At 32.2% G+C, this 144,179-nt stretch overlaps 4 protein-coding genes across 11 annotated transcripts; 3 read left to right on the forward strand and 1 right to left on the reverse strand.

Annotated features, from left to right (window-relative positions):
• The first annotated feature begins 18,455 nt into the window (after positions 1-18,455).
• Positions 18,456-55,567, forward strand: LOC143046377 (prosaposin-like). Of its 2 annotated transcripts, none has more exons than XM_076219519.1 (22): positions 18,456-18,599; positions 29,876-30,024; positions 33,485-33,556; positions 33,829-33,894; positions 34,439-34,498; positions 35,286-35,366; positions 36,793-36,882; positions 37,409-37,471; positions 39,280-39,339; positions 40,901-41,011; positions 41,497-41,583; positions 43,501-43,563; positions 44,106-44,165; positions 44,542-44,772; positions 45,034-45,306; positions 45,568-45,748; positions 48,510-48,595; positions 50,313-50,607; positions 52,298-52,449; positions 52,967-53,047; positions 53,839-54,036; positions 55,060-55,567. In XM_076219519.1, exons 1-22 carry the CDS (start codon positions 18,563-18,565, stop codon positions 55,096-55,098), a joined length of 2,535 nt encoding a protein of 844 aa, XP_076075634.1. In that variant the 5' UTR covers positions 18,456-18,562; the 3' UTR covers positions 55,099-55,567. The 2 variants fall into 2 exon arrangements, with proteins under 2 accessions (XP_076075634.1, XP_076075635.1); XM_076219520.1 differs by lacking the exon at positions 18,456-18,599 and adding an exon at positions 22,247-22,374.
• Positions 55,568-66,684: 11,117 nt separating this feature from the next.
• Positions 66,685-71,813, forward strand: LOC143046373 (forkhead box protein J1-B-like). Of its 4 annotated transcripts, none has more exons than XM_076219507.1 (3): positions 66,685-67,039; positions 67,837-68,431; positions 69,352-71,813. In XM_076219507.1, the coding sequence occupies exons 2-3, from the start codon at positions 67,931-67,933 to the stop codon at positions 70,126-70,128; spliced, it is 1,278 nt and encodes a 425-aa protein (XP_076075622.1). In that variant the 5' UTR covers positions 66,685-67,039; positions 67,837-67,930; the 3' UTR covers positions 70,129-71,813. The 4 variants fall into 4 exon arrangements, with proteins under 4 accessions (XP_076075622.1, XP_076075625.1, XP_076075621.1 ...); XM_076219510.1 differs by having other exon boundaries at positions 66,711-66,764; XM_076219506.1 differs by lacking the exon at positions 66,685-67,039 and adding an exon at positions 67,201-67,380.
• A 13,646-nt stretch (positions 71,814-85,459) lies between these two features.
• LOC143046375 (WW domain-binding protein 11-like) lies at positions 85,460-115,426 on the reverse strand. The gene is made up of 15 exons (XM_076219516.1): positions 115,142-115,426; positions 112,483-112,514; positions 112,126-112,219; positions 110,059-110,156; positions 109,459-109,546; positions 108,464-108,535; positions 107,124-107,214; positions 106,542-106,663; positions 105,702-105,800; positions 105,340-105,521; positions 103,189-103,447; positions 100,798-100,968; positions 100,322-100,612; positions 99,844-99,983; positions 85,460-87,179 (listed from the first exon to the last, which is right to left on the reverse strand). Exons 1-14 carry the CDS (start codon positions 115,203-115,205, stop codon positions 99,856-99,858), a joined length of 1,791 nt encoding a protein of 596 aa, XP_076075631.1. The 5' UTR covers positions 115,206-115,426; the 3' UTR covers positions 85,460-87,179; positions 99,844-99,855.
• A 195-nt stretch (positions 115,427-115,621) lies between these two features.
• LOC143046374 (exocyst complex component 7-like) lies at positions 115,622-142,609 on the forward strand. 4 transcript variants are annotated; one of them, XM_076219512.1, is made up of 24 exons: positions 115,622-115,783; positions 118,011-118,176; positions 118,897-118,981; positions 119,638-119,746; positions 120,133-120,247; positions 120,920-121,103; positions 121,797-121,875; positions 122,926-122,984; positions 123,336-123,350; positions 124,874-124,929; positions 125,443-125,552; positions 125,967-126,071; positions 127,318-127,437; positions 127,827-127,886; positions 128,536-128,574; positions 129,122-129,181; positions 129,372-129,438; positions 129,699-129,737; positions 131,176-131,244; positions 133,868-133,988; positions 137,717-137,812; positions 140,322-140,400; positions 140,675-140,716; positions 141,201-142,609. In XM_076219512.1, exons 1-24 carry the CDS (start codon positions 115,733-115,735, stop codon positions 141,435-141,437), a joined length of 2,163 nt encoding a protein of 720 aa, XP_076075627.1. In that variant the 5' UTR covers positions 115,622-115,732; the 3' UTR covers positions 141,438-142,609. The 4 variants fall into 4 exon arrangements, with proteins under 4 accessions (XP_076075627.1, XP_076075629.1, XP_076075628.1 ...); XM_076219514.1 differs by lacking the exon at positions 129,699-129,737 and having other exon boundaries at positions 115,623-115,783; XM_076219513.1 differs by lacking the exon at positions 123,336-123,350 and having other exon boundaries at positions 115,623-115,783.
• Positions 142,610-144,179: the final 1,570 nt, after the last annotated feature.

Genomic DNA, 144,179 nt, shown 5'->3' on the forward strand with positions numbered 1-144,179 from the left:
GGTTACAAAAAACACTACGAATGACAATAATACAAAAATCAACAAAGAATTATTTTAACCCCGCCACATTATGTTTAAAAAGTAAAATCCCCAAAATACTGAACTCAGAGGAAAATCAAATCGGAAAGTCCATAATCACATGGCAAAATCAAATGCCAAAACACATCAAAAACGAATGGACAAGAACTGTCATATTCCTGACTTGGTAAAGGCATTTTCAAATGTAGAAAATGGTGGATTAAACCTGGTTTTAAAGCGCTAAACCTCTCACTTTGATGACAGTCTCATCAAATTTCGTTATATTTACGAACTAAACAGACATAATAAATAAAATAGTCAAATTAAGGGTACAGCAGTCATCATCGTGTTACAATTTTAAAAGGAACAATTTAACAGAACACAATAAACATCTATCTACAAACACTTTGTTTGTTTGTGCCTGTCCCAAGCCAGGAGCCTGTAAATCAGTGGTTGTCGTTTGTTTATGTGTCACATATTTGTTTTTCGTTCAGTTAGTTTTCTCGTTTGAATTGTTTTACATTGTCATTTTGGGGCCTTTTATAGCTGACTATGCGGTATGGCCTTTGCTCATTGTTGAAGGCCGTACGATGAGCTATAGTTGTTAATTTGTGTGTCATGTTTTGTCTTTTGTGGAGAGTTGTCTCATTGGTAATCATACCACATCTTCTTTTTTTATATATGCAGGACTCGGAACCGCGAGGGTACTCCGAACCGCAATGGTCACGCTGAAGTGCAATGGTCTACGCTGAAGTGCGTTGGTTAACACGCTGAAGTGCGATAGTGACATTGTGACGGTAACTTGTTGTAAGAAACGCTGAAGTGCGTTGGTGGGTACGCTGAAGTGCGATGGTCTAATTTAGACGTTGTTTATACTAGCTAAATGCGACGGTCTGAATTTGGAATCCTATTTAATGTGGAGGTGTAGTGGTTAGCGTGCTAGCCTCATATTTGAGAGATCGGGTTTTTTTATTTCTGTTCAGATTAAACCAAAGACTTTAACTTTTAATATGTTAATCATCCGTATAGATTAGCAGACAGCAGTATGGGATCAGAAAATAGACTGGATGACTGAGATTAAAGGGAAATCATACGTTTTATATTGCATAAAGATAGATTTTACTTATTTCGGAATTGTAAGCGAAACAAATTAGAGTCACCGATGTTGTTTTCGAGATATGTCTTTATATTTCGTGTTGAAGTGCGATAATAAAATTTGATTCACTTAGAAGAACCCAACTTATTTTATCAAATATACTTGTAACTTGTCTTTGTCATATTATATCTAACTAAATGCTCACAACACCCAGTCATCCATTTATTTGATATAGCAACAGTTTTATGATTGACCCATAGCTGCTTCTCCACTCAGAACCAAGTTTGGACCAAACGGGTTTCTTTCAAGTTTGCCTATCCCATTGCAGAAGATAAATACTGTAAGCACAATCAAATTACTGAGTGTTTTTACAAAGCAGGTTTCATCTCAAGCCGCTGAATAAAACAAAATTATCGCTTAGCCTTCTTGATATCACGGGGAAAAAATGCTAATAATTAATTTTATCTTATTGCTAAGTTTTTAACACAAAATAATGAGAAGGTTACTTTAAAAAAAAGTCAAAATTGATAATAAGATCAAGACATTTTACTTGTACAAAACATTTCCGGCATACATTTTGTAGTTCCGAGCACTAGTTAGCTTATCTAGAGACCAAGATCATCTTATCCTTTAGCCGCCTTGTTCCCATTGATTTACATATTTTTTGTAAACTCCCAATGATCAAAACTGTTTGGGACTTGAATAGTTCGTTTCATTCTATTTCCGTTTCTTTGTACGCATGAAACTTTCAGCTACAAATAATCTTATGCTGCTGTCTGCATTTAATTTTGAGATTTTGTTAAAACGTTTTATTTGAAAAAGTCACAATATTAAAACGTCATGTGCAAAACCAAAGGACCATCGAACTTCGGCGTAGACCATCGCACTTCAGCGTGACCATCGTACTTCAGCGTCCCCATCGCACCTCCGAGTCCTACATATATAGCAGTTTTTGATATGCCAGCTCCAGATCTCAATTAAATTGATTGAATGATTATGTCTTCATCATATCTTATTTGAGCAAAATCCCTTCCAGTAGGTGTTTAGCATCATACCGTAATAAAGTTATGAGAAAAACATAACCCGTGTCATGTCTGCCATCAACTGGTGTCGAACAGCGGTGTACTACTGTTACCTTTATTTAGAATAACTTCGTGTATTTGCGTTCTATGTCAGCTATTGATACTTGAACAAACATTTAGCTGTAGTCCTGTGTAGTTTGTGTAAAGTTAAAAAGCTCAATACAAATTGTCCTGGTTTAAAATACATTCAAAATAATTCAGTCATTCCTCTGTTGTTCATGTATTTCTGATAAAAATTGTGACATTAATATCATGCCGATTCGCGAGAATCAAAACAGTTTAAAGACAATTATAGGTTACCGAATGGCAGGGCATTGAAAACCAAAATGTTTTGTGTATACACTTTTCTTTAAAATGAATAAATAACAACAAACATCTTATAAATGAGTGTTGAAAAGGGGTTTTGATTATATTCAAGACTAAATATGTATGTTTATATCCGACAAAGATATAGTATAGTTTAATTTTTTTTAAAGGGTCACTAGCTGTCAAATTCATGGTCACCGATTTGACTCAAATTTTCATACTTTATTTTTAACAATGTAAACCATTTATCGAAACTATAGAAAGTGTAAAATAAACAGTTTACAGAGCATAGGATCAATAATATGTAGTTTCGTTTGGTATTTGAGTCTAGACTCGATCTAATTAAATATCGAGTTGACCTCAGATGACCATATAAGCGATGTAAACATAAATATACTAATGATTACATATAAATAGATAAAGCCAACACGTGCAGTTTAATTTTTTTATAGTTCTGTTTAATTTTATTTTATATATTAAAAATATATGTTTCTCGTCGTTTTTACATGTCATCAAATGATATAGATTAAAAATATATGTTTCTCATCGTTTTTACATGTCTACCTTTGTTTCACTTTCAATGTTGACATTCCTTTCCTTTAAATAAACAGTAAACGTACAAAGCATGCATTGTCCATCTCTAGTTAAGGGGTTAAATTGAAGTTCACATGAATACGGATTTAATGAGGTCGACTTATTCACTTGCAAGTGAATAATTCATTATCAATATTATGTAGCTTAATTTGACAAAATTGAACCATTTTGGCTGCTAAAATTATTATTTCACTTTTATTATTGATTGAACAAAAACAAATCATACTTTAGATTTGTAAACATCTCGTAGCTAGTGCCCCTTTAAGTGAGGAAAATAATTGTCATGATATTAGAGCATTACTGTTCAGCGTTAACGAACAATAGCATGTATTTAATATATATATTAAGGTGGTACCTAACACTACAGGGAGATAACTCTGTAAAGTCAGCTAAACGTTTTAATTACGTTGTGTTGTAAAAGGAACATTAAGCTTCTCAATGATCATAATTGGGTGTTTGTCAAATTGCTATATAACCAGTGTAATTTTTCTGGCAAAACGGTTGGTTCAAATTTTTTTCAATTTTTATATTTTTGTTAAAGCATTTACTTTGACAAAATTTTATGAAAATTAAACGAGCCAAATTAGTTTTAGTGAAAGTGTTGGGTACCACCTTAATAGCTGAATTTTCTACTGATAAAATATTGTCACGAATCTGTAAATTGCGTTTTGTCCCCTCTAGTATTACTTCGAGTTTCTTTTAAAAGAAAAATACATTCAAAGATAAAAACTTTGAATATGATACACAAAATCTATTAAAGAAAAGAGAATGATACCAGAGGGACATTGAAACTCAAAAGACGAAAATAAACTGACAACGCAATGACAAAAAAGAAGAAAAGACCCACAAACAAAAAGTTATACACATTACACAACATAAAAAATAAAGGCAACAGTAGTATACCGATGTTCAAAACTCACAAATCGATAGAAAAAAAACGAATCCGGGTCATAAACCAAAATCGAGGGAAACGCATTAACTACAAGAGAATGACGACACAACATTTTAAAATGTAACACACACAGAAACGAACAAAGCATTAGACAAAATCCGATGAGAATAACAAATATAACATCAAAACTAAATACATGAATTTGGGATAGAAACGTACCGTGACACGTCTTATAATAATGTGAATTCACTCTCAAATATAAGAAGAAACAAACGACACAAAAGAAACACAACGTTTAAAAAATGTAACGCACACAGAAACGAACTATAATATAACAAAACGAGTCCAAGTTGTACGCAACTAGTTGCCATTAGAATACGGTATGCATGGTAAAATGACACTCAACTAAACTCAACAAATTAATATGTCGATCAACAAGTCCAGTATCGTCTGTGATGCTTTGTTTTTAACATTTTTATAACTCGTCACAAAGTCCGTTTGTTCATGATTAAGCCAGCACGATTGCATCTATGATTTGCATTTTGTAGGAAAAAACCCAGAATAATGCCAAAGTATATTAATTTTAAAGGGAATTTATTAGAAATCCTGAAATAGAAGAAAATCCTCCGCCATAGATTTTATTGTTACCGGTATTGTGACTATTATCTGCAACTCTGACCCAGAAATCATCGCCGACTGCCATATGAATAATTACTGATTGTGAACCAACACCATAGGTGGCAGTACTTCCGCAATATATAGATCCAACATTATGTCCATCTTTAATTAACTCAACGCTGATGTCTTGTGTCCAATGTGACATAATGGTCGTCGTGAAAGAATAGGTCCCAGCAACTGCTGCTTTAAACACACCGGTATTTTTATCATATCCATTCCCGTCGTTTGTTATAACATTTTGAAATACAATTGGTTGATGTATTCCTAATCGTTCGTTGTGTAAAGTCATCAGTGCGTAGAAAGCAGCTGTAGATGAAGCAGTTGGAACTAATAAAGAAAAAAACAAATCAAATGCTAGCAAATGAATAGTCTTTTTGCATCATTGGACATTAATTACATCTTTTCATCTATCACAGATCTTTGAGCAGGCTCAAGGGTACAAAAAATTTCAGCAAAATTTTAAACATTTTTTTTTCGTAAATTTTATTATTACACTATAAGATTCTACTTTATGGTATGGTACAAAAACCAAAAAAATCGATTTGTTTTTAACCCCAGATGACTTTTAAAATGTTTATATCATTGAAAAAGCTCCAAAATGATCTCCCTTTGGTACAAAAATGCCATTGTTTAGCATTTGAATTGAAATATCTTTTTTAAATCATCGGTGACCTATATTTATTATTATTATTGTTCAAATCAGCTGTACTTAAACTAAACAATTGTAAAATTAAGCGATTTCTGTAATTTAGGTTTTTTTTATTTCGATATTACCTCTATTTCTCTTATTAGTTCAACAGAAAAAAAATTACCTTAACAATAAATGCATGCTTCTTTCTAAGGCAAGTTGTGAGCTTTTTTATTTAGTATATGATAAAGTTCATTTATAGAAAAAAAAAAAAGATTTATACCCTTGAGCACCCTTAAGACCAAGTCTTAATTATTTTTTTGAAGGAAATTTCATTATCACAAGAAAATGTGAAAAAAATATTTAATACAATCGTCTGCAGAACTAAAGAAATTAAAATAGTTTAGTTCACCAATAACAACCTGGCCAGTCGTATTATATAGCTTTGGTGCAATCAGGAGTTAAATTATAATCCTAATCACCATAACAAAAAACTGCTATGTAAATATAATAGAACTTGATGCGTCTATCATACAAGTGAGAGGTTTAGCGCTATAAAACCAGGTTGAATCCACAATTTTGTACATTTGAAAATGCCTGTACCAAGTCAGGAGTATAACAGTTGTTGTCCATTCTTTTGATGTGTTTTATCATTTGAATTTTGCCACTTGATTAGGGACTTTCCGTTTTGAGTTTTCCTAGTTTTTTTTTGTGATTTTACTTTTTTTTTCACACGTAAGTAAGATGATAAACAAGTTAGTACCTAAAAACTATACCTTAAGATCATCATGTACTATTTTTTATTTTGATGCGGAATATTTATCATAATAGTTCGATTAACGTTAGAAGAAAAGAACGAGACGTTATCCAACCTTACGGTCATTATATCAGAAGACTTTCAACTTTTAATAATATATGCCTATATTCGTAAATACCTCGACCATCGAGTGAAGGAATTATTCTTTTTGGCAATTCTTTCGATATTCCTCTTCGAAGGTCTTCAGTAATAGCGGCTGGCATAGTAAAACCATCCTCATCGGTGGTATATTTAATTTTCTCAAATCTATGAGTTTCAGTTTGAACTACAGTTTGCTCACGTTTACAATTTTTCAATTGTTCCTTCACGATGTCAAGTTCTTCATCAACAGTTTTAAATTTCTGTTCACTTTCAAATATTTTTCTTTTCAAAAGTAAATTGTCTGTTTCAAGAGAGTTGATCCTACGATTAAACGTTCGGATTTCGTTTTCAACCCGTTACCACCATGTTAAAAAATCAATATCCTCCACTACATCGTAATGGCTTTCCTTTTTATTAGGTAAAATGTTGGTACATGTAATTGAGTCACGGGAATCACACTGAATAACACGCAGACAAAAACAAAATGATAAACAACGTTAGTACCTAAAAACTATACCTTAAGATCATCATGTACTATTTTTTATTTTGATGCGGAATATTTATCATAATAGTTCGATTAACGTTAGAAGAAAAGAACGAGACGTTATCCAACCTTACGGTCATTATATCAGAAGACTTTTAACTTTTAATAATATATGCCTATATTCGTAAATACCTCGACCATCGAGTGAAGGAATTATTCTTTTTGGCAATTCTTTCGATATTCCTCTTCGAAGGTCTTCAGTAATAGCGGCTGGCATAGTAAAACCATCCTCATCGGTGGTATATTTAATTTTCTCAAATCTATGAGTTTCAGTTTGAACTACAGTTTGCTCACGTTTATAATTTTTCAATTGTTCCTTCACGATGTCAAGTTCTTCATCAACAGTTTTAAATTTCTGTTCACTTTCAAATATTTTTCTTTTCAAAAGTAAATTGTCTGTTTCAAGAGAGTTGATCCTACGATTAAACGTTCGGATTTCGTTTTCAACCCGTAACCACCATGTTAAAAAATCAATATCCTCCACTACATCGTAATGGCTTTCCTTTTTATTAGGTAAAATGTTGGTACATGTAATTGAGTCACGGGAATCACACTGAATAACACGCAGACAAAAACAAAATGTAAGAATCATTCGGTAAAAACCACACCGCATGATTATGTGTTAACGAAGAGCTTACATAAATGTCTACATTACTTTGGACGATATGCCTCTCCTTAGATGGCCTAAATGTATATATGACACAGTTAGAACTTCTGCATGATACTATTGTGAACTACTTATCTTATTGCACTTATAACATACTCAACTATAATGTTGCTTAACCTTACGGTAGTATTTTCACTAAAATTATTCTTATGTATTTAAACTAAATCTTCAAAGGTTGGTTACTATCTAGAAAGAACGATCATTTGTGTAATGTTTATTTTCAAGGAGGCCAAGAATAGTCCTAGCGAAATTCCACAATATCAGTTACCAATTTCACCACATCTCCCCTTTCTAAAAATGATTAAACCACCATAACTAAGCGATGAAATATATTCATAAACCTTACAGCATGTCTTTGACTTGTTAAATTAAATGAAACACAGTTAAGTCGTTATGGCATACGGTTATACTCGAAAAAGTCAGTCTGTCCGATTTGCTATTTGTGATCTTCAGAAATCTCCGCTTAGAAAAAGAGGGACGAAAGATACCAGAGGGACATTCAAAATCATAGATAAAAAACAAACTGACAAGGCAATGGCTAAAAAAGAAAAAGAAAAACAGACAAATAATAGTACACAAGACACAACATAGAAAACTAAATACTAAGCAACACTAACCCAACCAAACACTATGGGTGATCTCAGGTGCTCCCGAAGAATAAGCAAACCCTGCTCTACATGTATTGTAATAAACGACTAAAACTCGATACTTTGCGTTGTGTTACTTTTATGCTCAAAAACTATATCGAACTCCCCATACAAAGGTACACAGTAAGTCATAAACATAAGACGTATATACGGGAAACAACAACGTTAACATTTGCATTACATTCTCAACATACTGTGTGTGTGTGGGGGGGGGGGGGGGCGCAAAAGTATATCTTTGTATAAAATTCAAATATTTCTTTAAAAGTCCATATATGAAACGAAAATATGATGGGCAATTACTGTCTCTAGAAATCACTACGGTAAAATTATCAGTCTCTATAACGATTTTAAAATCGGACAGCCTTTCGCATAGGTGGTGTTCTTCTGGTATCAACTTCATTCGTCTCATCTGCTGTATTTGGTAGTTTCTCTTCGTTGATCTCTAGCGGATAAAGTTTGATGATCTGGGCATGTCGTACGACCACTGTTAGATCTGATTTAGCCATCATTTCCAACAACTAATTCTTCATCAATTGCTTTTTTTCCACCGAGTTCGTGATTTTTCGTCATAAACTTGTACAATATCTCCGACGCGGATGTTGGTTTTGTTGTCCCTTCTATTTTTATGAAACTCTCTACCAGTTCTCTGTTTTGTAATAACATTTATTGGTAAGGTTTCGTGATCATATTTCCATGGAAAACTTCGGTACGTATCTATTTTCATGAAATTCTACTGGTGTTTTTTGGTACAAATTTTCTCATCATGTTGTATGTCGACAGATCCCGAATTATGAGTCACATCTGGTGATGTCGGACCAGACAACAGGTAACCAAGTTTAGACTTAACAGCTGTCGGACCTTTTCCTCTAATAACGGTATCTTCTATAAAATCCCAGTAAAAATCAGCTCCTATCAGCAAAGATACTAGTATACTAAAACTGTTGTCGTTCGTGATCGGGTGGACTAATCTTAATCCCTTTAGATGTTTGCAATCTCGGGTATTATTTGCACTATAATTTGTGATCTGACTTGATATGGTAGGAGCTACTAAAACTTCAATGGGTATTTTCTCTCCTTCTATTGGCTCAACGTATATAATTGCTTTCGGTAAGTGTTGAACTTTAGTGCTTTTATGTAGAAAGATTAATCACTTCGGTACCTTCTGCCTTTATGTCTAGTTTTGAAGCTAATTCCTCGGTCATGAAAGAACGTTGTGCCCCTTCATCGAACAATGTATTCGTATTCATCCCTGATGTTCACTCCAAACGGGTGCCTCGGCGGTTTTCAATAATATGCTAGAACGGGATTGCTTCGTGGACGAATAAAAACTTGTGGCGATGGCAATACTCTCATTGTTGACTGCGGCGATAACTGACGTATCATATTTACTTACATTAGCGGTTTTATCAAAGTATAATCTGTCGGTATTTTGGGTACATATACTAGTATGGTCATTCTTGTTACAGAATCTGCAACGAAATTGAGATCTACATTCACATGCGCGGTGCGATCCTAAGCAATTAAAGCATAAGTGCTTGTGTTTAATAATTGTTATCCGGTGTTCATAATCAGGAACTTTTAAGCATTTTGCGGGGTCGTGCATATCGTTGCAATAAAAACAAGGTTTCTGACGAATATTTGTGCTGTGGCGGTAATATAATCTATCTTGTGTTCGCGGGTAATCTCTCGTATCGGCGTTTGTCAAAAATGACGCTATAGACGGTAAATTTTCAATAACTTCATCGGTTTCAAATCTATCTTGTATTTGCGTGTAGTCTCTATTATTGGCGATAGTCAAAAATGACGCTGTAGACGGTAAGGTGTCAATAAATACATCGGTGCGTTTCTCACCGGCTTCTAAAATTGTTTTCTTTCAATATCCCACATCTTAATCCTTTTAATTCCCAATTATCGGTTCCGTTTTCTCTGGTTAAGTTTTGTCTTACAGCTGACGGTAGCTTATTCAAGATGATCTGGATTAGCAGTGCGCCATATGAATCTCCCGATCTGCCTAACGATTCTAGGCCTCTTATATATGCTTCTTGTTTGTCGTAATAATTAGGGAGGCTAATAAGGTTGTATTGTGGTGCAGGAAGTTGTAATAAGGCTTGCATGCAGGCATTTGTGATTTTATGTGGTTGACCAAAACGTTCTTTTAATAAATGTATAGCTTTCGTATATTATTGTTTGTGAGCGGTAGTTAATCAATGCATCGAACGGCTTCATTACTAAGTTGCGATTTCAAATATGTGAATTTCTGTATGTCGGTAAGTGTGGGATTATAGTGAACAGATGATTCGAACGAGTCCCAAAAAGTTTGCCACATGAGTGTTTCTCCTGTAAATGTAGGTAAGGTGAGTTTCGGAGGTTGGTGATTTTGCGTAACGTTGGGCGGAACATGGTACATTTGTTGTTGAATAGAGCTATATGTATTTTCTACTGAACTATGCTGATTCGTATTTTCCGTTGATTGATTAGGCAAGGTGGTATTATCAGAAGTTGGTGAATTTGAGTATTTTTTACGTATGTGTCTTATTTTTGTATTCAGAAAGAATTTATACTCATCTGTCTGTAGAATTTCATCCTCAATATCCTCATCCTTTGTTAAATTAAGAATTTCTTCATTCAAGGCACTAATAATCTTCTGCTTTTGCGAAATTGTTTCTAATAATTCTGTACTTTCTTCTTTCTCCAAATCCTGCTCTTCTTCCGATTTTCTCAAAAGTCTTGTTACAGTACTTTGATGGACTGCTTTCACCGCTTTCAGTTTACTTTCCATGGCGTCACGGCACCAACATATATTGTAATAATTAGACAATATACGTATAGTGTCTTGAAATATGAAATTTATTTGTATGAGGCTTAGAAACAGGAAAATGCGAGGTTCTACCGAGCATTTTCCCGTTTCGTGCCGAATACAAATAAATTTCATATTTCAAGACACTATACGTATATTGTTTTTATACTGAAATCGATAAAAAATAAAAAAAATAATAAAAATATGAAACAAATATTATTAAAAAAAAGTGTTTGGAATTTCCCCCTTGGGGTACCATTTTGGGGTATTTCCCTATGAGCGTAGTCTAGGCGGTAAGCATTGACAATTTAAGGAATTAGAAAGGGAAAATGAATTTAATTAATAACATTTGATAAACATGGTATATAAATTACCAATTTGAAGACATAACAGGTTTAAATTCATAAAAGTTTGACCATTGTTACTACACGTTGTCATGGTTGTGACGTGACGTTGTAAGTAGGCGGGGCTTATAGGTGAGTTGAGGTCATTGACGTATAAAGCTAACGTTTATACGTATAGCTTTATCTGTATAGTAAAATAGCTGATTGCAGTATAAAAGACTAAAACTCGATACTTTGCGTTGTGTTACTTTTATGCTCCAAAACTATATCGAAGGCCCCATACAAAGTTACTAAGTAACGTCATAAACATAAGACGTAAATACGGGAAACAATAATGTTAACATTTGCATTATATTCTCAACACTACATGCGGCATGCGGCGTGTTGCTTTTGTTATTACAAACCCAGTAAAAAGTTTAAATCGGTAGGTCACAGTTGTGAAAAGAGAAGAGGATTGTAGTTAAGACAAAAAGAACATATCCGATATCATCTGTGAAACGGTTATTCCATAACGGTCAACCAACTCGTGATTGCGTCCGTAAAATTTTCAACCTCACCATTTTGAACTCTTGGTCTAATAGCTTCCTTGAGAGCAGTTCCCCTCTCTCAAGGAAATCATGATAATAAATGCAAGTCCGGAAATATCGTATCAACTGGGAGATATATACTCCGTATGTTGCTACATCAAAATGGAAAATTCACAATTGGGAAGCTGAAATCATCTCTTTTGTCGTAAAGTTTTGTTTTCAACCAACCCTCATTGTCAATTTTTAGATGTAAGTCAAGATATGCCGTAGACTTAACTGTTTTTGTTGCATCCTCTATCTCTAGTTCGATGTGATAGATGTGCATCGTTCAACATAGTCACCAAATTTTGAATTATTTAGTGAGTAAACATCATCTATAAAGCGAAAAGTAAAGTTAAAGGATAGTGTTTACTTCTTTTCTTTCTTTCTAAGAAATTCCTGTATGAATTCAGCCTCATAATGATAAAGAAACAAGTCGGCAAGAAGAGGGGCACAATTGGTTTCCATTGGAATGCTGACAGTCTGTTGAAAAACACGTCCTCCAAACGTAAGAAATATGTTGTCAATCAAAAAAATCAAGCATCTTGATAATATAAAAAAGAAAATGTGTTATAATTGCCAATGAGAAAGCTCTCCACAAGAGACCAAATGACACAGAATTAACAACTATGTTAGTTTCAGATATTTTTTTGTTAGAATTAGAGTGGTTCTTTACAAAGTATGTTGTATCCCTCCCTAATAAAAGATACTTGTATCTACGTTGGCCATTCTTTTTTTATGAAACACAACAATACCAACTCTTTCAATTTTAGTTTGTAATGGGGAATACTTGTGTAAAGTGTAGAAAAGTCAAATGAATTATATGGTCGAGTTGTTGTCTCTTTGACACATTCCCAATTTCCATTCTCAATGTTAAAACTATTGCAAGATTAAAGATTGTATGTACTCTAAACTGTAATTAAGGTATCCAATACAGGATCATACAGTGCAGGAAGATCCAGCTCTTTATCTTTTGATAACATTCTAAAGGTATACTGGACAAATTAAGATAATTAAAAACCGAACTACAAGGAAAATTAAATCGGAAGGTCACTTATTAAGAATTTACTATGAAATAATGTCCGGGGGACATTATTTCGTGTGGGCTAATATTAAATCCAACACAATTCTCAAAATTGAGTAGTAATAAACAAAGACAGATAAAAGAATACTATAACACATAATTAAGATGATGAAAAACGTCAGTACCTATAATCTTAACTTAAAGACCATCATGTATTATTTGTGAAGTTGATTATATACGGAATATTTATTAACAAGGTCTTGTTATCTTTCGAAGAACTTTTCTAGAAAAGAATGAAACGTTCTTTGACATAACCCTGGTTCATCAACTTTTTGTCAAACACTGGTGGCGTTTTTTAGTCTGGGTATCAGCTGCAAGAACAGACCTATGATAAATCAGAATTGCCTCTTTTTTAAGTGCCGTTATATTAAGTTTCCAAGTAAATTGTCAATACCTAATTCCTTTAATGTCAAGCAACAAATATCGTCTGAGTTACACATACAACGATGTTATTTGTCTGTAGAGACAACAACATATTTGATAGAGAGGTAGAATATGTTCTTATCAATATTTGGGTCTTTGCAATATAATTATGTAGAATGAGTATTCAGAGACCTTTTAAATTTTTATCCTCATTGTAATAAAAGTGTCTCCTTTAACAATGAGAAAAGGCAAGTAAAGGCCTCGACACACAAAATATGAAACAATTCAAACGAGAAATTGGACGGCGTAATTAATAGTACATATGACAGAAATGAACCAACAATAACCACTGAATTACAAGCTCCTGGTTCGGGATAGGCACATACATCATGTGGCATTGTTAAACGTTGTGAGCGATTGGCCCTGTACTGGTGTAGCTGTGTAGCAGCACAACAATCAATCTTTAACAAACTTTGAAAATTACTTGCAAATGACTTAACTCAAAAGAGTAGAAGCACCGAAAAACAACATTTTTAAACTATTGACACAAAACCCTGATGTATAAGTACATCTAAAAAGGTCTTTGGAGGATACCAGGACCTAGATGATAAATATTCCGTATCAACCGCACAAATAATACACGAGGGTCCTCAAGTATCAATTGCGTCACTGATGAGTCTTTAGTAGACGAAACGCTCATCTGGCGTAAATATAAAATTTTAATCTTGGTATCTATGCATGTGAGTTTATTTATAGATACTGACGTTGTTTGTCATCTTAATAACGTGTGATTACTTCTTTTTTTTTTTTTTGGCCTTTGTAAATTATTACTTATTATGTTTAGTCTATTTTTTGTAATATCCATTTGACGTTGCTCGTTACTAATAAACTCATCATAGATACCAGGACTAAATTTAGTATATACGCCAGACGCGCGTTTCGTCTACAAAAGACTCATCAGTGACGCTCGAATCCAAAAACGTTAAAAAAGCCAAACAAAGTTCGAAGTTGTATCCCGTCAATGTGTTATTGTGCTATGGAATTTTTTGTATTCTTGTTTTTAGTTTTTGATAATGTGCTTTGTCTATTTGCTTTTTCCTCTTCCTTTTTGACATATTTGTTTGTTTTAATCGTGATGCAGATTGTAACACAATGTTGACTGTTGTACTCATATGTTTGACATTTTTACCTACTTGTATAATGTCTGTTTATTTTGTTCACACATCGTTGTCAATATAATGAAATTTCATGCGATTGTCATACAAGTGAGAAGTTTAGCTAGCGAAAACCGAGGTTTAATCCACCATTTGCGACACAAGGAGAAATGCCTGTTCCTAGTCAGGAATATGACAGTTTTTGTCCATTCGTTTGATATGTATGAGCTTTTGATTTTGCTTAGGCGCTGTCCGTTTAGAATTTTTCCTCGGAGTTCGGTATTTTGTTGTTTTACTTTTTATTGAAATCAAGGTTAAAACTCTCTAAGACAAAGTTGACCTTAGGAGGATTTTGAAATTGTTTCAAGTCTTATAGTTTTTGAATAGTTTTGATTGTTATACATTATTGCCTCCACAGAGGTTGTGAGTTCGAATCCGCTCTTATGGGTGTTTTCGACTCCAATCTTTATTGACTAGGACCGGCTTCCTTCACCTATAAAAACTGACCACCACAAAATAGCCCGAATGTCACTCCTATGAGTGGCGTTAAAACACCAGCATTCAATGTACATCGAGGCTTTCAAATATTCGTCTGTGATCGTCCCTGATGAAGGATAATCAATAAAAGCACTTCGGACGCATGAAGTTTATACACTTCTGTTTTCTGGGTCGATCATGTTGCTGGTGGACTATCAGTCCCCGAAGGTATCATCATTATTTATAACAAACCATTCTTGAATTGTTCGTTTATGAATTTAAAAATTATCAAGAAACTAAGGCTGCTTTTCATCTACCTGTGTCTGAGCAGAAAGTTGATGAACCAGGGGTATATCAAAGAACGTCTCATCCTTTTTCTAAAAAAAAAAACAGTTCGTTGGAAGGTACCAAGACCTTGTTGATAAATATTCAGAATCAACTTCAGGTTGAGGTATAGAGTCTGCGTTCTTACGTTGCTTATCATCTAAATGACGTTTTGCGACACTTACCAAAGAGGAAATCCTGAATAATCATAGGTTTGTTCTATGTTCCTTTGGAATTTCAACCAAAGATAAAGAAGTAGATCTTCCATCACTGTATTGGATACCTAAACTGCATAAGTGTCCTTACAAACAACGGTATATTGCTGGGCCTTCTAAGTGCTCCACGAAACATCTCTCTAAATTATTAACATCTATTTTATCAGCAATCAAAGACGGGCTTAAAAGTTATTGTAAATCTGCCTATTCTAGAGGTGGCGTGAGTCAGATGTGGATACTTAAAAAAGATCTTTTAGAGTACATACAATCTAACTCTCTTTCGTCTTGTAATAGTATTAAAACATTTGACTTTTCTACACTTTACATAAGTATTCCACATTCCAAACTAAAAGACAAATTGAAAGAGTTGGTATTGCTTTGTTTCATAAATAGAATGGCCAACGTAGATACTAGTATATCTTGTTTTAGGCAGGGATAAATCCTACTTTGTAAAGGATCACTCTGATTCAAACAAAAAATTCTCTGAAACTGACATTATCAAGATGCTTAATTTCTTGATTGACAACATCTTTGTTACGTTCGGAGGACATGTTATACAACAGACTGTCGGCATTCCAATGGGAACAAATTGTGCCCCTCTTCTTGCCGACTTGCAGTTTCTTTATTATTATGAGGCTGACTTCATACAGGAACTTCTAAGGAAGAAAGATAAGAAGTTGGAAATTATTTTACCTTACACCTTTAGATAAGATAACAAAATATAATTTTGAAGTTCAGCATTCATAAAACTTTAACACAAGCGCGAGAGAGAATTTCACCGAACCATGATTTTGCATTCATCATGATGGATGTGAAAGACTTATTCTAATAATAAGTTTAAGCAAAGTTGAAGTATGATATTATAAGTGTATATATTACACGGTTCAACAGTTATATAGGAAGAGTTGTTTGAAGTGTTGTCATTTTACGGCGATATTTTTCAACATTGTCATAAAACGGGGGGGGGGGGGGGGGGGGGGTTGGCATGACATTAAACCAAATTTAACCCACCATTTTTTCTTGAAATGTCCTGTACCAAGTCAAGAACTGCCATATTCATTTCTATGTGTGTTGTCGTTTGTTATTGTTGCACTTCAGTGTTTCTGTTGTTCCTTAGTTTTCCTCTTAAAGTTGATGCGTTTTCTCTCAATCGATTTATGACCGGTATACTACAGTTACCTTTGTTTGTCTCTAATAGTACGTCACCATGTCACGAATATCTCTATATTTATAAGATGTTGTATAATTTCAGCAAATTAACATTGCCTTAGGTAGAAAGACAAAAGTAAAATCACAAAAATGCTGAACTCCGAAGAAATTTCAAAACGGAAAGTCCCAATTCAAATGACAAAATCAAAAGCTCAAACATCAAACGAATGGATCACAACTGTCATATTCCTGACTTGGTACAGGCCTTTTCTTATGTAGAAAATGGTGGATTTAACCTGGTTGTATATCAAGCTAAAACTCTCAGTTGCATTAAATTCCATTATACTGACAATGATGCGTGAACAACACAAACAGACATAATAGGTAAAAATGTCACAAATAGGGGCACGGAGATTTTTTTTACTTTACTTTACATTACTGTATTCACCGGCAAGCTTTTTAGAAAAGCTATTACTTTGTATATGTTGTGTACAAGTTATCATTTTGTACAAATTATGATTTGTACAAAAATATTGGACAAATTATAATTTGTATTTCGACTTTGTACAAATTGTAATTTGTACAAAAAGTGCTTGTACAAATTACAATTTGTACAATAACGGACTAAAAATCACTTATAACTTGTCACGTGACAATAATTTATCATATGGATTTTTGTGAAAACAGCATTGATACTGAATGCTATTAAATGACCTCACAGTGCATCTTAGTTACACAATTCAAAATTAGTTCTTGATCATTCGTTTAAGCAGGCCGGTGATGTAGTGATTTATGGAATCGAGTATTGCACAACAGTTTTTGACTCTCAAATCGATGACGACCTGTTTTACAGGCAAATTTTAACTGCTTCACATAGCAAGCGTTGAAGCTCATGAACCGTTGCTGAGAATAAAAATGTGTATTTCACTGCCTCAGTTAGGCGTTTAGACAAATAAATATCCCAGAAAGAAAGCAAGATTAAAACCACGATTTGGTTAGGAAAATGACTTTGCTAAAGTCAGGAATATGTCAGTTGTTTTTCTGTCGTTTTTTATTAATGTTTTTTTTTCAACTAGGATCTTTGTTTTGTAAATATCTATGACTGTGCATAAAACTTAACGGAAATCAGTTGAGGCAATACAAACTTTAAAAACAAAATACAACTTATGCAGAACAGACAGACGGACTTTTATTTTTATAAGAAAACTAGTTGGTGTAGTATTATAAAATCATCAGACCCAATGGCATTGAACCATTTATCTTTTCACAAACAAAATTGAAGTGGAATAAGTCATGTAAATCTAATCTTTTGATCTACCAATTACAAATATAAATCATCACTTGTTTTAAGAAATCTTTGATTGTTTCCTTGGACTTTTTGAAATAACGAATAAGTGGCAACAAATCTTTCGAGATCCTTTTCACGATCTTTCACGATCCATAATATCAAATTTTACAAATATACTCGTTTTTGCAAAGTTTCTGAATTATTTAAAAAAAATAATCCAAATAGCGACAAGAACTAATTATGCACTACTATTGAATGATACTTTTTTTCTAAGGGAAATTGGTTTATGTATTAAAAATTTGAAAAAAATCGTATTTGTTTATTTTTTCTCTATCAAAAATTTCGAAAATCAATCTGCCTTTTGTAGTTGTGTGAAAACGGTGTATTTTGTTAATAAGGTTTAATGTGTGGTCAGTAAATTACATTTCTATCCTGTGAATCAATGCATTTTTCACCAAAATTCATATTTAAAACTGTTGTACAAGTTATAAGTGAGTTTTGCTCAAATTTTGTACAAATAGTAATTTGTACAGGCAAAATACAAATTATAATTTGTACAATATTTTTGTACAAATTATAATTTGTACAAAATGATAACTTGTACACAACATCTATATATATATCATTGTAGAACGCATTTTATGATCGCATTGCAATCTTCTGACATTCATGGGAAGTAACTGCGTAATCCTGGTCATCTGACAAACAATCATATGACTTTTAGAAACTTGTTTTTATTGACTTGAGAACTATGAAGTCTCTAGTGATTCTTTTATTTACTTCTTTTGGTAAGTAGTGAGATAGTCAAATTTGGCATGTTTACCAATTTGAAAAGTAGAAGATTAAAATTACAAAATTTTGCTTTTATAAATTATTCACAACAGCACAACACTGTTTATTATTATTATCATGATAATAGGATCACACAAATTATCAGGGACGTAGAGTATTTTTTTTTAATACTCTAAATTTAAATAAATACCTAGATTTTTCTTTATATCTATTTTAATGGAAATGTGCATATATTGATTATTTACCATGTTTACAGTCCAAAATAACTAAATTTAACATAATTAAAATTGAGAATGGAAATGTGGAATGTGCCAAAGAGACAACAACCCGACCATAGAAAAAAACAACAGCAGAAGGTCACCAACAGGTCTTCAATGTAGCAAGAAATTTCCTCACCCGGAGGCGTCCTTCATCTGGCCCCTAAACAAATATATACTAGTTCAGTGATAATGAACGCCATACTAATTTCCAAAAAGCATGTAAGATACATAATTTCACAGTACCTAAATTGCACCTTTTCAACAAAAATAGCTGCGGAAATCTTGCAAGTTTTCTTTGGAACTAAACCATTTGTAATTTTATGATTTGACACTATACTATACTATACACTTCTTTCAATATTATACATGTAGGTGAACACATTTAGATCGTTACACAAAATGTTCACAGCATATATCTACAGAATCCGGGTCCATTCGCCCTGATTCATGTTCGCCCTAGTACCTGTTCGCCCTGATTTTTTTCCTTTTTTCTAATTGTTGTCTAGTCGCATTATTTTAAGTATTTGAACAAAATATGTTAAAGTTTGTTCAAAAATTGACAGAATATTTATATTGCCGCAATCAATTCATCATTATCCCTTTGATTTGCAGAGTAGAATACTGGAATACAATGTATTTATCTTTATTGATATTTGTTAACAAGATAATTGTATTCAGTCAATCATGAATGTATGCAGTATGACTAGTTTTAAGTTAGACTATCTAAGTATAAATAGATGAACTTGTAAATTTTATCCGTTTCATAATTTACAGTTCGTACCTCATTGTTTTTATTAATTTCAAGCTGAAAATTTTATCAAAACAAAAAGTTTGTTTTTATTATTTATTCACCAAAAGACAAGTATCACAATAATCAGTGACACTGATTCAAATTATTTTGTCATTGAACAATTAATGAACATGATGAAACAAATCCATAAATTTCAAGAATATACATAATATATATACCATAGAAATATCTGAATAAGTTTATTCAACTTCAATGCCCTCAATATTAATATTTTTGTAGTAGGGCTAATGGACTATATGGGCAAACGGACTCAGAGCGAACGGACCTAGGGCGAATGGTCCCGATACCATATCTACAGGGTATTGGGTCCATTCAGCCTGATTACATGTTCGCCCTGAGTTCATTCCCCCTTAGATTTGGTTCTCCCTTCTTTTAAATTAAAATTTAAAAAAAATGATATTTAGGGAATTAAAGTTTAATAAACTTTTTCAGAGAGTTATATGGTGTAATTTCTAGAAATTCTAAAAAAAAACCATGGTTTATTTGAAAGTACTCCTCATTACAGAATCATGGATCATTTGGAGGTCATTTCAATTTTATTATTCTATGATTCAATACAAATTCAAAATTATATTGGTGCAACTATATAGTTAATAAGGATAGGTGTACAAAATAAACACAGAATGGAAACTTCTGTCTGGATCATAAAAAAAACATAGGTAAAAAAACTGTCAAAACAGGTGCAGTTCGAGGACCCTCACGTTATATGGTCAGATCACATGTTTTTGCACCTCGTGTGAATACACCTTATCTCTATTTGTCCCCCATTACTAGACATCACAAAGGTTCACGTAAATACATGTACATCACAATAGGAAATACATATCACAGGAAAAAAAAGCTGAGGAAATAAAATCACAATAATAAAAAATTGAATAAGTATTATCATGATTATAATAAATTTTTCGAATATATATGAAATACATTTTAAAAGATACATTGTATGATATAACCTCAAAAGCAATGAAATACTTTAGATTCAAACTTATATTTACATAACAATGGATGACTATTAATACTTCAGAAAATGTAGTTTGAAGAGGTTTTCTGAATTTCTTTGGAGGAAGTAAAAGATTTATAAAGGCTTAATAATGTGCATTTCCTAAAAGAAGGAAGGCTTTAAAGATTAAAGTTATATCCCTCACATTTATTCTCAGGAACATGTACATTGTATTAAACCATATTTTTGCTTTGAATAATTATATATAAGGCTGCACTAATTAAATGAATTATTTGAGAAAAGTTTAGTCATCATATGACTTACATGTAATTATACAAAACCTGATACCACAAATAGGCAAAGTATACATTGTATATATTGTTTATGTGTTATGAAGTTCCAATGTATCTTTAATCTTGAACATTACTTTGTCCACTTCAGGGGCGGATGCAGGAATTTTCGAAAGGGGGGGTGCTAACCCAGGGCAAAGGGGGGGGTGCAAGGGGTGCAAAACATATGTCCCGATACAAATGCATTGATCGGCAAAAATAAAGGGGGGTGCGCACCCCCGGAACCCCCCCCTGGATCCGCCACTGCACTTGACACTGATCTGTTAGTTTGTAGATGACTAGGATTGTTCAAGTATGCATGATACATGTACATCTTTAATTTTATAAATAAACAATGGAGAATCTTCTGTGATTTGACTAGATGGAAATGAAACATAAAAAAAATGTATACAAATTTGCTTAAACAACAATCCCTTCCATTTATAACTTTTCCAAATTCTCATATAATAGTCATATTTCCATGTCAAATTTCTGATCTGCCTTTATAATTAACAATCATTAGTTTGTTTTGTTTCATATTTGATTTCCTATATGATATTAATTAATCGTTTAGGAAATTTCATTGTTATACTGTTCCCCTATGTTTTCAAATAAGATCTTATCCATACAGACCATAGTATAGATTGAGAATGGAATAAGGGAATGTGTCAAAGAGACATCAACCCTACCAAAAAGAAAGAAAACAGCTGAAGGCCACTAATGGGTCATAGTTTGAAAGGTTACCTGTGTGTCCTCACAATTCAGCACCAATAAAAATTGGTCTGTTCACTTGGAAATAAAGTTGATAACTTGAACTATCTATAAAAATAGGCTACATTCATTATATGTGTGTACATGAAGCCTGTTCAATTGGCTTTGGTTAATTTGTGACATTGTTCAAAAATATTGTTCATCATTGGCATATTAACTTGCAAGTTGCATGAACATATAATATGGGTTTTGCTAATTGTTGAAGACAGAAGGGGATGTAGGGTGACCTATAGCTGTTAATTTCTGTGTAATATTGTCTCTTGTGCAGAGCCGTCTCATTTGCAATCATGCCACACTTACATATTTGTATATAGAAGGCAATATTGACCTAAAAACTATTAACTAGTCATGTTTCATATATAAATGTGTAAATAAAGAAGATATGCCTTAACCTATACATGTATGATTGCTATGAAACAACCATGTTTCAACATATACAGGACCAAACATGTATGGATTTTACTATTCGTCATTAAAGATTTGCAAGACTGAATTTTAACGATCACATGATGCTATTGCAATCTTTATAAATTGCTAGACAGTATAAACTGGCTGCACATTTGGATCATCATCCGACAAACAATCATATAATCAAAGAACGAGTTTGTTTTGACTTGAGAAATATGAAGTTTCTAGTGATTCTTTCGTTTACTTCTTTTGGTAAGTAGTGAGATAACTTTTTTTCTTTCAAATTTCTATAATTGTTCAACATTGATATCTTTGAAATGAGATATCAAGAGAAACAATGGTTATCATTTTGTTAGAGCAATCAAACCTTAAGTTGTTGCTACACCTTCTAAAAGAGATATATATAAGTCAGGAGCCTGTAATTCAGTGGTTGTCGTTTGTTTATGTGTTACATATTTGTTTTTCGTTCATTTTTTTACATAAATAAGGCCGTTTGTTTTCTCCTTTGAATTGTTTTACATTGTCTTAACAGGGCCTTTTATAGCTGACTATGCGGTATGGGCTTTGCTCATTGTTGAAGGCCGTACGGTTACCTATAGTTGTTAATGTCTGTGTCATTTTGGTCTTTTGTGGATAGTTGTCTCATTGGCAATCATACCACATCTTCTTTTTTATATATGAAATATCCTTAGGATACGTATAAGTAGTGAAAGATTCACAACTACATAGTTTATCAGTGGCATCGTACAATGTAGCTCTTAGGTGCTTATGGTATTTTTTGACAATTTGCAGACCATATAGCTATAGATTTTTCCTATTTTAAAATGTTTTCTGAATAATTTTTGCTACCCAGGTTCAGGTTTCACTTATTATTTCCAAAATATTTATGGTTTTCTGATTCTCAATTATCATCATAAGGTCCTAAGATCTACTGTTCTGCAGCTATATAATTAAGAGGGTGGTTACATCCATTTTCATATATATTTTATTTCTCACAATTTAAAGCTTTTCTCAGATAAAATTAAAAAATTTAGACAAAAGTAATTAGATCATTGTTAAGCTGAAATATAAATGTAATTCCTACATGTCCTATGATTAAGGAAATGAAGTCTTGTTACAGGAAGGAAAATATTAAATCAATAAATAGTATAAGTACAATTTACAAATGTAATAATGGTCATTTTTTTTTATATAAAAAACCCCATAGATTCTGAAATGAATATGAATTTGGAAGCAATATTGTAAAGCTTATCTCTGTTAATTAACTATTGTACTACTGAAATTGTTGTTTGAATCCAGGATACATGTCATCCCCTATCTCTGTTAATAAACTATTGTACTACTGAAATTGTTGTTTGAATCCAGGATACATGTCATCCCCTATCTCTGTTAATTAACTATTGTACTACTGAAATTGTTGTTTGAATCCAGGATACATGTCATCCCTTATCTCTGTTAATTAACTATTGTACTACTGAAATTGTTGTTTGAATCCAGGATACATGTCATCCCTTATCTCTGTTAATTAACTATTGTACTACTGGAATTGTTGTTTGTATCCAGGATACATGTCATCCCTTATCTCTGTTAATAAACTATTGTACTACTGAAATTGTTGTTTGAATCCAGGATACATGTCATCCCTTATCTCTGTTAATAAACTATTGTACTACTGAAATTGTTGTTTGTATCCAGGATACATGTCATCCCTTATCTCTGTTAATAAACTATTGTACTACTGGAATTGTTGTTTGAATCCAGGATACATGTCATCCCTTATCTCTGTTAATTAACTATTGTACTACTGAAATTGTTGTTTGAATCCAGGATACATGTCATCCCTTATCTCTGTTAATTAACTATTGTACTACTGGAATTGTTGTTTGAATCCAGGATACATGTCATCCCTTATCTCTGTTAATTAACTATTGTACTACTGGAATTGTTGTTTGAATCCAGGATACATGTCATCCCTTATCTCTGTTAATAAACTATTGTACTACTGGAATTGTTGTTTGAATCCAGGATACATGTCATCCCTTATCTCTGTTAATAAACTATTGTACTACTGGAATTGTTGTTTGAATCCAGGATACATGTCATCCCTTATCTCTGTTAATTAACTATTGTACTACTGAAATTGTTGTTTGTATCCAGGATACATGTCATCCCTTATCTCTGTTAATTAACTATTGTACTACTGGAATTGTTGTTTGAATCCAGGATACATGTCATCCCTTATCTCTGTTAATTAACTATTGTACTACTGGAATTGTTGTTTGAATCCAGGATACATGTCATCCCTTATCTCTGTTAATTAACTATTGTACTACTGGAATTGTTGTTTGAATCCAGGATACATGTCATCCCTTATCTCTGTTAATAAACTATTGTACTACTGGAATTGTTGTTTGAATCCAGGATACATGTCATCCCTTATCTCTGTTAATAAACTATTGTACTACTGAAATTGTTGTTTGTATCCAGGATACATGTCATCCCTTATCTCTGTTAATAAACTATTGTACTACTGGAATTGTTGTTTGAATCCAGGATACATGTCATCCCTTATCTCTGTTAATAAACTATTGTACTACTGAAATTGTTGTTTGTATCCAGGATACATGTCATCCCTTATCTCTGTTAATAAACTATTGTACTACTGAAATTGTTGTTTGAATCCAGGATACATGTCATCCCTTATCTCTGTTAATAAACTATTGTACTACTGAAATTGTTGTTTGTATCCAGGATACATGGCATCCCTTATCTCTGTTAATTAACTATTGTACTACTGAAATTGTTGTTTGAATCCAGGATACATGGCACAATAACTGAGTTAGCAATAGCTATAGTCTACAACTAAAATAAAGGAACAACAAAATAGTTAGTGTTACAAACCTACTGTATTGATGAAATTGTTTATAAATAATGCCTTCTTAGTCTAACTAGATTCCTTGCTAACCATGTTAACCACCCAAGATAAGATTAAGAATGGAACTGGGGAATATGTCATATAGACAACAACCCAACCAAAGAGCAGACAACAGCTGAAGCCCACCGATGGGTCTTCAACACAGCGAGAAAATCCAGAACCTGGAGGTGGTCTTCAACTGGCCATTAAATAAAATGACTTATTATTAAAAATAGAAAATAATGTTCAATAGTTTTTACAGCAATATATATCAAACGTCTATTCTAATGAATTTTTGTTGAAAATGTCTAATATTGCCATATTAATTTAGGGACCTCAACATTGTTTAAACACAAGATGATTTTAAACTTTTGTAATAAAGTCTGGACTAAGATTTAAATCACACCATCCAAAATTAATTAAAAATTTTACTACATGTAGATAGATACATTTAAGACACTCATTCATTGTATTGTAAACCATGATGTAAACAGAGATATATGTTAGATAAGGTAAATTTTTACATACATATGATAAAAAAATCAGTTGAATTTAAATTTCTGATGTATCATCACTTTGTATTATAATTCCACCTTATGCAATAATGCTGTATTTTGATTGGATGAGATCTAGAGACATGGTATTTTTGTATACTAATTCAACTTTCTGAAATTGTAAAGATAAAAGCATGTTTAAATGTCAGATCATTGAACTACTGTATGTATTGTTCTTCTGTCACGAGTCATGTGCTTAAAATATACTTGCAATTCAGTCAGGTGATATTTAAAGTTCAAAACATGTGACTCAAAGTTTTTTTAAGAATAATTCTAAGCTGCTTTCATAATGCTGAACTCACTAGACCTTGTAATTTTGATTCTTTAAAATCAAGTTTGCAAAACATGTGATGTTCATGTGATGTGCATGTGATGTGCATGTGATGCTGAAATCCACCAGACCTTGAATTTCTATTGTTATAAGCCTTTAAGGTTAAATTCACTTTATGTAAAACCCTAATATTGCATAGACCTTGGGATTCTATTTCCAGTAGGTCAAGATCAATCATGTGATGCTTTAATTCACTAGACCATGGAATTCGGTTTCGTTAAGTTCAAGCTCAGTACTTCAGTATTATAGGAAAATAGAATAGAAACATAATTTACATATGCATTTGTGAATGCAATTAAAACAAGGAATTATTTAAATTTGGAATAATTCTGGAAAATTGAGAAGAAATGTATGATGTTAACTAATCAAACTTAAATTAAGGGTTAGCCACATGCACATGGCTAAGGAGGTTAGTTAGTTTATACTGAAGTATTAGTGAAAGTAAAATTAACCATAGGCATGCATGGCTAACCCTATAAATGTGGGTTATTTTTTTTTTTTTAAACATTTCTAATCAATTTTCCATATTCCAATAATTCCTTGTTTCAATTTGACTTCTAAAGATAAAAAATAAATGACTCCAGAACCTTTTTTAAATTGGCCATGGGCTGTCGTATTATTGGATGCAGTATATTTAAGAGATAACTGTGTTGTATTTGAAGCTTTAAGGACGTCCATTGGTAGTTTTACTGTCGCAAATTTAGTTTACCTGGCGACGTGTAGCGGAGAATTGTACGCTAACAGTAATCCAATCAGAACCATTGATACAAAACAATTGCATTAGAATTAGATATAGTTAATTCTTAGAGTAATTTACAACACATCCAAAATGATTTTGACAAGGGGGGTAGAGATATAATCATCATCCATACACTGTATTTAAATTCATGCTGAAGTTGGGCATCTGTTTTTTTTTGTGTCAAATGATAAAATATGCAGTTACATCAAGTCTGAAAAGGGATATATTTCTGAGGCCACATAAATACCATGACATGGTGACCCTATATTTTACCAGTTTAGGAAGGATGTGTTGTCCATGTCACTCTAAATTTAAGCATGCAGTTGAAGTATAAATTGCCCACTGTCATGCCAATGTCCGATTCCACCCAAGTTCTTACTTTATGTTTTTATGATATAATGATGTACATGTACTTAAGATGTTGGTTATGCAACATCAATGTTAACCAATAGAACACCATCTCAGTCATGTGTTTCTTTTATATTTAAAGATTTTTTTTATTGTCCAACTGTTATATAATTTAATTTATGAAGAATGATGTGGTAACCTTCAATTTATACAAATTTTTGCTTTTATATAAACCTACCATCAGAAATTTGTAAAAGATTTCCAGAGAAGGGTTATTTTCCATATTTTGATGGTTTTTATACGACCGCAAAAATTTTAATTTTTCGTCGTATATTGCTACCACGTTGGCGTCGTCGTCTTGCGTCGTCATTGTCCGAATACTTTTAGTTTTCGCACTCTAAGTTCTAACTTTAGTAAAAGTAAATAGAAATCGATGAAATTTTGACACAAGGTTTATGACCACAAAAGGAAGGTTGGGATTGATTTTGGGAGTTTTGGTCCCAACATTTTAGGAATTAGGGGCCAAAAAGGGCTCAAATAAGCATTTTCTTGGTTTTCGCACTATAACTTTAGTTTAAGTGAATAGAAATCTATGTTATTTTGACACAAGGTTTATGACCCCAAAAGGAAGGTTGGGATTGATTTTGGGAGTTTTGGTTTTAACAGTTTAGGAATTAGGGGCCAAAAAAGGGCCCAAATAAGCATTATTCTTGGTTTTCGCACAATAACTTTAGTATAAGTAAATAGAAATCAGTAAAATTTAAACACAAGGTTTATGACCACAAAAGGAAGGTTGGGATTGATTTTGGGAGTTGAGGTCCCAACAGTTTAAGAATAAGGGGCCAAAAAGGGGCCCAAATAAGCATTATTCTTGGTTTTCGCACCATAACTTAAGTATATGTAAATAGAAATCTATGAAATTTAAACACAAGGTTTATGACCATAAAAGGAAGGTTGGGTTTGATTTTGGGAGTTTTGGTCCCAACAGCTTAGGAATAAGGGGCCCAAAGGGTCCAAAATTGAACTTTGTTTGATTTCATCAAAAATTGAATAATTGGGGAACTTCGACATGCTAAATCTAACTGTGTATGTAGATTCTTAATTTTTGGTCCCTTTTTCAAATTGGTCTGCATTAAGGTCCAAAGGGTCCAAAATTAAACTTAGTTTGATTTTAACAAAAATTGAATCCTTGGGGTTCTTTAATATGTTGAATCTAAAAATGTACTTAGATTTTTGATTATTGGCCCAGTTTTCAAGTTGGTCCAAATCGGGGTCCAAAATTAAACTTTGTTTGATTTCATCAAAAATTGAATAATTGGGGTTCTTTGATATGCCAAATCTAACTGTGTATGTAGATTCTTAATTTTTGGTCCCGTTTTCAAATTGGTCTACATTAAAGTCCAAAGGGTCCAAAATTAAACTAAATTTGATTTTAACAAAAATTGAATTCTTGGGCTTTTTTGATATGCTGAATCTAAACATGTACTTAGATTTTTGTTTATGGGCCCAGTTTTCAAGTTGGTTCAAATCAGGATCCAAAATTATTATATTAAGTATTGTGCAATAGCAAGAAATTTTCAATTGCACAGTATTCAGCAATAGCAAGAAATCTTCAATTGCTCAGTATTGCGCAATAGCAAGAAATCTTCAATTGCACAGTATTGTGCAATAGCAAATATTTTTCAATTGCACAGTATTGCACAATAGCCAGAAATATCTAATTGCACAATATTGTGCAATAGCAAGAAATTTTCAATTGATTGGAGTTATCTTTCTTTGTCCAGAATAGTAGTTGAGTCAACTTAAATCATTGTTTTATACAATATACAATGTATATTCACTTTTACTACCAACTGATAAATTAAAACAATCTTTACCATTCAGTGATAACAAGCACCTTTTGTTACATTTTAATATTTTATGATGTATTTAAATGAGTAGTTATTGTTGCAAACTCCATTAGAAATTTGAATTGAGATCAGCTTTGGAAAAAGGGAAAGGGGGATGTGAAAAAAAAATGGGGGGGGGGTTAAATTTTTCTCATTTCAGATTTCATAAATAAAAAGAAAATTTCTTCAAACATTTTTTTGAGAGGATTAATATTCAACAGCATAGTGAATTGCTCAAAGGCAAAAAACAATTTTTAAGTTCATTAGACCACATTCATTCTGTGTCAGAAACCTATGCTGTGTCAACTATTTAATCACAATCCAAATTTAGAGCTGTATCCAGCTTGAATGTTGTGTCCATACTTGCCCCAACAGTTCAGGGTTCAACCTCTGTGGTCGTATAAAGCTGCACCCTGCGGAGCATCTGGTTTTCAAAGTTTTTAATACTTTTAAAATATTAATGCCTTTCTGCTATAATCTGCACCATAAATCAATAATTGTGTAGTAGGTACTATTGATTGTAAATTTTTTAAAATAATTTTTTACACTTTGTGACTTTGTCTATAAATATTGAATAAGGTGTTTTAAAATCTCTGGATGGGAAATATTCAATGACCATGTGTATGATGATATTTTATATAACATATATATATACAAATTTAAAGGCAAAATATTTGATAATTTTTATTCAAATTAAATAATGCAATTCTTTATATTCCTTTGTGTAATGTAAAAGTTCTTATTCATATAAGATAATAGTTGTATTTCCATGATTTAAATACATTATTATTATAGAAATTAGGAAATTTGGTATGAATGTCAATCAGATTACTATTCATATTAACCAAGTGGCAAATATGTTACTATAATAACTAGTACAATCTACTGGAATTGATTTGGCACATTGACCCATAGCTGTTAGTCATACTGGTGTAGCTAACTTATCCATTAAATTGTGCTCATAATTTGTTCTTTCAGCCTTTGCAGACCCTGGTCTCCTTGGGACTAAAGAGTGTTCGTATGGGCCATCCTATTGGTGTAGCCATGCCTTGAATGCCAAGAAATGTGGTGCTGTTCAGCATTGTATAGACACAGTATGGAAGACACAGATCATTAAACCTAAAGATGTAAGTATTGTTTGACAAATATAGTTAGTCTGACATTTATGTTAGAGTTGTCCTTCTTGGATAAGTATTCACAAATTTTTTTGAAAATAAAATATTTTTAACAAAACTTTTATAAACATGATGAAGGATTAAAAGACCTTAGATATGAAGACTTTGCAGGTAACTGGTAATGGATGTCAGGACTAGATTACCTTTAGAAACAAAATGAGGATTACAATATAAATGATTCATGGAATACTTGCCATTATTTAATCAAACTTGAAGAACGGCTGTTATGAAAATCTTTACAATAAGGAGTCTAGACTTAGATAAAATAGAAAAATGATTGGGATGTATTTCATTGTCAAAAAATGATGAAAAAAAGTGTTACTTTCTTTATTTGTAATATAACACTATTTTACTTACTACCTTATGGAAGAAAATTGTTTTAGTGTTTTATATTTTTATTTCTTACAAAATTAAAAAGAAAATAAACGTAATTAAAGACAACAACACCCATCAATTACCGCATGGTGATTAATTTATTGTGGTCGACATGTTTCGCCAACAAGCGTGGCGTCTTCAGGACAATATTATACATGAAATCAAACAGTGAAGTACAAATTTTGCGGTTGTGCGGTTTGCCTTAACAATAGAGGTTGTTATGACGACGTTATAGATATAAATAGAAAGTGAAAGTAAAATAAGAATCTAGTATAATTCAAAGAGAAAGTTAGTCAATAAAGTTATTAACGATGTGGTTATCTCCTATTCTTGCACGTCTGTGTAGTGGTCCTCATAGAAGTTTCTAGTGGTAATAATGTAGAAATGATGGAAGTAGCTCATAAAATGTCAGTTCATTTCCAAATTGGACAACACCCCATTGGCCATCCCGTACCAATTCAACTGGCTTCGCTCCGAGGGAGGTACTGCTTCCATTGAGTAGGTAAAAGGTGAAGTGTGTGATCGCCGCAATTTTGGGAATTGTAAATCTTGGTAGATGTGTTCATAAAAATTATCTTTGCTAATAAAATGTCCGTGGATGAAGCTTTTCTTTATAAATATGGTTTGTGGTTTATGTGGTTCATCTTGGTTCTGGTTCCTTCCTTTTTTCCTAAGTAAAATGCCTGGTATTCCGAATTTCTTTGACTTTTGTGTACTTATGTATGGTATGTAAATCTTCAGTGATGGACTTCTTCTTCTTTGTATGTTTCTGTGGTTGCTTGTTTCCAAATCTCTCCTTATTTTTTCTCCGTATCTGGTAATTTTCGGCAACGGATCGAGAACTCTTTAAATGGTCCGGTGATTCGTTCATGTTGTGTGGTTGTTAGGTACAACGCTAGTTTGGCAAAGGTGGATCCTCTCGGATGCAGGGGTTCACAATAAAAAAGTAAACTTCAACTTAATAATGGTGAACCAACACCTGAAGTGGTTATCGTGCGGTTGGGTAATAGCGGGTGGATACCACGCGGTATTCACAGTTGTCTTTCACTATAAAAGCAAATAAACGTAATTAAAGACAACAACACCCATCAATTACCGCATGGTGATTAATTTATTGTGGTCGACATGTTTCGCCAACAAGCGTGGCGTCTTCAGGACAATATTATACATGAAATCAAACAGTGAAATACAAATTTTGCGGTTGTGCGGTTTGCCTTAACAATAGAGGTTGTTATGACGACGTTATAGATATAAATAGAAAGTGAAAGTAAAATAAGAATCTAGTATAATTCAAAGAGAAAGTTAGTCAATAAAGTTATTAACGATGTGGTTATCTCCTATTCTTGCACGTCTGTGTAGTGGTCCTCATAGAAGTTTCTAGTGGTAATAATGTAGAAATGATGGAAGTAGCTCATAAAATGTCAGTTCATTTCCAAATTGGACAACACCCCATTGGCCATCCCGTACCAATTCAACTGGCTTCGCTCCGAGGGAGGTACTGCTTCCATTGAGTAGGTAAAAGGTGAAGTGTGTGATCGCCGCAATTTTGGGAATTGTAAATCTTGGTAGATGTGTTCATAAAAATTATCTTTGCTAATAAAATGTCCGTGGATGAAGCTTTTCTTTATAAATATGGTTTGTGGTTTATGTGGTTCATCTTGGTTCTGGTTCCTTCCTTTTTTCCTAAGTAAAATGCCTGGTATTCCGAATTTCTTTGACTTTTGTGTACTTATGTATGGTATGTAAATCTTCAGTGATGGACTTCTTCTTCTTTGTATGTTTCTGTGGTTGCTTGTTTCCAAATCTCTCCTTATTTTTTCTCCGTATCTGGTAATTTTCGGCAACGGATCGAGAACTCTTTAAATGGTCCGGTGTTTCGTTCATGTTGTGTGGTTGTTAGGTACAACGCTAGTTTGGCAAAGGTGGATCCTCTCGGATGCAGGGGTTCACAGTAAAAAAGTAAACTTCAACTTAATAATGGTGAACCAACACCTGAAGTGGTTATCGTGCGGTTGGGTAATAGCGGGTGGATACCACGCGGTATTCACAGTTGTCTTTCACTATAAAAGCAAATAAACGTAATTAAAGACAACAACACCCATCAATTACCGCATGGTGATTAATTTATTGTGGTCGACATGTTTCGCCAACAAGCGTGGCGTCTTCAGGACAATATTATACATGAAATCAAACAGTGAAGTACAAATTTTGCGGTTGTGCGGTTTGCCTTAACAATAGAGGTTGTTATGACGACGTTATAGATATAAATAGAAAGTGAAAGTAAAATAAGAATCTAGTATAATTCAAAGAGAAAGTTAGTCAATAAAGTTATTAACGATGTGGTTATCTCCTATTCTTGCACGTCTGTGTAGTGGTCCTCATAGAAGTTTCTAGTGGTAATAATGTAGAAATGATGGAAGTAGCTCATAAAATGTCAGTTCATTTCCAAATTGGACAACACCCCATTGGCCATCCCGTACCAATTCAACTGGCTTCGCTCCGAGGGAGGTACTGCTTCCATTGAGTAGGTAAAAGGTGAAGTGTGTGATCGCCGCAATTTTGGGAATTGTAAATCTTGGTAGATGTGTTCATAAAAATTATCTTTGCTAATAAAATGTCCGTGGATGAAGCTTTTCTTTATAAATATGGTTTGTGGTTTATGTGGTTCATCTTGGTTCTGGTTCCTTCCTTTTTTCCTAAGTAAAATGCCTGGTATTCCGAATTTCTTTGACTTTTGTGTACTTATGTATGGTATGTAAATCTTCAGTGATGGACTTCTTCTTCTTTGTATGTTTCTGTGGTTGCTTGTTTCCAAATCTCTCCTTATTTTTTCTCCGTATCTGGTAATTTTCGGCAACGGATCGAGAACTCTTTAAATGGTCCGGTGTTTCGTTCATGTTGTGTGGTTGTTAGGTACAACGCTAGTTTGGCAAAGGTGGATCCTCTCGGATGCAGGGGTTCACAGTAAAAATTAAAAAGAATAAGAAAAAACTACACAAGGATATATTGAATTATCAATTGATTTTATTTGTTCCAGGCATTGGAGTGTAATATATGTAAGATTGGTATAACAGAAGCAAAGGAAAAGTTAAAGCAAGGTGATACAGAGGTAAGGGGAAAACAAATTAAATGGTAGACAAGGTGATAAGAAATTAGTACACAATATCAGTTCTGTATAGTCAGAAATAAATATATCAAAATTGTACAAAAACAAGATATATAAATTGTAGACAGCCATGCAAGAATAAGTAAATTCTTAAGAAATATGGTATGGGGTATGTCTGCATCTTCATGAAAATTATTTTACAGACATACATTTTGAGAGTTGGTATTCAATGTTGGTCTTGCTCACTATTATAAAATGATTATATTTTTTTGCAGGAGAAAATAAAGGAGTACATGAATGAGGTGTGTAACCTTCTGACCAGAACAGATTTAAAAAACAAGGTAACTGAAGCTGTACATAAGTTTTGTAACAGCGTTTCTTAAAGGAAAATATTGTTAATGTTTTAAATCCTTGCTTTTAAAAGCTGAATGTCCCTTTGTAGGGTATTGACAAAAATACATTAAAAAAAAAACAGTTGGATTAAACATATTTTGTCAGATCTCAACCAGGAATGCTTTAAATTGAAAATATCTCTTTTCGTATCTAAAAATTTTTTTTTTTTTTTTTTATTTTTGAAATCATTCTCAGTTCGACTTATATGACTTCCTAAAAAATGAACTTTATATCTCAAGAATCAAAATCAAAATGTTGAAGACAGAAATAGATTACACATCTTTTGGAAAAGACATTACTAAGTTGTAAACTTGTGTCTGATCCATTTGTCATTTTGAACAATAAAATATGTTTAAAATAGCACATCAATTACACACCATAGTGGATCAGGAAAATCCTTGTAGTTTTTTTTTATTGTTTTTTAAAATGATCAATAAAAAATATAGAATTAATCAGAAATGTAATATTGTTAATTTATTTCATATTTTTCAGTGTACTGCCTTTGTCAAAACAGATCTACCCTTGTTGCTTCAATTGCTGAAGAGTCCTCTGGTAAGGGAGATAACTCTTCATTATTTCAGAAAACACTTAGAAGACATTATACATATCATATAGCCTATACTTAACTCATGAATTACACAAATTCTACATATAAATCTCTATGCACCATCCTCGTCATGAAAGAAATCCTAATTCAAAATTTTCAAAATCAACACAAACTGTTCTTTTTAATTTTACTGTAAATGGAGCAAATTTGGAGAATATTGTAATCAACCAGTTAATGTCCTATAAAATTTGGTCTTACTATTTTATGATTAAAGATCCTGAGATATTGAGATGACATTAATAACATTGACAAATACTAGTCATCGATATGTCATTTTGATAAACATGTCTTGGTTGCAGACTGGTTGACTATATAACAACAAAATTGTCCTGGGATTTTGCTATTGGAGTTTTTCATAGATGATGAAATAAAAGATTATGCAAATCTTGTAATATTCAGTCACATTTGATTAGTTTCTGAATAGTATAAAATTTACCTCATTGTGTATAGACCCTAAACATGCTAAACAGATATATTGATAACTTGGCACATAATTTGGCTATACCATGAATATAGCTATTATCAATATTTCTCAGTCTTTGACCTCAGTAGATATGAAATGTGAAGGTAACACTTTTGGCACCTGAAGTGGCTTTCTGGATTAACTTTCATCAAGAATACTCAAACCTATTAAATTAATCATAGAATATTATAGCCTTGTAGTTTAGAGTAATATTTAGTCACATTGATAGTATACAATACCAGTTCAATATTTGCCTTTATTTTGTACAGACCCCAGAACAGATATGTGCCACTTTGAAGATGTGTACTGGCTTTGAAGACTTAGCACAACACCAAAAGATATCAACACAGGTATTTACATATTACATTTTCATCATTCACACAAATGACAAGTATTGAACTTTATTTCTATAATTTTTGTGCTATTTTCACATTTCTTTATAGGTGTGAGAAAAATATTTCTTCTCACTGTGTCTGTTCTGGGCAAATGATTGGTCGAAATTTAATTATGACGTCTAATTTTCTTGGTTTTTTCTGAATTTCCTATTGTGTCATGAAAAAAGGCGACCATGTCCGGTTAAGTTACATATAAAGAACACAATATTTTTAAATCAATCTTTGAAAAGGAAGGATAAAAACCCTTCAGAGAAACAGATTCCAATATTTACCTACTCTCAACAGTTAAATTTCAATTTTTTAAAAAGCTCTGAAAGCCTCACGCTTTAAATATTGAAATTTAACTGTCTCGAGTGAAGAAATATCGTAACTCACTTGTTGCAGTGGTGGAATCTATATCTCAGTATCCAAATGGAAATGGTGTACTATACTGGTGTGTCATCTCTATCCTACAAATCTTTTGAATCTATACTGGTGTGTCATCTCTATCCTACAAATCTTTTGAATCTATACTGGTGTGTCATCTCTATCCTACAAATCTTTTGAATCTAAAGTACATCAATGAAAGACATTATTACCAGACATGACTCTGCTTACTGCCTGTTTGCTTTAGAGTGATTTTACAGCTGCAATGAGTGTGATAAAATAATGTTCCTCTCTAGAGAGTTAAATTTTCAAAGAGGGCCTTGTTAAATATTTAAAAGTTTAATGTTACCAGTCAAAATACAATAACATGAATTATTTGTAGGCAAATTTTATTCTTTTTGTGTGACATCATCAGGCATGATACATTGATATTGAACTCAGAGAAAACAAGATTTGATGTCATCAGGCATGATACATTGATAGTGATCTCAGAGAAAACAAGATTTGATGTCATCAGGCATGATACATTGATAGTGATCTCAGAGAAAACAAGATTTGATGTCATCAGGCATGATACATTGATAGTGATCTCAGAGAAAACAAGATTTGATGTCGTCAGCATGATACATTGATAGTGATCTCAGAGAAAACAAGATTTGATGTCATCAGGCATGATACATTGATAGTGATCTCAGAGAAAACAAGATTTGATGTCATCAGCATGATACATTGATAGTGATCTCAGAGAAAACAAGATTTGATGTCATCAGGCATGATACATTGATAGTGATCTCAGAGAAAACAAGATTTGATGTCATTATTAATTTTAACCAGTGAAAAACAGATTAAGTTAACCACCATGATGATGATAAAAAGATAAATCAACCATTAGAGAAAAGTATAAATTTGAAAAGAGTATAACATCTGAATGTTTTTGCAAATGGCATGTCAGAGTTATAGCATCAATTCATGCTACTTTGTGCAGATTTACCTAAGTTTTCTTTTCTTATTGTAGGAAACATCAACAAAGAGTGCCGATGTATGTACAGACTGTACAAATTTCTTCACAGATATCCAGAACATGATAGTCAGCAATGAGACACAGGTATGTATCTAATTGTACTGTAGTTTTATGGGGTTGTTGCACAAATATTTAGAAATATTGATATAGAATAACCATTATAATATGTTATCACCAAGAAGTAATGTCCCAAAATCAACATTCTGGAATCCTAAAGAAAAAGTAGCAAGGAGAAACATTTTCATAAAGATTCAAATAGATATTTTTATCTTTTATAATAGCTGAATTTGAATTGATTTTAAGTCTCAAGATCCATGCTCCTAGGGACATAATTTTTCCAACTTAGCCTCTTAGTGGAGTGTTTTTCTGTGTAGATCAGTTGTATTGAATTTTGCTGTGTTTGAGAGAGATACCACCATCAAAATAAAAAAATCTAATTAATTAAGGCTGCAATAACATTAAAAACAACTCAATTCTCTGTTTTCTTGAAAAGAGTTGGTTCACTAACTCATAAATCAAAAATGTTTTGAAAATATTCTCTGGTGTAAAAAAAAATAGAAATTTATTGGATTGGCACTTTGTATTATATATTTCTTACTTCTCTTTGTAGGAACAGATTGAAGCTATGCTGAAGCAGACTCTGTGCTCACAGCTAGAATCCATCAAGAGCATGGTAGGAATAGTTTAGTTTACCTTTACTAAATTTCCTTAAAAAATTAGAATGACTGGCCTATTAATACACATCTTCTTGTATGCCCCATTTATGCGCATGATGTTATTTGGTCTATGATTCATTGTCATATTTGCCATAAAATACTCATTCAAAGGTTATTGGGAATTAATGGTCATTTTAGGTTCTTATTGAAACTTCTTCTTTAACTGACCTAGCCACAAGGTCTTGTATGAGCTATACATAATACTTTAGATCAATGGGTTGTTCTTCTTGAAGTCATTCAGTATTATTAACTTCTCCTCTTAGGCATTCCAAATTTCCTGTCCATCATCCTAGTAATTCACCTTTTCAGAATCTAAAGGACTATGGGAAATCTCATTGTTTATACACCAAAATAAAGTTACTTCGTTGGTTGAATTTCCATTGTTTATCACTTTTTGGGATACGATTGCTTTCAAGCAATCTGTAGACTTATACCAGTGGCTCAGAGCAATGCCCTCACGTCAACCGTTTTATTCTAAACATTAAGGAACATCACAGATTCTTATGATTGTCTTGCTTTAAAAGGTAAAAACAAACAAAGGGATTGAACTTTAACAACTTTCCTATAATGTTCTTTTCATAATCTTCATGTTTGATAATTCCCTTGACTTATATGCGTGTTTTTAACAACACGGAAAATCAGAATTAAGCAGTATTTATATTTAGTGTTTTTATAAATTTAGAAACACGTCAGAGGGAATTCCCAAGTTTTGATAAAAATGCGAGAGTTCTCTGAATTCCGATAAATCTATTTCTGTCATATATAAGAACTGAAGTGGAGTTTTTCCTATATGTTACCGTTATGAAACTGAGATTTGAGATTGTACTTCCATAAAGAAATACAGAACCATCCAGGTCGTTTAATAAACATTTAATATAGTTCTTGCTCCAGGGTTTGTTTTGGTAATTATGCGCATGCGTATAGTGTTCTAGACTTCAAGGGGTATAAGATTGAATGGTTGCTCCGGATTCCCTACTCAATTAATTAATTTATAACTCATGGGATCTTTTCTATGTATGTCTGCTATTGAGGGTTATTGTTGTTGCATAATTTTAAATCATATGCATCATTTAAATTAAAAAAAATAAAAGCATAAAAGTAACTACAACACCCCTTCAGGCGAAATGGAGTCTTCCATATTATCGTGTCGAGTTGTCTCCCTTCCGGAAGTAACTTCCGTGAATTTTGAATCAAAACAACAAGTCGAATATTAGCTCGTACTGTCGATCAACGTCGTATTGTATTAAACACGATTGCAATTTAAACCGAGAAATGTTTACGGAAAGGAGTCATGATCACTGACCCAAAGGAAATTAAATATTTAAAGAGTTAGGAATGGAGTTCCTCCTAGAACTAACGTAGGAAAATAGATGATAAGATACGAAGTGAAATACCATCTCTCACTCTGAGTCTCAGTCACTGCTGTGGAAAGTAAACTTGGAATTGATAGTACAAAAATAAAACACAATAGCCCTAAGTACATTGTTCATACACTTTTATCCGGGATTGTCTATTTTGTAACTATTCAGATTACGTAAATTACATTTTACATTTGCAGTTGAATTAGTTTTGAAAATAATATTATCCAGCTAAATGTATACATGTGTCAATGAAACAATGGCAATCGTATCTCTCAGAGCAATCTGCTCTTTGATTAAACCAATACTAACGTTTTGGTGTACGCTTTGGGAAATATTTCCCATAATGCGTTAGATTCTAAAACGACAAGGTCAAACATTACATTTATCTATACTTTTATTTTCAGTGTAATTTTGTGGTAGAGGAATACACTCCAGAAATCTTACAGTACCTAGGACAAACAGTAGTAAGTAGACTAATATAAAATATTATCTTTCTTCATGTGAATTTAAGCAACAAAAATGCAAGAAGCACATTCTGCATGAAGAGGGGAACTCTTGCTTAAAATAACCCATGTCACTTTCTTTCAATTGTCTTAAAATTTTGAATCCATTATGATTAGAACAGTGAATAGATGACTTTAGCCTTTATACACTTTCCCGTAATATTCCTATATCCCAATGCTTATTACGTCACTGTGAGAACTGATTGATCAATGACATCATTTACTCAGATGAAACGGTGATCAATGACATCGTTTACTCAGATGTAACGGTGATCAATGACATCGTTAACTCAGATGTAACGGTGATCAATGACATCGTTTACTCAGATGAAACGGTGATCAATGACATCGTTTACTCAGATGTAACGGTGATCAATGACATCGTTAACTCAGATGTAACGGTGATCAATGACATCGTTTACTCAGATGAAACGGTGATCAATGACATCGTTAACTCAGATGAAACGGTGATCAATGACATTTTACTCAGATGAAACGGTGATCAATGACATCGTTTACTCAGATGAAACGGTGATCAATGACATCGTTTACTCAGATGTAACGGTGATCAATGACATCGTTAACTCAGATGTAACGGTGATCAATGACATCGTTAACTCAGATGAAACGGTGATCAATGACATCGTTAACTCAGATGAAACGGTGATCAATGACATCGTTAACTCAGATGAAACGGTGATCAATGACATCGTTTACTCAGATGTAACGGTGATCAATGACATCGTTAACTCAGATGTAACGGTGATCAATGACATCGTTTACTCAGATGAAACGGTGATCAATGACATCGTTAACTCAGATGAAACGGTGATCAATGACATCGTTAACTCAGATGAAACGGTGATCAATGACATCGTTAACTCAGATGAAACGGTGATCAATGACATCGTTAACTCAGATGAAACGGTGATCAATGACATCGTTTACTCAGATGAAACGGTGATCAATGACATCGTTTACTCAGATAAAACGGTGATCAATGACATCGTTAACTCAGATGAAACGGTGTAACTTTTAATAATAAACAACTCAAGATTGGTGTACGAATACGGACTGTACTTAGAAATGGTAGATGATACTGTGTAAGCCGATTGACCAAGTGTACTTTAGTATCACAGTAAGAACCGATTGTCCACATCCTTTATAATTACTCAGGTTGATAGGTGTAAATGATTCATTAAAAACAACTTGAGATTATAAGGGTATGAATATAGTGATGTACATGTACATTAAGTTCAAATGGTAATCAAATTTGGTTTGCCTGCAATGAAAATCTCATTAATAAGAGCCAGGTATGCTGTTTCCTGCTTTATCAGTAAATTTTTGATAATGGAACACATATAGCGATATTAACAGATTAATCTTTAGATATAACAGTTTGTAACAGCACCACTTGGTAAAGGTAATTTAGTTATTGCAGGTGATATTGAACATATTGTAAAAGGAGGGCAAATGAAGACATGATAAAATGAAAACGAAATGTTTGTTATTTTATTTCCAGGATCCCAAAACAACCTGTAGAATTCTAGGTTTCTGTGACAACAAAGGAGATTTGTTTACAGCTTTAAGAATCAGGATGCAGAATAAAGAAACATTCAAGAAATTTAACAAGGTACAATTAATAATCTTTACATCAAATTTGTTCTGAATATACAAAAACTATTTGCCACTGGACAGTAAGCGACGAACAAGTTAATGATCATCTAAACAAATATTTATTTTTTTGTCTGATGATTTAAGAAATGTGAAGATTTTTGAAGACATATATTGATACAGAATATTGAAATCTTGAAAATTTGACAAGATTTGTAGATTTTATGTTTTAACTAATATACCAGAATGTCTGGTCTGTTACCAATTATCTCAGAACAATTAAAAGAGTTATGTCCCTTGGAAACATTAATTATACTGGAAATTCATTGTATTTGCTCTCAAGCCTTCATTTGGTAAGAAATCTATAAAAAGTTTTATTTAAGGAAAAAAAAAAGAAGTCTTTGTAAGTTATTGCCCTTGGATAGATAAAATATGTGCAATACAAGGGACATTAGAACTCTTCTTAAATTGAAGTGAATACATATGTGTTAATTTGTTATTTAGAAAGCTATAGGAGGACAAGAAGAATGTGATGTATGTAAAAATGTAATGACCGATGTCCAGTCTCTAGATAGAGATCCTACTACACAGGTAAGTCAGATGTCCAGTCACTAGATAGAGACCCTAGTGCACAGGTATGTCTGATATTTCAAAAAATGTAAAAAAAAGTGTCTTAACTACATAGGAAAGTCATTTATTCCTATCAAAAGATTCCATTATCGCTATTTTGTGCATTTTTCCTTTGATCTTTTTTTGGGGAAAGACGGCTTCAAGCCGTCAATCCCCTATGGGGTTGACCACAGTGACATCCTCACATCATTCATTTTGTTTTTATAGTGTGGAAAACCCCCCAACAAATCTTACTGAGATTGATGAGAATGAGACACACAAATGAATAGATTGACTTTAAACACTTTTCTACACATTTCCCTTCTGTTTCTAGCAACATTATCGTATTTTGAGCTCCCCTTTACACTATTTACCTTTCTTTTTACAATCCGGAAAATCAGTATGACGAGATATTCTAAATATATCCAACCTACATTATATTTTATAATGAAGTCATTGTTGGAATTCCACACTATGCAGAAGCAGGGATATCCTTCACTGGTTATTTAAATCATTCTCAGAGTTCGTGCACTAATTATAAATTGGTATTTGTTAAATTTTAACATAATTATGTTTGCTGTAGATGATTCAAACAGCAACATACAATACTTTAATTTGTAGGTCAACAACTTTTAAAGTAAACAAAGTTCGTGGAGATACATGAGATTGGGGAAAGAAACGATTTTTTTTGATTTTTTCTGTAAAATTCTGTTTTGTGAGTCTTCCTCCAAATCAGGAGCACCTCAATTGATGAGTAATTTTCCACTAAAATAAAACTTAAAATGTGACTAGTATATGATTCGTAGTCTTTCATTAAAACTAAATTGTGTGTACCAACAAATAAATCATTGTAATGGTCAAAAAAAATTTAGAAAAAAAAAGATTGCATTTTATAGTTTAAACGTATTTATTCATGAAATTAACTAATATTTTAAAATGTAGGATTTGGAAACAAGCTTCACAAAGTTTAAATCAATCATTGCTATTTTTATTAGTACCTGTATCCCTGTGATGAGAGTTGTAGCTGGGAACTTCATCAATGAAAACTTAAAACTGAATGGATTTTTCAGTCCTTAACTTTCTTAAGAAAAAAAAATAAAAATCTTAGAGTACTGTCACAAAAAATAGAAAATGGCCTAGCCTGCAGTTCAGTGGTACACAATTAAGATTTCAGAAAACATTGTAGAACTTGTTGTTAAATGACAGAATTCAGTTGAATTTTACATAATTAGCTATCAACTTTAATCGAATGTTTAGATTTAGAAGATGCAGATCTCTTCCATTGGTCCAAATTAAATGCTAAACTAAGGAAACAAAATTAGATTGAACAACAATTGACTTCAATATTGTCAACCTTTCTACATGTTCTAGCTGTTCTTTTTTTCATTCTTTATATGAAGACTATCAAAAGATACCCCCACCCCCCCCCCCCCCCCCCCCAAAAAAAAAAAGAAACAAGGGCCGTCTTTCCCCTCAGAGCTATTCAGCTCTTTGATTATGATAATTTTTCATATCATGCTACTCGCTTGAGATGGAAAATTATCGTTAGAAACTAAGCAGGCATGTGGCGTTGCTAACGAAATTGACATTAAATTGACAACGTCGTCATAGGTAAAATAGCGATAAATTATTATTGGTCATCTCAACTCGATTGCCTTTCTCACTTTCGCCGTCTTGGCTCAAGCAAGAATCAATCTCGTTTTGATGATCAACGATAATCTGTAATTACAGTATTCCTATCAAGAAGTTCCATTAGATATACATGTATAAGTAAATTCCTTAGAATGAATAACATTAACTTTCAGACTTTCACTTTTGTTCTATATTTGATTTTTTTTTAACTTGACATACATTCTAGTTTGGTCAATGTCTGGTATTCCATTACAATTTGATTTTCAGGGTAAAATTAAAGATTTTGTGAAGAAAGAATTATGTAGCCAACTTGGAGGTTTAGCCAGTGAGGTAAGAGAAATACAGTTATATTTCTGATCAATCACATCATTTCCACCACTATTTAAAGGTTACTGAGATGAGATTTCCAGCCACCTTGAAATTATTTGTATTCAAGTGTGATCAAAATGCTTAGACAAGATTTCCAGCCACCCTGAATTACTTTGTACTCAATTTTCAATTTTGAACAAAGACTGCAAAGTTAACCTTTATTTGTTAATTTGTTTATTTCTTGTTTTCAAAATAGCAACATAGAATTTCCTTTCCCTTTACAAATTTCTGTGACTAATACAATGTACAACTGAATGCATTAAATTAACAATTAAGAAAATTTGCTCACCTATTGTGATAATCTTGTCACTTGCATTTAAAGAACTTCTAGCTAAGAGATATATAAAAACTAAAGTATGATTTGTTTTTTGTACAATCATGAACAAATAAGTCATATGTAAACAATACTATAAATATTAGTTACATGTACTAGTTAATGGGAATAATAGGGGAGAAGTGTGGGCATTTCTAAAAATTTTAGTAAAATTATCTCCCTTTTTCAGTGTTCCAGTCTGGTAGATCAATATGCTTCAGTCCTCTTTGAGTTATTGGCAAATGAGTTGGTAAGTTCTTTAACAGTATAAATCCTTTTTTGTCGACCTGTTTTCTTTTCTTCAAATTGTAAACCCTGTTAAGCTTGTTACAAAGGGATTCCAATCTAAGTATTATTTTTAAAAAATTGGAATGAGTAACAATCAAGAATTTAGAAACTGAGTTATTGTTGAATCGGTAAACAGCTTTATAAATATTACTTTTATGTTAGATACTACAGTTTAATAAACAAGTTATGTTGAATTTTTGCCTCTAATAGTTTTAGAATAAGATTTGTATAAATTTGAAGATTTATTTCTTGTCTATATTTAGGACCCTGAAACAGTGTGTAGCTTTGTAAAGATCTGAAGACCTAAGACTAATATTGTATTTCTTGTCTATATTTAGGACCCTGAAACAGTGTGCAGCTTTGTGGGCTTCTGTAGAGCAGTTGAAATGAAACAGCCAGCAATATCTGTTGTATCCCTGACTAAATCAGAACCCATTATAGCCTATGACATCACTCCTGCCATGCTCATCCACGACACCAAACCAGTGAAGACCTCAGGTGTATATTGTGACATATGTAAGGTTGCAATGAATGAACTGGATTCTATCCTCGCCAAAAACGCTACAACAGTAAGTTAGAACTAAAGTACTTATTTTAGGGAGAGCCAATATCTTAAGGTTAATCATAGGTATATGTTTCCTGAGATAAAATATTGTTTTGTAAAACATTTTAACTGCATGATTTTTGCATCCTTTATCTGGTATAAAGTAATAAAGAAATCAGGATAAAGGTAATTAGAAATAAACTAGAGAATACATTAGTCTACATATCCTTAATTATATATCTACATGTGTCTTATATTTTACCAGTGATCTATTTTAAATAAACAGGCCCAAATAGAAGCAGCTTTGAATGAGCTCTGTGACCGTTTACCAGGGGGATTGAAGGACCAGTGTACATCTTTCATCAATCAGTATGCTCCAGCAATTCTGGAACTCCTAAAAAAAGAACTCAATCCTACTGTAGTCTGTGACAATTTAGGACTGTGTACACCAATGAAATCAAACATCACCAAACCAGTGAAGACCTCAGGTGTATATTGTGACATATGTAAGGTTGCAATGAATGAACTGGATTCTATCCTCGCCAAAAACGCTACAACAGTAAGTTAGAACTAAAGTACTTATTTTAGGGAGAGCCAATATCTTAAGGTTAATCATAGGTATATGTTTCCTGAGATAAAATATTGTTTTGTAAAACATTTTAACTGCATGATTTTTGCATCCTTTATCTGGTATAAAGTAATAAAGAAATCAGGATAAAGGTAATTAGAAATAAATTAGAGAATACATTAGTCTACATATCCTTAATTATATATCTACATGTGTCTTATATTTTACCAGTGATCTATTTTAAATAAACAGGCCCAAATAGAAGCAGCTTTGAATGAGCTCTGTGACCGTTTACCAGGGGGATTGAAGGACCAGTGTACATCTTTCATCAATCAGTATGCTCCAGCAATTCTGGAACTCCTAAAACAAGAACTCAATCCTACTGTAGTCTGTGACAATTTAGGACTGTGTACACCAATGAAATCAAACATCAGTAAGTCAGTTTCTGCATTATTAGATTTATTTAAAAAAAAAACTGGGTTGAAGACTACTTGAAATGCTTATAAGGATAACACAGTTTGGGTTAGTGTGAGTCGAGTTCTGTCTCTGTGTGATACGGGTGCACCTAGAACTGAGAAAAAATAAAACATGTCTTCAGTGGTGTCAGTTTTTATAGTAATTTTTTTTTCAAGTGGTGTAAGTTCTGTCTTTGTGTGACATAGGTGCTCTGAGAAAGAAGGAATTTACTAAGAGAAGAAGAAACAATCAAATTATTAAACACATTTCCTCAATATATATGAAATTCTAACATGACGTCCTTCAAACACTTTGAGTACACACCCGTGGTAAAATATGAATATATTGTCAGGGCTGTTCGGATTGTACTCATATGCTTTTTTTATGGATGAAGTTCCCGACGTCATAGAAAGATGACGTAAGAATATAGACATTTTACTGGAAAATACACGCTTGTGAAACCGAAAATCATCACAACACGGAAATGGAAACAAACGATGCTAAAATCTAGTATAAGCCAATTATTTTTATACATGTAATACATTTAAGTAAATTATCATTTAAATTCATCCAAAACTATCCAAATAGTTATTGAAAATAGTTTAAGCACGTCACGAATTCAGTTTGCTCCGTTCTTTTACGCAAATTTAATAGTCCGTTTATTTCTGGGAACGGCAAATATTGTCCCTCACCTAGAGCGCTTCGATCCAAAAGAATTATCGTATTTGTCCTATTAGAATCGCTCAGGGTAAAATATTTGTCATAAAGGGCCAACCCGTGGTAAAATCACGATATATTGAAGCCCCCATGAATTATTTCTTAATTGAAGACCAATAAAATAATTCTTTGAATCTCTTTCAAATTTGGGACAGGTGTGATATTTTAAATTGTTAACATGTTTAGCCTATTTTAAGTTTAAGGGACTAGGATATGTGACGAAAATTTGAACTTTAAGGGAGTAGAACTTTAATTTATTTTTATTCTTATAAAATTAGGTTTTTCAGAGTTTAAAGAATATTCTCTAAGCATGCTTCAACACTTTTAAATAATAATGAAAAATAAAAGAAAGGATTTGATTAAATTGAAGACTATTATTTTTAGATATTTTTTGAGAAGATTAATAGAAAGCATTTATTACAGTGAATACACAATACATAATTTGTATTTAATGTTTATATATACCAGTAAACATCACCTTTCCTAGTCCTAAGAAAATTATTCTTTGCGTCTTAATTCTTTGACTCATCTACACTATTAAACGAGAAGACCTCATTTTGTGTGTCGCTTCTCTTAAATTAATCATCATGCCTCTGTGTTCTATATGTAACATGCATAGTTGCATTTGTCATCCATTATTATGATTATTCAGATTGTGTTATTTTTGGAGAAAAACAAAAAAAAATAGTCTGAATATTGATTCCGTCATCAGACTGACTTTTAGTCATAGATAAACTTCCGGTTTGAAGCACACACAAGTAACCAATCGTATGATAGATAACAAAAATGAAAAAATAAATAAGCCAATCAGAGCGTTCTCCATATCATGGTGTTTAGATCGCCAGAACCACAACTATTATACCTCCTTAGAGAGGACAATTATTTTTCGCGTTTATCTACATGTAAACTACGATTATAATACTTTAATATATAGAGACTGTCTGTATTCTGTCTGCAGTTTTCTTTGAAATATATTATTATTTAAGGGGTCATACCAGTTGAATATAATATTAAAATAAGTAAAACATGTGGAAACAAGAATGTGTCCATAGTACACGGATGCCACATCGGCACTATATTTACTAAGTTTCGAGTTGATTGGACTTCAACTTCATCAAAAACCTCCTCGACCAAAAACTTTAACCTGAAGCGGGATAGACGGACGGACTAACGGACGAACGAACGGACGCACAGACTAAAAAACATAATGCCCGTAAATAGGTCATAAAAAACTATTGTTGGAAGTGAAAGCAGTGATTTGGCAAAAATGGAAGTAGGGTAGAGATTAGAGGGAGACGGGACCTTTTTCTGGACGTCAGGGTCGTGTGTTTTTAACCCCGGGATTAGGGGATTGTTCTTTACGAGATCCGGATTATATTTTTCGATTTCGGGATATGAATTTCTTTAAATTCTGCATCTCGGGATTTCATGTTTTTAAGCACCGGATTTCGGGATCAGGACCCCTCCGACCACCCTCAAATTGGCCTAAGTCGGTCTTAGTCATTTATACAAGATTCATATCCTACCATTGGCATGGTAATAAGGCTCTAAAAAGAAAAAGCACTTATGATCATTTATGGATTGACCTAGAAGCATATTTTATTAGACAAATAATGGTCTATATATAAGCAGTTACATTTATTTCATGTTTGAAGCGGTGCAAATTTTTAATTTAATTTGACTTTTACCAAAAGATGCATTGTGGCAAAGGAGAAGAATAATTGTGGTCTGAGGCACGAAACACGAAAATAATTGAATTTAACAGAAAGGAAACAAATATCGGACTTTGGAAGAAGGGAGAGGGCTTTTGATACCTTTTATGAAATTCTCTATACATAATATCTTATACAAAAAATCACCCTACAGCAGTTCACAAGTTGTATATGCCCGCGATTTTGCGGGTTTGTTCTAGTAAACTTTGAAATGAAGAGTTAGTAATCTTTAGTGGTAAATTGATTTGTTTTACAATCAAGTTCTACATTGCCTCTCAATTATAACACATGTAATTTAATAAATTGTAGAATCCAGTGTTTCAGCAGTAGAATGTGTCCTGTGTGAATATGTCCTGTCCACTTTAGAAAGACAGTTAGGCAATAACAAATCTCTGGTAAGAAAATCTATAGTTAGTTATTTCAGTATGCGTCTGTCAATCTTAATAAGGTGCCTCAGTTTGTATATTGATTACCAGATTCTGTTAGTAAATGTTGAAAATATTAAAATTAAGGAGTTGTGGTGTGATTGTCAATGAGACAGGTATCTACATATCTGCCAACTTTTACAATTTAGGTGTGAATTATACCATTTTGACCCCTTCTCAATATTGCAAGATCATGATCGTGTAAAAAGCTCTATAACATGATTTTTGTCGAGCCTGCAACTTTTGTTGCAGAAAGCTCGGCATAGGGATAGTGATACGACAGCTACGGCGGCGGCGGCGTTAGCTAACTTCTTATAAAGTTTATATTTTAGAAGGTGAAAGACCTGGATGCTTCATACTTTGTATATAGATGCCTCATGTTATGAAGTTTCCGTCAGTCACATGTCCAATGTCCTTGACCTCATTTTCATGGTTCAGTGACCACTTGAAAAAAAAGTTCAGAATTTTTGTAATGTTGAATTCTCTCTTATTATAAGTAATAGGATAACTATATTTGGTATGTGCATACCTTGCAAGGTCCTCATGCCCGTCAGACAGTTTTCACTTGACCTCGACCTCATTTCATGGATCAGTGAACAAGGTTAAGTTTTGGTGGTCAAGTCCATATCTCAGATACTATAAGCAATAGGGCTAGTATATATGGTGTATGGAAGGACTGGAAGGTGTACATGTCCAACTGGCAGGTGTCTTCTGACCTTGACCTCATTTTCATGGTTCAGTGGTTATAGTTAAGTTTTTGTGTTTTGGTCTGTTTTTCTCATACTTTATGCAATAGGTCTACTATATTTGTTGTATGGAATGATTGTAAGGTGTACATGTCTAGCAGGCAGATGTCATCTGACCTTGACCTCATTTTCATGGTTCAGTGGTCAAAGTTAAGTTTTTAAGTTTTGGTCTTTTTATCTAATATTATATGCCAAAGGTCAACTATATTTGGTGTATGGAAATATATTATGATCTATATGTCAGTCCCGCAGGTTTTATTTGACCATGACCTCAATTGCACGGTTCATTGCACAGTGTTAAGTTTTTGTGTTTTGGTCTATTTTTCTTAAACTATAAGTAGTAGGTCAACTATATTTGTTGTATGGAAGCTTTGTTAGCTGTGCATGTCTGCCTGGCATGGTTCATCTGACCTTGACCTCATTTTCATGGTTCATTGGTCTTTGTTTAGCTATCTTGGTTAATGTTAAGTTTATGTGACAGTTGTAATAAAGCTCTATACTTAGGACTATCAACATAATATCAATGATTAGTAAAGAAGGCAAAACATTTCAGTGTGTGCACTCTTGTGTTAAGTTCTACACACAAAAAATGATTGTTCCCTGTTTTTAACTTTCAAAACTCCCAAGGGAGACAATCGTGATCAGCCAATCAAAATGGGCATTGCAAATTGCAAACATGCACATGCCCACTGTGCCCCCCCCCCCCCCCCCCCCCAGTTCAGGTCATCAAAAAAAATTCGCATATACATGTATATATCTCTAAAAAATAAATTTTTATATACATCAACAACCACTGAATTACAGGCTTACTGTATCATTATTTGGATTCGACAATTACTGTTGTAGTTGGACTATGATAACCTTCTTTTTGGGGGGGACATTTGACTATGATAAATCCATCGTGTTCAGTAAAATTTAATCTCTTTTTTATTTACTTTTAGGTTGTGATTAAAGAAGCCCTTGACAAAGTCTGTAGTCTAATGCCTAGCACAATTAGCACAGAATGTATCTCATTTGTCAACAAGTATGAACAGTTGATAATCAACCTTTTACTCAAAGAAGTCAAAGCATCTGAGGTATGCAAGTCACTTGGCTTATGTACTGCCTCAGTCAAGTCTTTACCAAAACCAGCAATTCTGATGAGAGGTGAACCAGTTCTCATACCACAACCAATCAAAACATTACCCAAACCTGTATCTGGAATTCTTCTGCAAGGTGAACCAGTCATGAATAAAAGTAAGTGTTTGTTCTGTAAACCAAATCATTCTTTAGAAGCATTTAATTACAGAAGTTTTATAGGCAAAAAATTTACAGTAATATAGATCAAAGTTTAGAATGTTTAAAATATCATTGAGAATATAAAAGTATGCAGTGTTTGTGCTTTGCTTTGTTATTGTTGCCAACTGCAATTTTATATATTTTTTCTGATATATTTGTAGTAGTCTAAAGTGCAATGATGACGCTAAAGTAAGATGGTCACGTTAAAGTGTGATGGTCTACGCTAAAGTATGATGCTTCCATACGCTAAAGTGCGATGGTACGGGAAGATATAGACGTAAAGACGTAGTTTGATTATGACGTTAACAGTCTTTTATACAAACTAAAAATTTAACTTGCCGGAAGATAAATTACAAATATTTTTTTAACACCTCTTAAAACTAAATGTTAATGACTGAATTGATTTAAACCTGACCGTGCTTTGTTGGACTAGGCACGTGTCATTTTTTTTTCTATAGCTGGAAGAACTTTTATCCTGCAGTCAACCATTTTACTACTAGTATATAGATACAAAATAGTATTCACATGGATATCATGTATCCTGCTTTTGTTGGAAGCAAAGAGATACATTTGAATCATTATTTAAATTGCAGTTTTGTTTGCAGTTCCCATTAAAATATTTTATTGTAAAGTAACGTCGGTAAAAGAAAAGTACTTATTTTTATGCATAAATTATAATTTGTTTTAGTCGGCTAAAACATTAATTTGTATATTTAAGGTAAATATAAACATGTGTGTGTGGTCACTATAAAAAAAGAAAAGTCAGCGAACATCGCCTCTCTCTCTTGTTTAGATTAAAGATTACAAAAATGTTACATATTCTGACAATAATCTAATTTTGTCTTTTGCATTTTACAATTACGATTGTATAAGGAGGTGTTCCCATTAGTGATAGACTATGAGAATGGCAATCTACACCAATTATCTTTTGTAAAAAGACTATTTTTTCACCTCGATGTTTTAATCCCTCATATATTACTCTTTTGGTCCATCGTACTTTAGCGTGACATACCATCGTACTTTAGCGAACAAACAACGATCGCACTTTAGCTCAAGACACCATCGTACTTTAGCATAGACCATCGCACTTTAGCGTGACCATCGCACTATAGAGTCCTACATATTTAAAAAATACCCATTTGAGACATAAACAAAATGCTGACTTGGGTGCACATGGGTCAAAGTTCAGAAAACTTCTCTCTCCACAACTGTCGTCTGTCTCCAGACATGAAAATGTGATATTGTTTAGATTCAGTCCTTTAGAGTTCAATGATGAAATTACATATATTTTATTTTGACACTTTTAATAAGCATGGTATGTCTTAAGAGTATGCATTTTATGACAAATCTCTTCAGTGATCAACTTATGTAAATGTACTGTGGATTCATGAATATTCGTGGATACTAATTTTTGTTGATTTTGTGGTTACAATGGAACAACAAAGTTAAATGTTCAACAAATCAAATTTTCTAAAGGAATGTATGCAGACTTACCCTAAACCACAAATTTAAATATCCAAGAACATGTAAGTTTTCCTAACTCCAAGAAAATTGGTACCCGTGAAAAATAAATGAATCCACTGTATGAATATGTTTGGGCTTTATAATTTTTATTTTTATTTTTGCAATATTTTATTATTTTCACCAGAGAACCCAGTGAAAAGTAATGAAGGATGTTTAGTGTGTGAGACCTTAATGAACTACCTGTCGGAAGCTTTGAAGGAAAACAAGACAGCTGCAGCCATCAAATCTTTGTTAGAAAAAGCATGTAACGTTCTTCCTACATCCATGGCAAATGAAGTAATTAATTTATATCTTTTAAGTTGGAATTTGTATTTACTTGTATTCATTTTAGAAAAATTAGTTCATTAATTATTTTTTTTATAATATTGACACAAATAAGTACAGTACAATACAATTCCTTAAAGAGTAAATGACAACAAACTATTGTAGATAATTATATTCTTCTTATGTGATACAAAATCAAATATAAAACACAGAAATCAACCAATTCGTTTTTCCTCCATTGAATTATTTTCAATTTGTCAGGCCTTTTTTGGATTACTATACATAATTGGTTTTGCTTATTGTTGAAGGAAATATAATACTGTACATCCCCAACTTTGGTCTCTTGTTGTATTCATGTCTCCGTGGCCACATCTCCTTATTTTTATATTTCCATACAAGTACAAACAAAATTATTAAAATGCTTCATAAACACAGAATACGATCAAACCTGTTGCTTATCAAATAGTCAATATGATTTACATTTATTTAAAAAAAAAAACATGTTTTAATATCTCTCTTGTTTTTTCAGTGCCAAGGAATAGTGATTGCATTTGGAGATATCATTATCAAGGAACTGTCCCAGGAGATAGATCCTAAACAAATCTGCAAGGTAAATTTATAGTTATCTCCCCTGGATGGTTGAATTAATAACCAATTGTCTCCCCTTGAATGTGCAATTAAAAGCGTGGGAAGGAGGACAAATACAAGAAATTACAACTTTTAGCAATTAAAATATAAAAGACCTATAGAACTAACAGTCCGCAAACAAATGAAAACTTCCATCTAATACGGAGCTACAAAAATTTCTATTACAAGGAACATTGATACTGTCAGAAAAAAGTAAAATATCAAAACTGGTATTTCAAAGGTGTAAAACCACCATTAATTTTCCCCTATTAGTCTTTGTTAAATTTGCACTTTTCAAAAAATTGTGCAGAATTTATCTTTGTTTCAAATAAAGAAATACTTGGCATGAGTAAAGTTTTAACTGGTCCAGTACCATAGAAAAAAAATCACATAACATTTCATTACATTTAAGAAAATAACCATCACTGGAAGTTAACCAATCAAATTTCTCCCCTTATTGAACCTATGTACAAGCTTTAGTAACCATGTAACCTTAAGTTTACAAAATATTCTATGGAAAACCCAAATAAAAAAATAATGGTGCTTTGAAATACCCAAGACATATATATGTTTATGAAACAGACATGTGTTACGGCAATAAAATGTAGGATTAATTACCTACAACTGTTAAATTCAAGGGAATATTTTTTTTCAACCTATTTTCATATACAACCAGATGTGACGTACCATGATTTGGTGGTATTACACCTCAAACTAGAAATTAGAAAATGGAAATTATTTGTACATTAAGGAAAATTTGTTTCTTTTCAACAGGACATAGACATGTGCCCAGCATCTAAGATCAATAATCAACTTCCAAAGTCAGGATCAGCTGCCATCAAAGAGGAGCTCAAAAATGTTCTTAGGAAGGACAACAGACTTTACTACAAACCAAAGAATCTAGGCAAGAAAAAATGTGGCTTTGGTCCTTCTTACTGGTGTAAAAGTATGGAAACAGCTCAGGAATGTGGAGTAAGTGTTATTATCACATATTTGTTACGAATAAGTTAGGTTTTGCATATATGTAATAACCTCAAAATTGCCCAGGCCAAAAAAGAGTATATTGGTTATTGTGCCCCGATTCCAAATGATGTGACGTCATTGCATCATTAACGACAATTGATCACACTTTTCTGATAAGATGTTTAAGATCTGACCAGTTGTAATGTTTCATTAAATTGTTATAATTGATTTTATTCCCTCTTATCTGTAGAATTGAAATATATGATAAATAGATTATAGCATATCTTTTCCATATTGACCCTGGTATCATCCCTCGACCCAAATGGGCCCTCAGCTAAAGCCTCAGGCAGATATGGGAGTCTCGGATTGATACCAGGGCCAATATGGAAAAGGGCATGTTATAATCTTTACTTACCAATTATCTGTTAGGTAGGGTATATGTATATAAATGTATGTAGTGTTCATTTTGATAAGATATAGCCCCAGTTTTAAGAACATCAATTCCGTGATTGTTGGTATGAAGTTATGCCCAAATGCTTAAAAGATATAAGTTCTTCCTTTCAGTTACATTTAGATTAATAAAATAGTATTGTTTTGGAAAATTTTCAGGCATCAAATAAATGTAATGATTGCAAATTTTTAATTTATACTATATAGTTAACTGAATTTTCTACAATCAAATATTCCAAAACTCCAAACTTCAAATGCAGTACTGCTTTCCCTTAAAGTCTTATATGTGACTTTGGCTTTCCTATCTTAAAAACTTTTTGAGTAAGTGTGTCTGTTCAAAAATTAACAAGCAACTGTATTGTGTACAAAAACAATACTGTCAACCAACTTAATTTTGCAAGTGATTTGTTTTCACGGCTTTCACGAGTAGAAAAATATATCAGGAACATAAATTAAAAATAGGCTAAACCTGAAATAAGTATCGCGCAAAAATAAGTTTGGTTTACAGTCTGTAGCTTTCTATTGGTAAATTTTATAAAAAGAAATTGACAAGATGTTTATCAATGCTGTTTTATTTTGTAGATGGTCGAACATTGCAAGGATGTATGGAGTAGAAAATAAGATCTGACTAAAAACCAACATGACATCTCCACTTTATAGTGCATTTGAATTTATATATCTCTAATATAACTAATTATCAGGAAATAACATTTAAAGTTTCTAGAAGACCAAGACTTTTTTTCCTTTCTATTTTTGATATGCTAAAACTGTCGTCCAATGATAGATCTGTTTTATAAAAACTACCGGTACAAATAATTGTATAATATATTAATTGATTTATTAAAATTATTAATTTCCAAACTTATGAAAGGGAATTTTTATAGATTTAGACTCTTAATTCATTAAATGATGAGAGTAAAGAATAGTCACACACTGAAACTGCATAATTTACATTTGAGTTTTATACAATGAAGATATGAATATGCAGTAAAAAGTACTATTTGGATGAACTTTTGTAATGAACTTATTTCTTGAGATAAAATACTGCTTGTAAATATTTTTTAAATGTATTTATACTTAATATTTACATGCTTTAATTGTTTTATGTTCATTATGGTGGACATTTATCATTTACACTTCAAGGTTTTTCATGAAAATATTTTGTTTGATGTACATAATTGTTAGTTAGTTTACAAAAATAAAATACAAATAGAAGAGACAAAAAACAAAAATTATAACTTTATAAATACAAATAGAAGAGACAAAAAACAAAAATTATAACTTTATAGAAAAAATATATAGATGAAATACTCCCTGACCTCACTTTAATGAATCCACAAGAATTACATTGTTTAAAGATTTGAAAAGAATTTATTCTCATGGCATGGCTACCGGTGTTATCCTGATGTATTTTTACAAATCAGATGGAAAGTTGTAAAATGATAAAGCAATTGTCAGTCTTGTGATAAGGACTTTGGCAATCTATTATAAAGGAAAAGATCTTTTATAGTAATAAAGATATCTATTAGATCATGGAAGTATTATGATTTACATTGTTTGTGGTGTTTTGGTAGTAATTACATGACATATGGGAGGGAAATTCTTTAGTTTGCTGTTGATATTTGAATAGGAATTTAGATGAGTTTATTTAGAAATTAAGCTATAGATTTTTCCCAAATTGTTTTATAACTTATGACATTTGTAATATCACAATAGCAACATATGTACTGCAAATAATGTGTAAATACTTTGTAAATATTTGATGAGATTTTCATTATGTTAACTCTAAGTTATCTCCCCTTAATTGAAAAACTTAACATTTATACCATATCAGAAGTTAAATGTGTTGATATAGAGATCTTATTCTGAATTTACGAACAGATAGAAAAAAAAAAACACAAAACAACGTTGAGTGTTTGAAATGTAAAAAAAGACACAAAAGTAAAATCTTATCTTCAAATGTCTTATAGGTCTCGTGTTGATGAGTTGTCTCATTGACTTATACCCAAACATATGAATTAAAAATATAAATTTTTCTCATTTTTATAGAAAAAAAAAAAACATTGGAAATTTCCATTTAGGGGTAAAATTATTATGGTTCAATTTACTGCTTTTGTTTAACGTGATGTTTGATGTGTATTCAAGTATATCAGAATAAATTCTCATTTAAAATCTTTTTAAGTAACAAAAATACTCTTGTAATTATTTTTTAATCCATAGCTTATAATTTATTAGTCATCATAGCTATTTTTTATTTATGAACAAACTTTATAATAGCACAGTAACTCTGCTTTGAATAAAAGAAAAAAATTCTGCTTTCTTTGCCTTGATATTAAAAGTTTTAGCTTTTTACTGGACCATAACCCTCATATATTTAATCCAATCATACCCAAGTTATCTGGATTTAATAAGGTGGTCAGATATTTATAAGGTTTTAAAAAATAAATCAAAGCAAAAATTGTTTACTTTATTATGATTCTGGCTAGGAAAACAAATCATCAAAACCTGTATAGAATTTCTACAGACATTTTACTGATGTAGAACAATTCCTTTGAAAATCTACAATCATAATTTGATTTAATTGTACATCATTACAGGATTTCAATTTCTGAAATATTGTGCTGGTAACAATATATTAAATGTAGTAACCAATTTTCCAGTTACTTCCCTTTATTGGTGACAAACTATCGATTCTGATGTATGATTTAAAACCTTCGTCATTACATATGTATGTTACAGCTGTTTTGCAATAAAACATTCCTTTCTCTAAGCTGCTTGTTTTTATACCACCCCAACCCCTTGAGAATTGTTGAGTTTGTCTTACTACTACTGTTTTTTGGATCCAGATTTCCTCTTGACTGAAATTATTAATAACTTTCTGAGAATATTTAGTACCGACCAAAAGTTGTTGTTTATAGATATCCTTCTTTAGTTTGAATTTGTATGAGCTGACAAATCAGTATATTAAAATCCATCATTAGCATTGATGGTAGGCTGCACCATTTTCTATTCTCTGGTCAACTACTAAACCTTCACCAAAGAGAATCCTTAAGAAATGATAGAGACATTCATTAGCATTGATGGTAGACAGCACCATTCTCTATTCTGTGGTCAACTAACAAACCTTCACCCAAGAGAATCCTTAAGAAATGATAGAAACATTAATTAGCATTGATGGTAGACAGCACCATTCTCTATTCTCTTGTCAAATATAAAACCTTCACCAAAGAAGAATATGAGTGCACACACAGAAATGTCTCACCTTCTTTTCTAACCATTGATATTATGTGGATAATTCCAGATATAAAGATTTACTACAGCTATCAAATAAACTTAACATGAAACAAGAATATTATGTCAAGGACAGATAAACCAAATTTGAAATACATATACACCTTATAATAGGTCTATACAAGAAATATACTTGAAATATAGTTGACCCTTTGCATATCTTAAAAACAAACTTAACCAGGAATCTTAACATTTCAATTAAAAAAACCATGAAATTGAAGTCAAGGTCAGATTAACCCTGCCAAACAAACATGTGCAACCTACAATGTTTACATGAGTTATATATAGTGGAACTTTTGCATACAGTATCTAAGCAACAAACTTTTAGGTGCAAACAAATGCAGTGGGTTTAAATGTTTTAATAGGTACCAACCTTCACCCTTACCTGAAACAATAGTGTGACATCACAACTTAGAAAAACACACTATAAAATATCAATTGAAATGGCTTAGAAATATTTACACAAGTGAACATACACTGAACGAATAAATTTGATCTATATAATGACCATGTAAATACAAAATCATTAAAATAAGGGATTTGTTTGCATCTCTCTCAAGTCAGGAACCTGATGTACAGTAGTTGTTGTTTGTTGATGTGGTTGATGAGTTTTTCTCATTATGTTTTCATAAGATAAGATTTGTTTTTTCCCATTTAAATGGTTATACACTAGTTTGGGCCCTTTATAGCTTGCTGTTCAGTGTGAGCCAAGGCTCTGTGTTGTCATTTTAGAAATACAGCATAATATTGGTACAACCTCCAAGTACACATAACATGATTGTTTGGTTAATTGTTGTTTGGATACCATACATAGGCAAAAATGCCATTATTTTGTAGGACAAAAAATGCACATATAAAGCTGTGATACTTTAAGTATGGGGTAAAGGTTAAAGAAATTTTTGTAATGAAATTAATTTAGGGGAATTTAGGAAAATTTGCCTTGCTTGTATTTGGAAAAATTACCTTACCTCTTTAATTATATTGGTCCTACCTCTTTAGGGGAAATTGGCATTTCCTCTTTTTAAAATTGTATTAGTCCTATCTCTTTGAGGGACATTTGTCCTTCCTTTTTAGGATATATTAGCCTTACCTTTTTAAAGATATTGGCCCTACCTCTTTGATGGAAAACTTGGTTTGCCCTCACAAGGGTATTTTTTTCTCTTATAGACAAATTGACCATACCTCTTGAAGGATATTGGCCCTATCTCTATGATGAAATTGGCTCTACACCTTTAGGGGAAATTGGTATTATTTCTTTAGGGGAAATTAGCTCTGCCTCTTTAGGTGGAATTGGTCCTGTGTCTTTAAGGGAAATTTGTCCTACCTTTTTACAGGAAATTGGTCCTATCTATTTAGGGGAAAATAGCTCTGCCTCTTTCGGTGGAATTGGTCCTGTGTCTTTAAGGGAAATTTGTCCAATCTTTTTACAGGAAATTGGTCCTATCTATTTATGGGAAATTAGCTCTGCCTCTTGGTGGAATTGGTCCTGTGTCTTTAAGGGAAATTTGTCCAACCTTTTTACAGGAAATTGGTCCTATCTATTTATGGGAAATTAGCTTCGCCTCTTTAGGTGGAATTGGTCCTATCTCTTTAAGGGACATTTGTCCTTCCTTTTATAAACAAATTGGTATTATCATTTTTTAAGATATTGGCCATACCTCTTAATGAAAAACTTGGCTTGCCCTCTCAATGGTATTTTTTTCTCTTATAGACAAATTGACCGTACCTCTTCAAGGATACTGGCCCTATCTCTGTGATGAAATTGGCTCTACCTCTCTAAGGGAAATTGGTCCTGATTGGGAAATTGGTTCTATCTATTTAGGGGAAATTGGCGCCACCTCTTTGGGGGAAGTTGGTCCTATCTATTTTTAGGGAAAATTGGTTAGATCTATTTAGGGGAAATTGGTTATATCTATTTAGGGGAAATTGGTTCTATCTATTTAGGGGAAATTGTTTCTAGCTACTAGAATTCGGAAGAAATTGGCTTTTCCTCTTATGAAAAAAGTGTCTCCAACTCTTATTGGGAAACTGACATTACCTCTTGCATTGAAATTATCCTTGTATCTTATGGGGAAATTGGCTTTACCTCTTATGGATAAATTTGCTTTACCTCTTATAAATTAGCGTTGACTCTTTGAGAGAAATTGATCATATTGAGTCCAATATAAGAACAAACTGTAAAATCAGTATCAGAATTCTCCCTTATGCAGTTACATAACAACAAATATTTCCTTGTATGTTGTTGTTTTTTTCTTCATGTTGAAGGCCCCACGGTGACTTGGAGTTGAAGAACAGCAATATAAGCACTGTCCGTGTGCTTTTAGACTGTTTTGTTTCGTGCATGATTATGTACTGATTTTGAGGCACGGATGGATACCCCATATCCTTTGTTTTTAATCTATAATAGAATTTTATAATAGAAAATTCGTGCTCTCCAAAACTTAGATGAAATTTTAATATCGCTGTCCTGCTAACTTGCATCATGGCTAATAATATTGAGAATAGAAATGGGGAATATGTCAAGAGACAACAACCCGACCAAACCGTAGATAGCAGCAGAAGGTTACCAATGGGTCTTTTTGATGTGCGTATTGTTGTGCGTTTGCTTTTCTGCATCGGCTAGAGGTGTGGGGGAATGTTTGGGTCTCATGGACATGTTTGTCCCCACCGCTTTTTTGCACCTGTCCTAGGTCGGGAGCCTCTGGCCTTTGTTGGTCTTGTATTGTTTTTAATTTTGGTTTCTTGTGTACAATTTGGAGTTTGGTATGGCGTTCATTGTCACTGGACTGGTAAATATGTTTGTTTAGGGGCCGGCTGAGGGACGCCTCCGGGTGCGGGTTTATCGCTGCATTTAAGACCTGTTAGTGACCTTCTGCTGCTGTCTGCTCTATGGTCGGGTTGTTGTCTCTTTGACACATTCCCCGTTTCCATTCTCAATTTTATTTTATTCAACACAGCGAGAAAATTTCACACCCGGAGATGTAAAAGATGTTTATAATACTATTTATTTATGTAAGTTATTGAACTATTGAAGCCTGAATCATAATTGTAGGGTAGTATAGGGTGGTAGCTTATTTCCATAAGATTGTAATTTATATAACATATTATTCCGTTTCATTTTTTTGTTTTTTAGACAAATTTTGGAAAAGGTGCACCATTTTACAATATTGTTTTTCATGGCACCAGGTCACATTCTGGATGTTTGTGACTGTCTCAAGTCAGGAGCCTGTGATTTAGTGGTTGTCGTTTGTTTATGTGTTGCATATTTGTTTTTCGTTTTTTGTACGTAAATAAGGCCGTTAGTTTTCTCGTTTGGATTGTTTTACATTGTCATTCCGGGGCCTGTTATGGCCGACTATGCGGTATGAGTTTTGCCCATTGTTGACAGTCGTACGGTGACCTGTAGTTAAGTTAATTTCTTTGTCATTTTTGGAGAGTTGTCTCATAGGCAATCATATCACATCTTCTTTTTTTTAGATATATTTTTATATGGTTGGAAAAAGAAGACTTTTCATAGAGAAGCGTACACTAGTGTAATTGTTTCAACAAGTCATCGTCTTTTTGGTGTTGTATCAATACACCCTTAAATTAATTTAGAATTATGTTTTTTTTTACTGTACTTGTTTCATAACTGTGTTCTTTTCGTTACTGAGCTCAAGATTCAAACTGGATAGTGGAGAAACTCAAAAACAAGTTCCACTTTAGAGTGGGGTGCTCATTTTCGCCGGGGACACAATTTCGCCGTTTAAGGATTTTGAGGTGTAAAAACTTCAAAGGATGGCTGAAATGGAAGAAATGTACCCGTTAATTATATTTTTATAACAAATATAATATTTTTTTAAACTGAGACAAAATTGCGGCTCCTACCGAAAATGACCGAAAAACGGACAACGATTTTCGGACAATTTCCTGAATAAAAAACACGATTTCAAAGAAGTATTTCTAAGTAAATGTTTGACTGAATGCCCTAATTTTGAATTCTTTATACCTTTGAAATGTCTGCTATTCATCTATAATGCAATTAATTTGATAAAAATTGTTAAAAGCTGCGGTTATTTGGTTTTAAATAGATGTGTAAAAACGGCGAATATGTGTCCCCCATTGACAAAACATCAGGAAATTTCAAACACCCTTTAATCTAACTTTTCAGATGATTTTCTTAAAACAAACAGGTTTTCAAGCTTAAGTATATTTTGCATATGAAGTTATCTTCATATAGAAATATCAGTATACTTCAAAAACATTTAGACCTGAACATAAACTGTAGAAAACATGGACAGATGTGGCGAAAATGAGCACCCCACTCTACCTCAAATTAACGATTTCAACAAATAAATAATACAAATTTAGCCTTTATTTATTTCTTTTGTCTGGAGTTGGAAAACTTTGCATTTTCTAGTCAAATTATTCAACTAAAAAAAGGTGCATCGTTTTTACATCTTTTTGCTGAAAATTTATCAATTAAGACTTTCAAACAGTTGGAGAGAATACTCTTATAGTTGCGTCATAACCACGGACATATTCCAATTGTTGTATCCTGAACCCGTCTTGTTTCCCTTGAATGTGACATACCGAAATCTACTAATCAACGGGTTTGTACTTACATGAACAAAACCATAATGTGAAGCAGGATATGTGTACCCTTTGGGAGCCTCTGACGTTACATTCGGTTTTTTACTTGGTTCTTTTTGTCCAGTTTTTGTTTGTTTATGTTGTGTTTTGTAAATGGCTGGTTGTCTTTTTACCATTTTACGTTTTTCATTTGCATTTGACCTACGAGGTTGGTTATCTCTTAAAAATTTTCCTACAGTTCTCTTTCTTTGGCGTAGTATTTTTTTTAATTTATTTTTTTTATTAAACATGAATCTTATATATATTAAAAAAAAACAAGGATTGAACTCGGTTGACCCATGGAAGTAATATTGAAATAACCTTACATAAAAATAATTGAAAAGCTAAAAATTACTTTAATACATGAAATGTTGAAAATACAAATTTTCCCATGTATTGGTGGTAATTATTTATTTTCTTTGAAACTGGGACCGAATAGAATAGTGTGCCACAGGGTAAACGAATAATTAATGTGTCCCCGTTATCAAATAATTATTTATATTTGTATAGATGATATAACTTTAATCAATGGATTCCAATGGCTAATTATTAATGTACACAATAAAAATACAGTTACGGTTTTTGCCATTATTCTTCAGACAATAATTAGTTTCCCGGAGCCTTTTCGTGTTAAAACAAGTAAAACATTCCATTTTTCTGTAGCAAGGATGTGTAAATGGTAATTCTTACGGGATTGTGAATTTCTATTAGTGTGTGTGTGTTTGGGGTATTTTTTTTTTTTGTAATTTCAAAAGTTTGTTTGTAAATATACAAGCAAATTCGTCAGCGGAGTCAGTACACAGATATTTGCTATCACGAAACTAACTTTAAAGGCTCGCAAAATTTCAAATGAAATATCCTTATCAGCATTCTAATGCAACTGGAAAGAAAAAATATACATCTTTGTCTGCATTGACTCCGAACCAACTTGTCATTGGTGCATTCGTTTATGTTCCGGGGTCACTGAGACTGAAAAGGGGGAGTGTGTTGTATATAATAAAAAATCAGAACCCACACACATGTTCATGTGGCTGTCCCAATTTTGGAACATCGTCGGTAGCATGTTGGTCAAATATCAAATGTTTGACCATGTTTTGAGTGACTTGTTTATGGCAGTTCTTTAACATTCTCTGTTATTGTTCACAACTTTTCAGACTATTATATAGAATTATTACTTGTCTGTTGTTGAATATTTGTTGTTGACCATTTTTTCACACGTAATTTGCCTGAAATGGTAAAAAAAGGTTAATTATAAGTTATAAAATACAAAAAATCTAAAGTTCCTATTTAAAAAAAAAAAAAGTAAAAACACAAAAATACTGAACTCCGAGGAAAATTCAAAAAGGAAAATCAAAAATCAAAAGGCAATATCAAAAGTCCAAAAACATCAAACAAATGGATTACAACTGTCATATTCCTGACTTGGTACAGGCATTCTCTAATGTATAGAAAATGGTGGATTAAAAGTGTATATTCTCAATCCTTTCACTCTCCAACTCGGATCAGATAAACAGTGCAGACACGGAGAAAAGCAACGCACAATAAACACCAGCTCGAATTAAGTTCAACACTTTAAAGTCAATAATATCGAGATAACAGATGACAAAAATGCATACATGAGCAGTAATTTTAGCCTTACCGTATATTAAAGCTAATTGGAAGTTTGCTACTGATTGATTGATTGGTTGGCTGTATGTTGCTTACCGTCCAATGGGAAACCGTGATTACATAAAATTGAGAATGGAAATGGGGAATGTGTCAAAGAAACAATTGTTAACAACCCAACCAAAGAGTACAAAACAACCGAATGCATGTTCATGCCGAACTTTGCTACTGAAAGCAAGGACGTATATATAATATATCTTAAAGTTGTGTATTTCTATAGAAACGCCTTTTTTTTTAAATTCCAATATAAAAAAAATATAGTTCCAAGTAGATTTCATGAAATAATAATTTCCAAGCTAACAAATCAATATTCTGTTCACTGTATATTACCTCTCTATCGTATTGTTATTGTTATGTATGTTGTGAACCTAAAAGCATTTTTTTTCTTAAAATGCCCATATTATGAAAATGGTGAAACAAGTATTGTGGAAGATATTTTCTCTAACTTTTGTGCTATTTTCACATTTCCTGACCGGTGTGAGAAAAATATTTCTCCTCACTAGTGAAAAATCTGTTCTCGGCAAATGATTAGTCGAAATTTGATTATGACGTCTAAATATTTTGTTTTCTTCTGAATTTTCCTATTGTGACGTCATGAAAAAAGGCGACCATGCCTGATTACGTCGCATATAAAGAACACAAGTTTCTGAAAATCTTTGAAGAAGAAGGATAAAAATCATTAGAGAAACAGATTCCTACACTATAACTCGTGTATTACGATATTTCTCCACTCTCGACAGTTAAATTTTAGTTATTTAAAGAGCTCGGCAAGCCTCGCGCTTTAAATAATAAAATTTAACTGTCTCGAGTGGAGAAATATCGTAATACACTTGTTGCAGTGTAGGAATCTATATACACGCCTTCGAAATTTTAATTTAAATGTTTGGATCGGCTTAAATTCCGTATAAAAATATAGTATGATAAACTTCGTCAAGGGATTGTTACTGAATACACGAATAATAAGTTTCAGAATCGGTACAAGTTTAGGAACTATTGTCTACAACTTGTACACGAACTAATATGAGTTTGTATAAGGATACTTGCCTAGAACTTGTACAAGGAACTAATGTGAATTCATATATATTATTCCCAATAAAGTATCAAAAAGGGATATACTATTTGGATTAGCTTTTAACCCTTCTGTCGTCATACTCGTTTAGTATAGAATAATTTGTGGTATCATTTTTTTTATTAAGCAACTGTATAGATTACAGTATGGAAGTTATGCATGTTACTGCTTAAAATGTCGCAAATTTATGATTTATGATTGAGTACAAGGGACGTGTAGGGGTACTACGGTTTATGTCTTATGAGCAATTTTCAATGCTTGTCAATTTTATGGGGAGCACTGAGGTTTCCCTCCCAATCTACCTGTTCGCATTTCAAGTCACATAAAAAAAGATAGAAAAAGCACAAATTAAAAACACAGTCTTAGCCGTTTTATATCCAAGACTTATGCTTGACTTCGTACGTATATGCCATTGACAATTCCTTTGACGATTTATTTGTTTGTTTAACTTTTAATCTGTCCGTGTTTTAATAACTGTTAAAGAAGACAAATGGGTTTTCATTATTTATTACAACATTTTAAATCATCGAAATCCTATTTAAATGAAATGACACCAAATGACGTCAGTTATGAAAACACATTCTTTAAAATTGAATTTGTCGTATAATTGGTGTCATTTTCAAAACAAGTCAAAATTAATTCAGTCACGTAAAAAGATTAACATGAAAGAAAAAAATTGTCCGATATCTAGATAATTTAAATATTTTTTCCCACTCTTTATATCATTGAATTCGGTTTCTTTTTCTATCCAATTTTGCTCACATTAGACATACAAATGAATATGATTATTGAACATGGAAATCTAAAGCTATAACAGTTTTTAACAATTTTCCACCCTACAGGTTCAGCTATGTTCGAACTTTTTTGTTTGATATGTGTGGTTGGTAGAATCATGCCGCACAGCGCGAAAAAAATATTAAGTTTTTCGACGCTATCAATCAAATTATTATACTGTACAAGGTATGATTAGGTATAGAGCAAATCTGCATTCACAATTTTTTTGTCATCTGCTTGTCCAGAATATTTTTTTCGTCAAATTGGGGATCATAATATATTTTTTGTAGGGAAAACCATACCCGCCGCCCCCCCCCTTTTTTTTGTTAAAGATATATATGGTCGTTCACATACTGGATAGCACTATTCCATTTGCGTTTCCCTCTATTTGCTGAATAATTCTGTTCGTCAATAAATTAAACATGCCTGGACAAAACTATATATGTATATCATGTTTTGTCCCCAGCACAGTCCTGCATTAAAGTCATTAAAATAAATTTCCCCCACCCCGAAAAAATCCAACGAACAAAGATCAACAAATTAAAAAATATATATTAACCACATTTGGCTGCGTGTCTATTAGAAAACAAACAGCTCCCATTGCTTGTTTCAGAATTAGTGCAAACCATTTAGATTTATTTATGTTTGAAAGTTTACCGGCAACGTGTATTGGAACCATAATATTTAGATGAATGAATGTGTATTCCGATTATGACCTTTCAACCAATAACGCAGCCAATAGCTTTATCGATAACTTGTGATGTGTATTGCAGTCCAATCAAATTAAACGTCTTTTACATAGTTTGGCCTCATTGTTTATCTGCTGCCATAGCGGAATGTCAACAACTTGCAAATTATAAAGAGACTGTTTACTAAGGTTTACATTGTTGCCACACTAATTTTATTTATTTTCTCAATGCCCGGTTAATGCTTTCATTCTTAAAAAGTCTTCTAAATCGACAACTTCTTTTAAATATCATCAAAATGAATTTGAAAACTGAAAGGCCGTAAAGCAATAAAAGCTTGAGCTTGCAGTTAATCAAGAAATTTGTTGATTTAATTAACGCGGTCGTTGATGAACACGCCTGGGCTTATCGAAAACTAATTAGGAATTAAGTGAACACATTTTAGTTGTTTTTATTTCCCGTCAAGGTAAGTTTGATTAAACCAATCTGTCGCAATCAAATATGAAAGAGTGATTTATTTCGACATTGTTTTCTCAATCATATATGTTTTTGACAATTTATTTTGTTTGTTTTGAGGTAAATACACGTGTCAATGATACTATAAATAGTCCTTCACAGTCCAATGATAATCAAATCAATCTAACGGATTTAAAGGGACAACACGTATTGACGCCTTTTTGTAGAGCAAGTTTGATCACATTTTACTCTGATTAAACACGTTTAGCTTTGGAAATAAATAAAGTCCCGGGATAGCTGTGCATTATTTTAAACTATATTGAAAGTCAAACAAGTTTAGAGGAGCTCAAGGTATTTCATTTTTTTATTGTGTGCAATAACATTTAAGATATATATTTATATTATTATTTATATTATTGCTTTTAATGATTACTTTATTTTGACATTTGCAGAATGCATTTTTTTTTTATATTCATGATTTTATTTTAAATCATGCATTGTTGGTTTACATGTCCTTTATAAATATACTAAAAAGCTAGATAATAATTTCGATCAGAATTGTCAAATTTACTACTTTAGTTTTAGTATTATCATTTTTTATTTTTTTAAATTTATCTGTAACATGGAGAAGAGAAGATTTGTCCCTTTTTACCAATGATATTAACATTAGGGTCAAGTATAAAAATGGGGAATTTCATTTTAACATTCATTAAAAAAAATGATTTTATTTTGATATCTATAAACATTGACAGTACATGCTTTTTATTAATATGAAATGAAATTGAATAGATTGTATTAATTTTTCAGGTTGGAATTTTTCTTCTAGAATTGATCAAACTTAACCGCCAAGACGAAGTACCCACAGGCCTACGCTCTCCACCAGCAGAATAGGACTGGGAAGATGCCAGTTCTAACAAGGGAGAATTTAGCCGTCAAATTTAGGCAAAACTGGATGGCTAAGTATCCCCTTGACACCTGCAGCAATGGTGGATCAAACCTAGATGACAGTCTCACCAGTTTAAACTGGCTACAGAATCTAAACATCATGAAGATCACATCACCAACACCACCTCCAAGTCCGGTACCCTTTGGAAATTATGCAAATAATGAAATCAACAAGAACATGAAAGTGAATCCTAATGCTATATTGAACGTTTCTTGCTCTCCTCCTCAGTGTAAAATGGAGCAAAAGTTTCAGCTTGGAGACACACCACCTACAAGTTTGAATGGTGAATCAATTGACTATAAGACCAATCCGTATGTGAAGCCACCGTACTCATATGCCACTCTAATCTGTATGGCAATGAAGGAGACCAAGAAAAGTAAAATCACATTGTCCTCCATCTACAATTGGATTACAGAAAACTTTATGTACTACAGATTAGCAGATCCTAGCTGGCAGGTTAGTATTTTATTATTGGACACATTTTTGTTTACTTCTTGACATCTTTACAAATAGGTTGTAGGCTTTCGTCTAATACAAAATTAATGCATAAATTCTTTAAAAAATACTAAATATTTCTAACATTGAAATTGATTAATATTATTTTCATCAACTAATAAACTAAAATTATTTTTGACAGAAACCATTTTTAACGACATACATTTTATAGTCAAATTAATAGAAATTACTGATTTAATATTAACAATTTACTGATTGTCTTATACAATAAGATATTTAATCTGTTATAGCGAAAAAAAGCTTGGACATGACTTTACCTTGTCAATAATTAATGACCATATGTGTGAAATTATTACCTACATACCAATCTTATTTAAATTTCATCATATACTTTGAATAGCCATGGAAGTTTAATCAATATTTCATATAAACTTGTCAGGTAATCTGTCGTGTAATTCCATTATTGCTGTACATGTACTGTCGTGTAATTCCATTATTGCTGTACTGTCTACATAGTAGACTTATAACCAAATTGAATACATAGAATTTGAATTTTATTAAATGACCAGAAAATATGCAATGGTCTAAATTACTGTTATGCAATAAGATTCGGTACACATAATTATATGTATAATATGTATAGAGGAAACAAAATGACCTTCACAATACATTGATTATTTTCTGTATACATCTTTATCATATTCTCATGAATATAGGTGCTAACATACTGGTGTTTAATTGATCATTATATAATAGAAATGATTTAGAGTAATTGATTTTATTAATAGCATTATCGAATATTATATAAGCATGATAGGTAAAATAACAACAGAATTAACAATGATGAATGATTTTTTAATAACGCTAACAGGGTTTCTATAGTTAACATCAATACTTAAATATTGATCTTTTATTTTCAGAACTCCATCAGACATAATCTGTCACTGAACAAATGTTTCCAGAAAGTGCCAAGAAGGAAAGACGAGCCAGGAAAAGGGGGATTCTGGAGAATTAATCCTGATTATCATGATATGATTGACAATGGCGTGTTCAAGAAAAGGAGAAATAGTAGAGAGGGCTCATGTTCTGCTCCTCCATTAAAGAAGATCAAGAAAGAACCTGAAGATGATTATTTACCGATGTGTCACGGAAAGTCATTGAGAAATGAAAGTGTTGTTCATTTCAATAATGATGAACATGAATCATTAAAAGGTGACTTCAACTGGACCTCCATATTACATCAAGACATTGAAATAGCTGGAATTAAAATAAAAACCGAGGACTTACTTGACGGGCCAGACTCATCGAATTCAGTGCCATCAGATCCCATGAGTCCGCCATCATCCGAATGTAGTTCTGACAATTTTAGTATTGAGGATTTATTTTCACAAGCTGATCTCTCCCCCGACATAGCAGTGGATTACACTACAAATGATCCCTTAGATCTGACAATAAACGGTGCTCATATATCTCCTCCTGATTGGTGGGGCGACGATCTGAACCCCGGAGAACATATGGATATTAATCATAACAGTGGACTTCATACACCTATCATGCCATCATCACCTGTCCAGGAACACGACCCCCTCGATGGTCACCCCTGGGCAGAGAGTAATACATTCGCAGACATTGCTGAAGCATTTGATGTTGACAATTTATTCGATCTGGAAAACATTCCGAGCCCAAAATTGTCTTGATGAACGTGTAATTCTAGTCATTTGTTTATTTATTTATTTATTTATTTATCTATTTATTGAAGAAATTTTGATAAGAATACTAAATATTAGGTGTTTAAATTTGCTCAAAGCTTATCTACTATACTCATGAAAAAAATTAGAAAAGAACAAGATGCCGGTAGTTCAGTTATAGCTTTTGTGTTCACCACTTACAATTAGAGAAAAACAAATAAGTCAACCTTTATTCAAAAGAAAGTTAAAGATATCATACTACTGAAACTATTATGTGTTCAAAATAAAAGACTTCATACATGTGGATACATACACGTAGATAGAAATGAATGTGAAGTGCTATTATTTTCATTTCATTTCATACTTACACATTGACCAATGAAAAGGGCAAATAAGTCAAAACTAAAAATGCTGACCTGGCATATTACATTATTATCATTCATTTTCTGTGATAAAATTAAAAGTGCTAAAACTGATAATATCTGTGATCAATAATATTAATGACCATAAAAAATGGATTCTTATTGCTCTGATTATAAATCCGTCCAAAAATATATATTAAAGAGCCAGTAGCCATTTATGGTTGATATTAAAAGCAATCAAAGTAATTTGATTTACAAGTTACATTTAAATGATGAAGAAAGAGATTTGATTGATAGTGTAACATTCCAGCATTTTAGATAAATTTGTTATTTGTTATAAAATATATATATTTATTTCTTGAGATATATTTTTTTATCTGTATATTTTGTACAGTACAAAATTTTATTGTATACATATAATTAGGTCAGTTGTTTTAAATGACCTTGTAAATTAGCAAATTAATTTATTTCTGTACATATTGTCTATGATCATGCTCATTGGCGTTATGATCCGACACACATATTGTTCTCCATTTACCATATTTGTTATCATGTTAGATCTAAAAGCTCTTGTCTGTTCTACCTTTGCAAGTTAGCAGTTTTTGTAAGCCTATGACTGTTACAATGGGAATAACTGTCACAAGCTGGTAAATCTTATTGTCAAAATGTGATAAATTATTTACTGATTTGCATGATTAGACACATATTTAAATTGATAACTTTTTGATCAGGTTTAAATTTTTACACTTGTGATAGTAATATCTTAATGTTCATTCGACTGTTACTGAACGGCTTTATTTGGATTTATTTGAATTAAGTATAAAGGCATTATGTAGAAAATTAAATGGAATAAAAAGAATTAATGGTCTTTTGAATGTTACCAATTTCTAACATATTTATAAATCTTTTGAAATAACCGTCATGATTTAGAATTTATAGCTTTATATTTCTAACAGATTTTTTCCTCTTTAAATTTCTTTCGATTTAAAAATCAAGAGGAGATAGCTGTTTTGGTGTTTAATCAAATTCAAGGGAGATAATTTGATTGTAAATTGTAATTTAAAAAGGTATAACAGACAAGAGATAACTGGACTTTCCAGTTCCATTCAGTATTATTGATTCCGTCCAAGAAATCATGTGATCATGTCACCTATCATGTGATATCATCTGCAACAGTCATGTGATCATGTCATCCTTCATGTGATATCATCTGCACCAGTCATGTAATCATGTCATTACTATAGCACTTCAGGAGTGACTGGTTTGCAATTAACAGTATTTATTTTTTTGTTGAAAATGATGAAAAAAGAAAATAAAATTTCTGAAAATTTACTTGTATTCTGATTTTCTTTATGCAGCTTATACAATGTATGATATCTGAGAGAAAAACTTGTAAGTTATGTTGAGTAAATGTCAAAAAAACAGAAACCTGAAAGTAAACTCTACAGTCTTCAACCACCTCAACATAAATAAATACCCAAATATCACCTTACAGTCTTCAAGAACCTCACAATAAGGCCTATAAATCACCATACACTGTTCGACAGCCTCACATTAAATTTGAGCCTAAATATCCCCATACATTCACCAACAGCCTCTTCAGCTTAATATCACCATACAGTTGTCAACACTCGCCAAATGATAAAGTCTTAATATGGCCATATAGTCTTCAACAGCATCAACAGCCTCAGGATATCGTAAAGCCTACAGGTCACTAAACAGTTTGCAAAATCCTAATTATATGTTAAAGCCAACAGGTCCTAATGGTTTACAACAGCCTCATTATTCATTTAAGCTTACAGGTCAATAAAGTATGACAGTCTTGCTATAATTCTTCAGGCTACAGGTCTTAATAGTCTTCAGCAGCCTCATGATAGGTTTAAGCCTCCAGACCACAATACATCCTACAGCAATCTCACCATATGTTTAAGCCTACAGGTCACAATATAGCCTACAACAATCTCACCATATGTTTAAGCCTAAAGGTCACAACATAGTCTACAACAATCTCACCATATGTTTAAGCCTACAGACCACAATATAGCCTTCAACAATCTCACAATATGTCTAAGCCTACAGGTCACAACATAGTCTACAAAAGCCTAACCATATGTTAAAGCCTACAGGTCACAATAAAGTCTACAACAGCCTAACCATATGTTTAATCCTACAGGTCACAACATAGTCTACATCAGCCTAACCATATGTTTATGTCTACATACCACAACATAGTCTACAACAGCCTAACCATATGTTTAAGTCTACAGGTCACAATATAGTCTACAACATTTTTACCATATGTTTAAGCCTACAGGTCACAATAAAGTCTACAACAGCCTAACCATATGTTTAAGCCTACAGGTCACAACATAGTCTACAACAGCCTAACCATATGTTTATGTCTACATACCACAACATAGTCTACAACAGCCTAACCATATGTTTAAGTCTACAGGTCACAATATAGTCTACAATATTTTTACCATATGTTTAAGCCTACAGGTCACAACATTGTCTACAACAGCCTTACCATATGTTTAAGCCTAAATGGTCACAACATAGTCTACAACAGCCTAACCATATGTTTAAGCTGACAGGTCACAATATAGTCTATAATATTTTTACCATATGTTTAAGCCTACAGGTCACAATAAAGTCTACAACAGCCTAACCATATGTTTAAGCCTACAGGTCACAACATTGTCTACAACAGCCTAACCATATGTTTAAGCCTACAGGTCACAACATAGTCTACAACAGCCTAACCATATGTTTAAGTCTACAGGTCACAATATAGTCTACAATATTTTTACCATATGTTTAAGCCTTCAGGTCACAATAAAGTCTACAACAGCCTAACTATATGTTTAAGCCTACTGGTCATAACATAGTGTACAACAATCTTACCATATGTTTAAGCCACAGGTCACAACATAGTCTACAACAGCCTAACCATATGTTTAAGTCTACAGGTCACAATATAGTCTACAACATTTTTACCATATGTTTAAGCCTACAGGTCACAATAAAGTCTACAACAGCCTAACCATATGTTTAAGCCTACAGGTCACAACATTGTCTACAACAGCCTAACCATATGTTTAAGCCTACAGGTCACAACATAGTCTACAACAGCCTAACCATATGTTTAAGTCTACAGGTCACAATATAGTCTACAATATTTTTACCATATGTTTAAGCCTTCAGGTCACAATAAAGTCTACAACAGCCTAACTATATGTTTAAGCCTACTGGTCATAACATAGTGTACAACAATCTTACCATATGTTTAAGCCACAGGTCACAACATAGTCTACAACAGCCTAACCATATGTTTAAGCCTACAGGTCACAACATAGTCTACATCAGCCTAACCATATGTTTATGTCTACATACCACAACATAGTCTACAACAACCTAACCATATGTTTAAGTCTACAGGTCACAATATAGTCTACAACATTTTTACCATATGTTTAAGCCTACAGGTCACAATAAAGTCTACAACAGCCTAACCATATGTTTAAGCATACAGGTCACAACATAGTCTACAACAGCCTAACCATATGTTTATGTCTACATACCACAACATAGTCTACAACAGCCTAACCATATGTTTAAGTCTACAGGTCACAATATAGTCTATAATATTTTTACCATATGTTTAAGCCTACAGGTCACAACTTTGTCTACAACAGCCTTACCATATGTTTAAGCCTAAATGGTCACAACATAGTCTACAACAGCCTAACCATATGTTTAAGCTGACAGGTCACAACATAGTCTACAACAGCCTAACCATATGTTTAAGCCTTCAGGTCACAATAAAGTCTACAACAGCCTAACTATATGTTTAAGCCTACTGGTCACAACATAGTCTACAACAATCTTAACATATGTTTAAGCCTATAGGTCACAACATAGTCTACAACAACCTAACCATATGTTTAAGTCTACAGGTCACAATATAGTCTACAACATTTTTACCATATGTTTAAGCCTACAGGTCACAACATAGTCTACAACAGCCTAACCATATGTTTAAGCCTACAGGTCACAACATAGTCTACAACAGCCTAACCATATGTTTAAGCCTACAGGTCACAACATAGTCTACAACAACCTAACCATATGTTTAAGTCTACAGGTCACAATATAGTCTACAACATTTTTACCATATGTTTAAGCCTACAGGTCACAACATAGTCTACAACAGCCTAACCATATGTTTAAGTCTACAGGTCACAATATAGTCTATAATATTTTTACCATATGTTTAAGCCTTCAGGTCACAATAAAGTCTACAACAGCCTAACCATATGTTTAAGCATACAGGTCACAACATAGTCTACAACAACCTAACCATATGTTAAAGCCTACATACCACAACATAGTCTACAACAGCCTAACCATATGTTTAAGCATACTGGTCACAACATAGTCTACAACAACCTAACCATATGTTTAAGTCTACAGGTCTCAATATAGTCTATAATATTTTTACCATATGTTTAAGCCTTCAGGTCACAATAAAGTCTACAACAGCCTAACTATATGTTTAAGCCTATAGGTCACAACATAGTCTACGACAGCCTTACCATATGTTTAAGCCTACAGGTCTCAATATAGTCTATAATATTTTTACCATATGTTTAAGTCTACAGGTCACAACATAGTCTACAACAGCCTAACCATATGTTTAAGCCTTCAGGTCACAATAAAGTCTACAACAGCCTAACTATATGTTTAAGCCTATAGGTCACAACATAGTCTACGACAGCCTTACCATATGTTTAAGCCTACAGGTCTCAATATAGTCTACAACAGCCTTACCACATGTTTAAGCCTATGGATCACAACATTGTCTACAACAGCCTTACCATATGTTAAAGCCTACAGGTCACAATAAAGTCTACAACAGCCTAACCATATGTTTAAGCCTACAGGTCACAGCATAGTCTACAGCAGCCTAATAATATGTTTCAGCCTACGGGTCACAATATAGTCTGCAACAGCCTAACCATTATATAAGCCTACAGGTCACAACATAATCTACAACAGGCCCACCATATGTTTAATCCTTCAGGTCACAACATAGTCTACAACAGCTTAACCACATGGTGTAGTTGACAGGTCAACCTATAGAATTGAACAGCCTAACTGTATATTTAAGCCTACAGGCCACAATATAGTATACAACAATCTCACCAAATCTTTAAGCCTATAGGTCAGCATTTAGTCTTCTACAGCTTATGAGCAAACGATGACAATAATATACCTGTAGTCCACAAAAGCCTGATCACATGATTAAGCTGACAGGTCACAATATAGAATTCAACAGCCTCACTGTATGATTAAATCTCAAGTTTACCAAACATTCTTCAACATCCTCACTGTATGATTAAATTTTAAGTTTACCAAATAGTCTTCATAGGCGGATCCAGGGGGCCTTGAGGGGCCACTCCTCCCTTTCGTGGGAAAAATTTGGTTATTATATAGGGAATCACTGAAAGACGACTGGAGAGGACCTCCCCCTTTTAAGGTCAGTCAGCGGGCCCCTTATGAAAAGTTCTGGATCAGTCACTGGTCTTCACCAGTCTTCAATAGCCTCAGCTAATGACAACGATTAAAGATCACAATAAAGTCGTAAAGCCTTCAACAATTAACCAAGCCCGTATATCATTTTTGTGTTGATACCAAGCCCATCGTTCTATTTGTGTTGATACCAAGCCAATACATCTATTTCTGTTGATACCAAGCCCATACATCTATTTGTGTTGATACCAAGCCCATACATCGATTTGTGTTGATACCAAGCCCGTTTATCAATTTGTGTTGATACCAAGCCCATACATCTATTTGTGTTGATACCAAGCCCATACATAGATTTGTGTTGATACCAAGCCCATACATCTATTTGTGTTGATACCAAGCCCATCGATCTATTTGTGATGATACCAAGCCCGTATATCAATTTGTGTTGAAACCAAACCCGTATATCAATGTGTGTTGATAACAAGCCCTTACATTATATTGTGTTGATACTAAGCTATAATAGCGTGGACCAAGCCCATAATGGGTTTTATGTTTGTACCAAGCCGATACATTCATGTTGGTACCATGCCCATATATTGTTTTTGTGTTTGTACCAAGCCGATACATTCATGTTGGTACCAAGCCCATATATTGTTTTTGTGTTTATACCAAGCCTCTATATTGTTTGGTATGGTACCAAGCCCATATATTGGCTTTCTGTTTGTACAAATCCTCTATATTGCTTGGTATGGTACCAAGCCCATATATTGTTTTTTGTGTCTGTACCAATCCTCTATATTGCTTGGTACGGTACCAAGCCCATATATTGTTTTTGTGTTTGTACTAATCCTCTATATTGCTTGGTATGGTACCAAGCCCATATATTGTTTTTGTGTTTGTACTAATCCTCTATATTGTTTGGTATGGTACCATACCTATATTTTGTTTTTGTGTTTGTACCAAGCCTCTATATTGTTTGGTATGGTACCAAGCCCATATATTGGCTTTGTGTTTGTACCAATCCTCTATATAACTTGATATGGTACCATGTCCATATATTGTGTTTGTGTTTGTACCAAGCCTCTATATTGTTTTGTATGGTACCAAGCCCATATATTGGCTTTGTGTTTGTACCAATCCTCTATAAAACTTGATATGGTACCAAGCCCATATATTGTTTTTGTGTTTGTACCAAGCCGATACATTCATATTGGTACCATGCCCATATATTGTTTTTGTGTTTGTACCAAGCCTCTATATTGTTTGGTATGGTACCAAGCCCATATATTGGCTTTGTGTTTGTACAAATCCTCTATATTGCTTGGTATGGTACCAAGCCCATATATTGTTTTTTGTGTCTGTACCAATCCTCTATATTGCTTGGTACGGTACCAAGCCCATATATTGTTTTTGTGTTTGTACTAATCCTCTATATTGCTTGGTATGGTACCAAGCCCATATATTGTTTTTGTGTTTGTACTAATCCTCTATATTGTTAGGTATGGTACCATACCTATATTTTGTTTTTGTGTTTGTACCAAGCCTCTATATTGTTTGGTATGGTACCAAGCCCATATATTGGCTTTGTGTTTGTACCAATCCTCTATATAACTTGATATGGTACCATGCCCATATATTGTGTTTGTGTTTGTACCAAGCCTCTATATTGTTTGGTATGGTACCAAGCCCATATATTGGCTTTGTGTTTGTACCAATCCTCTATATAACTTGATATGGTACCAAGCCCATATATTGTTTTTGTGTTTGTACCAAGCCGATACATTCATATTGGTACCATGCCCATATATTGTTTTTGTGTTTGTACCAAGCCTCTATATTGCTTGGTATGGTACCATGTCCATATATTGTTTTTGTGTTTGTACCAAGCCGATACATTCATATTGGTACCATGCCCATATATTGTTTTTGTGTTTGTACCAATCCTCTATATTGCTTGGTATGGTACCATGCCCATATATTGTTTTTTTGTTTAGAATCCAAGCCCATATTCTGTATTTGTGACTGTACCAAGCCCATATATTGTTTTTGTGTTGGTACCATAATTGTTTTTGGGCTCATAACAAATTTAATCTCTCTCCATTCTATCGGTTTTACTCATTCTTGAAGGTCATAGTGACCGTGATGCTTTGCTAGAAGGGTTTAATTGTAGTAATGACAATTGGGGGCAGGCACGATAATCTCTTACCGTCAAAAAGGTGAGAGAGTGAAACTGGATCAATGAAAATGACACTGTGGAATGATTTGAAAAAAGTCCTTCGAATGTAAAGTGGACCTCTTAACAAAAAAATGTTTGATTTAGAAAACATGAACAATAGGGTGACCTATAAGTATAAAAATTGAATAAAACTAACTGCTAAATATAGTCATTTATAGATAATAAAATTCCTGTTTCAAGGTATGCAGGCATATCTCAACATGCCATGTATGTTTCGGCATTAATAAGTCATGTGAAAATCAATGTTTTATCAAGATTTGATATACCTTAATCTAGTTTGTGACAGTTTACTGTAGTCTAGTTCCCTGTATAAGTAATAACATAAACTTGATGACCTAAACAAAACTTTTCTCATAGTCTGTTTAGTCGTGAAGGGAATACAGAATATTAAATATTTTCAGATTTGAAACCATTTTTTGTACTTTATTATACTTTCAGCTGTTAGTAATTATATGTCAAAAGATCTATTTAAAGACATAGAAAGTTTTATCTGGTAAATCAAAACGGTTTTACTTTTGTTTGCTCCCAATCCGTTTGGTCTAACTGTTTCAAAAGAAAACAATTTCTAGTGAAATTTGAGATACATATATATTGAATAATTTTAATCAAAAGATCTACCATGTCTGTTAAAGGTGAGGAAATCTTTTGAAATACACAAAATAAACAGGTCTTATTGACAGATATGTTACTTAAAACGACATCTATAATAAAGACTATTGTGGAACTAGGTTACAACTCCTTTCAATGCAGTATTTAGTTACAATATTATGCTTTCGTAGAGGTAAATATTTAGAAAAGTTTTTATTGTGTCAATTGGTTCTCATTCATACGTATATTTATACACATTGTCTTATATTCATACAAACATTTTAGAAACCATTTATAAGAGGCAGATCCAAATAATTCGTATGTTGACCTCTTTGTCTTTTGTTTTCTTGTTGTTGTTGGGTTGCTTTCACGCTGACTATACTCCGTCCATTTTTATTGATATGACTTTGGGGATGGACTCCTCCAACTTTTTTGGGGAAACAACTAGATAACTTCCAGTGTGAATCTTGCTGCATTGTTATCCACCAGTTAAAATTAAAGTGGATATATGCTAGTGGTTGTTTCATATCTCATTGTTTTTGTTACTTGAATTCGGTGTGATATTTGACAGTTTCTGTTTTACTTATTCATATTGTTGAAAGATTGTACGATTTAGAGCTTTATATTGTACAGACATCTTACCATTGTATGTTCTTGATGTCTCTTGTTGAAGACTACATGTTGCCTTTTAAATGTCTCTTGTTGAAGACTATATATATATGTGTTACCTTCTAAACGTCTCTTGTAGAAGACTTTACGTTGCCCTTTTCGTGTCTTTTGTTGATGACTATAGTTGCCAATTAGATTTTTTTGTGGGACTATATGATCCCCTTTATATGTCTTTTGTTGAAGACTATATGTTGCCCTCTAGATGTCTTTTGTTGAAGACTTTACGTTGCCCTGTTGATGTCTTTTGTTGAAGACTTTACGTTGCCCTGTTGATGTCTTTTGTTGAAGACTTTACGTTGCCCTGTTGATGTCTTTTGTTGAAGACTATATGTTACCCTCTAAATTTCTCTTATAGAAGACTATATGTTGCCCTCTAAATGTCTCTTGTTGAAGACTATATGTTGCCCTGTATATGTCTGATGTTCCCCTCTAGACGTCTATTGTTGAAGACAATATGTTGCCCATTAGATATTTTTTGTTGGACTATATGCTGCTCTCTATATGCCTTTTGTTGAAGATTGCATACTTCTCTCCAGATGTTTTTGTTGAAGGCTTTATATGTGGTTTTCTAGATGTCTCTTGTTGAAGACTGTACGTTGCTCTCTTAATGTCTTTTGTTGAGGACTATATATTGCCCTCTAGATGTTTTTGTTGAAGACTGTAATAAAGCCCATTACATGTTTTTGTTGGACTATATGCTGCTCTTTATAGGTCTTATGTTCACCTCTAGACGTCTATTGGTAAAAATTATAAGTGACCCTATAGATGTCTATTGTTGAAGATTATAAGTGGTCCGATACATGTATGTTGCCCTTTATATGTCTTTTTGTTTATTTTATCCTTTGGTTTAACGTTTCATAGATGTTTACCAAACAACTTTATTAATTCATTGTATGAAGTGAAAAAAAGCCTATGAAGGTCGATGAACCATCTCTCAATGTCAAACACGCAGCCTCCTTTGATTTTGTCGGATGTAGATTCTTTTGTAAAAGAAGGTGACCCTGAGACGAGATTAACTCAACAAATCCAGCAACGTTCAATAAATATTGTATTTTTACTGTCTCATAATCTAGCCATAAATTTCAATCAGGTAATTTGATTTTTCCTTGGAAGTACAAAGGTTTATACTTCAGTAGGTAATATAACGGAACAGTAAATCGTTTTAGTAAAAACTTCAAAAAACGTCAAGCATTACTGAAGTCACCCATTAAATAGATGACAATAAAACTTGTTCCATAGGTCAGTACTTTGATGATATAATGAATATTTATAATATCATTTTATGGGCTTTCCATGTCTTAATACATTCAATAAATAAACAAATTGAGAATTGGATAAACGTATTTTTTGTATCCTGTCACCTTTTCCACATGGTGGCATCTAATCATACCTGCCTCAACGTGTAATATCAGGGTTGAGTTTATAACTTTCCAAATAAAACACCCCCATACAACTTTTTATTATTATTAAATTGTACTTATAAAGACGCGGCAATTATTTACAATAAACCAATGTATATTACTTTCAATCTCAATTACGATTTTATCTGAGTATATTGAACAAGTCATTCATAATTCAGACAAAAAGTGCATTTAAACCCAGAGGGGGGTCAACCATCAGGTGAAAATTGTTACAACGAATAGGTCTGTATTATGCAAGGTTTTTAAGTACAATATTTGATTAAAAAATATATACTTTTCATGTAAAAGCTTGAAAAAAGTGTAAGTACTAAATTGTGAGGTCATGGAGAGTCATAAGGGTGACTCTTTAGAAATAGTTGACAAGGTTGACAGTATTTTAAAAAATGTTCCTAAGCTTATTAGAAGTCATAGATTGAGGATTTTATCTGGACAATAATGCATCTTGCTCTAACTAATATATGTAGATAAATGACCAAAAACTACTTGGTTTTATTGAATCTAATAACATTGTCATTCAAGACATTTCAAGTTTATTTTGTTTCATTGTTTTACTTTAATTATAATTATATGTAATATTAAAGAATTGGAGGGGAAAAAAGATTTATTTTGTATTGCCTTCTAGCAAATGTTAAAACAAAGAGAAAAAAGATAACGAGGGAACAATGAAATACAACTATGAAAGAAGGATCATGGCCTTAAGAAAGAAGACAGATAAGTCTCCACAGCATTCTACTTAAAAATTGAGCAGCAGGAACATAACGAAAATCAAAAGGTGAACTCAGATGTACTGAAATGGTTGGCAGCACCATATCTACTAGTTGTACTCATCCAGATAGGGTGGATGTCATAAGGAGCATGTGTTTTTTTACTTTTGATCTATGCATAGTAGTAACATACATAAAGTCAAAAATATAAAGTCCAACAGTAGCAGCTAATAATTTATTCATCTTTTTTAAATCAATTTGGTAAGATTCGGCCAGATGTGATAAACAAAAGAATATTTTTTTTCGGATTTATAATAATAATCGTGTGAGTGTTCTACTAACACCAAAATAAAAATATATTTCCCTTTTCTTAAATTATATATATATAATTACAATTTAGAACAATAAAACTGAAATAATGTGGAGTCAACAATAATTCCTAGAGCATACAGTCCTTACACATGACCTGAGATCAACAATACTGGGTTAATTATATTTAATATTAAGATTATAAGGTTTAAATCAAGAGGATTACTGTTTAATACACTTTTGACCAAATAAGTGGTTTAACTTAATACTGTGTGTGCACCTGGGAAGGTTCACTCCCACTGATTTACGGAGAACAAACAGGCTTTTTAAAGCTGACCACCGAGTGCACACAATAACTGATTTACGGAGAACAAACAGGCTTTTTAAAGCTGACCACCAAGTGCATACAATAACTGATTTACGGAGAACAAACAGGCTTTTTAATACTGACCACCAAGTGTACACAATAACTTAACATTTCAATATTGTGCAGTCATGTCTGTGACAAACAAGGCCAGACAGTGAGAAAAACTTAAAATAAATTAACTTGTCAAAAAACAATTTATCATAAAGTATTATAAACATCAATGTAAACACATATGACATCATTTGAATCATTTAAAAATACAGAATCATCAATCTACATGCAATGTGTGTGATGTATTAAGTTGGACCAGTTGATAAATTTTTTAGAGGTCTTATTTTTATTCCTATGCTTGCTTCTACTGCAAAACCACAACCAAATAAAAAAAAGTTTGACAGTAATGATCAAAGAGTAGCATAAAGTGAGATCACAGAAATACTGAACTCCAAGGAAAATTCAAAACGGAAAGTGTTTTAAAGTTGTTACAGGATGATGACTGCTGTACCCATATTTTGACTATTTTATTTATTATGTCTGTTTAGTTCACGCATCATTATAAATATAACGGAATATGATGAGACTGTCATCAAAGTGAGAGATTTAGCGCTTTAAAACCAGGTTTAATCCACCATTTCTACATTTAAAAATGCCTGTACCAAGTCAGGAATATGACAGTTCTTGTCCATTAGTTTTTGAAGTGTTTTGTCATTTGATTTTGCCATGTGATTATGGACTTTCCGAATAGATTTTCCTCTGAGTTTGGTATTTTTGTGATTTTACTTTTTCCCTAATCATATGGCCAAATCAAAGGCTCAAACACATCAAACGATGGTTAACAATTGTCATATTCCTGACTTGATACAGGATGTTCTTATGAAGAAAATGGTAGATTAAACTTGGTTTTAAAGCTAGCAAAACCTCCACTTGTATGACAATAACATTATGAAAAAGGATACTAGTATGTAAAACTAAGGTAATGTGGATTATGTGGTTACAATGATTGCAAATGAGATGACTAATTCTACCAGAACAAGCTATTAAGAGTTTGACAAAATGTAAAGAAATTTGTATATTGTGACCTTGTATGTTGACATTCAGATTAACTCTAGAGATTTTGTATTGTTTGGTTCCTGTCTCAAGGATGTGTCACTCACATGTCCTTGTATCATAATACATATTCCCAATTCATTTTGGTTCGGTTGGCAATTTTTTTTTTTTGATTTTATCGCTTCATTTGATTATGACAAGAAAACAAGATGCATTCTTTTTTTCACTGATAACTTGTTCTTCAGATTTTGTATACATAGCAGTTTTATAATGTATGATTTTCATAAAAGTGTATACTGGTAATCCCTTAGCAAATACCACTTAACTAATTAACTGGTTTATGTTGGTATATAATATGCAAATTATGTTGTGGTAGGTACCCCCACATCTCTTATACAGATTTCCATAACTTGCTGGAAAATCAAACATTCCTTAAAACCATTGATTTTTCAGGTATTTCTTTCCAATTGATTTAAGTATTGAAATTCAGACAATAAAAAGCACTTTCCTTTTGATTATACAACTACTCAATAATTGACATCATTAATTAACCAGTAGACATTTCTAAAATCTTGTTTCATGCATCACTGAACTACAACTACTCTTTTTAGAAACTTTTTTTTCAAGTTAATTAGTGAAACTTTAAAAAGCTTGACAAACTGTTACAAGTCAGTGGTTGTTTTATACAAATCATAATATTTTAAATATCCAGAAAATAAGGTTTTTATGACAACTCATTGATATTTTATGTTAAGTCATACAAGTTATTTGTTGAAGACTGAATGTTGCCCTCTACCAATTTTATTTTAATTTGTGTCACTGGGTAGCTGTTCAATCGATCTGTACCCAAAATAACCCTTTAATAAAATAAGATGATGATAAGCTTCAATAATCGAAGGGTTATTTCATCTTTCAACTTCTGGGTGCACATATACCAAATTAAATATTTACCAGGTTATAAAAATTAATCATGGATACTAGCAAGCTTAAAATGTCTTGTTTCTTCTTTTCACAAGCACAAGGATTATGAAATATTGGGATTTGATAACATGCACTAAGGCTGCATCCATGATAACCATGCATTTGGACACATAAAATAATGAAAAAATTAAGAATGAAAATAATTAATATAACAAGGGACATTGACCTGACCAAAGAGCAGAAAACAGAGGAAGAGTAGTATATCTTAATCCTTATCTAGCAATTATAAAATGGTTATATCAAAAGGACAAGGAATTATATTATTAAGCAGATACTGGTATTTAGCTTAAACAATTGAGATTTTGAAGTTAATTATAACAATTATATATGATGTAATTAATTAACCTGGAAGGTTCAAAGTTTTCTAATTTAACAGTGGTTGAATTGTTATTTTAACTTCCTGAATTTTGAAGGGGAAAATTGACTATTGACCACTGACCACTGTCCCAGGTTAGAGGGAGGGTTGGGATCCCGCTAACATGTTTAACCCCGCCACTTTATTTAAGTATGTGCCTGTCCCATGTTAGGAGCCTGTAATTCAGTGGTTGTCGTTTGTTTTATGTGTTACATATTTGTTTTTTCATTTTTTTATATAAATAAGGCCATAAGTTTTCTCGTTTGAATTGTTTTACATTGTCTTATCGGGCCTTTTATAGCTGACTATGCGGTATGGGCTTTGCTCATTGTTGAAGGCCGTACGGTGACCTATAATTGTTAATGTCTGTGTCATGTTGGTCTCTTGTGGACAGTTGTCTCATTGGCAATCATACCACATCTTCTATTTTTATATAATATGACAACTGATAAAAATTTGACAAAAATTACATTTAATTTTATTTCATTATTGTGAATGTCATCCCACATTTGTCCCGTAAAAAGAACCCATCTTGATCTGTTGTATTGTTGACCAACATTTATTTTAGGTGACAATTTTGAGAAAAAAAAACCACCTCATTAATTTAGTCCTCTATTCATAATAACCCTTCTTCATAATTATAACATTCTTTTTTTTTAATTTGTGTTTTATTTCATATCTTGATTTATACATAAGCTTTATGTAAACACTACATAATATGTACACATAGTTTTTCATAAGATTTTCAAGTTTAAAAAACAACCACACATTTTAGACGTCTCACACATTTTAATGGTAAGACAAGCTACTTTTCATCCACAACTGACCCTTAAAATTTACATAAATCCAAATGCGAAATTTCAAATTTCAAACATTTAAAAAAAAATCCCACTCATTCTAAAACATTCAACTAAACACTATCTTACCAAACATTTAACATTTCAGAATTTTTTTTAGGATGACGATGAAATGAAATGATGTAATTGTAAACCAGATCTTGTAATCCTCTATGTCTATAATGGATTAATTATTATTCATGGGGTACTAATTTTTGGTTAAAGGAGGGATATATCCCAAAAGATGGATATGGTTACCCCATGAGAAGATTTTGGGACTTACTTATTACCCCGATGCCAGACAGATGCTGATCTTCAAATAACACTCAAAATAGAAGTTTTCTTCCTATTTGAATTATTCTGGATTTCTCAATTCTCTGCATTTTAAGTGTCCATAAAAAGTGTTCAGTTCAACCCACCTAAAATGTGCTTTATTCACAGCCATATATTTCTAGGTTCTCTATCTGATTTTTGTTCCTTCGATCAAGATATTTCACTGAATGTCATTTATGAAATGATGAAAAAGTGGTTGCATAAGTATATTCTGTGAAATGACAATGGACTTGCACATTTAGAAACTATTGAACACTGTGGGAGGCTTAAAACCGTTACAAGGTAGTACAATGTAACTGTATTTCAATTTTTAAATTTTCCAGACTAATGCAGAAAGGTCTACTGGTTTAATAACATTGACTGACAGGAAAACAGGTCTGGGGACACAATTTTATTTATTCAAATGTATATTTAATACATTAAATAGTAGCTAGGGAGATGAAATTGAATGGAATCCCAAAAATGTGGGTCACAAATTTTAAGGTAAAGTAGGGATTTGGTCAAGTTGAAAAAGGTAACAAATTATTATGTTTGAAGCTGTAAATCTGAATTATAAACCCCTTCACGTAAATTGTCCATATTTTCATTTAGAGCTTGTAAACTTTTCTATAATTCTAATAATTTGGCCCAAAAGCAGTACACTATCTACACATTAAAAATATAATTGAAAAAACGCAGGTGTTTTTTTTTTTCAATTTGCATTAATTGTTTTTGGGCCAGTACATTTTCATGAAAAGAATTAACCTCTGTTTTGAAACAATCATAATATTCAGTCATTGGCATGATTAAGAAGGTATTACAGGGGAGTTTTCCAATAATTCTTTGTCAAAAAATACTAAATTTTTGGTGATTAAGTTAAAATATAACATTTTGTAGTTTGTATACTTTAAACTTTACATAATGGCAACATAGATACAAACAAAATATTATAAAGTTAAATGATTTTTGCTAAGTAACTTTTGAGAACAATGAAATGATAAGCATAATGATTCACTTGGAAACTCAATCATATTAGAATTAATAACATAAACAATCCTTACAGCAGATACACAAAACTTCCTTAATCACTCAGAACTTTGTAGAACTGTACATGATATCATTAACAAATGTCTGTATCTCCAAGAAATAAGTCACAAGTATCACATAAAGAAAAAATATTGTGTTAAAACACTCGATTTGAAATCAATATCCATGCTTTTGTCTGGTGACACACTTTTCTATGTTTACAAACATACATATGGCTTCCATGGTATGGCTGATCTTTAAAGTAAGGGAGATAATCCAGTCAATGTTTGAATTATTTATTCTCTGTACTGTGTCCTGCAAAAAGAGAAATAATCAATATTACATTTTTTGGAGGAAATCTTCACAAAATATGAAATTTCAAGATGTGAATATACATTAATGAGACAACAACCCAACAACATAGAAAAACAACAGACACATAAAAATCTCCATTATAGTCTTCAACAGAAAAACCAAAGACGCATAAAAATCTTCATTATAGTCTTCAACAGAAAAACCAAAGACACATACAAATCTCCATTGTAGTCTTCAACAGAAAAACCAAAGACACATAAAAATCTCTATTATAGTCTTCAACAACTAAGATAGGTACCTATTGTGAGTCAAACTCAAAATTGATGCATGTCCTGTAAAACATCATTAATGAATGTGTGATTTTGATTCGTATTCTAATGTTTTAGCCTAGCAACGATTTGTAGAATAAAGAAAGTATGATAAATTAGTGAAAAATAATTAAAATTCAATATTTAAAAATTTTCACATTATTTTACACCCAAAATTTCTTATACCTATAAATTAATGAGATTTCATTCACTTCCTAATTTCAGCTAAGAAAAAACAGGAAATGCGGATTATAAATAAGATGTGGTAATGATTGCCAATGAGACAACTCTTAACCTGCATACATATTATACATTAATGCTATCAAAGTTTTAATAAAATCTATATTTTTGCAACAACAAAAAAACATCAAAATTATTTCAGAATTTCATGAAATGCATTCACATCTTGTCTTGACTTTAGGTGATGAAACATAAACCTTAACCCATCATATCATTTATTCATATTCAGAAAACAAGTTAGTGTATAACAGGAGATAACTTTTAAGAAGATAATATATATACACATGTGATACATGTACCCAGGAACATATATCTTGATATACTGTTCCTAGATGTACCTGACAAATTAATTAATACCATTTAAAGGTAAAAAATATTATCAACCCTGTTTTGTTTAGACATGTGAGTACGAGAAGAATATAAAACTTTAACTAGGCCCTTCTCACATTCTTATTATCAATAAATCAAAGTAAAATCAACATTTCATTATTTCAAAAGTGCAATAGAAATTAATAATGCATATATGTCCTTCTACAAATATCCCGGTCTTATTATCTAGCTGACGGTCACGACCAAACTCGTAAAGAAGACTAACGTCATACCTCTCCTGTTAAATCATTTAAATGGGATATTAAATGCTTAGCACTGATAAAAGAAATGTAATTACACCTAATCAAACATATTCTATTGATTTTGAATAATAAATAACCTTAATAAAATCTGTGGTATTTCTTGGTTTACCTATAAGTCTGATGGACCTGTAAACCGTGTACAAACTTAGCACCTAGGAGTACTTAGATAGTCTATCTCTGGTCTATAAAACTGGATCATTTGAATAAAAGTTCAAATGAATTCAGGTTTGTCTACATTTGACCTGCTGAATGACATTGAACTAAAACTCAACTATTATTGGAACATACAATCAAGCCAAGTAACTGACTATCAAAATGTCAGAAACTTTCAATATTTCTTATCATTATTTCATGCAAAATCAGCAAATTAAATTAGATACATTTTTATGCATTGTAATAGCAATATGGGTCACTTGAACATACTAATATAATAAAAACCTAGTTCATTTGGACAGGTCAGACTAAGATAACTGGTAATCAAAATGTCTATCCCTTATATTATCCAAGTTAGATCTTGATGATAACACGTAGTAACACTTCCGAAAATAGAATCAACAAGGACCAATGTGAAAAGTTTTAAATATCTGTTCTTCTAATTGGGTAAATGTAGTTTCTAATCTGTTAAAGTAACATGAACTGTCACCATTTGAGAGGCACATGATGAAGCAACATTCCCAAGACATATGTCAATACTGGTATACAAACAATGCAAGCAAGCTACCAAAGTCTTACCCTACATGCATTAGGAAATTAACTGTAAAACAATAATTATGATAATCTAACCAATAAGTGTGAGAGACAATTAACTATAGAAAGATCAGTAGATATTTATACTTGAAGCTTTTTTTTTGTGATGTTTTTCTTGAAAATATCTACTGGGCAGTTCTTAATATGGAGAGACATAGAGATTTAACTAACTTATATTCCAAATTAGGTCAGTAGTGGCTAAAATATCTTTAACCAGAGGTCGTGAGTTTGAAAGTATAAAAACAGCACTTTTAACACTCCTGAAAGGATCTTTAAAAACTTTACACAGAGTATTATAACTGTTTGCTTAAATCTTCAAAATAATTTTAGGATTACAAAAATTATATAAACACAAATTTACAGTTATATTAAAATATTTACTGCTGTTCTCTTGAAAGTACTTGCATACATTTATTAACAGAATACGCCCTTTATGGTACTTTTATAATGTTTAGATTTAATCATTTTAAAAGGACTTAAGATCTTTTCTGACTAATGGATTTAATTGGAATATTTTTAAATATTTACATTTTAATGTGTAAATAAGCTTGAACATTTGATAAATAGAAGTTATGTGTGGTACTGTCCATTGATAAATAGTAGGTTATGTGTGGTACTGTCCATTGATAAATAGTAGGTTATGTGTGGTACTGTCCATTGATAAATAGTAGGTTATGTGTGGTACTGTCCATTGATAAATAGTAGGTTATGTGTGGTACTGTCCATTGATAAATAGTAGGTTATGTGTGGTACTGTCCATTGATAAATAGTAGGTTATGTGTGGTACTGTCCATTGATAAATAGTAGGTTATGTGTGGTACTGTCCATTGATAAATAGTAGGTTATGTGTGGTACTGTCCATTGATAAATAGTAGGTTATGTGTGGTACTGTCCATTGATAAATAGTAGGTTATGTGTGGTACTGTCCATTGATAAATAGTAGGTTATGTGTGGTACTGTCCATTGATAAATAGTAGGTTATGTGTGGTACTGTCTATTGATAAATAGTAGGTTATGTGTGGTACTGTCCATTGATAAATAGTAGGTTATGTGTGGTACTGTCCATTGATAAATAGTAGGTTATGTGTGGTACTGTCCATTGATAAATAGTAGGTTATGTGTGGTACTGTCCATTGATAAATAGTAGGTTATGTGTGGTACTGTCCATTGATAAATAGTAGGTTATGTGTGGTACTGTCCATTGATAAATAGTAGGTTATGTGTGGTACTGTCCATTGATAAATAGTAGGTTATGTGTGGTACTGTCCATTGATAAATAGTAGGTTATGTGTGGTACTGTCTATTGATAAATAGTAGGTTATGTGTGGTACTGTCCATTGATAAATAGTAGGTTATGTGTGGTACTGTCCATTAATAAATAGTAGGTTATGTGTGGTACTGTCCATTGATAAATAGTAGGTTATGTGTGGTACTGTCTATTGATAAATAGTAGGTTATGTGTGGTACTGTCCATTGATAAATAGTAGGTTATGTGTGGTACTGTCCATTGATAAATAGTAGGTTATGTGTGGTACTGTCCATTGATAAATAGTAGGTTATGTGTGGTACTGTCCACCCATTGAAATCATAAAAACACAGTACTTATATATATATATATACATGCATACATATGTGTATGGACAAAAAAGTAGGCATTATGCTGGCTTTCCAATACGCCTAATCCCCAAACTAAACTAAGATTATGGTATTAGCTTATTAATTGATAAATAACTGTAAACAACAAATTTCAATCTTTTGGCAGCTTAGCATTAAAAAACTGCAGACAAAAAAAGAAAATGAAAGTTAGAACTACATTTGACACTCCTGTTTTCAATAGAAACAACAATTAAGAGAAATAACAAATTGCAGATTCTGTTTCATTGGGAAAATAATAAACTGGTCTGCCATTCCTCCTGGATGCAAGAGATAATCGACCACAAGAGGTAATCATTTTAAGGGGAAACCAGATGCTCCTCAGGGCGCAGTTTTATACGACCGCAGAGGTTGAACCCTGAACGGTTGCCCGGGCAAGTATGGACACAACATTCAAGATGGATTCAGCTCTAAATTTGGATTGTGATTAAATAGTTGACACAGCATAGGTTTCTGACACAGAATGTATGTGGTCTAATGAACTTAAAATATTTTTTTTGCCTTTGAGCAATTCATTTTGCTGTTGAATATTAATCCTCTCAAAAAAATGTTTGAATAAATTTTCTTTTTCTTTATGAAATCTGAAATGAGAAAAATTTAACAACAACTACAATTATTTTTGAAATCTTAATAGTGTATGACTGAACTGTAGGCTAGGGCCATTTTCCATTTTTTGTGACAGTACTCTTAAAATTTTTAATTTTTTTCTTAAGAAAGTTAGGACTGAAAAATCTATTCAGTTTTAAATTTCCATTGATAAAGTTCCCAGTTATATCTCTCATCACAGGGATACAGGTACTAATAAAAATAACAATATGATTGATGTAAACTGTGTGAAGCTTGTTTCCAAATCCTACATTTTGAAATATTTGTAAAATTTCATGATAAATAGGTTTAAACTACAAAATGCAACATTTGTAATTTTTTTTGTAACTATTACAATGATTATGTTGGTACATAAAATTTAGTTTTAATGAAAGACTACTTATCATATACTAAATGTCACATTTTAAGATACTAAATGTCACATTTTAAGATACTAAATGTCACATTTTAAGTGTTTATTTTAGTGGATAATTAGCTCATAAATTGAGGTGCTCCTGAATTGGAGGAAGATTCTCAAAACAGAGTTTTACAGAAAAAAATGGAAAAGATCGTTTCTCTCCCCGATCTCATGTAGCCCCTCGGACTTCCTGTTTACTTTGAAAGTTGTTGACCTACAAATTAAGGTATTGCATGTTGATGTTTAAATCATCTATAGCAAACATCATTATGTTTAAATTCAACAAATACTATTTTTTAATAAGTGCACAATCTTTGAGAATGATTTAAATAACCAGTGAAGTATATCCCTGCTTATGCGTAGTGGGGCATTCCAACAATGACGTCACTATAAAATATAATGTAGGTTGGATATATTTAGAATATCTTGTCATACTGATTTTTCCGGATTGTTAAAGAAACATAAATAGTGTAAAGGAGAGCTCGATATACGATAATTTCGAGAGAAACAGAAGGGAAATGTGTAAAAAAGTGTTTAAAGTCAATTTATTCATTTATGTCTCCCCATCTCATCATTCTTAGTAAGATTTGTTGGGGGTTTTCCACACTAAAAAAACAAAATGAATGATGTGAGGGAATGTCACTCTGGTCAACCCCATTGGGGATTGACGGCTTGAAGCCGTCTTCCCCAAAAAGGGTAGATCATGTTGACAAATCTATCTCCATGTAAATGAATTTATCAGGACAATCTTCCATGATGTTTATAAAAAAATGTTATAAGTAAAGACCTACTGTTAGAAACAATTGATAACCCCCTGCATAGTTAAGATATAAAATGTCTTAGAAAGGAGTAGGTCCGGTAAGGGTCGATTTTGGCCTCAAGTTTCAGGTTCATCTAAAGAAAGATTTTGGACACTTTTTAAACACTTAAGTGACTATTTCAATTGAATCAATTCGTGTATGTGAAAGATTTTGACTGATTTAGTCATTAAAAACGATCCGATTCAAGCTTAAATATGAAAAATCTACCAAATATGCCAAAAAAACGTCACTTTGCAGATGGTTTTTGTCAAAAATGAAAGTGGCTGCATCTGTGTTCATCCTCAACCTTTATATATGTTATGTGTTATCATAAAATACAACTTAGATTTCAATATAATGAATGAACACAAATGCGGCCACTTTCATTTAAGACGGAAACCGTCTAAAATTTAGCTAAAATGCTAAAATTGTGAAGATTTCAGTAATTTAGCATGACTTTATGATGCTAGCACCCGATATTTGTGCATTGTATTGTCAAAAACAGCCCATATTTATGACGCAGAAGCATTCTACCTTCCAGTAAATAGCCAAAAGATAACATTTGCTCAATTTTGTAAAACTGCTATATTTTGGGGCCAGAAAGGGGTCTTACTGAACCTACTCCTTCTTGAAACTTCATCAATAAAAGCTTTAAGGCCTACTTTAATAAAAGTATTGTTGATTTTAAGTTATATTTGTGTCATTTGACAGTTAAGAGCATGAATAAATAATCAAAAGGTTCCTTTCAAGATTTTATATAAATAAATATCATGTTGAGTTATTGTGTATATATTTTAAAATGTAAACTGTTTACCTACACGAGTCACAAAGTATTAAAATTGAGAATTGAGTTAGCCAATGAAATAGTATTATTGTAACTGTAACCTGTACTGTTATATACCGTTGATTTTAGTATGGTATATATTTTAATGAAATAGTATTATTGTAACTGTAACCTGTACCGTTATATTCCGTTGATTTTAGTATGGTATATATTTTAATGAAATAGTATTATTGTTAACTGTAACCTGTACCGTTATATTCCGTTGATTTTAGTATGGTATATATTTTAATGAAATAGTATTATTGTTAACTGTAACCTGTACCGTTATATTCCGTTGATTTTAGTATGGTATATATTTTAATGAAATAGTATTATTGTTAACTGTAACCTGTACCGTTATATACCATTGATTTTAGTATGGTATAATTCACACATGATTCAAACTATAAATCAATGAAACCTAAGATTTAAATTATATCATGACACAAGATCCTGTTATTTCTTATTGTAAATATTATTTATCTGATTGGGAAGTTCATTAAACCTCTAATTTGTTTGTATGTAATCATCATAGCTCTGATAAAACATTTTTAAATTATTAATTTATCTAATTACTTTATTCTTAATGCAGTATGAAAATATAAATTAAATGGACAAGTAGTTTCTTGATTATTATGTGTCAAGACATAACCCTCATTTGCAATATCTAACTCTAGAGGAATTATATCATCTTTTGACTTATTATTTTTTTTACACCTACACTGAAGGCAAAAATGTACTTCTTTATTTGATATTTTCCTGTTTTAAGCATATCATGTACCCAAGTAGTTCTGATTTAAAATATAAAACAACTAATTAGGTATAATTAGTTCTAGCAAGCATTGAGATTATATCACCTTGCTCATTGGAATAATGAATCACACTGCAATAATCAAAACAAAGGGAGATAACTCCTTTCAATGATGGACAGAATATAAAGGGACATAACTCAAAAACAGTATTAAACAGTAAAGTTACACAACTTTTTACTTGATCCGTGTTTTCTCATAAGTATTGTACATAAGTTTCATAGAATTTGGTTGAGGGAAAAATAAGAAAACAGAAACAGAATTTTTTCCCCATTTATAAAGGGGCATAACTCTAGAACGGTACAAGTGACACCACCAAAATATAAAATTGACACCTGTTTTGTGATAATAAGCATTGTGTATAAGTTTCATAACATTTGGTTAAGGCAAACAAAGTAAAAGAATGGGTAGCAATGTGTGGCCATATTGGATGAACAGACGGACAAGGGTAAAACCTAATCTCCCCTCCAATCTACTACGGAAGGGGCATAATCAAACTTAAAATAGGGATTTTAGAATTATTTATAAAGGTCTAGCAAGCAACCAATAACACAAACAAAATCTGTGTTTAAAACAATTTTACTACATATATTCATGAAAATCACTCTTAAAGATTGTCAAGGTCACTCAGGCATATAATATAGGTCAAGAGAAGCATAAATAGAACTTTTCTGCAGGCCAGCTTCAATGATTATTTGTCATTTGGCCAACAGACACAAATTCACTCCATGAATACTCTTAATATTATAAAGGGGACTTTAATTTTAATTTGCTCTAAATTGTTCAAATGGTGAAGTTTGGAATTATAATGTAATGGAAATAACCTGTTACTGGTATTGATATACATATACTCTTTTTAAGGAACCTAAAATGTAACTACTGAGGCCAGTCTTTGGCTTTAATGGACAGTATATCTTGATAACAACTGTTCAAAATAAAATTGACTAAAATTTCAATATGCTTCCTGATGAAAACTTTGAACAACATGTGATTTAAACGTAGGAATATGGTAGACAGGAATGTAAAGCAATTTTCATAGGACATGTAGCATTGATTCATGCTCATTTATTGAAAATTGTGTAGCATTAATTTTGACAAAGAATTGTACTTTAAATATCTATAAATCATGCAGACATTACATGACTGTCAGCTCTACATAAAAAAGACATAAATATTTAAAAATCAGATAATATAGATTATCCTTATAATTGTATAATTCTTTCAACTTATTATAATTCTGTTCAGGTCATAAAATTGAGGGAATAACCCAACAAAGACCACATTAATGTATTTAATAAATAACAATTGACCATACTTAACAAGTTCAAATTCATGTTCATACAAGCACCTGTTTAAGAACGATAACTCTATACTTTTATACTAATTATGACAATCTATTATATCTATCTACAGTGTTTCATTGGTCAAATTAAGATTAAAATTTAAGGGAAACAATATCCATCATCTGAGAAGATGGTTAGATTTAAATTGACAGATTTCAGCCATAAACAATTATAGTTTTGTAATATTTTGACCAAACTGCTACTGGTATATCAAACATTTATGACATTTTTTTAACATACTAGTATGCAGAGAACTTAGTCTGTAATAGGCTATAAAAATATATATTCAAAAGCTTTAATTTTTTATGCATCTATATTTTACAGATAAATCAGTGAAACATCCTATTTACTGTAACTTCACCTTAAACAAGTTCTAGCTTTCTAAAAAGCTATGGACTGCTTTGCTCTACACTAATTTAAGGTTATATGTGTGCATGTGGTTGTTAAATTAGTATTGGAAATGTGGTATTTTTAGATATTGATTGATATGCTTTCAAAAAATTAAAATTTCTTGTTGAAAATTAAAACAATTATAAATTTAGACATGACTCTTGACGTGTGCCTTTCTGGCGGTGTGTACAGTGTACTGTCAGAAGTTATAAAATACAGATAATGTATTTTTGTAAACATTGTGTAGGAACATTGTTTAGCAAAGCAAATCGTGCAAACTGTAATGCAACCAATCAGAATCGATACGTGATAAGTGATATTTTCAAGAGGGCATGTATTTCAACTGAAACTTATAGCTCTGTACCGCGATGCGAAACAATGATATCTGGTTTTACATAACAGTTGAATGAAAGGCAATACAGTAAGAGTGTTAGTCTTTTTATATGTCTTCTATCTCAGAAGAGAGAGTGTCAACTAAATGCACAAAATTCAGTTACTGTAAGAAATGATAAGAAAAAGTCACCATTGAAAGATGAATAACTATTATTGCTGTTCTTCATCTACTAATAGCAATATTCAAAATTGTAAAGTATACATTTTTTGCAGCTAAATCAATACCACCCTAGCTTAACTGACACCTTTACCAATAACTGTTTTATTTATTTTGATAGCCATGACCTTGACATTGAAAATGCCAAGCTAAGGAGTCAACAGAATGAATGGATCTCTAATTCTCAATTATTAGAACTGGAATCCAAAATAAAAACACTTAAAAGTGAAGTTATATTCTATACAATGCTGGTATTTATTTATGGAATAATTTATATTCATTAGAAAAGAATTTTTATTTATGGTCATTTAAATGTTCATGGCCAACATAAGGAACACTGTAAAAATAGTAGCATTCCCTTAATTAACCTTAGTAATCTATTTGTAGAGTTTTAAATATTTCTAAACAAGTGAAAGCAATGTGAAATTTATATTCCACTAAAAACACAAATAATTGATGCTACCCAAATTCGTATTAATCTGAAATTGTGGTAATAAGCATTGTGTATAAGTTTCATAACATTTGGTTGAGGCAAACTGAAGTTAGAGAATAGAAACCAATTTTGGGTTGTACAGACAGGCACGGGTTAAACTATAATCCCCACCGCTATGACAGGTGCATAGAAAAACAAGAAGAGTGCACACGCTGAAATGTCTCGCCTTCTATACTAATCATTGATATTATGTTGATAGTCCTAAGTATAAAGCTTAGTTTTATTACAACTGTCTCATAAACTTAACATTAACCAAGATAACTAAACAAAGACCAATGAACCTTGAAAATGAGGTCAAGGTCAGATGAACCATGCCAGGCAGACATGTACAGCTAACAATGCTTCTATACAACATATATAGTTGACCCATTACTTATAGTTTAAGAAAAATAGACCAAAACACAAAAACTTAACACTGTGCAATGAACCGTGAAAATGAGGTCACCGTCAAATAAAACCTGCGCGACTGACATAAAGATCATAAAATATTTCCATACACCAAATATAGTTGACCTATGCATTGGCATACAGTATTAGATAAAAAGACCAAAACTCAAAAACTTAACTTTGACCACTGAACCATGAAAATGAGGTCAAGGTCAGATGACATCTGCCCTCTAGACATGAACACCTTACCATCATTCCATACAACAAATATAGTAGACCTATTGCATATAGTATGAGAAAAACAGACCAAAACACAAAAATTTAACTATAACCACTGAACCATGAAAATGAGGTCAAGGTCAGATGACACCTGCCAGTTGGACATGTACACCTTACAGTCCTTCCATACACCGAATATACTAGCCCTATTGCTTATAGTATCTGAGATATGGACTTGACCACCAAAACTTAACCTTGATCACTGATCCATGAAATGAGGTCGAGGTCAAGTGAAAACTGTCTGACAGACATGAGGACCTTGCAAGGTACGCACATACCAAATATAGTTATCCTATTACTTAAAATAAGAGAGAATTCAACATTACAAAAAATTTGAACTTTTTTTTCAAGTGGTCACTGAACCATGAAAATGAGGTCAAGGACATTGGACATGTGACTGACGGAAACTTCATAACATGAAGCATCTATATACAAAGTATGAAGCATCCAGGTCTTCCACCTTCTGAAATATAAAGCTTTTAAGAAGTGAGCTAACACCGCCGCCGCCGCCGCCGCCGCCGGATCACTATCCCTATGTCGAGCTTTCTGCAACAAAAGTTGCAGGCTCGACAAAAACTATTTGTCTCTTTTTTTCTCTTTTTCGAAATCTCATCAATTATATATTTACAATGTCTTAGTTTATTAGTTTTGTTATATTTTTACCAAAATTGTGCCGGTATATCATACATTTCTGATTCATTTTAATGTGTCTAGAAATATTACTGATTACTGCACTTGGTGATTGAAATATTTTAATATTGTATAAACAATTGTCTATTTTTTAACGACATTTTTGGTATAATGTCATTGGTTTTCTGTGTCATTGTCCTATACCCAGTACCCTTTTCATACCTACTCTTGTTTACCTAGCTTAATGTTAGGTTAATCCTCTTATATGTAGAATAATGAAAGAGATCATTAGTTGACATCCAGTTTAGGTGACATGCTGTTATCATAAGTTTTTAGGTAGGTAGGTGGCAGTTGATGATCAAAGGTGTTTGTCAACTATATTAATTATTGACTTGTTTAATAAATGATATAGAGGTTATAACCATTAGTTATCTATTGTACACATCATCATAGGTAATTTACACATGTAAACCTAGCCAAGGTATCATTATATCACATAAAAGAACAAGTTTAACTTTAACAAAGCAATGAGTCCAAAATATAACAGTACTAAAATTTATATATAACCTATATTTCTATGATACTGTTTAACTAAATATCAAAATAAAAATAAATAAATAATTAAAAATCCATCTATTTATGCTAAGCTTATTCAATGCAAATGTTTATAAGTCAAATAAGTTTTTCCGAGAGCAAGTTAGTGTAATTCAAAGATCAGATATAGAGTTTAATAATATATTATGCTATACATATATTTAATGAATACACTGTCCAAGTTGACCTTGGGTCAATAGGAAGGGTTTGAGGGTGAAGAGGGAATGTGTCATAGGGCATTGTAATGTATAGTGATTTGGTTTTTAGCATCAAATTGCAGAGAATAGGCACCTTTTGGAAGACCATGTATTCTACATTAGAGTGCCCAAATTGTACCTGTTATGATAGTTTTTTCATCCAGATTTATTCAATAAAAATACTTAAGTTTCCATTCTGAGTCTTTTTTTGTAGATGTATTCATATTCACTATATATTTCCCATTTTTTATAATCAATAATGAATCATAGAAAAGTGGGTTTGAGCGTACCTTGGAATGATTAAAGATGAGTACCTATAAAACTGCATGTATCATTTTTATAATTTGACATTCTGCATGTCTTTCAACATAGCTAACTATATTCAAATTTTAAAGAGCAACACAACTGTGTACTAACATGGGTTGGTAGTTAAATGTATAGGCAAAATGTAACCACACATTAAAATATCATAGTACAAAGGGAGACAAGCCAGTTCAGATATTGATATAACTGATATATTCTCCATAAACCAATCATAAATAACTAGAGCTACTGTTATGATGTATAGATAGGGACAATTATAAAATATTTAATCTACTCCTTCTCACCCTAGACTTTTACTTATGTGACCTACTGATCCAAAGCATCAACCTTTGACCTTACCTGTGATCTAGTTTGCAGGGATAGGACTATATCTAATGTTTCCTCCTAAATTTCTCTTTCAACATATTGAAGAGTATCCTCCTGTGTTTTGGCGTGTGTGAATTGTTTATGAAAGATAATTACCTTTAATTTCCCTCATATTAAATCTTCCATTTCTCTCATAAACTGATCATAAGCATCATCCTTGGTCTTTGTATGGGTTGCTGCCACCACTGGTGCTGATTTAGGTGTAATTCCTGATATTCTCTTCTCTTCCTCTTTAGCTGAAATGAAGACAGAATACTTAGGCATTTTTGAGAATATTTATTGAGACTAATCTCAAGGTCACTGATTATAATAGAGTATTTTTGTTATAAGTTTAGCATTTGAAATTTTTAAAGCTGTATAACTTATAATTCAAGCTTGTCTAGCAAAATAAAGTATCAGACATTAATCACTCTATTTCCAATAAAAAAAATATATCATGTAAAACAGGTTGTTCCACGCATCAATCACCGTTCATATTTTTTTGGCAGATGTTGAAGATTTTCCCTGTTACATATAACATCCGGTCAGTGTAGGATATATTCTGGCAATTGACAGTGTTTTTATATTTAATTACCTTTCTTAATAACTCTGCCTTTAGAATCTCTAGGATCACGTTTAATTTTCAAGGCCACAGGTGTAAACCTTGTCACATCCCCACCAACGTTCTTTATCTGTGGTTTAGCTTCTATTGTAGCTGTACCCTTCTTTTCTTCTTCAGATGATATCTGTGGCGGTTTCATGATACTGGGCTGAGCACTGATAACGTTAGGGTTCTGTATTGGTTGGGTACCAGGTGGAGCCAGTCGAAGTGGAGGCATCCCTGGAGGTGCTCCTGGTGGACGGAGCATTCTGTGAGGAGGAAGGCCTGCAATTGAAATAAATGACAATCAAATAGCATTGAGTCTGGATGCAGCTCAAAAAACAAACCACAAAAGTCAAAAGTCTTATAATCCACAAATAATGTCAATTTTTCTATTGCAGCCATTACATAAAGTAGTTGATGAAATATGAAAACAACTTTTAACATACAATTAATTAATAATTACTTACCAGGTGGCCCAAGTGGCATCCTTGGTGGCATTCTAACATTTGGTGGTAGTCCTGGTGGTGGTCCAGGAGGAAGTCCTGCTGGTCTACCAGGGGGTGGTCCTGGTGGTAACATACGTGGCATTGGACCTCTCATAGGTCTGAACATCATAGGAGGTGCACCTGGAGGAGGACCTGTCAATGTAAATATACGAGTCTCAGGGAGTAGAACACAGAATATCAGATCTACTATAAGTTCTAACATCGCAAATACTTTAGAAAGAATTATAATACAAGTTACAACAAACTTTAAAGAGCTTATTACTTAGTTACAATTAATTTTCCTGAAAATTGTATTTTGCATTTTAACTGCAAATAAACAGTTTCATCAGGAACCAATGATAGTTAAAACGGCTCTGTCTTATCATAGAAAACAATAAACAATAATCTTGATTCTTTAAAGCAGAATTTGGTTGTAAAACTGGACAAAAATCAATTTCTGATTCTTTAGTTATTGACGAATATCAAAGAAATAAAACCCAAAATGATCTCTATGAGTACCTTGCAATGCAACAAATTGAACCGACAGTTTTTGTATCAGATATCTAGAGAGCAGGTGAGCTAAAAAGGTGAAAAAGAGGCAAGAGATACCAAAGGGATAATTAAACTCATTGTAAAAACATACTGACAATGCCATGACATACAAGGAAACATACTGACAATGCTATGACATACAAGGAAACATACTGACAATGCCATGACATAAAAGGAAACATACTGACAATGCCATGACATAAAAGGAAACATACTGACAATGTCATGACATACAAGGAAACAAACTGACAATGCTATGACATAAAAGGAAACATACTGACAATGCCATGACATAAAAGGAAACATACTGACAATGCCATGACATAAAAGGAAACATACTGACAATTTAATGACATAAAAGGAAACATACTGACAATGCCATGACATACAAGGAAACATACTGACAATGCCATGACATACAAGGAAACATACTGACAATGCCATGACATACAAGGAAACATACTGACAATGCCATGACATACAAGGAAACATACTGACAATGCCATGAAATACAAGGAAACATACTGACAATGCCATGACATACAAGGAAACATACTGACAATGCCATGACATAAAAGGATAAACAAGAGTGCACACACTGAAATGTCTCGCCTTCTATACTAATCATTGATATTATGTTGATAGTCCAAAGTATAAAGCTAAGCTTTATTACAACTGTCACATAAACTTAACATTAACCAAGATAACTAAACAAAGACCAATGAACCTTGAAAATTAGGTCAAGGTCAGATAAACCATGCCAGGCAGACATGTACAGCTAACAATGCTTCTATAAAACATATATAGTTGACCCATTACTTAAAGTTAAAGAAAAATAGACCAAAACACAAAAACTTAACACTGTGCAATGAACCGTGAAAATGAGGTCACGGTCAAATAAAACCTGCGCGACTGACATAAAGATCATAAAATATTTCCATACACCAAATATAGTTGACCTATGGCATATAGTATTAGATAAAAAGACCAAAACTCAAAAACTTAACTTTGACCACTGAACCATGAATATGAGGTCAAGGTCACATGACATCTGCCCGCTAGACATGTACACCTTACAATCATTCCAAACAACAAATATAGTAGACCTATTGCATATAGTATGAGAAAAACAGACCAAAACACAAAAATTTAACTAAAACCACTGAACCATGAAAATGAGTTCAAGGTCAGATGACACCTGCCAGTTGGACATGTACACTTTACAGTCCTTCCATACACTGAATATACTAGCCCTATTGCTTATAGTATCTGAGATATGGACTTGACCACCAAAACTTAACCTTGTTCACTGATCCATGAAATGAGGTCGAGGTCAAGTGAAAACTGTCTGACAGACATGAGGACCTTGCAAGGTACGCACATATCAAATATAGTTATCCTATTACTTATAATAAGAGAGAATTCAACATTACAAAAAATTTGAACTTTTTTTTCAAGTGGTCACTGAACCATGAAAATGAGGTCAAGGACATTGGACATGTGACTGACGGAAACTTCGTAACATGAAGCATCTATATACAAAGTATGAAGCATCCAGGTCTTCCACCTTCTAAAATATAAAGCTTTTAAGAAGTGAGCTAACACCGCCGCCGCCGCCGCCGCCGCCGCCGTAGCCGCCGCCGCCGGATCACTATCCCTATGTCGAGCTTTCTGCAACAAAAGTTGCAGGCTCGACAAAAACTGATAAAAAGACCAACAATAGTACATAAAACACAACAAAGATACTAAAGACAGAGACACAAAGTCATACAATAATACGACACAACGTGTTTGTTTCCCTACAACCTATCAAGTACATACCTGGAGGTAGTCCTGGAGGTAACCCAGGTGGCGCCCCTGGTGGAGCACCTGGTGGTGGCCCTGGAGGCATCAGTCTTGGTTGTGCTTGTTTCTCATCTTCCCCAGGAGGTCCATCAGGGAGACTATCTCTAGCTTTTTTTTTATCTTCATCATCTCTTCTCTTTTTCTCTCTATCCCTTTCCCGTTCATCATCTCTCCGTCTTCGTCTCCTTCTTCTGTCTTCTTCATCGCTATCAGAATCTGAACTGCTCTCTGAACTCTACAATATTCAAAATAACATTTTTTTCTTAAAGAATTGATTATTCATATTTTGTAAATAGGAGCCTATTATATACAAGTGAAACTGCGAGCTACTGCTCACTGATGATACCCCCGCTGCAAGTGGATAATATTAATAGTGTAAAAATATGCAAGTGTTCGGTAAACAGGAAGTTGTCGAGTGATGAATTTGAAAATGCATCACACGGTATAGTTGACTTATATAAATCCTGAAACCAAATTTCAGAAATCCTTGTATTGTAGTTCCTGAGAAAAATGTGACGAAAATTTTCAACTTGGCTATCATGTGTAAAATCATACACGTGTTCGGTAAACAGGAAGTTGTCGAGTGATCAATCTGAAAACGCATCACACGGTATAGCTGACTTAGATAAACCCTGAAACCAAATTTCAGAAATCCTTGTATTGTAGTTCCTGAGAAAAATGCGACGAAAAATATTCATGGGACGGACGGACTGACTGACGGACTGACGGACTGACGGAAGGACAGACAGAGGTAAAACAGTATACCCCCCCTTTTTTAAAGCAGGGGTATAATAAAGATTGCAATGCGAAATGGGATTTGATTATTTTAAAGACAGGGCAGAGACCTATATATAGTTGCTTCCATCCTGTGAATTTTTCGTAGATAGTTTTAGATCAACTATGATTTGATTAACAGGCACACACACACAATTTTGTATTTTTGAAAAAATTTAAGTTAAAAAATTGATTTGAAATACTTTCGTCAATGCATAAACCATTTCGTAAATTATGAAAGTGACGAGCCTTAGCAAAATCACTGCTTGCTGTCTGTATCTGTGATATATAAAAATATTCAAAGTGTGGCAAAATGATCTACACAAAAGTTGATGTAAAAGAAGCAGAAAAGTTTTGAGTAAGAAAGATCTAATAAACAAATAAACCATAAACTAAGATATGATTAAAGACAGTTGACAAGGTTCCTAACTTTGGTCAGTCATCCTAACATGTAGTTAGATAACACTAGTTTTATAAGTGCTCAAGCCATCTCCTCTTTATGTCTGAATCAGTGAAATAAAAAGTAAACAGAAGTATAAACAAATCAGTTTACAAAAACAACGGAATCTATAATATAGGAATTTATACAGACTCCCCCAAATAAACGGAACTTGTAAAATAATATTTAAATCAGATTCTTTGCTGTACAATTTCCATATTCAAACCAAAAATGAAAGAAGTTTTTCAAATACCTTGCCCTAATCAAAAGTAACATACACTTAAGAATTAGTAATTTTTTCTTGCAAAATGTAAGAATATTAATCATACAAAGGGAGATAAACCAGAAATTTACAGATATATATTTTCTTGCATAACAGACAGCCAAAGGGAGATAAATATTCAATTTAGTAAACTACCTTGTAATAATACAATCATGGGAAATACGTATTTAATTCAATATACTATCTTGCATAATTGACAGTCAAGGGAGATAAGTCTGAAATAAACAGAGAATGAAATGCATAAGATACTGTATAATCATCTTATATAACTAATGATATTTTTTTTATTTGCAGCTTTCAAAACAATACTCACATATAACGCACATGGCAAGTGTGGGATTTGAACTCTTAACCTCTGTTTAAGCCTGTTGATAGGCTAGTTATACAGTATGTGAACTACATAATAGGCCACTCAGGTTCTGAACAAGACTTGATTAGTATTTGAACTACATAATAGGCCACTCAGGTTCTGAACAAGACTTGATTAGTATGTGAACTACATAATAGGCCACTCAGGTTCTTAACAACACTTAAATATAAATGATAATCATGAAAACAACATGGTAGATTAAATGAATGTAACCTTAAACGGATAGTAAACACCATGATGAATTTAGAAATAAAATCTTACATCTCGTCGTCTTTCCGCCTCCTTCTTTTTGTCTGGTATTTGCTGACCTGCCATTTGTAACATTTTAGCCTGTAATGCTGTCACCCCCTTAGGTGCTTTAAATTTTAATCTGGTATCTTTCTCTTCCTCATCAGGGTCCCTTGTGTCATCATCAACAAATCGGATCTTTCTTGATTTTGAGCCTAAGGAGAAAAAACAAATTTACTACACTTCATTAAAACCACCTATAGTGTCAAAAAATTAAAATATCATTAACATAAAGGGGACATTTACATTTTAAAATCAAAGTGCTCACAAGCATTGCAGGGTAAAGAAAAGTGGGCAGCCTCAGGGGTCAAGGGAATGATGGAATATATTCTTACCTAGTAATTCCTCATCATCATGGTCGTGATCATCTTCGTCAGGACTATCGTGAGGATGTTCTATGTCCAGATCTACGGTACCGATGTTTTCTTCTATACCTGTGAAATGTGAATTTATACATTTAATGTGAGACATAAGGAGGGTCATGATGATTTTTATGCCAAAATCTATTGTGCAATTAAATTTCTCTTTGCAATGAAAAATTATCTAATCAGATCATTGCCTGTTTCTTCTCTCTCTGGAAAAGAATAGCAAATCAAATCAATAAGTTTTGACAATTTTTACATAAATTTGAAAACTAAATATTTGCAAATATACTTTTAATATCGACATAAATATATACAATTAAAATTATATTATAGATAATTTTCATATTGAAAATATTATGATTTTTAAAAATAATATAATATAAGCAGATGTTATTTTTTTCATCTATTTTTGCAATATATAATTTGTGATGGGATTTTCATAATACTACTGACACAGACATGTGAATCCTTCTAGGAACTCTGTTAGCAATATATAAAGTAAGTGTAAAACTTTACAACTGATTATTTGATGGAAAAAAATTGCATTGAACAGGAAAGCTTGACTATTCATTTTCTCATATGATAACATTTTCAAATAAATGTCTTTCCTTTATTCAATGTCAATGAGTGTTTAACATCATTGTTTGTCTTTTATGTAGAAGAAGACTGGGTAACAACAAGGGTCCATAAAATTAAAAGATTGAAATATTATATGTAGACCTGTCTGTTGTTAGACATTTTTAGATAATTTGTGTCCTTGGGTTGCTGTCTCACTGACAAATACTTCATTCTATCTATATCAATACCTACCCTTTTCTGGATCATATTCTTCATCTTCACTGTCACTCAGTTGTGGAGGGGGGCCAGGAGGGGGACCTGGAGGTTTCCTCTTTCTTAGAGCTTCATGGTCCACATCCATCATGGATATCTCACTGTTATAAATATTATATAAATATGTTAATTTAATAAGATAATAAACATGAGCAATCATGAAAATAATCAACACTTTTTAAAATGCAATTTTTACTATTTACGTTTTTCAGATTGCTCAGAATTTGATGAAAATATAAATTATCTATGGCTTTGAAAATGTGAGGAAGTTTTTCAGCTAGATTCTCATCAAAAGATGATAGCCCTGATATCAGATGCATAGCTGAGTAGGATTCTAGATTATATGTTTAATACCTTTGACCTACAATGGCAAATTAAGACGTATGCTCATTTAATTCTCACTTCACAAGAAGCTCACGATGGAAAACTATTAGACAGAAAGATTAAAGGAAAATTTATGAAAACAGCAATAATGTCAGTTATTCTACAGGATTCATAATTAAATAACAGGAATTGTCACTAAATAATGACCGATTGACCCTCAAAAATTGAGGCTATTACCTGAATCCTGAGGATTTCTTCAATATTCCATGTGGAAGTTTATCAAGTGACGGCAGTGGTATTTCATTTGGTAAAGGTATCATTGATGGTACTGTAAATTAAAAGGTAAAGGTATCATTGATGGTACTGTAAACAGAAAGGTCAATGTATCATTGGTGGTACTGTAAATAAAAAGGTAATGGTATCATTGATTGTACTCTAAATAGAAAGGTAAAGGTATCATTGATGGTACTGTAAATAGAAAGGTGAAGGTATCATTGATTGTACTCTAAATAGAAAGGTTAAGGTATCATTGATGGTACTGTAAATAGAAAGGTAATGGTATCATTGATTGTACTCTAAATAGAAAGGTAAAGGTATCATTGATGGTACTGTAAATAGAAAGGTGAAGGTGTCATTGATTGTACTCTAAATAGAAAGGTAAAGGTATCATTGATGGTACTGTAAATAGAAAGGTGAAGGTATCATTGATGGCACTGTAAATAAAAAGATAATGGTATCATTGATTGTACTCTAAATAGAAAGGTAAAGGTATCATTAATGGTACTGTAAATAGAAAGGTCAAGGTATCATTGGTGGTACTGTAAATAAAAAGGTAAAGGTATCATTGATTGTACTCTAAATAGAAAGGTCAATGTATCATTGATAGTACTGTAAATAGAAAGGTCAATGTATCATTGGTGGTACTGTAAATAAAAAGGTAATGGTATCATTGATTGTACTCTAAATAGAAAGGTCAAGGTATCATTGGTGGTTCTGTAAATAAAAAGGTAAAGGTATCATTGATTGTACTCTAAATAGAAAGGTCAATGTATCATTGATGGTACTGTAAACAGAAAGGTCAATGTATCATTGGAGGTACTGTAAATAAAAAGATAATGGTATCATTGATTGTACTCTAAATAGAAAGGTCAAGGTATCATTGGTGGTTCTGTAAATAAAAAGGTCATGGTATCATTGATGGTACTGTAAAGAATAGGTTTCCAAGAGCCTGAATCGCCATCCTAGTAAAATTCCACTTTTTTTATAGTTACAAGGGACAATTGATGATTTTGTCAATGCTAACTTAAAAATTTATTTTGCTGAACATTTTTTTACTATCAAATGATTGTCTTTTTACTATCATGACTATAGTCACCACAAAATATTGGATACAAGCTTAAGAGGTACACATGTACCTGAATCACTCACCTGGTAAAACGTTTTTTGTCACTTCTTCACAGAAGATTTAAAAAAAAAAATCAACAAGAAAGATGGCTACCAAGTGATGGGCTAGGTGAGCTAATAAAAGGGGTAAAGGTAATATTGATGGAGATGTAAAAGTCTATTTATACACTTACTTGTCAACTGTTGTGGGATATCTGGTAATGGAATCTGGTCTAGTTGTACTCGCTCAGCATTTTTCACTTGTTCTGAAATAAAAAAAAAGGTTATTCTATTTAACTGTAAGCTAGCAGTGAATTAGACACAGACAATAGCTGATGTCTTACACAACAGCATTGTTATATATAAAATCATTATTCTAGGAGGTCTGTTTTAAGTCATAGCATTTTTACTGTAAGTTTATATAAACAGTATATATAAAAATAAAAGCTTTCTTATTCAATAAAAACAAAATAAACAGCTGTGCTGAGAGCACATGATATGCCCGTTGACTTGTGTGTGAAGTTTTATGCAAGAATCATAAATAGATTCTGAGATATGGCGGGACATGTGAAAAAAAAACCCCACACCCCCTGTAACTCAAAAAGTTTTAATTTTATTTTCACCAAAAAGTATACAGATCATTTGACCATGTTGACCATCATAAGAAATGTTAAGTTTCATGAAATTTGGATAAGTCATTCTCAAGTTACTATGCGACATGTGTATGCCAGACAAACAGACGGCGGTTATTTGTATGCCATATTACGTCCTGTCAAAATCAATACACTAATTCAATTCATTTTCCACTTCCCCCATTTGGGAAGAAATATAATCCTGTATTGTTTCTCTTTTCTGGTATAGTTTTCGAGACTTAGCATTAAATAAAATTTATAAATGAGTATCAATGGTTTCTGGCAATTTTTTTGTATCTGTTTTCCTAAAAAATACTGTCATCAAAACACTAAACATAAACTCTGTATCAAAATGAGTCTACTGATTATTCAACATGATTAAAGCTAAACATAAATTCTGTATCAAAATGGGTGTAGTGATTATTCAACATGATTAAAGCTAAATGTATATTACTGAACTCATTCCTACATTAAATATTAATCAAATATCATTTGGATTTTGACTAAAACTATCAACAAAATATAGAAGATTATATATATTTTTTTTTAATAATTACCAAAATAAAGCTGAAGCTTGAGTCTTTTCTTTTCATAATCATATTCTGCTTTCTTCAACTCTTTAGAATAATCCATATTCTCTTTTTCCTACAAAAAGCAGTGAATTTTAAGAAAGATGTTCATTTTTAATTTTAATTAGTAAATTCAAGCATGAAAATTTGAACAAAAAATATATGAAAATATCTAGAGTTTGTAAAATACTATCAAAACAATTGTGGTGGTCCTTTCAAAATTTTAAAATTCCATTTTGAATGAGAAACACTCTATTGACTCTTCTTCCAATGAAACAAGTATGGTCTTGAGAAACGATGATAGTCCATCGGAAGGGGAGGATAAATGGCTGACCTGTGTTAAGAGAGAGCCATATCTCTTGCATGTTAAAGACATCCTTGTAGATTTCAAAGAAAAAGAGTAGGCTACTGCCTCTACAAGGCAGCACTTGCAACCACAAAGTGGAGAGGGATTAATATAAGTTGCAATAACTTGTGTCCTAATCCACTATAAATATGTTTAAACTAAACTAATAAAGGACATCCGCAAAATTTATAGGGACTCACACTCAGTACCATATTTTGTTAAATTGATAAAAACAAACTCACATATAACCTGACAACTCTCTGGAACGTCTCCTTCAATTTTCTTCTTTTATCTTTTAGTACTTTTTCATTCAGTAATGGTGCTTCCACTGGATTATATTCTGAAAAATAATAAAAAGACATTAAAGCTGACTATGCGGTATGGGCTTTGCTCATTGTTGAAGGCAGTAAGGTGACCTATAGTTGTTAATTTCTATGTTATTTGGTCTCTTTTGCAGAGTTGTCTCATTGGCAATATACCACATCTTCTTTTTTATATTGTTTGTCAGTCACAGAAAGAAATAACAAAACATCCATACACACACATGACATATATCTTTCCCTTAAGATAACTGTGGCAACACCAATTTATCATTTGTTTTTTTCACCAACCTTAGTTCACTTAGATATATTAGAAACGTTCCTGTTTTTAGGAACATTAGTTTATTACGGTTGATAGACAACAGATCTGCCAAATGTCCAGATTTTTTGGGAATATACGGTACTCAATTAGATGTCCTGACCTAACTCTTCAATCCTCTATTTTATTTGATAAATTAAGTACCTCAAAACAGCCATCCAAAGGGCCAAAATTGCATTTTATCACACATATAATCAAACACATATTCATTCAACAGTGTTTTCCCGAAAGCCTTTTCCCTCAAGGTAATGTGATGCTATATTGCTAGAATATGTAGGATGTGATGCTATCAGAAATGATTTTCTTCAAGATAGTGTTATGGATGTGATGCTATAAGTTTTAGAAACAAGATGGTATTTCAAAATTTCCTGTTTGCAAGGATGATATTAGAACTTTCTGAGGAGAACACTGTTCGATACCATAGTGTATAAGTTTAAATACTTGTGATATATGTATAAAAAGAAACAGAATATGTCATGAATATTACGCATCAGTAGCAGATTTCTTCCTTTCCCTTCTTTCAGACTCAAACAAAGAAATTTATATGATATGCATCAGGTCTTCTTGTGCTTTGAGAAGTTGGTTGGTTTATGATTTTTTTGATTTTTTCTTATTCAACAACAATATAATGGCACATGCTGTTAACAGATTTCTTCACTTGTACAGCTATTGCAGTGGAGATCCCTGTATATAAGTACCTTAAGGGCATACGATACAGTTACAGGGGAAGTAATGACGTTGCAAACGTAAAATGTTATTTTCGCGACGTCAAACTGTGACATATCGGGAAAAGATGCATTTTTCGACTGATTTTTATCATTAAAACTGATTTAATTTGAAAACGAGTGCATGGACCCCTATTTTTTAAAATGAAATTTTGTTTCATTTTGCAGAAAGATTATGTGGACCAAATGTTATAAAACTGTAAATAATGCATTTTTTTTAATTTTGATAAATATACAGCAAAAAATGGCATTTTTTATTCAATTCATGACCATTTGATAAATATGTATTATTTCTGAATAAAAATGCATAAATTTTTAAGATACTTATAAAATACGGAAATTACAAATCATTTTACAAAAAACAATTTGTGTTTATCTTTAAAAACAAAAAAAAGTTATGGCTTTCTTTCGAAAGATAAGATACGGCCACAAATCCGAATTTTGAGCAAATATACAAAATTTCGACCTCGTTTAACTCAAAAAGTAGCACATGAAGGTATATTTTTTATTACATATTTGATTTAATCAGGTTGAAAATAGTCTATATGCAAATTTTCATCAACTTGTAAATACAGGATCAAAACTGTATCGTATGCCCTTAAGACTAGGGTATCCTCAGGTATATACTTATAATTTTGTTAGTATACATTATTTATCATTATACATAATTTCTCTATTATTTTGCTATTCTAACTTTGAATATGAAGATTATGTATATTTATGAAAAAAAACTTTATTACACCATCAATTGTTACTACTTGATAGATGTCAAGAATAAAACTGAATAGCGGATTATAGAGTGTGTTTGGAATTTGGTTTGAGGTTTTAATATATTTCTATGTTGTCCAGTATAATGGTTTTTACAGGTTTTTTTGTGGATTGATAACTTTCACCACATGTTTTTGATTTCTACTATAATTATCATTTCAAGTTTATATTTTTTACCCATCTTGTCTATAATTTCCATCTCTGTCAGTAACTGCAGTGGATCTTTTCCCTTTAATACAGCCTGTCGTACTAGCATACGCTGCTTCTTGTTCTACAATTAAAACATAAATCATTTCAAATAAGGGGAAACAAATTTTACGATAATTTTTTAATTGACATACATGTAAAACCATAAAACAACTGAATCGTTTATCATATATACATGTATGTATCATTGGACAAAAGTAAAAACTTATAAATTTTACATAAATTTCAGGGCTATTTTGATTGATCTGAAATAACGGGAACAGCAAAAAAAATGCAACTTTTTATAAATAAAAAGCTGAAATTATAGTAAAAATGGTATATAATTACCTTTTTTAATTCCCTCTTTCTTGCCTCTTTTCCTGTAAAAATAGAAATATGATACAAGACATTAACACTAATTTACTTCAACAACCAGCATTTTTTCTTTTCTTTTCAAGTAAAATGTTTTCCTGTAATGCTTTATGTAACTCACTCATAAACATGATCAATAGAACCCCAAAAATTCTGTCATTAAGAATGAGTTGCACCAGCCAACCAGAGATCAATTGTTGTACATGACATAATCCAACAACTGGTTCTTACTGTAAGCTAATACCATAAGCATTGTAAGATAAAGAGTATGAATTTAGAAAGTCATCAAGAGAGCAAACAAAATTACTAGTTATTCTGTTACACGAGAGAGGTTTTATCTTTAACAAGCTACATTGTATATATAAAAGAGCAGAGTTCCAATGTCCCCTGTGTTGCACGTATTTTATCTATCCAAGGGCAATTACTGAAAAGAATTTGTTCTATATCATTTTTACAAATACATGTTTCTTTAGAGAAATGAAAAAATATTTGATCAGCACTGATTTTCAGCCTGATCATCAGCCTGATCAGAGATGATAATGAACCATAGTATATATCATGTATATATATATATATAGCTATAACAGGTAGAGTACTAATCATAAATCAGTTATTTTGGTCCAAACTTTAATTTGTAACAATTATGGATAAATGATATCAGTTTGCATTTCTGGGAACAGTTCATAAACCAAGTTTGATCCAACATTTGCTTCACAAGAAAATGCCTGTATCAAGTCAGGAATTACATTCATTTAATGGATTTGATCTTTTGATTTTGCATTAATTTGATAAGGGTCCTAAGATTTCCAGAGAACTCCCAAGAATAGAGTAATGACCAGGTAAAAAATAGATGTTTCCCAAAAACTACCTTGAAAATAAAATATGGTGTTATATTGCTTTTACCAATAGACATGATAGACGTATTTACACTTGTATGCAAATTTATCTCTCAATGAGTAAAATCACTAAAGTGTGATGGTCACGCTAAAGTGCGATGGTCTACGCTAAAGTATGATGGTGTATCACGCTAAAGTGCGATGGTTGTTTGTTTGTTAAAGTATGATGGAATATCACACTGAAGTGCGATGGAACAAAAGGGTAATGTTGACTGGCTAAAAACGTTGAAAAAAATGGATGGAAAAAAAAAAAAGAAAAAGAACACAGATGTTAATTAATCATGTTAATAGTCTTTTTGCAAAAGCTAGTATGCTAAGGTTTTATAACATATATGATAGCTTTATAATGTATCAGTAGGCTTGTAAGTGATTGTTTCTGAATTTAAAAGACCAACCATGTGATAATTGCTAAAATGGTAATTTAGGTGTGACAAAAATCTTTATATTATCCTTAGTATGATTTTTTTTTTAAATTCGGGCGTATCAAATATTTTGATAATTAGCATAGCTTGCAGTTCACATGTAGTATTTGTTTAAATCTTAATTCAAATGAGAGAGAAATGCAATGTTCTCCGAGCTTTCTCCTTTTTCACAGCGAGTACAAATACAGGTTGTATTTTCCTAAAATGTACAAAATAATGCTTTAGCAGACAATTTATGATTTACGCATGAAAATATATACCTATACTTTACCGACTTTTCAATAAATTGACAATATTTTAACAGGGACCGCAAAGTAAACTGTAACATAAACAATGATTTCAATGTATCAGTTACCTTCTAATAGAAACAAGAAAAAGGATACTATTACTTGTGCGTATAACAGTCTGCACCAAAAACTTTTTCAACTACTAGTCTGAAGACCAATATTCCAACATTTTTCTTATTGGTCCAACAAAGTTTTGCAATAACTTACTAGTCCATATAAAATTTTAATAGTCTTGGGCATCGGACTAGTGGCTAACTGTGCAGACTGGTATAATTTTGTATCTGTATAGTAAAATGGTCCACTGCAGGACACTGTCAACGTATATTTGTTCCGCCTAACAGAAGTTCCAATGGAAACTTTGTTATAAACATTGTCATAATTTCTTTTCCTGTTGGAACAAATATTCTATACCACTTCCGTAATATTTGTTCCTGTGGAAATAATATTCCAGAATATTTTTTCCTTTCGGAACTTATATTCCGTGACAACACAAGTCCTTCTTCCAGCATCCGATAAAAAAAAAACCATTTGCATCAGCCGACAAAGTACGGGTAGGTTTAATTAAGTAAGTCATGGACATTTGGCTTAAAGTTGTCAATCAAGTATTCTACGTTTATCTTTCGGCATGTTCATTTTTTTTGTATTAACGACACGTCATAATCCATAGTACGTTTATTACTTCTATACTATCGCTGACCATCGCATTTTTGCGTGCGTAGGTATCGCACTTTAGCAAAGACCACAGCACTTTAGCGTGACCATCGTACTTTAGCGCCCCCATTGCACTTCCTACATATATATATATATAGGCTGTTTTTTTTGGTTTATGAGTTTTCAAAGTGAATTAGTTATCAAGGGTAGTCTATGCTTGTATGTTTCTCTGATGTCTCTTTGCGATGCACGCATATATAGTGATCAATGTGCTGATGGATCGTTGTACAATGTACATGTTGATGCTTGTTTGGATTGTGTTTATAAGTCTTGTTTTTGAAGTTCAATTAAAACAAATGATAAGTGATGTGGTACTTACTGGCTTGGTCAGTGGGATTCATATATTTCCCACTTTTAGTGGTGTTAATTGAGCGGCGTCCCATTTTGGTATCTGCGCGATGACACCAACTTCAAAATAATGTTAAAACGTTTGCTGTCAGTCGCAGTAACTTGCAAATAGGATTGAGTGCTAAACTGAAACCAACAACATATCTGAAAATTGATAAAAGTTATAGTCCTGCTCAATTGATACTTCAATATTCATTTAAACGTCGAATTTAAAGCGTGATATTTTTTTTCCATTTTTATCTTGCCGTAAGTGGAGCTAATGTTGCAAATAAAAAGTTTTGTTATTGTTAATTTTTTGCATATAAAAATAGGCTGAATATACCGTTTGCATTAATATTAAACGCATTTATATCTTAAAATATTTCTGTATTTAATAAACATAAAATAAAAAAAATATTACGACATAGTCTTGCTCTTTTTGATGCTTAATCAAAGTAAAATTGGTATGGTTTATACAAAAATCAAATTGACTACGAATGCATAAAAATTAGCTGTCTGCTTCCCAGGAAGCTCATAAAAATTGCCTTGTTTGGCCATTTAGGGAGTAATAATCGACCACAAAATGTCACAGACAAAGATATTCAAAGCAGACATCGACATGAAGCTTGAAAAAGTACGATTTTTCTATAGTTTTTTTTCATGATGCCTTGATTGAAATTATATGGGTGGATCATACCATTTGCTAATTCCATCAGCAGCTGATCAGTCATACTCATAAGGTTGCTATGCCTTTAAACTTTTCCAGATGCAGATGTTTGTCTGTACTCATAGTAAATTTTGAGGTGAAAACGCAGCCATTTTAGTTAAAGGGTTCACTTAAACCTTAAAGCAGACTCAAGAACTAGAAAAAAAACATTAACTCTCATATAACAACATAGAGGGAAGATAGGATCTTTATTGGGACTCCGGGATCAGGTGTTTTTAAGCTTGGGATTTCGGGATTGATCCTTTCAGGATCTTATTGAAACTCTTTTTATCGAATTTCGGGATGTTAGGATTTGAATTTATTTATATTCAGGACCTCAGGATTTCGTGTTTTTAAGCCTGGGATTTCGGGATCAGGACCCCTCTTAGCCCCCCTCAACATACATACATCCAAGGACTCTTGCAGTCATTCAAACTTTCTATATACAATTTGACAGTGGAACCAGTTCCCCAGGTGCCATACATACATGTTCTATTTGCATCTCATTACTGGACATCACAAAGGTTCCTGTTAAATTTTGACGTCATAATACAAAATATCTGAAGCCACAATTGAAAAGTGATTGTTGCATGATGTCAATAGTTCAAGTGGAGCAGATTCTCTGGTCAACCGGGACATATTTCCAAATAGGGATACGATGTATTGATAACATGGAACAGCTCACTTCAGCTGCAGGTCTATTAATAAACTGATAACACCATGGCCAAAAAAAGACTGACAAATTTAGTATACCAAACACAACATGGAAAAATAAAGACTAATTGACACAAACCCCACTAAAAACTGGAGAAGATCGCGGGTGCATTGGAAGTGTGAGCTGATCCTGCTCCACGTATGGCACCTCTTGTGTTTCTCATGTTAGTAGAAACCAGGTCATAAATGTACATGTCATATTTAAGTCAAAGCGGTATTTCATACTCATAAAAAGGGAACAGGATTGTACTAAGTTACTTACCACATAAGGCTCATATCTGCTACATGTTTATCATCTGTGAAATTGATATTCCATAACCATGATAACGGTCAACTAAATAGTGATGGCTTCCGTAAAATTTACAAAGGGATGATTTGTACTCTATCACATGGAAATTGTCCAATCTGTAATAATAAAATTTTTTGGTGCCACTACCTTATCAACCTTTAATGTACAAAATGTTTACATACATGTAGCAGGAAACATTTCAGTATGTTATTTGTTGCATTAATGGGGTAAAATAAAATCTGTTTCTTGCCTCCCAATAGACTAGTTTCTAATATATATGTAATAAGTAGATTTAATCAATGAACTGCCCAATTGGTGTAAGGATATTGTGAAATGATTTGTGACGTCTAATTATTCTAGGATAAAGCACATTTGAATTGACAAATACAAATTGCTGTTGTTGTTGTACTTTCATATTGTATGTATGGTCAAAGAGAAAAAAAAAGACAAAATGACAAACACTGGTCAACAAAATATTTACATGAATTTAAGACACACAACACAAAGCTAACTTATAACTATGGGTAAGGCATCTTTTTTAGGCCTTGTCCCCTGTTAGAGTAGGCAGGGCCTGCTACACTAGTGGCACACCATGTTATTCATTTACCACAAGGAAAACATGTTTTAATAGCATTCTTGTTTTATGAGACTGTCACAAAGTAAGAGGTTTAGCTTGCTATAAAACCAGGTTTAATCCACCATTTTCTACATAAGATAATGCCTGTACCAAGTCAGGAATAAGATATTTGTTATCCATTTGTTTGATGTCTTTGTGCATTGATTTTGCCATTTGATTAAGGCCTATCCATTTTAAATTTTCCGCTCAGTTTAGTATTTTTGTGATTTTACTTTGTACTATCAGATGACCATGATAATTTCTTCTATGTATTATTTGCATAACTCTTCAACAGCCTGTGAAGCCAGTATTTAAAACAGTCAAAACAAATGTACCCACCTGCTGATAGTGTGAGTCGGCAATACCAAACAAACATTTTTTTAAGGGTGGCCCCAGCTATTTAAATTTTCTGGTACTTTTGATACATTTCTGCATGCAAATAATTGTAACCCTATAGCTATCCATTGACCTGTCAACTGAAGAATCTTAAGGTTTAAAAAAAACAAATACTAATTATGTCAATTATATTTTTTTAGGAGAAGAACAATTTGTCAATACTTAAAGAGGCCATGAACAAAAGTAGAACAAACACCCACGGCATGCTAGGGATACTTAATAGTTTTGAGAATCGTTTACAGAAGTTAGAAAGTACAATAGAACCTGTTTACAATGAAACAGAAATGTTGAGACGCAGACAAGAGAGTATCCTTCTTATAATCAAAATTATAAAAATGTATAGTATTTTATTGTGCGACCTTAATTTCATGGTTCTTTGATCATGTTTTAGTTTAAGCTCTGATGTTAGATCGATGTCTAGGATACTTCAGTACAGAACAAAGATACAAAGTATGTACATCATCTTTTCATGATTTAATGAACTATCCAAAATATAGATCAGAAGGGTGGTATTATCAATGTATATTTGTCTACCTAACAGAAGTTCCCCTGTTAGCTCAGATGCTCGATTTATAAACAACACCATAATATTTGTTCCTTTTGGAACAAATATCCTATAACCTTCATTCTGTTAATAGGAACAAATACTGTAATGTTTGTTCCTTTTTGAACTTATATTATAAGGAATGTATAAAATGTTTTATTTCATGCCAGTGTGACCATATTTTTGTGAACTTTCTAATATATAATAGTTTTAACAACAGTTTAACCACATTTTGTGATTTAGTGAAAAATGTGAAATTTTAGACCTGGCATTAAAATGACCAAACATTCATGATTCATTGATCATTTTGAAGTTTTGGAAATTTTTCAGGTTGACTAGTTAATTGTTAACTTAATAATACATATGTTACAAATGATCGACAGATAGTTAAGCAAGTGACAGGCAACAGTGGTATAGCCAGAGTTATTCTTGTAAATATAAAGTTACAGTAATTGTGTTGTTTCCTTGACTACCAAATTAAGATATTGAGAAGACTACAGTCACATTAGACAATGTCCTTGGTTATTACCATGTAGCTAAAGAAGTAGAAAATATGATCAAGGAGGGGTGAGTTTTCTTCCAATAAGTTATAGAAATAAGAAGATGTGGTATGATTTATTTTATTGGACCAACTTCTTAAGAGGGTGTGCTTGCACGAAAAAAACGTGAAATAAGACATAATTATAATTTCTGTAATGAACATTGCACGAAAAATAAATACTTTTATTTGAACCTTTTGTGACTGAGTCACTGTCTTCTTGTATATATTAACTCTTTGTTTTACTTGATATTCACGATTTAGTATACACATTCATGATATCATTGGTTTACGGCTTTTTGACGATCCCATGCCAGTGTTTGAATCTTATTTGAAAAATACTGAGCACGCAAAATAAGACTTTGAAAATCACAATGCACGTAAAATTAAATAAGCAGAACACGTTGAACGAGGCACCCGTCTTGCACGACTGAACGTCAAATAAAAAAGTAAAAACACGTTGAACGTGAAATAAAAAACGGCGATCACGTTGCACGAAAATAACCCTTTACCACCCTCTCTTAAGATTGGACAAATACCTGAATAAATTGACAAATGAATCAAAGTTGCTTGGGTAGATATAAAAATAGAGTAAAAAACAGCTATTTAGTAGATCATTATATCATAGTATACAAATTTGACAATACAGATGTACATTCAAATACTTGTATGATTCATTTTGTAGGCCATCTTCATGTGGACTGGACAGATATTTGGCACAAATGGAAAGGCTCAAACAAGCAATGCTGTACTTTGAAAGTCATAATAGTAAAAGTCTAGAATTACTGGATGTGGTCAGTTCATTTTGCCGTTTTGTTCACGGAATGATAATGAAATACAAATTATAATTGTCATCTTGTACAATATTGGTTTCTAAGTCATTTCACTTCCTTTGATTGTTTATATTTGAATGAAAGTCCGAATAATGTTTTGATGTTTTGATATTTTACCTTCTTTTGTTTTTTAATACAAAATGAAACAGGTTAAACTAATTGAGTAAATTTAGTTGAATAAGTTCTAGCATAAACCACAAAATAAACATTCTGGCTTAAATATTCTTATTTTGACATTCATATAGAGCTTTGACAGCAATAACGATTTTAGAATGTAGAATATTCTGTATCTTCTATAATTACTATTATAAATTGATAGAGGGTCATTTGGTAAATATTTATTTCAGACTCGTGTGTTTGATGATGGAACGGAAGTTCTTTGTTGTGAGTTTCGTTCATTGTTGAGCAGACATGGCCGACCAGTTCCTCCCATTATGTTACTAGACTTGATAGGAGATGAAGGTATGCTTACATTGATTGATTGATTTTTTGGTGTTTTAACGCCACTTTTAAGCACAACATTAATGCTATTTTGTGGCAGCCAGTTTTTATTGGTGGAGGAAGCCGGAGTGCCCAGAGAAAACCACCGACCTTTGATAGGAAAACTGACAATCCTAGTCAATTAACATTGGAATTGAGTGCACCCGCACGAGGGGGTTCCAACTCATAACCTCATTGTTGACATGCAAGTAGTAACTATTTGGACCGTTCGGCCACAGAGACCCCTGGTATGCTTATAGAAACTACATGTCTGTGTTAGTCTTTTAGCAGTACAATGACAAAATGTAGAATGTACTGATATATTACATCAGGTATATACAGAAATGTCATGTTATAGGATAGAATGGTATGTCTGTCAGATATTTGTACCTTGTGTATAACTGAATCTCATGATATACTGACTGTAACTTCACAACAGGGCTACAATGATATGTCTGTCATAAAGATGTACCATGTGAATACCCCTTTCATTAATAGTTCAATGTTTTCATGAATCTAGATCATTAGATATTAGGCTTTTATAAAACTTGATGCATACATATATACAATAGATTTTGTTTTTACAAATGCAGACATCCATATGGGTTCTTTTTAGGTATTTAGATTACCACATCAATTTGATATTTATTACAGAAATTCCGTCATCAGATCCTGACGTTCCATTAGAACATTTTCCTGAGAAGATTGTTGATGATTTAGGACAGATTGCGAAATGGTTGGATAAGAAAGGGAACACAGACAAGAAAGGGAACACAGCAGAGTTTACTAAAGATTATCAAACTATGAGAGGAGCTGCTATGCTTAAATCACTTCAAGTGTATGTGTTTATATCATTTATAAGATGGCAAACATGTTGTATATATAAAATAGAAGATCTGGTATGAGTGCCAATGAGACAACTCTCCGTCCAAGTCACAATTTATGAAAGTAAAATTGTAGGTCAAGGTATGGTCTTCAACACAAAGTCTTGGCTCACACCAAACAGTAAGCTATAAAGGGTCCCAAAAATGACAAGTATAAAACCATTCAAACAGAATAACCAACAGTCTAATCTATATAAATTAACCAAGAAACAAGAAACACTTATGAACCACATCAACAAACGACAACTACTGAACATCAGATTCCTGACTTCGGACAGGTGCAAACAATTGCAGTGGGATTAAAGGTTTTAATGCTACCAAACTTGATCGTTTAACTGAAACAATATTGCAACATCACAAAATAGAAAGACGCACTATAAAATATCAATTGGTATGGCTTAGTGTTTGTCTTGGCAGTCTCTAATAAATAAAAACAATTCATGATTTCAAAATCATGCAAATTTAAACTGCATTCATTTTCAGATTAGTACACTAACAAAAAAAGATCTGTTTGAGATCTAATAAATAAACATTATTTTAATTGTTGTAGGTTAAGGGAAAACTTGAAGTCAGCCAGTGTTAGTATTTTTTGTAGTGGTTTCTTGAATGTTCATAGTTGTGATAAATGAAACATTATTTTGTTGTAGATTAAGAGAACATTTGAAATCAGCCAGTGCAAGTAGTGGTACATCTATACAATATATAGGACAACATTCTCCTGCTCCAGTAAGTCAAATAATCTATACAATATATAGGACAACATTCTCCCACTCCAGTAAGTCAAATAATCTATACAATATATAGGACAACATTCTCCCACTCCAGTAAGTCAAATAATCTATACAATATATAGGACAACATTCTCCCGCTCCAGTAAGTCAAAAAATTGCATTTTAATTGTATTAATTTCTCTCTGATATGAGGCAAGAAAATGCTATTACATTCAGTTTTCATCCTGGGACCATTGGTTTTAAAAAGAAATTAGAAAACGTGGTATGAGTGCCAATTCCAGAGACAACTCCTGATCCAAGTCGCAATGTATAAAAAGTAAACAACTATAGATCAAAGTAAGGCTTTCAACATGAAGCCATGGCTCACACTGAACAGCAAGCTATAAAGCATTAAAATGACTAGTGTAAATCAATTAAAACGAGAAAATTCAAGGTCTATCTTAAAACAAAAAGTAATGAGAAACACTTACGAACCACAAACAACAATCACTGCATCAACAATAGGTTCCTGACTTGGGACAGGTTCAAATATTACAATAGGTGCCTCCCCTCAACATAACCTGAAACAGCAGTATAACATTACAACATTGAAAGACACACTATGAAATAACTATTGAAATAAACCTAACTTTTGTACCCTTCATGTACTTCAACAATAAATCCTTTAAGGGTTTTTGTTAGATAGTACTATGGATTCATCATTATTTGTTGGAGACCAGTTTTTGTGGATTTCGTGGATATTGGTGAACCACGAAATTAAATGTTCCAACAAATGACAAATTTTCTAAAGGCTTGTATGAGAACCTCAGCAAAACCATGAAACTAAATATCCAAGAACATGCAAGTTTTCTTTCATCCACAAAAATTGGTACCCACGAAAATAAATGAATCCACAGTATTCAAGAATAATTGAACAGAACCCAATACAAAAAAAAACTGTATTTCTACAAACCCATTACGATTGCCAATCACAGTATGCAGCAATATTTCTTCTGTTATTTTAAGAAATTTGGTGGAAAGTGTTTTCATCTTTTATTTGTTTCAGACCTCAAAGTTTAGTAGATCAAAAGAAACACCTGTTAGAAAGAGTAAACTGAAGATAGCGTAAGATATTTATCTTGTCTGTGAATACATATGATTTCTACACTAAAAACAATAGATCTTTTATAATGATGACAATAAACATTTACCAGTAGTCAAAGGAAACAGGTAGAAAGAAAATATTGGAGAAACCAATTGAGGATTTAGAAAACGCTTATTGCAAAGTCCAAAAATCAAAACCACTGATAGACAACAAACCACAAAAACTAGAAAAATAGGAATTTATTCCCAATCTCAACTAGTGTTGAACTGATGTGTTTTTTAAAGGATGACCAGTTTTGAAATGAACTATGAGACGAAAAAAATTTAAACACATATTTTTGTCTGATTATATTGATAAATCTTATATTTCAGTTTGCCAGGTCGTGGGTATGAAATGCACCCTATATAACCTGTTTGTTTTGACCCTTACCAACTAAAATATGCCAAAAAGAAAAGAATATTTTATTCCCAACCCTAAGACTACTGCTCACCTTTTTGAATGCTTGCTTTGCACTGTATTACCTAATATTTTTTTTCCAACTGCTTATGATTAGCTTGTCTTTCTAAGTTTTTTGGCAAAACAAATTACAATTCAATGATGTGAACAAATTAAGGAAATGACGTGTAAGGTATAGATCCTCAAGACAGCAACCTGATGACACAAATAATTGAAAGAATATTTAGGTCAACATATGGTCTTTAACGAAAGGCAGGCAGTCTTCATGATGAACTATATTACAGTGATATTGTTTGCCTCAAATTACAGCCGAAATTCGGCCTTTTCCCCTAGAGAAAATTCCCAATTACTAAAAAAAATGGCTTAAAATTCCTCCCAAAATGTTTTACATTTTCCCAAAACAGTGATGGCATTGGTAGTAATGTTTGTAAATAACGTATTCATGTTATTATTTTGATATTAGAAAGCACGTTTGAGATCCAGTTTTCTGATCAGAATCATCATGGTGTTTGTAACACATGTGGTTTTCAATGCATTAAGTACCATCATTGTTTTGGTTTCTTTCCCTCTCCGAAAAGAACCTTTCAGGTTGAAAATGTCTGACAACCAAAATATACATGAAAAAATAGTGCAAAAAAGACGGCAAAGGTCAGCAAAAAATCGGAGATGTGTTTAGAAGGAAAAATACAAATTTCCCAATTTAATAAAAAATATGCATTTTTCCCAATAAAAAACGGTAGAGGTAGTTTTGAAAAAAGACAACAATATCACTGTATAAAAACTACAGGCCCGGAGCTCAATTTTTGAAATTTTTTAGTTAGATTCTATTGGCCTGAAGATATGATTTTTACAGGCCCGAGAGCAATTTTACTAGCCTGGGCTGTCTGGGCTGCCACTCAGCGTGAAGACTGGGCAGGTGTTTATACAATATACCAAGCTCTAAATTAGCAGAGGGTTAGAAAAGATACGAAAAAATTAAAGAGACTATAAAAAAATCTGCCATCTATACTGAAATTTTCTATAAGTCAATATACATTAAGATATTACAAAAGACACTGTTCAGTGACAAGGTCCAGGATTTGGCCAAAGTTCTTTTCCATAAACTAGATTAAAAAATAACTTACAGCTACAACTCAACTATATTAGGTTTTGCTGTGTGGAAAAAAACATTAACATCACTACATAGGATAAACATGTATGTTACATTTTTAAAAATTGAGTAATACTTTTAAAGTTTAATAAAAATGATGATTTATAATGCATTTGTTTGCATAAGATGTTTATGTACTTTTCAAAAAAATAATTTTATAAATTGAAAAATGCATCCATTTTATACCTCATCTTGCATTTCTGGATCATTTTAAGATCATTCTGTGTGTTATTTACTTTTGAGCTTTTAACTGTAAGTAACCTTGAAACATAATACATATTCTGATGATTTCTATGTTTTTAGGCTCCATTTGAAGAAGAAAGCACAGACGGCACTCCTCCAGTCACCATTTGAGCAAAGTAAGTGAATATGATAAATAAGGTTTTTTGTTCTCAACAAAATCATTCTTTACTCAACTCAGACAATACTATTATTCTTGTTAGAAGTTTTGAGGATGACACATTGTTTACTTATTAAATCTATGCACTACTTATTGTAATGGAAAGTTGTTTGGAATAAGATTGAATTGTTCAGTTTACATTAAAAAGCTAGGCCACTCAGTTGTTAAACTTTTCATTGTACTCGGAATACAAAATGTGTGCTCAAAATGTCAAATCCAGTATTTTGATTGTTGAATTCTGAGAACAATAAGCATACTTCTCATTTTTATGACCCCATGGGAAGGCCTTTTATACAATGATATATATTTATAATATCCAGTATTAACTTAGATTGATTCACTGTTGGTTGCTAAACATTCAATGGCAAATATTTCATACATGTTCAAAACAAAATAATAACTTAGAAGATATTTTATTTTACTTATGAGCTTCAATGTTATTTCCATTATGAGCTTCAATATTATTTTTCAGCATCTAAAGGTCACAGAAGACAGGGGTCATACAATGATAGTGTAGAAAACTTAGATGTTGAAGTGGAGATTTATATAACACAACTGTCAGCTTTACTTAAACTAATGCAGGTAAATAAAGCTGTCAATATGTATACATAGAGATGTAAGGATATATGTCAACAAGAGTGTTGTACAATACCATAAAACAAAAAATTGAAAGAAAAATCTCAGCTTTAAAGGTCAGATTTTATTGAGAGATTGTGTTTTTGTTAAATTTTTTGCAGGCATGCATTTAGTGGTCAAGATTTTGTTTCCATGTTAACTTACCATTTGACAATTAACTGTAGGATGGCATTTCAACAAGAATTAAACAAAAACATAGATACAATATTTTGATTCTGTGAATGGAAGAAACATTGACATTTTGGGCCAATTCACCTATGCACACTGTTGTCATGTCTATTATTAATTTTCATTGCAAAATTTGATAAAGTTAATACCAGAAAGTTTATCTTATGCATTGAAGAAAATCTATTTATATAGAGTGAAGCCCAGCTGATGTCATGTATAATACCAGATAAGAACAGAAGAACAGTTTTTGATGGCATTGTACAGCAATCATTAGATTCTGTGGTGTCAGAAGGGGAGGTAATTCTGTACTTCATTATTTGAAAATATTTAGATGAAATGATTTGACTTTGTAGTATTTTAATATAGGATTTAGGTCAAGACTATATTAGTTCTTGATTTATAGTCAGCAAATATAAAACAAATAAAACATAACTACTGTTTGGTTAAACTATTCTTTAGAAGTTTTTTGAAGGGAAGTAATTTACTGTATAACCTTTTAACCATTTCATGCAGGTTTTATCATATGAATACATGTATGGTATTAAAAAGAGGGATGTTGTTGAGGATTTAGGAATATTTTTTATAAACTTCAGATTTACGCACCAGGTTATATATTCTAAAATATGCCAATTATATATGCAATATACGTACATTAGCAGAAAATATAAAAATTTATTTGTACAAGATTAAACAAGGAGAATCTTTTTTCCTGTTTTGTAATAAGTACAGATATGTTTTATATTTCCCACAATATTCATATATTGTTTTTATCCTGTAATTACAACCAACAATTTAAGCTATATTGAAATGGACATAGTTAAACATGGACCACAAAGAGGACCTCAAAATAAACTATCATGCAAAAAGAAATATTCAGATTATCTTTTGGTCAACATGGAATGGGATTAACTGTAGAATTATTTATACAAATAAGACCTTATTTGTGTTCCTGTTATTTGAACCATAGTTAGCTGATTGCAAGATGAATTAAATGCATTGTCACAGACAAGTAAAACTTGGATCTTTCCTTATTACAATTAAGGTGGTACCTAACACTACATGGAGATAACTCTGTAAAATCAGCTAAACGTTTTAATTACGTTGTGTTGTTAAAGGAATATTAAGCCTTATGTCAAACTGTTATATAACCAGTGTAGTTTTTCTGATAAAAAGGTTGGTTCAAATTTTTTGAAATTTTTATATTTTTGTAAAAGGGTCAAAGTAAATACTTTGTCAAAATTTTAAGAAAATTAAACGAGCCAAATTAATTTTAGTTAAAGTGTTGGGTACCACCTTAATATAGTAAATTTGAAAAGCGCACAATGAAGTAGCAGCAAGGTGGGGGTATAATGTGAAATAAAGTATCCATGAAAGGTAAGTTGGGTTACAATATACAAGCTAAGAAAAATACAATCAAACATGAGTTTATTTAAACTTTACTTTCCAGATGTATTATAAATTACAATTTACAGTACCAATTTTTCTGCAGCAGATGCTTTATATTATGCGTTAATTAAAAATTAAATCTTAAATTTTGTTTCAGATGTTGGCCACCCAAGCAAAGAAGAGCATCAACAAACACGAGTTTATGTCTGTATTGTCCATTTTCCCAGTTGTTAAACATCTCAGATCTATTAAGCCAGACTTTGATTATACCTTAGAGGTATGTTTTATGTTCAAACATCTCAGATCTATTAAGCCAGACTTTGATTATACCTTAGAGGTATGTTTTATGTTCAAACATCTCAGATCTATTAAGCCAGACTTTGATTATACCTTAGAGGTATGTTTTATGTTCAAAATAAACTCTTTATTCAGTACTATTTGTACAAAAGTATATTTTGTGAATTTCTTTGATGCAGAATTCAGATCTCAACTTATTTTAGTTGTTTTAATTAAGGATAGAAATATTTGCTGTTTAAAGAAATAAGAATGATCTTGAAACACTAATACTGGATTCCACCTTAAAGGTTTTGCTTAAAAACCAGGTTTTATAAAACCAAATCTATGTGAGAGTTTTCCAAGAAATACTTATGTATTGTTTTATTGTAGGGTTGTTCCACTCCAACAAGATCTAAATTAGCCTCAATGTTATCAACTCTAGGTAGCACTGTAAGTTTTAGTGAACTATATAATATGGTAAATTTTAAGCAGCTTTAATCGCTATTTGTCCACCATTACTTGACATCACAAAGGTCCCCTAAAATACTGTACTATCAAAACCTCAATACCATGGCACAAACTAATAATATTTTCTGTTGCTAAAACCTGTTAAATAAAGGTACATATCAACCACATAAATGTGTACCTTTATCCTGTTAATTAAAAATCACATTAAGTATTTTTTTTATGTCAATATATGTTCTCAAAGAAAAAACAAAACTGTTCAATACTAAATTCTGTGTTAAAAAAATAATATTTGTTCCAACAGCAGTGTTTATGACAAAATTTCTAGAGGAATCGTGTTAGGAGGAACAAATATATTGTTACAGCATAGCAAGTAGAGCAATATTTTACTGTGCTATGGGACTGAAGTTTGCTCCTAGACTGGTGAAGTTGTAATTATGAAAGATATAATACCATGCTCTACTAGAAAAGATATATGTTATTTCATTACAAATGATATATAAAATCACAGGGTTAACATTAACTGTTTCTGAACCTGTGGTGATTATGTGTGGTTTTCATAAATTAAAAAAATTAAAGAAAATTGGAACTGGTTCCAGCAAATGGCATATAATTTTCTTTTCTTTTTTTACAGGGAGCTAAGGCCTTAGAAGATTTTATTGAAAGTATTAAGGTAAAGTTGTAAAATCCATGCTAATTAATAGATATTATTTATTTTGTAAGAGATTTGTAAACAATGTAGATTAATAAAATGTAAATAGAAAATACAAAGTAAATACTATTCTATAAAAATAATCAGATGTGGTGTGATGTTAAGGAGAACTATCCTCTGAAACCCTGAGAAAGTAAGATAAAATATCACTTGTGTGAAGCATACAACTTTGTGTGATTAAAATTACTATCAGCAAATCCTGGATGATGTTAAAGCTTTAAACATATTATATGGTAGGAGTAAAGATTAATAAGTTTGATATAAATAAGAAGATGTGATAAGATTGCCAATGAGACAACTTTCCATCCAAGTCACAATGAATAGATAGTTAACAAGTTAAGGTCAAAGTATAGTCTTCAACATATAGCTTTGGCACACACTGACAAGCAAGCTATAAAAGGCCCCACAATGATTAGTTTAAAACCATTCAAACAGGAAAACCAATGATCTAATGATTCTAATCTATATAAAAAATAACTGATATTTATATTGAATGACTTTTTAATAGAATGACCCTGAAAGAGCATCAATGCCTAAAGATGGAACAGTTCATGAATTAACTAACAGGGTAAGAATACATATTTTAGAAAAAAGTTTTGGAGTTGGAAATTATTATAATTGAATAATGAGAATATAGTTAAAAACTCAAGTTTCAATCTTTTGTATGTAATATAGTTCCTAATCATAATTTGGTTTAAAAAACCTGAGTTTGGTTAATGGTTTAAGTTAAGTGATATATGCTATGTTTTATATTTCAGACTATTATATTCCTGGAACCATTGTTAGACTATTCTGAAACAGCTGGGGCCATGTTACTGATGCATGGTAAGGTTTATAGGACACTGCAATTAACTTTTTAAACTTTCTATTTTAATTTTAAAGTTTTTCAAGGAATTTTTTTAAATATTTTATTTTTACACATTTTCTATTAACCTTACCATTTTTAGCAGAAGAGTTCAATGAAGTCTACAAGTGTATAAAAAAGTCATAAAAATATGTATAAGATCAAAGACACATTTTATTGTGTGTCTATAAGTTCAGTTATGTTTTATTTGAAAGTATTTTTATTTTATAAATGTTTTCAGGTTCACAATCATTACATTCAGGCACTTTGTCACGTAAAGGTATACTAAAATTCTAAATTACCCATAAATTTGCATGAAAACAGAGCATTTCATTTCTGTGTTTTTTTAACATAAATTTTCTGTTTAATTTTTTTGTTAGTAAAATTAACATGAACCTGTTCATTGTAAAATTACAAAATTGATGTAGTTAAAAATTGATGAGTTCAGAACAGGTTCTCTCTCATTCAATTCCTATAAATGTAGGCATGTTATTTATTAAAAGTGTAAAGTATTGCTAGCATTTAAAATTACCCCAAACTTGTAATAAATTATGTATTTGGAGTTTATCTTTATTGAGATATCAATTTGTAGAAGATGATATAATTGTTCCATTCCAAAAATAAAAGGGTCCAAGTGAAAGTTAGGCAACAAGAAACCATCCAAGTATAAGAAGTGTGTCCATTTTACTGAATTATATTTGGAGTATTTAAATTACATTGTGATTTTAAACGGAAATAAATGCTCAGTTTTATTCACCAAATAAATTCTAGGGCACCCTATTGCATCACTACCAAGAATATGACATTCATTAAAAATCTGATCGTAAAACAGATAAAGTTTGTTATAATGTATTTATATAAACAAATATTTATGCATTATGACACATGTATTGCATGCTTTTATTTCAGGAAAAAATATATTATTCAATCAATTTCACCCCTGATTGATGTACTAGCAAATATCACATTGTAAGCCATATCCAATGCAAGCATCATGGAAATGTTAACATCTATATATTCATGCAAATATGCACTTACAAATTTCAGAGCATACTGTAAAATCATGATTCCAGCTACTAAGATTGATAGTAAAACACCAACATACTAGCTTGTTATGAATTTTATTTTATTATAAAAATCTTAATATCCAATATTTGTAAATTAATGATTTGAAATAGTGACCATCAGTTGTTTTTACTCTTGAAAGATGAAGTTTTTTTTGCCTAACTTAATTAATCCACTGTCTTAGTGGCCAAGACTTGTTAATATTCCATCAGAATTCTTAGAAGCTTAATTTCAGACAAGCAACCTTGTACATTAGTCAAGAAGATGTATGAGTATATATAACAGTCCAGGAATGCAAATATTCAATAAAAAATTATGTCTTCCATTGTTGTGCAGCTAAAAACTGCACAAAAAATATTTTCATTTTCTTACAAAACCACCTTGACCACATCAAATAACCATTATTTTTTATAACATGTATAAAACATATACATGTTGTTTACATCCAGGCCAATCAAAAAAAAACAAACTTTGTTGTTTTATTGAAAGCATTTATTTCTGTGGTATTTTTAAGTGCAGTGTAAAAGAGACCCAAGAGACAACCAACAAGGGAGGTTATCAAGACAGTATAATATACATGATATAAGTCAACCTGTAAGTAATAGACAATAAAAGGAAAATAAAGAAGTTAAAATATTGATTTTATTTAACAGGAGAACAAGCAGCTCCTTCAGAAGCAGTTGACGCCAAGAAAAGTAAAATGAAGTTTGCTGATTATATGAGTAAGTCAATTAAGTTATAATAATAATAATGATTATATATATATGTTGTATAAAGTAGTTTGCTGATTATATGAGTGAGTCAATTAAGTTATAATAATAATAATTATTATATATATATATGTAATATAAAGTAGTTTGCTGATTATATGAGTAAGTCAATTAAGTTATAATAATAATGATTATATATATATGTTGTATAAAGTAGTTTGCTGATTATATGAGTGAGTCAATTAAGTTATAATAATAATAATGATTATATATGTAACACTCCCAAACGTGTCCTGTCCCCCAAACGTGTCCGATTCCCCAAAACGTGTCTATTCTCCCTAAACGTGTCCGTAATATCCAATATTCCCCAAACGTGTCTGGTTTTATAACCCCTAAACGTGTCCGAAAATTGTTATTCGCCAAAACGTGTCCACTATTTAACGCCAGAACGTCTCAAGTCTTTTAGCGCTAATACATGAATAAAATCAATAACGTTTACGATAATTCTATAATGGGGGACACAGTTAATGAAGTGGTCATTTATTAGTATTAGTTGGTTCAATGCCGGTTGTTATTGCAAATTTAATCTGTAACATATAAATCGACTTTTGACGGAAATTGCTTATAGTCCAGTTGCAAGTATTATGCTCGTTTAGGGCGCACAAACATATACAAACAATTCTAGTTCAGTTGAATTAAGCGTTTACCATAGGATAACACCCAATTAAATTCAAATACAATATATTCAGGTTAAACTATTTGGGATTAGGCCTAAATGAATTGTGTACAGTTATTAAAAATTAACACTTTACGGTTATTAGGAATCTACACTAATCGTAACTCGAAATCAAATTATATTTTTTTGGAGCGGAAAAGGACAGTTTTATTTTTACGGAATATCAGTGTTTTATCTTTTAGTTCCCTTTATATTATAGGACAAGTTTGGGGGATTTGGCACGTTTGGGTGTTTATTAAAAAATGGACACGTTTAGGCGTTTAAACAATACAAATGACACGCCGCGTTTGACGCCCTTTGTACAACTAGACATGTTTTGCAGTTCAGTGACGTAGATGTGGACACGTTTGGGAGTATTGGACACGTTTGGGGGGAAGGACACGTTTCTGAGTGTTACATATATATGTAGTATAAAGTAGTTTGCTGATTATATGAGTGAGTCAATTAAGTTATAATAATAATAATGATTATATATATGTAGTATAAAGTAGTTTGCTGATTATATGAGTAAGTCAATTAAGTTATAATAATAATGATTATATATATATGTTGTATAAAGTAGTTTGCTGATTATATGAGTGAGTCAATTAAGTTATAATAATAATAATGATTATATATATGTAGTATAAAGTAGTTTGCTGATTATATGAGTAAGTCTATTAAGTTATAATAATAATGATTATATATATATGTTGTATAAAGTAGTTTGCTGATTATATGAGTGAGTCAATTAAGTTATAAAAATAATAATGATTATATATATGTAGTATAAAGTAGTTAGCTGATTATATGAGTAAGTCAATTAAGTTATAATAATAATGATTATATATATATGTAGTATAAAGTAGTTTGCTGATTATATGAGTAAGTCAATTAAGTTATAATAATAATAATGATTATATATATATGTAGTATAAAGTAAAATGAAGTTTGCTGATTATATGAGTGAGTCAATTAAGTTATAATAATAATAATGATTATATATATATGTAGTATAAAGTAAAATGAAGTTTGCTGATTATATGAGTGAGTCAATTAAGTTATAATAATAATAATGATTATATATATATATGTAGTATAAAGTAGTTTGCTGATTATATGAGTAAGTCAATTAAGTTATAATAATAATAATGATTATATATATATGTTGTATAAAGTAGTTTGCTGATTATATGAGTATGTCAATTAAGTTATAATAATAATAATTATATATATATATGTAGTATAATGTAGTTTAATAATTATGTAAGAGTAACATATATATTATAAAGTAGACCTTTTACATAACTTATCTGTTTAAAACAAATTCTATTTATGCATCATTGAAGCTTAAGCCAATACCATCTGATATCTTGACCTACCTGTAAGATTGAGCGTATTTGTTGATTGTTTAAAATGAACAACAGACAGTATTAAATGTATTATTCATTGTTGTATAACATGCTATGAAAGTACGTCTCCTTTTGTATTATTCATCATCGTAAAAGGCATACTGTGGATTCATTATTATTCGTTGGATACTAATTTTTGTGGGTTTCATCGTTACAGATGAACCACAAATTCAGATGTTCAACGAATAACATATTTTCAATAGGCTTTATATACAGAGATCAGAAAAACCATGAAATCAAATATCTGCAAATATGCAAGTTTTCAGCAATCAACGAAAATTGATACCCACGAAAATAAATGAATCCAGAGTACATGTAATTAAAAGATGTGGTATGAATGTCAAGGAGACAACTCTCCACCAGAGACCAAATGACAGAGAAATTAACAACTATTGGTATGACCTTCAACAATAAGCAAAACCCATACTGCATAGTTGACTATAAAATGTAAAACAATTCAAACGAGAAACTGAACTTTTTTGTACTTTAAATGTTTGTGTTTTTGTAGCGAAAGTGTTATCAGCTCTGGGATTGAATTTAAGTAACAAATCGGAAACTTACAATGATCCTACCCTGAGACCTGTCTTCATGCTGAATAATTACAACTATATACTGAAATCTATAACAAGGTAAGTCTGGACAACAAATCAGAGACCTACAGTGATCATACCCTGAGACCTGTCTTCATGCTGAATAATTACAACTATATACTGAAATCTATTACAAGGTAAGTCTGGACAACAAATCAGAGACTTACAATGATTCTACCCTAAGACCTGTCTTCATGCTGAATAATTACAACTATATACTGAAATCTATAACAAGGTAAGTCTGGACAACAAATCAGAGACCTACAGTGATCCTACCCTGAGACCTGTCTTCATGCTGAATAATTACAACTATATACTGAAATCTATAACAAGGTAAGTCTGGACAAAAATCAGAGACCTACAATGATCCTACCCTAAGACCTGTCTTCATGCTGAATAATTACAACTATATACTGAAATCTATTACAAGGTAAGTCTGGACAACACATCAGAGACCTACAATGATCCTACCCTAAGACCTGTCTTCATGCTGAATAATTACAACTATATACTGAAATCTATTACAAGGTAAGTCTGGACAACACATCAGAGACCTACAATGATCCTACCCTAAGACCTGTCTTCATGCTGAATAATTACAACTATATACTGAAATCTATAACAAGGTAAGTCTGGACAACAAATCAGAGACTTACAATGATCCTACCCTAAGACCTGTCTTCATGCTGAATAATTACAACTATATACTGAAATCTATAACAAGGTAAGTCTGGACAACAAATCAGAGACCTACAATGATCCTACCCTAAGACCTGTCTTCATGCTGAATAATTACAACTATATACTGAAATCTATTACAAGGTAAGTCTGGACAACAAATCAGAGACCTACAATGATCCTACCCTGAGACCTGTCTTCATGCTGAATAATTACAACTATATACTGAAATCTATAACAAGGTAAGTCTGGACAACAAATCAGAGACCTACAGTGATCCTACCCTAAGACCTGTCTTCATGCTGAATAATTACAACTATATACTGAAATCTATTACAAGGTAAGTCTGGACAACAAATCAGAGACCTACAATGATCCTACCCTGAGACCTGTCTTCATGCTGAATAATTACAACTATATACTGAAATCTATAACAAGGTAAGTCTGGACAACAAATCAGAGACCTACAGTGATCCTACCCTAAGACCTGTCTTCATGCTGAATAATTACAACTATATACTGAAATCTATTACAAGGTAAGTCTGGACAACAAATCAGAGACCTACAATGATCCTACCCTGAGACCTGTCTTCATGCTGAATAATTACAACTATATACTGAAATCTATTACAAGGTAAGTCTGGACAACAAATCAGAGACCTACAATGATCCTACCCTGAGACCTGTCTTCATGCTGAATAATTACAACTATATACTGAAATCTATAACAAGGTAAGTCTGGACAACAAATCAGAGACCTACAGTGATCATACCCTGAGACCTGTCTTCATGCTGAATAATTACAACTATATACTGAAATCTATTTCAAGGTAAGTCTGGACAACAAATCAGAGACCTACAATGATTCTACCCTAAGACCTGTCTTCATGCTGAATAATTACAACTATATACTGAAATCTATAACAAGGTTTGTCTTAATCAGAAAATATTGTATACTTTGCTATATCTAAAAATCTGTTAAAAGTCATCTGACAAAGACATTATTTTTAAGATTAAGGTTGGGAAAATTTTTTTTAGTAATAATCATATGGAAAAAACGTTTTAAAAAAAAGGGAAACTAAATGTGTCAAAGCGACTTGAATGGCCCAGTCTGAAAAGTTGAAAAGTCTGCAATTTCAATAACACATGTGGACACAAACATGATGGTAGTCTCACATAAAAAAAAATCAGCTCAAAATCTGACTGCGTATAGAAAAAAAGTCTGTATAACTGTGATTTTCAACAATTTTCAAAGTTGTAAAGCCTTAATTTTGGCAAAAATTAGCAGAGCAGAAAAAAACTTAATCTTGATATGTAACTTATCATGAGTAATAACATTAACGGTACCAATTTTTCTGCACCAGATGCGCATTTCGACAATACATGTCTCTTCAGTGATGCTTGTGGCCAAAATATGTAAAATCCAAAGCTTATATAAAAGATGAAGAGCTATAATCCAAAAGGTCCAAAAAGTATAGCCAAATCCGTGAAAGGAATCAGAGCTTTGCATGAGGGAGATACATGCCTTAATTTATAATAATTTTTAACTCGCATACCAAAAATCAGCCCAATATCTGAAAGCGTTTTGAAAAAAAGTCTGTATAACTGTGATTTTCAACAATTTATCAAAGTTCATAGCCTGTAATTTCGTCAAAAATGAGCCAAGGGGAACAAAACTTAAACTTCATCTGTAACTCATCATGGTTAACTCACATACCAAAAATCAGCCCAATATCTGAAAGCTTTTAGAAAAAAGTCTGTATTTATAACTGTGATTTTCAACAATTTATCAGTCCAAAGCCTGTAATTTTGGCAAAAATTAACCGAGCGGAATGAAACTTTAACTTGATGTGTAACTCATCATGGTTAACTCACATACCAAAAATCAGTCCAATATCTAAAGGCGTTTTGGTTTGTTGCGGAATGACAGAATGACGGAATTACAGAATTTCAGAATTACAGAATTTCAGAATTACAGAATTAGGGAATTTTGGAATGACTGAATTTCGGAATTACGGACAAGGGTAAAACTATATGGCACGGACAACTTTGTTGCGGGGCCATAAAAATGTGATGAAATCAACAAGATCTACAGACAAATCTTTATTAACAACATCTTTGGTTGACTCCTCATAAACTGTATTGTATTATAGGCCGGAAATGTTATGTATAGAGAGAACCTAAACATAGAAAAAAAGTAATCAGCAAAACAAGATAATAAATTATGTGAGGCGAACAAATATATTGATTGATTGATTGGTGTTGAATGCCACTCTCAATAATATTGTGCTATTTCATGGGAGGAGTCCCAGGAGAAAACCATGGACTTTAGTGGGAAAACTGACAATCCTAGTCAATTAAGGTTAGAATTGAGAGCACACACAGCAGTGAGGTTCTAACTCACAACCTCAGTGTTGACTGGCTAGTGATAACAGTAGTTGAACTACTTGGAACACTCATCTTTTGAGGCCTAGAGAACAATGGTATATACATATTATATATGTACATGTAACTTTAATTACAGTCAACCAACTAATTTTTGCAAGCAATTTATCTTATGACTTTCTCGAATAGATGAATACTATAAACCCGGAAATTTTCGCACTGCCTTTATTTCGCTATTTGATAACACAATCTTAATTTGCGTCGTTTTGAATTCGCGATTTCCCTGTGACCTATATAAATATGTTTATAAATGATTTAGAAACAGAAATTTTCGCCATCGTTTTATTTTCACTTCTTACTTCTTACTGCGAAAATAGCAAAATTAAAACTGCTGTGAAAATTGAAGTATCCACTAAAATTATTTGGTTTACAGTAATCACTAATGTGAGTTAGTGTTAATTAACCCTGGTGTAGGTCAGTAGTGGCTTCTTACCATAATTAACCTCTATTGCAGGTCAGAGTTGACATATAACCTTAATTAACCTCTATTGCAGGTCAGAGTTGACATATAACCTTAATTAACCTCTATTGCAGGTCAGACTTGACATATAACCTTAATTAACCTCTATTGCAGGTAAGAGTTAACCTGTGGCCTTAATTTGCAGTTAAGGGTTTACATGTAACCTAATTAACCTCTATTACAGGTCAGGATTGTTAAATTTGATTCATCTGTGTAATAAAGATGTTGGTCAGTACTATGAGGATCAGATCCATGAACAGAAACGACTGTACTCTGAAAGGTAAGATCAGATCCATGAACAAAAACGACTGTACTCTGAAAGGTATGAGTAAATACTTGAACAGAAACGACTGTTCTTTGAAATGTAAGAGAAGATCCATGAACAGAAACGACTGTTCTCTGAAAGGTATGAGTAGATCCTTGAACAGAAACGACTGTTCTCTGAAATGTAAGATCAGATCCATGAACAAAAATAACTGTACTCTGAAAGGTTAGATCAGATCCATGAACAAAAACGACTGTACTCTGAAAGGTATGAGTAAATCCTTGAACAAAAATGACTGTACTATGAAATGTAAGAGGAGATCCATGAACAGAAACAACTGTTCTGTGAAAGGTATGAGTAGATCCTTGAACAGAAACAACTGTTCTCTAAAATATAAGATCAGATCCATGAACAAAAATAACTGTACTCTGAAAGGTAAGATCAGATCCATGAACAAAAAGATTATATTCTGAAAGGTATGAGTAGATCCATGAACAGAAACGACTGTTCTCTGAAAGGTACGATCGGATCCATGAACAAAAATAACTGTACTCTGAAAGGTAAGATCAGATCCATGAACAGAAATGACTGTTCTCTGAAAGGTATGAGTAAATCCTTGAACAAAAATGACTGTACTATGAAATATAAGAGAAGATCCATGAACAGAAACGACTGTTCTCTGAAAGGTATGAGTAGATCCATGAACAGAAACGACTGTTCTCTGAAATGTAAGATCAGATCCATGAACAAAAATAACTGTACTCTGAAAGGTAAGATCAGATCCATGAACAGAAATGACTGTTCTCTGAAAGGTAAGATCAGATACATGAACAGAAACCACTGTTCTCTGAAATGTAAGATCAGATCCATGAACAAAAATAACTGTACTCTGAAAGGTAACATCAGATCCATGAACAGAAACGACTGTTCTCTGAAAGGTAAGATCAGATCCATGAACAGAAACGACTGTTCTCTGAAAGGTAAGATCCATGAACAAAAATAACTACTCTGAAAGGTAAGATCAGATCAATGAACAAAAATAACTGTACTCTGAAAGGTAACATCAGATCCATGAACAGAAACGACTGTTCTCTATAGGTAAGATCCATGAACAAAAATAACTGTACTCTGAAAGGTAAGATCAGATCCATGAATAGAAACGGCTGTACTCTAAAAGGTGAGATAAGATCCATCAACAGTCAAGACTATCCAGGAAGGAAGGATAAGATGTGTGTACAGTAAAGCATGTACTCTGAAAGACCAGATTTGATCTTTGAATAGTCAATACTGTATTCTGAGATAATCTATGAAAGTTAAGATCTGATCCATAATGGCATTTATAAAGAGTCAAGACTGTATTTTGAAACACAAGGTCTGATCCATGAATAGTCAGAACTGTTTTCTGAAAGGTAAGATCTGTTCCATGAACAGGTAAGACTGTACTTTGAAAGGTCAGATCTGATATATTAATAGTCATGACTCAGAAAGATAAGATCTTATCCATGAACAGTCAATATATACATATATATATAAATAAAAGAAGATGTGGTATGATTGCCAATGAGACAACTCTCCACAAGGGCCAAAATAACACAGAAATTAACAACTATAGGTCACCATATGGCCTTCAACAATGAGCAAAGCCCGTACTGCATACTGTCAGAGCTGTATTCTGAAAGATTAAATATGTTCCATGAACAGTCAAGACTGTATTGTGAAACGTCAGATCTGAAACATGAACAGTTAAGACTGTACTTTGAAATGTAAGATTTGAAACCTGAATAGTCAGAACTGTACTCTGAAAAATAAGATCTGAAACATGAACAGTAAAGACTGAATTCTGAAAGTTAAGATCTGGGCCATTGGTCATAACTTGACTCAGTACTTGGAGTACAAATATGTGCTTGAAACATCAAATCAGTTTTCTGATTTCTGAGTCTGAATATGATAATAATGCTCAAATTTTTTACTACTGCAAGGCCAGGACTTTCTATCATAAAACTTAATCAGTACTCTTGTTACAAAATTTGTACTCGAAACACCAAATTCAATCTATTAATCAGTTGATTTTCCAATAATCATGCTCATGAATTTTATGACCACAAAGCCTGATCCCTGAACAGTAAAGACTACATTATGAAAGAGAATGCCTGCTCTGTGAACTTTTGAAAGTACAACTCTTTATTTTCATCAAACAGAAAAGGCTGCATTCTGAGATATAAGATTCAATACAAGTTTGGTTATCTCATACTAATATTATTAAGAATTGTACTTATACAGTTCAGCAAGACTTACTTTGGAAATCCCTTTATGTATGACATTGCTTATTAGATTAACAGAATGACAGAAAGAATCATTATCAAATTTTATGACTATACATGTACTTCTTTTTGAATTATGAAAGTAAAATCTTCAGTATTTTGTGTGGTGAACAGATAATTCTTATATTATTTATACATACACCTTTGTGCTTTGCTGAAAAAAACTATACCTATATTTTTGATTCCTGGTTTTTTTTTTACAGTTGGAGTAAAGTCTTACATTATATCCTGGAGATTGATGAGCCATTGTCACAACAGAGATTAATGATGCCAGATGTTAAGGTAAGGTCATAATTTAGTATCCTAAGAGTTGCCACACGCACTTTAATTTGGAGTAAATACTAGAGTTATTATCATAACAGAGATTAATGATGCCAGATGTTAAGGTAAGGTCATAGTTCAGAATGACAAGAGTAAATACTAGGGATAGGTGAGCCATTGCCATAGCAGAGAATATAGATGCCAGATGTTAGGTATATAGAAAAGAAAAGGGTTGGTCATCATCAGCGCTCAATATTGTTATAAACATATTTATAGATATTTTTATTAATTGCAGTTAAAAGACAAAGAGAAACAGAATATAAAGGATAAATTCTCTGTAAGTAAAAATTATCTTGAAATAAGACTGTCATTAAGTGGAAACATAAATTTGTTTAAACAATGAGTAGAAAAAGAGAACCTATCATTATTTATAATTCCCTTGATGATAACATTTATTTGACACATTTTGAAAATGTGTCAAAGAGGCAAAAACCTGACCAAAGAGCAGGCCACCAATGTGTCTTCAACACAGTGTAATGTGTACTGGTTCAGTACTCAGCAAAATGCCAATGCTAACGTCTTATACTTTAAAGCAAATTTTTTGAGATGTCAGGTTTTTTTAGATATAAGTAAATAATAAGAAGTAAAGAAGTAACTTGACAATCACTTGAAATCAGTCAACCAAAAAGTAAAAAAAAAATATACCAAACTCCGCCGAAAATTCAAAATGGAAAGTCCCTAACTTTAAATGAACCAAGTAAGGAACACATCAATTAACAACTTCATTTTAACATTCGTATATTTTGTATTTTTATTTCCAGGGTTTTAACAAAGAGCTTGAAGAGATTATGAAGAGTCAGAAAGGTTATGCTATTCCTGACCAAGAACTAAGAGAGGCCCTGAAGAAGGATAACAAAGACTTCATTATACCAAGATATAAAATGTTCCTAGAAAAGTATGAGAGAGTTAACTTTACCAAAAATCTGGACAAATATATCAAGTATACTGCACCAGCTGTGGGTGTTATTGTTGATAAATTTTTTGACACATCTGCATAGAACATATGTAATGTAAAATTAATGAAGGTCACATGTGTCTATTGTTACAAGATGCTAGTGCTAATATTAATCTTGGATGTTTGGAATTAGTATTTATATATGATTTTGTCTCATAATTAGATACAATTAGTCTTCTTATTCTGAGTAATTAAGAAAGGGTATGTCAATAGAGGCGGATTAAGGGGGGCAGGGGGCCCTGGCCCCCTTTTTTGGAAATATTATGGTTGGTTATACAGGAAATCACTGAAGCGTGACGGGAGTGGTTCCCTCTTAGGCAGTCAGTGGGCTCCACTTATGAAAAACTCTGGATCCGTCACTGCTGTAATACTGGTATACTCCTGAAGAAGTCATCAACACTTACCAAAAAAATACTATTGTTTACTGTGAAAAATCACGGTGTCCTCTATCATGTCTATTTATGTGTAAATATTATTTTAGGGGTAAACGGATGACGTTCAAATTCCTACTTACTAATGAAAAAGTTTAAATTAGCATTATTCCAGATGTTTTTTGTAATCTTTTTCTGTGCTTTATAACTTCAAATTCGCATCTTTGCACAAATATGTACACTTCACATGTGTCAAGTTTGTAGTAGTATGTGCTTCAAGAAAACAGGAAAGAAATATATAGATAAACATGTATAATTTTCTTATCTAGATTCTTGTGATTCAAATTTTGTTAAAGTTTAAAATTTGAATCTTACATCATGTACATCATACAAAAATCTAGATATCATCATATTAAAGCAATACAACATCACTCTACAGTTAGGATAAAACTCATGGGGGGGGGGAGGGGACATTGCCTTATATAATATTGGTAGCACAAACTGCAAAATTAAGGCGACAGTAGTTTACTAATGTTCATTATGAAGAGTAGTGGAGTAAGAATAAATATATTTTGATTGTAAATTAATAGTGTGGTATTAATATATCACAGTGCTGAAATATCAATTGTGCAGTAACCATAATGTCATCAACACATTGAATTCATTTTATTTGTCATAAAATTGCTATTAGTAAGTCAAAATACAAATATACTTTTTAAAGTTGACACTACAAGATGTTAACTGGTAGATGTTTTATTGGGCCAAACAAATGGCATTATTACAGTTACTCCTTTAAGTTATTTATATGAATGTGCAATATTATTTATATAAACTTATAAATCATTTTCTATCTTGTTATTTTATTTTTTTTCCATTCAAAAGGGATATGGTGTAATCATTCATGATACTAAAACTTTACAAATACATTTTAACAAACCTAGAGCAATACAACAGTGATTTCTATTGCAGTTCTGATCATGATTAAACTAATATTATATTAAAACCCAAGCCACTCTCTGACATAATGTCAATGTGTCTCATAATCATGCCACTCTGTGATAAACTTTTCTATGTGTCATACATTCCCTTGATTCATTAGTATATAGTTTCATGTTACTCTCTTGACAGATGATAATTGATGTAGATAAAATGTCTTTCCACTTTATGACCGATGATTTCAGTGTTATGTATAATTTTATGCCACTATCTCAACTAATTTTTGTGGTATATAGAAAATTCAGGCTACACTTCAACAAATGATTTCAGTTTTATATGAAATTGCATGCCTTGTTGACAGATAGTTTCAGTTCTTTACAATTACTTGTCACAATTTTTTCGAATTATATTTAAAATCTAGTTATATTTAAAATTTCATGCCACACTGACATTGTTAAAGTTGAACATAAAATTTTATGCCACACTGACAGATAGTTTCAGAGGTACAAAAAAGAAGATGTGGTTTGATTGTCAATGAGACAACTCTTCACAAGAGTCCAAATGACACAGAAATTAACAACTATAGTCCACTGTACAGCCTTCAACAATGGGCAAAGACCATACCACAGTGTACTATAGTATATATTTATTCCTGCTTCCTTCTGACGGAGGATTTTTTTTATCATTCAACTCTCTAACTGGTGTAATGCCACCATAGTTTCACATTGCATATAGGAAAATAACCATCATTGGAAATAAACCAATCAATTTTCTTTTTTTTTTTCCTGTGTACAAGCTTTAGTAACCATGTAACCCCAAGTTTCCAAAATATTCTGTAGAAACACCAACTAGAAAAAGGATGGTTTACTGCAATGAAATGTAGGATTAACTAGCTTCAACTGTCAAATTCATCTTTTTCACCCTTTTTTATATGCAACGAGTCGTTTGTTTTGCATATTTCTGTCATAATTCCTTGACTACATGATACAGTTTAATTTAAATGGGAATTGATACAAAAATCCTTATATAAGAACACAAAAAGACTTTTTATGGATATGATTGGATATATTAGAAAAGGGGTAAGCAGATCCTCTCCACATGTGGCACCCATCGAGTTGCGTATGTGATAACAAATCCGGTAAATAGTCTTATTCAGTAGGTCACATTTATGAAAGGGAAGGGGAATGTAGTTACGACGTAAGGAACATATCTGATATGATTTGAGAAACAGTTATATTATAACGGTCAACCAACTCTTGATGGCGTGCGTAAAATTTACGAAGTGATGATTTCTAAATGTTAGGTTGAAGTATAAAATTAGAATTTAAGACCTTAAACTGATACATTTTAGAAGTTAAACTTTTACCAGATGGTGCAAAAAGGTATTTGTCAATAAACTTATAACTTGTACAAAAAACCCTTACAATAACATTAACAGTAGCAATTTTCCTGCACCAGATGCGCATTTCGACAAAACA

The sequence above is a fragment of the Mytilus galloprovincialis genome, chromosome 9, assembly GCF_965363235.1.
Source record: "Mytilus galloprovincialis chromosome 9, xbMytGall1.hap1.1, whole genome shotgun sequence".
NCBI classification, from domain to species: domain Eukaryota; kingdom Metazoa; phylum Mollusca; class Bivalvia; order Mytilida; family Mytilidae; genus Mytilus; species Mytilus galloprovincialis.

Bases quoted from the DNA above. Each gene is read 5' to 3' on its own strand.
- LOC143046377 (XM_076219519.1), top strand. From the start codon at position 18,563: ATGAAGTCTCTAGTGATTCTTTTATTTACTTCTTTTG. The intron at 33,557-33,828 runs GTAAGGGGAAAA...ATTTTTTTGCAG, and splicing joins TAAAGCAAGGTGATACAGAG to GAGAAAATAAAGGAGTACAT. The intron at 36,883-37,408 runs GTATGTATCTAA...TTCTCTTTGTAG, and splicing joins TAGTCAGCAATGAGACACAG to GAACAGATTGAAGCTATGCT.
- LOC143046373 (XM_076219507.1), top strand. From the start codon at position 67,931: ATGCCAGTTCTAACAAGGGAGAATTTAGCCGTCAAATTTAGGCAAAAC. The intron at 68,432-69,351 runs GTTAGTATTTTA...TTTTATTTTCAG, and splicing joins TAGCAGATCCTAGCTGGCAG to AACTCCATCAGACATAATCT.
- LOC143046375 (XM_076219516.1), bottom strand. From the start codon at position 115,205: ATGGGACGCCGCTCAATTAACACCACTAAAAGTGGGAAATATATGAAT. The intron at 105,801-106,541 runs GTAGGTATTGAT...CACATTTCACAG, and splicing joins AGAATATGATCCAGAAAAGG to GTATAGAAGAAAACATCGGT. The intron at 105,522-105,701 runs GTAAGAATATAT...TTTTCTCCTTAG, and splicing joins TGATGATGAGGAATTACTAG to GCTCAAAATCAAGAAAGATC.
- LOC143046374 (XM_076219512.1), top strand. From the start codon at position 115,733: ATGTCACAGACAAAGATATTCAAAGCAGACATCGACATGAAGCTTGAA. The intron at 127,887-128,535 runs GTAAGTTTTAGT...CTTTTTTTACAG, and splicing joins TATCAACTCTAGGTAGCACT to GGAGCTAAGGCCTTAGAAGA. The intron at 133,989-137,716 runs GTAAGTCTGGAC...CCTCTATTACAG, and splicing joins ATACTGAAATCTATAACAAG to GTCAGGATTGTTAAATTTGA.